General features: G+C 41.0%; 1 protein-coding gene across 2 annotated transcripts; it reads right to left on the bottom strand.

Annotated features, from left to right (window-relative positions):
- Window positions 1-9,700: 9,700 nt before the first annotated feature.
- Window positions 9,701-88,492, bottom strand: neto1l (neuropilin (NRP) and tolloid (TLL)-like 1, like). 2 transcript variants are annotated; one of them, XM_085362432.1, is made up of 11 exons: window positions 88,465-88,492; window positions 87,704-87,760; window positions 87,458-87,592; window positions 82,948-83,196; window positions 37,397-37,438; window positions 37,040-37,167; window positions 23,765-23,847; window positions 22,011-22,156; window positions 16,543-16,656; window positions 11,809-12,436; window positions 9,701-9,788 (listed from the first exon to the last, which is right to left on the bottom strand). In XM_085362432.1, exons 1-11 carry the CDS (start codon window positions 88,490-88,492, stop codon window positions 9,701-9,703), a joined length of 1,698 nt encoding a protein of 565 aa, XP_085218558.1. The 2 variants fall into 2 exon arrangements, with proteins under 2 accessions (XP_085218558.1, XP_085218559.1); XM_085362433.1 differs by lacking the exon at window positions 9,701-9,788 and adding an exon at window positions 10,787-10,847.
- Between the last annotated feature and the right edge of the window lie 42,541 nt (window positions 88,493-131,033).

The raw sequence follows: 131,033 nt of genomic DNA, 5'->3' as shown, positions 1-131,033 counted from the left end.
TCTACCAGTAGCTGGTGTTTTGCGCCTCTGGTATTCTTGCCAATTCCTTTCTGTGTCCCGCTCATGTATTGACCCATGTGCCTGTTCATCTTAGCCGATATGATGCCTGACAGGAGCTTCCATGTAGTACTGAGGCAGGTTATTGGTCGGTAGTTGGAGGGGACCGGTCCCTTCTTGGGGTCCTTGGGGATCAGGACCGTCCGGCCTTCAGTTAGCCATTCCGGGTGTCTCTCGTTAACTAGCAGCTGGTTCATTTGTGCTGCCAGACGCTCGTGGAGTGCAGTCAGCTTCTTCAGCCAGTAGGCGTGAACCATGTCGGGCCCTGGTGCTGTCCAACTCTTCATACTGGAGACCCTTTCTTGGATATCTGCCACTGTGATGGTTACTGGACCCTGTTCAGGGAGGTCGCTGTGGTCAGCCCTCAGATCCTCTAGCCACTGAGCATTGCCGTTATGGGTTGCATCCTTCTCCCATATGCTCTTCCAGTATTGCTCCGTCTCCAGCCTTGGTGGTGCTGTTCTCTTATTGTTCCCTTGCCACTGAGAGTACACCTTTGCTGGTTCTGTGGAGAACAGCTGGTTTATTCTCCTGCCTTCTATCTCTCTCTCTCTCTCTCTCTCTATATATATATATATATATATATATATATATATATATATATATATATATATATATATATATATATATATATATGAGAGGGTGTGCTGGGAATGTCTAGCAGAGGCCCCAGTCCGCGAGATCTTCAACGCACACCTCCGGCAGAGCTTCAACAGCATTCCGAGGGAGACTGGGGACATTGAGTCCGAATGGACCATGTTCAGCGTCTCCATTGCTGAAGCTGCTGCATTGAGCTGCGGCCGCAAGGTGGTTGGTGCCTGCCGTGGTGGTAATCCCTGAACCAAATGGTGGACACCAGAGGTGAAGGGAGCCACTAGGCTGAAGAAGGAGTCCTATCGGGCTTGGTTAGCCTGTGGGACTCCGGAGGCAGCCGACAGGTATCGACAGGCCAAGCGGAATGCGGCTCGGGCAGTGGCTGAAGCAAAAACTCGGGTGTGGGAGGAGTTTGGAGAGGCCATGGAAAAAGACTTTCGGACTGCCTCGAAGAGATTCTGGCAAACCGTCAGACGTCTCAGGAGGGGAAAGCGGTGCTCTACCTGCACTGTGTATAGTGCTGGCGGAGCGCTGCTGACGTCGACTGAGAAAATTGTCAGGCGGTGGAAGGAATACTTCTAGGACCTCCTTAATCCCACTGACACGTCTTCCGAGGAGGAAGCAGAGTCTGGGGATGAGGGGAATGACCCGCCAATTTCCGGGGGCGAGGTCACTGAGGCAGTTAAACAACTCCTTGGTGGCAGAGCCCCTGGTGTTGATGAGGTCCGCCCCGAGTTCCTGAAGGCTCTGGACGTTGTAGGGCTGTCCTGGTTGACACGCCTCTGCAATGTTGCGTGGAGATCAGGGGCAGTACCTGTGGACTGGCAGACCGGGGTGGTGGTCCCCATCTTTAAGAAAGGGGACCGGAGGGTGTGTTCCAACTACAGGGGGATCACACTCCTCAGCCTCCCTGGGAAAGTCTATGCCAGGGTGCTGGAAAGGAGAGTTCGTCCGTTAGTCGAACCTCGGATACAGGAGGAACAATGCGGTTTTCGTCCTGGTCGCGGAACACTGGACCAGCTCTTTATCCTCTCCAGGATACTTGAGGGTGCATGGGAGTTTGCCCAACCAGTCTACATGTGTTTTGTGGACTTGGAGAAGGCATTCGACCGTGTCCCTCGGGGTGTCCTGTGGGAGGTGTTGCGGGAATATGGGGTGTCTGGCCCATTGCTACGGGCCATTCGATCCCTATACAACCGTTGCAAGAGCTTGGTTCGCATTGCCGGCAATAAGTCGGACTCGTTCCTGGTGGGTGATGGGCTCCGCCAGGGCTGCCCTTTGTCTCCGGTTCTGTTCATAATTTTTATGGACAGGATTTCTAGGCGCAGCCAAGTGGCGGAGGGCTTTCGCTTTGGTGGCCTCAGAATCTCATCTCTGATTTTTGCAGATGATGTGGTTCTGTTGGCTTCATCGGGTGAGGGCCTCCAGCTCGCACTGGAACGGTTCGCAGCCGAGTGTGAAGCAGCGGGAATGAGGATCAGCACCTCCAAATCTGAGGCCATGGTTCTCAGCCGGAAAAGGGTGGAGTGCCCACTCCGGGTTGGGGATGAGTTCCTGCCCCAAGTGGAGGAGTTCAAGTATCTCGGGGTCTTGTTCGCGAGTGATGGGAGAAGGGAGCCGGAGATCGACAGACGGATTGGGGCTGCAGCTGCAGTAATGCAGACACTGCACCGGTCCGTCGTGGTGAAGAGGGAGCTGAGTGTAAAAGCGAAGCTCTCAATTTACCGGTCGATCTACGTCCCTACCCTCACCTATGGCCACCAGCTGTGGGTAGTGACCGAAAGAACGAGATCGCGGATACAAGCGGCAGAAATGAGCTTCCTCCGAAGGGTGGCTGGCCTCTCCCTTAGAGATAGGGTGAGAAGTTCGGCCATCCGGGAGGGGCTCAGAGTAGAGCAGCTGCTGCTCCACATCGAAAGGAGCCAGCTGAGGTGGTTCGGGCATCTGACAAGGATGCCCCCTGGGCACCTCCTGGGTGAGGTGTTCCAGGCATGTCCCACCGGGAGGAGGCCCCGGGGCGGACCCAGGACACGCTGGAGAGATTATATCTCTCGGCTGGCCTGGGAACGCCTTGGTATTCCCCCGGATAAGCTGGAGGAGGTGGCTGGGGAGAGGGAGGTCTGGGCCTCTTTGCTTAGGCTGCTGCCCCCGCGACCCGGCCCCGGACAAAGCGGATGAAGATGGTATATTGTTGATCGCCCGGATCAACAAGGTCCGCGTCAGGTTTTGAGGAACCAGGGCACCCTGACGAAAAGTGGGATACTGGAACAAGAAGGCATCGGTGGGCAAGAGACGAAAACAGGGCGTTTTTGGAATGCTACTACGCAAGTAACCCCGGCGGAAGGGGCTACATGAATAGGATGAGGGACCTATGGATTCTTCGATACCCAACATCCACAATGACGGCGAAACAACTAGTAGCTCAGTGTTCCAACATTCGAAAGAAGGGACTGCTCTCACAGCTAGAGATTGACGAGGTACAACACAAATGCTACGGCAAGGAGGAGTCAGGACGCCAGGTCAGGGGGGCGATATCATCACCCCCACCCGAGATTGGGTACATAGCCCCAAGTGCGATAGGAGAAGGATCGTTGAGTGCGAGAGGAACTGACCTGAAAAATAGGATCATGGCCAAGCTTGAAACCTGGATCCCCCGTAGCCGGTTACCAAGATTACGTGAAGTACCCTCAGAAGGTCTGCTAGATGATGTTAATGCAGCACTACGGGCAATACCTACAACCACGATTACCGACACTAACAAGCTGATCTACAATACGGCAGCAGTGATCAGTGAGATGCTTGGCTACAAGTTGAACAGCCACAAGGGGCAGTACCCTCCATGGAGAAGGAGGCTAGAGGGCAAGATCAAAGTAGCACGGAGGGAGGTTAGCCAACTAACGGAGTTGCAGAAAGGTGCGACAAATAAGGTGCCTAAGAAATACAGCAAGCTGTCCATACCTGAGGCCTTGGAAACTGCCAAGCAAAGACTCACAGCCTTGGCCAGCTGCTTGAGGAGGTACACCAGAGAGATAGAAGGCAGGAGAATAAACCAGCTGTTCTCCACAGAACCAGCAAAGGTGTACTCTCAGTGGCAAGGGAACAATAAGAGGACAGCACCACCAAGGCTGGAGACGGAGCAATACTGGAAGAGCATATGGGAGAAGGATGCAACCCATAACGGCAATGCTCAGTGGCTAGAGGATCTGAGGGCAGACCACAGCGACCTCCCTGAACAGGGTCCAGTAACCATCACAGTGGCAGATATCCAAGAAAGGGTCTCCAGTATGAAGAGTTGGACAGCACCAGGGCCCGACATGGTTCACGCCTACTGGCTGAAGAAGCTGACTGCACTCCACGAGCGTCTGGCAGCACAAATGAACCAGCTGCTAGTTAACGAGAGACACCCGGAATGGCTAACTGAAGGCCGGACGGTCCTGATCCCCAAGGACCCCAAGAAGGGACCGGTCCCCTCCAACTACCGACCAATAACCTGCCTCAGTACTACATGGAAGCTCCTGTCAGGCATCATATCGGCTAAGATGAACAGGCACATGGGTCAATACATGAGCGGGACACAGAAAGGAATTGGCAAGAATACCAGAGGCGCAAAACACCAGCTACTGGTAGACAGAACAATCAGCCGAGACTGCAAGACCAGACTGACCAACCTGTGCACTGCCTGGATTGATTACAAGAAGGCCTATGACTCAATGCCCCACAGCTGGATACTGGAATGCCTAGAATTGTACAAGATCAATGGGACCCTAAGAGCCTTCATCAGGAACTCAATGGGGATGTGGCGTACAACACTAGAGGCCAACTCCAAGCCCATAGCACAAGTCACCATCAAGTGCGGGATCTACCAAGGAGATGCTCTGTCCCCACTGCTGTTCTGCATAGGCCTGAACCCCCTCAGTGAGATCATTAACAAGACTGGCTACGGATACCGACTACGGAACGGAGCAGTTGTCAGCCACCTCCTGTACATGGATGACATCAAGCTGTATGCCAAGAGTGAACGAGACATCGATTCACTGATCCACACTACCAGGCTATACAGCAATGACATTGGAATGTCGTTCGGACTGGAGAAGTGTAGTCGGATGGTAACAAAGAGAGGGAAGGTAGTCAGAACTGAGGGGATTGAACTACCAGAAGGCAACATTGCAGACATAGAGGACAGTTACAAGTACTTGGGGATCCCGCAGGCGAATGGGAACCATGAAGAGGCCGCTAGAAAAGCTGCAACCACCAAGTACCTGCAGAGGGTCAGGCAAGTCCTGAGGAGTCAGCTGAATGGTAAGAACAAGATCCGGGCCATCAACACGTACGCCCTGCCCGTGATCAGGTACCCTGCTGGGGTAATAGGCTGGCCAAAGGAGGAGATAGAAGCCACTGACATAAAGACAAGAAAGCTCCTTACCATGCATGGAGGGTTTCACCCCAAGTCCAGCACCCTGAGGCTGTACGCTAAGCGGAAGGAAGGGGGCCGGGGACTGGTGAGTGTCAGCACCACAGTCCAGGATGAGACAATGAACATCCAAGAATACATTGGGAAGATGGCCCCAACTGACCGAGTGCTCAGTGAATACCTCAGGCAGCAGAAACCCAAGAAAGAGGAGGGAGACGAGGAACCATCATGGAAGGACAGGCCCCTGCACGGTATGTACCACCGGCAGATAGAGGAGGTGGCTGATATCCAGAAATCCTACCAGTGGCTGGACAAAGCTGGACTGAAAGACAGCACAGAGGCACTAATCATGGCAGCACAAGAACAAGCTCTGAGCACAAGATCCATAGAGGCTGGGGTCTATCACACCAGGCAAGACCCCAGGTGCAGGCTGTGTAAAGATGCCCCAGAGACAATCCAGCACATAACAGCAGGGTGCAAGATGCTAGCAGGCAAGGCATACATGGAACGCCATAACCAAGTGGCCGGCATAGTGTACAGGAACATCTGTCCCGAGGTCAAAATGGGAGATGCCCCCAAGGGTGGTGGAGAATGACCGAGCTAAGATCCTGTGGGACTTCCAGATACAGACGGACAAAATGGTGGTGGCTAACCAACTGGACATAGTGGTGGTAGACAAACAGAAGAAGACGGCCGTAGTGATCGATGTAGCGGTTCCAAATGACAGCAATATCAGGAAGAAGGAACACGAGAAGCTGGAGAAATACCAAGGGCTCAGAGAAGAGCTCGAGAGGATGTGGAGGGTGAAGGTAACGGTGGTCCCCGTGTTAATCGGAGCACTAGGTGCGGTGATTCCCAAGCTAGGCGAGTGGCTCCAGCAGATCCCGGGAACAACATCGGAGATCTCTGTCCAGAAGAGCGCAGTCCTGGGAACAGCTAAGATACTGCGCAGGACCCTCAAGCTCCCAGGCCTCTGGTAGAGGACCCGAGCTTGAAGGATAAACCGCCCGCAGGGGCGTGCTGGGTGTTTTTATATATATATATATATATATATATATATATATATATATATATATATATATATATATATATATATACATCCTATGCAGCTTATATATAAAGGTTAGTGCCTACCATAAGTGCCATAGGATAAGAGGGAGACGTACACACTGAGCCCTGGGTGTGTATCGCAGACAGCGCCCTCTACTTCCTGAACTACAGCCTCCCATTTAAACACCACATGCTAACTACTAACAATTATTACTTATACTACGAACAGATCACTGATTGTAGCTTTGTAGTCATAGATTTTCCCCTACTTTTATTGTCCGAAGTGAGAAAACTTGTGGTGCAGCAGCTTGTTTGATTAAAAACAAAACACAAAAAGCATTAAACAAACAATATATACAAAAAACAACTAAATATAACTTAAATTTCATCCATACAAATTAAAAAGGTTGATAGGCGATGGTACAAATGACACTGTTAATCTTTGATGGTTTAAACTTTTGTCCCAAAGTTTAGTACTGAAATTCGTAATGGCTCTTACTGGCCTTGGTGCATCTGCTGCTCCCAGACAGTTACACCATTACACTATTCATTGAGTATCGTATGTGCTTATTTCATCTTCTAACCGATACCTGTTCTTAAAATGTCCAACAAATGTGTCAACAAATAAAATTGTAGGGTGTGTCCTTCAAAATGTTTGAAGATGTAGTTGAACTTCCTTGCAGTTTCTGCATGTTGTCTAATTGTTGTCTAAACTTTAAAGGCTCAGGTTGCCACACTGTGCAATATCATCATATAGGTGTGTGATCACTCAAACAATATGCCTGACAACAACCCCAAGCATAAATCCAGTGCAATAAACAACCATCTGGAGACACAAAAACAACATCCCTACATCTGATGGGATACCATTATCAATATCATAAGAATGTATCAAAAAATATATAATGACATCATGCTAAACATAATACTTAATTCAGTTTGTACTCATTTATTAAATAAGTCATCACAAAAAAAAATCAGTAAACATGAGTTTATTGAAAACATTCAGTCCAGCATTTTCTTAATGTGTCTTCAGTTAAAAATGCACATGAATAAAAAAACAAAAAACAAAAACAAAATACCACAATGCTATGAATTTTGACCAGGAGACTGAAAACGAATCGGTAAAAGTATCAGTAAAAATGAGACGAAATGGATGTTAGATGAAAGGCAGGGACAACCATGTATGCACCCATATATGCAGTTTAACATTAGTCACTTCTTCACTTCACCACATCCCCCCACCAAACAACCTGATTATCTACTGTAAAGACACGGCACCAAAATAGGAAAATATGTGAAATCAGCAGCTGAAATATGCAATTTTATATTTTCATGGTTACATTAAAATGATGTAAAAACCTGATTCTGCATTTTTTCTTTGCCTCCATGAATCACTTTACATTAAAGGTACTCTAAATTTAAAAAAACAAACAAACAAAAAAAAACTTTCAGTCTCATATCTGAAGTTATCAGCGCTCCGTGGCAGCTCAATCCAAGACCGGCGGGGAGCAAATGCACCTCTAGTCCAAAGCAAAGAAGAAAAAAAAACTTGATTCATACATCACAAACCTTTTTCTTTTTTTCTTTTTTCTTGATTTAAGGAATTTTCTCATAACATCACTCTACATTGGTAAAGTTGCTCTTTAACAACAGTTCACTCAAGATGCACATGGGAGAGAAACCTTAGCTCCAAATGCTGTCAAACTTGGCAAGATGCAGAGGAATGATGCATCTGTCTGATGTATCTGCAGAGAAATGAAAACACTATTACTTTAAGTCCGCTCTGGGCCCTTCACTTTTCTCATCTGCTTCCTGCTGCTGCTTGATCGAATTGATTCAGACTTACTTAATTAGCGGCGTGTCCGCCTCCATCTATAAACCGGCGGATGAGTTTGAGACTGTGTGTGTTTGTGTGTGTGTCCATTTTCAGAGAAAGAAAGAGTAAAGAAGACACAAAACAGAGAGAGCATGGATATGGTACCTGTGCTGAACATGTCTGTTGACAGACGTGTGAAGCAGAGAGACAACACACAGACCAGGCAGTGCAAATGTGTGTACAGAAAAGAAAAGCATTTTATTCGCTATTTGCAGGAATATTTATGTGCATGGCTGTGTGTATGCGGAAGGAAAAAAAATAGTGGAGAGTATGAATGTAAGTAATGACACTAAACACAGAAAAATAATGAACACATAGATGGTAAATTCAAATTCCCACAAATACAGGTAAGGACACAATGACAGTGAGTAAGAAATGTGTTGCATGTGTCACTGTGCTCAGATCCACTTATTTTACTCTCCACATAGTGCACGTCGTCTTATATTAACCAGCCTGCCAGTAGCAAGTGTTATCCGAGTGCAAGGCTAATCCTTCACTTCTGATCGAGTTGGATAAACGCATCACAAAAAGTCAATTAACTTGCCTGTCAGATACCTTGATTACCCGGAATTATTTAAACTCTCAGAGATTGAAAAGAAGTGTACTGCTTGGTGAAATAAATCCTTCCGGTTTGAGTCTGCGCTTCCTCAGAAGCAAGTCAGGCAGAAAAAAAAGGAGCAACATTTAATTGGTTGTGAGAGGAGAACGAGGTGTGCTGACAGATTGAGGACACGCTTAATGGACAGAGGAACTACTGACCAAAGGCCAATAAAACAAAGGGAAAGGAAAGGTGAAGCTTCAGTGTTATTTATTTTATAAAGCATCAGTAAAATCAGCCCTGAAAGATAACTCGAGTAACTGTAAAAACATTCACTTTTTCAATTTGCCTTAGTATAAAATCCTGTTTTAATACAAAGACATGAAGCTTCTACAGTAAGTAAGAGAATTAGGAGTTAAACAGATTTGAAGGAATCAAAGTTGCCAAAAATAAATAAAAATTAATTAAAGAAAAATGCTTATTGGAAAGTTAGCACATTTAAGAAGTTGAACTTATTATGTTGGAAATTGGAGCTCTGCTTTGTAATGATTCAGCCACACAATAACATGCAGTGTAATTAATCTATTTTGAAAACACCTTTTAACCCACATCTTATTCCTGTATGACTTAAGTATTGTTAGTAGATGCGTTATTTTCATACTCAGTTGTTAGTATGTTAATGCTTTAATGGGTATAGAAGAAGCATGCAGGAGTCATAAAACTGGACTTTGAGCTGTTAACCAAATAAATAGTTGTCCAATAGAATTAAATTCAATTAGGTTAGTAATTAGTTTAATTCCAATTTTGACTAATGTAAATCTTTCTAGATTTGACAAACCGCAAGCACCTATAATTGGCTATCAAACTCATGTATGCTACAAAAAAATACATGCTTAAAATAAACTTGAAATTTCCTGATCACTTGAGAATCTATGATGACACATATGTTTCTAAATGTCCCAAATCTAAAGTTCAGGAATGATGTTTGTTGTAAAGGTCCAAAGCTTCTGCAGTGAGACATCTGCACTGGCTACCGAACGTAGAGCAAAGAGACGATTTTCAAAACTTTGCATCTGCAGCAGTTTCATCTAGTCTTCATGTTCATCTTTGCACATTTAGTTTGTTTCATCAAATTGTCCCTTCATCATCATCATCAGCAGCAGCAGCAGCATCATGCTGGTGTAAATCTCCGCTCCGTTTTTTCATATGTCAGTGACGCCCGTTCGTACTGATCCAGGATTGCACTATTCTCAAGAAGTCTACATGATGGAGACAATGCAACATAATGCAGAACATAAGCAGACACACACACACACACAAACACACATATGTATATCAGGACAGCACATTTTTTCACAGTAGAAGACAAAACAGTGGGTAGCATTTTATGTGGCTACTCCATCTTACGCAGGCATGAAGCTGCAAGCATGATCTTATATATCGCTGAGTCACATTTAAACCAAATGAAACTTTAATTGTCAATTAAATTCAAATATGAATCAGAAAAGTTACATACATTTCAAATGTATGCATTGCTATCGTTGTTTCATATGATGCTTTTTGCAACTTCATGAAAGCACATTTAAGGAGCATACGCACATCAAATGTTACACACAGCTATAAACACTACGCTTCGCAATTAACCAAACACAAAATCAAATACTACCACTGATCATGCAAATCTACAGAGGACTTCTTTATGAGTGTGTGATAAGTAAAGACTAACAGGATATTTACATCATCTCAATGTGCCTCCTTTAAAGCATGTAATGTGATGTTGTAATAAAAACATTTGAGTGTGTGCTTTTCCCTTTTGGGCCTTTATGTGAACTTAAGTGAAGTATGATTTTCCGTAGGCTAACTAAGGAGAGCTGGGAAGGGGTTAGACATATTAACTGATACCAGCACCAACTAAAGATGAAATTGGAGAAGTCCATGCTAATGAATATCCACTGAGTGACTTAATGTATGCCTTCAAGGGGAAGAGGACATACAGTAAACTTGAGCATCACAAAGACTTCAAACAAACTCAACACGGCCAAGATGGCTGCAAGCAAGAAAACCATCTTGGTAAAAATGAACAATTCAAACATAAACATAAAAAAATAAAATAAAATATAAACCTGCGCAAAACAAAAAAAAAATCACAGAAAAATAAAATACATAAAAGTATATATTAACTGGGCAAACGATGGATACACAACAACATATAAAGATGTTGATTGTTGGATAAGGGTGCTTACCTTGAGATTGTCTCTTAGACCCTAGTGGTGTTGTACTCTGATTCATGTTTGCTCAAAGAGCCAATGAGGCAGAACCTGAAATATCATGGCTCTTTCATTTAATATCAAACTCCTTTTGCATAGAGAGATCAAAATGCATAATGTGCTACAAAACAGCAATAAACGTCATTAGTGCTTTGATGGCGTCTGAGAGCCAGGCATGCAGACTTGGTAGAAAATTAATTCAGTTGGAAACACTCTGCACAGAGCACATAGAAAGTGCATGCAGGAAAACCTTGCATTTTTAAAGTTTTTCCTCCAAAAAACCCAAAAACAAATGTACTCTGATTCACATAGTGATTTTGTAAACATATACAGTTGCTTTTCAAGCAGTCACGGTACAAGTACAGAGTAAAATCTTTTTTCTATAGAAAATCTTGCTCATGCCAAAATAATGTGCTACTGGATAGAGATTACAAGTTATCTTTTTTTTTTCAGTTATCACAGTTAGAAATACAAATGCGTATTTTATAGCAAACTGCATTCATTTGAATAGATGTCAGTGAATTAAATATCTCTGTGAGGCACCGATTCAAGCCCTTGTGGAAAACTGTCAAACCAGACGATTACAGAGTTATCATCTGCTAAATTGAGGTCTGTGTCTTCTTAAAGATCTCTGACAAACCTCAAAGCACAGTAGAGTTTAGAGTAGGAAAGCTGTGAATCAACATTCATAAAAAGCTAGCTGGAAGAGGGTTTTTTTTTTTTTTTTTTTTACATTTTCAAGGATTAACATGCAAGACGGGACAAAGACATATTTGTCCTTTGTATTGCAGCCCTTTGAGAAAATGTTTTTAATGTAGGAAAAAGGGGAAATAACAAGGATCAATGCAAAAATAAAGGTTATTGTAATATCAAAATAATAAACGAAAATAGGAAGCTAAAATGAAAGGAATGCAAAAAATAAATGTAAATATCCCACATATATCTCAAAACATCCCCATAGTTAACTCTGGGGTTGTTGCTCTTCCCTGATCAGAAATCTATGGATACTGACCGCTGTACTGCCTTTTCGTGGCGTGAAAGCCGGTGGCTGGTGGTGGGAACTTCTTCCAGGTCGTCGTCCAGGTCACATCCATTGTCTGCTGCCTCTTGTGAGTAGCTGTGCTTCATGACCAAGATGCTCCTGCGATTTCCCGTGGCCGGCAACAACGGCCGCACTGCCATGGAAGGCTGCGGAAGGTCTGTGAGCAGAGTGGCAGCCGCAGCATCACGGGCGCTCAAGTTGCCCCGGCTCTCTCGTGCACTGAGTGACAGCTGGGATATGTGCGCGGAGCCGGGGTTGGAGGAGGAGCCACAGTGGTGATCGCGAACGCAGTGGGAAGAGGCACGGCGAAGGGCGTGGTAGTTCTCAAAGTCTTCAGCCAGGTCGACTAAGTCTGCTGAGGCCGCTGTGGGTGTGGTGGCGCTCCGTAACGTACACAGCTCATAGTGAGGTGGCTCAAAGACCTCCTGGAACATGGTGGGGTCAAAGTCCTCACGTCGCAAGATATACTTTTTGCGTGGCTGCTTGATCTGGACAATAACAGAGATGATGAGGAGAATGAAGACAATGCAACAGGTGACGCCAATTATGGTCCCATTAGTGTTGTTCAGGTTGTCCAGGATGTTGGCTTTCCTCTTTTCTGTAGTGTGGGAGAAAAACAGCAAAACAAAAAAGGTAAAGTTTTTTTTTATGTGAATGCAATATAATCCTGAGGGATTTACTAAGATAAACCCCTCCAGGAAACAGTGTACAGTGTTAACACTAAGAGCCTGATTTAACTTACTTTTAAAATGTATCTCGGGCAATTAGACCAGAAGTGGTCAGCAATGATTATAAGTTAAAACAACCGCCAAGACCTGCTGTGATTCAAACATTTAACCACTTCACACATTTGACCACATGTCTTTTGTAGGCCACATATTTACATACATACAGTGCTGTAAAAAGGTGTCTTTTCCCCCTTCCTGATTTCCTGTTTTTTCTATGTTTGTCACACTTAAATGTTTCAGATCATCAACAAAATTTAGAAAAAGACAACAAAAGTAAATACAAATGCAGTTTCTAAATGAAGGTGTTTAATATAATGGGGGAAAAAGTACAAACCTACATAGCCCTGTGTGAAAAAGAGAAAAACTGTCATGGTTCTCAAGATCTGGAGAGGTCGCGGTGTGTGTGGTTTTTGTCTTCGCCTCTCCCACCAGGGTGGAACTGGACCTTGATTCCCCGCCTCTGAACCCCCCCCTGAACACACACCTGTGGCTCATTCACACTGATCCTGGCAGACTACTTAAGTTGGCAAGAGAGGCTGCTTCCTCGCTGGATCGTCACATTACCTAGCGCCTCGCCTTCTAGATTCCCTGCCGTCTGGATTTCTGTGGATGTGTGTGAGTGAGCATGAGCATTTTGGAGTGGACATTCAGAGTGAGTTGTGGATTAAGTTGAAGAGGAGTGTATGTACCCCGCCTTGGACCTTCCCCTCGGGCCCCCCTCCACCCCCTGGAGCCCCGTGTTATCTGTCTCACTGTATTTAAGTAGATATTCTCACTTGGTGCCACACTGTAAATAAACCCTCACCTTCTCTCTAAACTAAGCCACCCATAGCAGTAACAACTGGAGGGTTTTCGAGAATGAACCGCTGTTCTAAGGTCATGCCACAGCATCTCAATCCTCAATCGGACAGGACTGGACAGGTCAGGACTTTGACTAGGCCACTCCAAAGTCTTCATTTTGTTTTTCTTAAGCCATTTAGAGGTGGACTTGCTGGTGTGTTTTGGATAATTGCTCTGCTGCAAACTCAAGTGCGCTTCAGCTTGAGTTCACAAACAGATGGCCGGACATTCTCCTTCAGGATGTTTTAGGAGACAGCAGAAGTCCTCCATGCAGCAAAACAGCCCCAGGCCATCACACTACCACCACCATATTTTACTGTTGGTATGATGTTGCTTTCCTGAAATGCTGTCTTACTTTTACACCAGATGTAATGGGACACACACCTTCCAGAAAGTTTAACTTTTGCTTCGTCAGTCCACAAAGTATTTTCCCATAAGTCTTGGGGATCGTCAAGATATTTTCTGGCAAAACTGAGGCGAGCCTTTAAGTTTCTTTTGCTCAGCGGTGATTTTCGTCTTGGAACTCTGCCATGCAGGCCATTTTTGCCGAGTCTCTTTGTTATAGTAGAGTCATGAACACTGACCTTAACTGAGGCAAGTAAGGCCCTCGGTTCTTTGGATGTTGTTTTGAGGTCTTTTGTGACCTCCTGGATGAGTCATTTCTGTGCTGGTCAGCCAGCCACTCCTGGGAAGGTTCATTACTGGTCCATGTTTTTGACATTTGTGGATAATGGCTCTCTGTCTTCACTGGAGTCCCACAGCTTTAGAAATGGCTTTATAACCTTCTCCAGACTGAGAGATCGCAATTACTTTGTTTCTCACTTGTTCCTGAACTTCTTGGACCGTGGCATGATGTGTGGCCTACTTTTTGGTCTATCTTTTGGGGTTTTTAAAAATAAACACCTTAATTTAGAAACGGCATTTTGTGTTTACTTGTGCGATCTTTGTCTAATATTTGATAATCTGAAACAATTAAGTGCGACTAACATACAAAAATAGGAAATCAGGAAGGGGGCAAACACGTTTTCACATCACTGTATCTGTTTGGTCTTTAAGGAAAAAAAAATGAAAATAAAACTTTGTTTGTTGTTTCCTTTTTATTTCATCACATGCCCTTTTACAAATGACTTTCGTCCTGCCAGCTCAACCACTAGAACAGCCCGTACAGCCATATTGATTCTTGAAACACTTCATTTCTTTGCAAGCCAATCCTAACAAATGCTGCACTTGACTGTTGACAGGTGGATGAAAAAAAATAATGGTTAAACGACTTAGTAGAAGTCACGCAGACAGAGCAGAAATCTTCAAAAGTCAGCTTGACACTTTGGGGACATGTGATTGACACTGGATACAAAGGTTGTGGTAACATTTTAAAACCAAGTGCAAATAAGACAAACACAACTGAATGCTTTTTAAGCCTTTCTAAGAGAAAGGGAATGAAGCATAATACAAGTTAGTTAGCATGCCTTGTTTACTGTAGTACAGCACAAGCCTTGATAACCAGCACATTTTGCATCACTCTGAGGATTTCATACTGGTTATTTTGTGGGGGAACAGTGTGAACTAACACAGCTCAGTCCTGCTCTATAGGATTTTCTGCTTACAGTATCCACTTCTAACTATCCGAGTCCAACCAAACTGAACCATTAACCAGGTCAGCACAAATTTGTAGACGCTAGAAGAAAAAAAAATCTCTAAACCACAAAACAAAAATGTCTGATGAAGAGATTTTGCCATGCTTTACTTTAGACTTGAGTTTTTATGTTAACTTAAGCTGTCTTACAACATTATAACATCAGTTAGAGATGTGCATCGTCAACCAATTAATGAAACTTTTTAGTGGTTATTGCCTTAATTGCCTAGCTAGATAGCAACATGAAAGCTGCCGCTTACACTGAAATTGGAAGCATGCTTTTGTCTGAATTTAAGGACCAATTATACATAACATTAGAAGAATTTCTAAATGGGAATTAGTGATGGGATGAGCAAATGGTCTGGTATGTCCTTTAAAAGAGCTTAAGCTTAAGATTAAGTGACTTCCATGAATTATCAAACAGATGGACATATATTTTATTACAGGATCACAGCTTTAGTCTATTTATAACACGGGCTACTATAAAGACATGCACACGCACACACACAGTACAGAGAGCCAATCAGGGTGACATTTAAATGCTTTATGAACTTGTAGTGCAGTGGACTGAGCTTCAATGACAGCAAATGGTTACATTCAGACATGTAAAGGAGAAAGAAATGAAACTTGACATTTTACTGCTAATGAGGACAAATGTGGGGCCAACACTCTACCAGAGCAGAGTAGGAGTCTGAGAGACAAGCCCTCTTCTTGCTGATTTCTGCACAATTTCAAACTCAGACTGTAGGCTGGAAAGGTATCTGGTAGTCTGAGTGAGTAATAGGTCACGCAGGATTTACCTAATTGATAAAATTTGTCAGCGGTTCTGCTTAAAGCTTCAGAGGGTTAGAGTGCACATTCAGAATACGCAAGCATCTTTTCTGTGCAACTTTTCGATCTGAGGGAGAAAATATATACAAAAAATAATATAGCAAGAACACATCTTACTTGCAAACCAGGCAAAACACTTTAATAGTCTAAAAAATACATGTATTGAATAAGAAGGATGCTGCATTATAAAAAGAAAAAAAAAAACCCTGAACTAGTCAATTCTTACTCCACTTTCTTAAATTACTGAATAAGATCAAGGACACTGCAATCAGCAAACCTCCTCATTATAAATTATGAACAGCCAGTAATAAGATGTTTGGGATCAATGTATGGATTTGGTGGCATTACAATTCTGAGAGGAGTGAAGGACTGAGCGACAGAGGAAATGAAAAAAATGGGCATTAGCTCAAAATACGGGACTACAAAGGACAGTGGAGGGGCATCAGCTTGGATCAGTTTGACAATGGGTTCAAATTTGGGTGAGGGAGGAGAGGGAGAAGGAAGAAAGGGGGTGGCATATAGCAAGAAGTGGCAGGTTTCTCTGTGTGTCACTCTCCATGGTGCTGAAACATTAAACATCCACTCCTATCTTTGTGTGTTGCTGTGACTAGCTGTTGGAGATCTGCTAAAGCTGTGACATGAGAGGTCAGATAACTACACGTAACATCTCACCTTTACACTGGTTCTCATCCCAGGGGTAGACACAGTTCTGTATGCCATTACACACGAGTGTGTTATTTATGCACATGTTACTGTGACAGAAGAAGGCATCTGCATCGCATGGAGCTGGAAGGGGAGAGAGCACAATGAGCAATTAAGACATTAAAGAAGTTTATTTATATTTGCACATTCAGTTCACAGGACAAGTTCAATGCAATTTTTAGTATATTTACCATCTCTAAAAATAGCAAACACAAAGGACAATTACATGCGCTACTGTACTGATCATTATAAGAAGTAGAGCAGAAGTCCAGCGTGGCAGATTTTCAGACTCAGTTCAAACCTGCTTCCCCTGAACCCATCTGTTCTTCATGAATTTTCATTCTCACCCTCCTCTTCAAACAACTTGTGGATATGAATGAATTTCTTGTTATGTGTGCGTATGTGTGCGAGCTGTATGCGGGTGAGTGTGCGGGGTGTCTGGAGAAAAAGTCATGACATTTTACAATCATTTGCACACACACACCCAAAACAAATCCTTTCTATTTATACTGCATGTTGTTTATTTGTTCACCGTGACACCCGCCCCCATGGTGTGACCTGTCGGAGACACAACATTCACGTGTTTTGTCTCAGTGTGAGGAAGAAGAGCCATTCTTCAGAAATTCATCAAATCAATGTGCTGATGTTGCAAGCTATTATACACTGTATTTTCACGTTCACGTGAAAAAGATTACTGTATGTAGTTAGGTGAAAAGCTGAGTACACCCTTCTTGCTTCCCTATGATTTAAGAGGGTAAGTAGCAGCCAGGTGCTGCTAATCAGACACGTTTGATTAAATGATCACGAGCAAATTTGAGCACCTCTATAAAAGCAGATGTGCAACATTCAGTTGAGTGTCAGGACAATGCTGCAGTCTTCCCAATTGATGTCTTGGCAAAATCATCCCAAGATGAGACCTTGGGATGTTCAGAAAAACAACATCTACATCTCAGGCTTGCCAGGGCAAAGTATGGCAAGTTTGGGTTGCTAGGAGAAAGTCTCTTTTCTCTAAAAAGAACCTGGAAATCTAAACGGACCATTTTCTGGGTGTTAAGTAAGAGGTTTCTGTTTAACACTGTATAAACTATTTGATGCCATTCTACCAGTCTAAAGCATTTACACACATGGTTGTAATTTTGTAACTGTGTTACTTGGAAATTAAAAAATAAACAAGTTAATTAAAAGATAAGATATTGACCTTTTTACTATTTATTCATTGTAACTGATAGATGTCTTCTGATAGATCACCTATATATGTATCACCTGACCCTCCTGTTATTTTGCAAAAGTATCCCTAAAGCATACGAAGCTGAATATGTCTGCTCCATGCAGCTTTATGTGAAAAGGATGCAGAAAGCAGAAGTAATGCAGGATCGCTTTCAGTTTCTCTGTGTTTTAAAAGTGAGTGACATGTGAACAGAATGGCTCTGTTTAGCTGCTGGCTGTTTTGTTGCAGAGGAGCTGTCCTTCCCTGGTCTCTTGCATGTCTCTTACTTTCTGTCTTTATCTCTCACCTTCTCCCCACTCACACACAACACTGGCACTGGTGCTAAAGCAGCTTGCCAGTGGTATGGCAGAACTGGGGACTATTTGACAGCGTTACCGCTGTGATGTATGGCTGTTTTCATCCCAGCTCTCATCCCAAGTGAATAATAACACACCAAATTAGAGTGACTTATCTGTATCTCTCTCTGTAACCCATCTTGTCTGGGCCTTTGCCAGCATTTCCTGAGTCATATTGGCTCTCTGTGTGTGTTCTAATACTCCTCTTCTCATTTTCTGCCCCCAGCCTCAGTCTGTTTTTCTAATCCTTTATGTCATGTAGTACACTCCACACCAAAGCTGTGACAGTTTGTTTTTGCTAACAGCCACCAGAGGGAGCCCACGCCTTCTCGTTTTCCACTCAAGGCAGGGTGAGACCAGATGTTATAAAGAGCGTGATCCACACTAATCTCCTGCTAAATTAATTTCAAGACATTCTGTAATAAAAGTGCTCTTTTGCCCACACAGAAATGTCCACAGTCGCTGCTGGAAGCATAAATTAAGTCGTAAATGAGTGGCTGATGAAAATAGTCTGGGTGTCTCTGCAGAGCGGGGTCTAAGAGCAAAGAGGTGTCTGCAGTGAAGTGCTATAAGCAACACCTGGTTATCATGAATCTTTAAATTCAATCTACTGTAGATGTCTGCTTCGTGGGGTTTTGATTTAAAGTGCAGTTATAATATTTCTATGAGATGAGTTTGATGAGTCTCTGTTTTTTGTCATAAGTGATTTTTTAATAAAGATCTTTTTTGTTTGGTACATGGTAACACCTGCAATAATGCAAGCTCTCACGTGTTATGATTTGGGATAGTCAGCTCCTACCTGAGTCTTGTTTTTTTTTTACCCATAGAGTTATTTTCTGTTACTCTACGGCCTTTTTGATGCTTCTTTTTTATTTTCTGCTATGATTATCTAGATTTCAATACTGCTGATAATAAATACAGTAACACTACCCAGCAGAGTGCATCTGGTACTGGTTTTTTACAATGTCCAGCACTACAGTCTCTCCACAATCCTCCCAAAGCATTCTAACTGCAAAGCAACAGAGTGCCTACAGTTGATATAATCTAATCTAAGACCAAGCACGCTGACAGGCATTAGCATATTGTGTTGGTCTCAAACTCTTTCATGCACACAGTAAAGAAGCTTTCCTATAGGTAAAAAGTGACATGTGTAGTGAAGCCAGAGCAAATTTCCATCTGCAACCCGGGAGACGTGTTGCAGATGAGCCGTAACAATGCTGACAGCTGAGATGTCGCAAGCGTACATTTATCACCTAAGACATAATTGGTTCTTGGGTAGAGGTAGGTATCACTTATGCTTCACATTTGTAACTATATACTACCTTCATAGCAGGGCTGTTTATGCGTTTGTGTGTGTGCGTGCATGTGTGTGTATGTGAGAGAGAGGATGGAAGCAGTAAAGTTCAGTGCTAGTGTCAGCAGGTGTAAACTCTTCACAGATGGTAAAGCTGCATGTTTGTGTTTGAGAACATTGCGTTTCCCACATGAGCAGTTTGCCGGGTGTCAGCAGGTCTGAACGGTACTCTAAGAGCCGCTGGTTCCACTGGGAACCAACGGCTGGGAACAAACATCCAATGGTTTAGGATCTCCATGGCTGGGGAGCACTTATGGTAACAATTGGGCTATAAGCAGCTGCATGCGCGCACAGCAGAGTCACTCATCTGCAGTGATCACATAGGGCATGAAAGCCATTATTTTTGTTTTCATATCAGCTGGTTTTTGCCGTTCTGAGCTTTCATTTTTCTTTTTGTTACATTTCTGTGCAATAAAAAGTAATTTTATTCGTTAAAACTAAATCTAAACTATATTTTGACATTGCTTTTTCTAAGCTTGCATTTGGCTGTTTAACGGGGGATCTTTTATCTCACATAAATGTTCAATGACTGATTTAAATAGTCGGAATATATGATGAGTTCATTAAAAACAAACAGCAGAAAAATCAATGTTTTGTTCATGTAACTGAAACAATAGACCCGAGGGCACCTGTTCAGTAAATGTGTCTAACAATATCAAATACAGTGCTTTTCAAATTTATCAGACCACCTGTCATAAAAAAACCCACAAACTTTTTAGAAATCTGCTAAAACCAAAAATGTTATTGTCAAGGGGAACAATTAACTGCTAAAACAAACTCTTCTCTTCAGGAATACATGTTATTAACTGTGCTTTGGCATCTTAATAAAAAACAATATAGTACGTTTCCCAACACAGAACACCACTTTATACACATCAAATAGAAGCAAATACATCTGTCCTGAGAGTGTAAAACAAGCAAAGTCTGAATTGTTTAATTGTTTGCGTTTTTCGCAGCTCTGGTACATTAGTGCATTCACTGTTGACAGGGTTGCTGCAGTGCTGCTGAGCTGTGGTGGATGCTGCTCTAAAGGCTGAGGTCTGGCCGGGGATCGCCTGAGTGACTTAGGCAGAGGCGTTGCCCCGGCAACAGCACATCCTGGCTCTGCTTGGTGAAAGGGCCTCACAAAGGGGACACTGACTTCACAACGTAAACAACTCTGTCGCTATTGCAGTTGCTTACTGATTAAGCTAAGCACAAGCACACAATAAACAGCCAATGAAGACAAGGTGCAGGTGTGTAAAGTGATAAACAGATTGCAGTTCAGTCTTTTATTAAACCTCTCTTTTTATGAGTTAATGGTTCTTCTCACAAATGATAATGTCAGTGGTTCCAGTCCTTTTGAAATGGCAGCAAAAAGCATTAAAATAACTTTAAAATGCAGTAAGTCTTTCATTTAAACAGTTTGAAAATAATATTCTAAGATTTTTTTCTTATCCTATCTACATTCAGAAAGAAGCCCCATTCAGTTTCTGAAATCGCTCAATAGTGTGCAGCTGCGTGCACCTATTTCCTCGTGTCCTTGTCATTAAAAGGCACCGACTGATGCTGACACGGTGTAGACTAATGGGCCCCAGACCCTCTTCCTTCATGTCGCTAGTACAAAGAATGGCCTCTCCACACGACTATCTCTATCAATGAAAATCCGCTGAATGAGAAATAGACAGACTTTGAGTGTGCTTGTGTGAATTTCAAACTGATTTTTTTCTGAAACAAGACAGGTAGATGTGAACATATTGTAGGTTTGGTGCAGTCACAGTCTCTACATATTTTAAACAAAGGAATTAGCTGGTGCAGATGCTCCACCTGTGTTAATGCAGCAGAGCTGAACTCAAATCCACCTGTGCTGTCATCTTCACATTTACCCACAGGCAAGATTCCCTGTGATGGAAATGGTGTTCGGTGGTTTCCTGCTTGCTGCTGTTTACATTGTTATGAATCTTAATGGAAACTCATTATAGACCATTTCCTATGACGAAAGATTCCAGATGAAATATGACCAATGTGCAAGAATCACAGTGATATCTCTGATTGTGTTTTAAAACTCGTTATAGGAATAATTCTGCAACTGAACAGTGTGGGAAAATGTAAATGTGGGAAAATGTAAATGCCTCTATAACCTGCGATTACTAGGCAACCAACGGGAATGCAGCATGAAATTACACACTGATCGACACTCAATTAAGAAGAAAATCTAGTTGAGGCAAAAGCCTTGTTTGCACGATGTGTCGACCAGCTGTTATTATGACTGCACCGCGGGGGGTTTAGCATGAAAAACAAATATCAGAGGACGTAATAATGTATCATGTGTGTGTGTGTTTCAGCAGGTATTTGCATTGCACTGTCTGCACAGACCAAACGTGATCTTGTACTCAAGTTTCTTAGGTTTACATAAACTTATAAGAGTGCAGAAATCTCACAGTTTGGACGTGCTTTTATTTTGGCGACTGCAATTAAGCAAAGACCAGACGAAGAAAGCTGCCTAAGCAGGAAGATCACACTGCAGTAAAGATCAGCTTACGTTCTTGGTAGGTTGTGAAAAGGATGCGGAAGCGACTTTTGCGGCTGGCCTCGTCTGCCCACATCCTGATGACTCCCAGCGTGGAAACCAGCATGATGTCGTTGGCCACCGTGGAGCAGAACTTGCTCTTCAGGTCTTCCACTGAACTGAGACATGACGGGACGAGATAAGCATGCATACTTTATTATCCAGTAACATAGGCAGTCACTGTGCATCTTAATAATCCACAGAGTTGGAAAGAGCAGTCGTGGTACTTTAATGTTTGGTTTTGTTTTTTCTGGGCTGTTATCGTCTGATCACTGCTAAATATTCTGAATCTCTCAAGATAATAAACTGCCGCTGAGCTCAAGTGTGTAGTAGATAGTGATTCAATTATATCCTTATCTCAGTGTATCAAATATTGTTTTCTTTAATCTGGATTTCAAAATCTCATTATTTGGAGATTAAAAACAGGTTACTTTATATTAATAGACTTGTTTGTGAGAAGTGCGCGAGAAGCAAGTGTGCAGCTTGCATGCTGTGAGTTAGATAAGAAGATCAATACCGCTCTCATATCTGTCCTTAAACTGCAAATCTACAGTCAGCAGTTGGTTAGTGTAGCTTATCATGAGGACTGGAATGGATAGCCTGACCTGGTTCTACCCACAGCTAATAAAATCCAGCATCCAGATCCTCTAAAGCAGGGGTGTCGAACATAAAGCCAAGGGGCCAGAATCGCCCAGTCGGGCCTAATGGATAGCTTTAGAAAATGTGAAAGAGGTCTTACATTTTTGGACAATTAAGTGTATTTTAATAAGTTTTAGACATTTTGACATTGTCTGTAAGCTCAGTGTTATAATTACAGGACAGTTTTTGAACTGTACACATTTATTTCTTACAGCTAAAGCCCAAACAGTCATGCTGACACATTTCTTTCATTTGCTACAGCAGCATTTATATATCATGTAGAAAGACTGAGACGTACTGTTGGAACTGACCTTCTTTCTCTTATAATGAAATATCTCTATTAAACCTGTAGTAAAAGTCCGGCCCACTCGTGATCAGAGTGGGCTGTATGTGGCCCTCGACATAAAACGAGTTTGACACCCCTGCTTTAAAGCTTGCTGCCTAAACTTGAAAAGAAATCCTGCCCAAATTCCTGAATTTAAATAATTTAATTGCATGTAAATTTTCCATGTAATTTTTTTTACAATTTAAAAATTTTACATTTAATCAAATTTGATTAACTCGATTGGTATACATTCAGTTTAGAGCACAATTCCCTTAGTAAAGAATTATTTGAATAAATTAACCTTTTAAAATATTTCCATTGCATGTTACTCAAAATTATTGCTTCATGTTTATTGAGGGAGAAGACTCCCACTTTTGACTGCATAAATGGAAATTATGAAGTTGTGATGTTACATATGCTGTAACTTGACCCTTTCCAGTCATTCAGCTCAGTTCATCTGTATTTCCCATATAGACATGAGTAGCATCATTCTTTTTATCTAGCTTTCATCAACAAAGCCAATATGTGATTACCCTTTAACTCAGCTAAAATACTTAAACAGTTTCCTTAAATTAAAATAGTTTTTTTTTAGGCGACTTCAATTTCATGTTTTCAGATCAGAAGCTCATGAACAGCACAAAGTTGTTATATGAGGATAAAGTAAAGTGAGTGAAGTGATTTATACAATTGAAGATTTAAAACAAAGCCCTCTTGTGCAACAAGAGCATGTCACATTAAAGATGTACAAAAAAAAAAATCACACCTGCCGCCATCATACACTGCCACAAAGTTGCGCTTGCATTCATTGGAATTTGCCATCTCATAGTCGAGAAAACGCAGGTAGATCTGTCCGAGGAGGCAGAGAGGAGGGAAAAACAACAAAGAGAAGAGAAAGAAAAAGAAGCGATCAGGCGAGGAAAATCAAAGGACACAGTAAGATTTGGAGGTGACAGAAGAAAGATGTGAAGCAAACAGCGGAGAGGAGAGACAAGTGAGAGAAAAGATTTCAGCTCTTTCCTATTACTGCCCGGGCATCTCAGTCATTATCCAAGTGCCTGATATAGCAGCCCTGTAATGAAATAAGACTGACAGACAGCAGCTAGCACAAAGTCATTACATACGCATTTCAAATGAAGACTCAAAGACAGACGGAGTCTATTAGCTTTGCACTCATTATCCATATCTGTTGAGATAAAGAATTACATAAAACCTACAACCTTGTTAAACTTTAAGGACATGTTGGACGTTTTGCCACCAGTTTTGGATATTTAAGCGAAAAAAAGATGTCATCATTTAAAATTAAAATGCAAAGAACTTATACACCAAAGGACATATTTGGTATATAAACAGACTTACCTTATGTCTAACTATTCATGAAGCAACTAAGACAGATACAACACATGCTCTGTTTTAATATCCTAACAATCGCTCGTTGAGTAAAATATCCACCTTGCTATCCACCTTGACTCTTCATAGTAGCTATTCTGCACTTCCTAACTGTCTCCGCACCATTTTCTGTCACTCATTCATCAGGCTGAGATCCCCCAATCACAGCTATGGTTCTGGTCGGCCGCTCACAGCACTTGCCATCATTACGGTTAATGAGCGGACGGCTCCTGGACTGTGACAGGAAAATTTGACGCTTTAAATACCCAAAGACAAAAGCTGCAGATGGAGCAGGATAATGGACCCTGCAATGTCAACTTGGCTTCAACAACATGACAAGCGAAATGGACTAGAGGGGGGAAAACAAGCTAGCTCTCTCGAGGTATCACACTGATGTCAATAATCAGTCTAATAAAAAACAATCATATTCAGCTATACTGTCACAGGGATGGGGGAAGCGTTTTCTCTCCTATACTGCGATTGTGGAATTAAATACTGTCAAATTCATTGCAGGCTTTCTGATGCAAAGATGTATCCAGTTATAAACTCAATCACATAGGAAGCATGTGACTAAAAGTGATTTGTCCCAGGGAGTGTATAGATTACATTCATATTAATGGCTCTACACTGGGAGAGGGGGGGATACTCTGAAAATACACTTAAGCTGACGCCACTGAGTGCTGTTGTGTTCTTGTCAATATTACAATGATTTCCAGTACAGAGCATAAAATATGACTGAAAGCTTTAGACTGGAGATACATGCAGTAAGTGCCTAAAATTTGGTTTCTCAGCAGTTGGGATAATGCTGTGATTAAGTTAGTGATCTGAGACGAATGTCACTTGACATTGTAGTACAATATAAAAAGGTTTCTAAGTTTAGAAGTTCTAAGTTTTTAAGAACAAGGAAAACTTTGGATTAAGGGAAAACTGCCAGAAATGACTTTGACTAAGAACAAAGAATTTATAATACGTGGATGATGGCTCCTTTCCATATGGCAGATTACCAAAGACGACAGATTTAATGCAAAAATTTTAAGGTTATAGTGAAGGTTAAGGTTACAGTTAGGGACTCTCTGCCAATTTTTTCTTTGTCTGTTCTAGAGTTGAAGAGGCAAATAATTGGTAAAAGCACCAATGAGCATGTTAATTAGGACACTTGGCCCCGTCGTTTCATCGTCAGCGAATGGTGGGAGAATTAGACATGAAGTTTTCCAACTACAGCACAAAGAATGCACTAAATTCAGCCATCTGTAACCGATAAAAGTACTTTTTCAGCAAGCGGAGACTAATTGCTAATGCAAAACAATGTTGATATAATGAACAAATTAGGATTTTGGCATAGACTTCAATTGGTGCTAATGGCTAATTAAAGCAATAAAACTACAGCCATTAAATAGCATAATTCCCAGTCTTGACCATCATGACTGTTTCTGGATGGAAGCATGACAGTGATGGTGTTGAAGAAGGGGGCTTCTCCACATTGATCACGTTAGAATATCTGAACGGATGCACTGTCACAAAATTGTGTACAGAGTCTTGGAGCTGTGGCAAGGTTCAAAACCTTTGATACTGGAGGCATTCTGGTTTTCCGTTTCACCTGTTTTTGGTTCAATTTCTTTTAATCAATCAGTTCCTTTGCTGATATCTCAAAATTGTCAGTTATCGTGTGAAAATGTAGCTTTTAATTTTAAATATATAACCCTTATGAAAGACTAACCAGTGACCTGCACACTAACCAGTTAAGCTGAAAAATTGGCCCTCAGACTGGCCGATGGCTTTCTAGGGTGAGAGTTTCTAATATTGTAGCATTCTAACATGCTTAACTCGAGTACTTTTGTATGGCAGGCCATAAGGATGTGCATGTCTGTGAAAAAAAAATCCTTTCAGTATTGTCTTTGATCAGGCGTTGCATACACAAACTCATTATCTGACCGATGTAGTTACTGTGAGCACTGACTGGAAGGTGAACAGGAAGGCCTCATTATGTGACAAATATATAACATTTACTAACAAATTCACAAATAAAAGCTTCTGATGTTGTTTTTCTGTGGCTCCTAAGCCCTAACAGGCCGATGATGAAGAAAAATTCTGAGTGCAGATGGCATCACAACACAGAATGACAGCAACGGATAAGATAGATACAATCACCAATTTGTACGGTGAGAGATTGGCTCCAGCAGGGAAATAGGCTGCTTCTTCATTGATTGCAGCGCCCAATAATGACGCCGAATCCATCATTGACCGGGGAAGAATATGCTCTCTCTGTTGCTAAAGGGTGTCTGTAACAGCGCGTGCTGTTCATTACAGTCAGAATGAATGTCCATATTTTGACCATTATCATGAAAGGATGTAGAAGGTGTCAGACAGCGCGGGCAAGAAAAATCCAGACTGTGTAAAACAGACGGGACAGAGATGCTCTGTGGAAAACAGAGAAACTGATGAGGTAACTGAATGTATCCCTCAGTACAGCTAATAAGTTTGCGCTGAATTTGGACGGCTGTCCAAAATAGCCCAAAGAACCTAAAAAAACAGAGCAGTGGTGATAGGAAGAGTTTATAAATTTAAATATAATGCAGTTTCAGTTCAAAGTTTTTGTAAATCACTCTTATTAGACATGTATATCACTGTGAATCCTAGTGAAGGGTAATCTATTCTGAAGTGGAGGATGAATGGTGGTGTAAAGTAACGTGATGGTATTAAATTTGGTGCATTGCTGTGACTTCTGGCAACAACACATGGTCATTACTGCTTACTTGCAGGTATGTTTTTCAGTCAGTCTCCACCTTTCTTTCCTTTTTACTCCATCCCTCTCTCTGCCATCTGCCATGTGCCATCTCACCCCCAAAACTCCATCCCTATATATTTAAGATCTTCAGTAAAACGCATTATTAAGCATTGCTTTCCCTTATTCCCTCCTTTCTCATGCTTCCACCTCCTCTCCTACCTCCTTCTCCCGGCTTCTCTCTGGAGTGCTCCGGTGCAGTCTAATTAGAGCCTCCGGTATAGGATGTCATTATCTCTGCTGTTTCTGGCACACTGGGTGTAGTGCAGTAGTGTATAAGCATAGGGAGATGAACACCTTGCCTTACACACTGTGCGACCTCCATGCATGCGTACACACAGTAATGTAGTCCCCCTCTCTGCAGCAGCATGTGACCATGCATGCGTCTACTTGACAGAGGTAGTGAGGAACCAAAGAGAGAAACTGTAGGTTTTTTATATTTTATGTGTAACTGAGTGCGAATAGTTGCAGTGCAGGTGGGAGCTTCAGGACTGTGATTTACAGAAGATAGAGTTGTACTAAAAATGTGATTTGCTGCCTTGTCCATCAGTGCCAATGACTGTCAGCCTCTGGCCCATGACTTGGCCTCGGAGGCATTTCTGCAGTACGAAATGTGACACTTATTCAAACTAATACATCATACTGCCAGGCTTGCTTGCTTTGTTACTCTTTCATGCACATAACTAACGTATTCACACACAAACGGAGGATGCATGTGATGCGCACAAACTTGACTTGTCTGTTTTGATGGCTCACTGGCAATGCATCAATTGATTTTTTTTAAAAAAAGAAAAAAAAATCAAGCATAACCTTTAACCCTGGCAAGACTCCCTGCTAATAGCTGTTTCAATTTAACACTTATTGTAAGCTTCCATGTGACGACTAAGAGTAAGTCTCCTGATTGATGCAGTTGTATAACTCCCGTGGCCTTGAGTTTTCAAAACAGCTGAATCCGAAGGTCATTTCTGAAGGGAAACCAGAGCATTAGCAGGAAATATGCGACCCGAGGAATATGCCAGATAAGAACAAATACTGTGCCCATGAATAACAGTCGAACCATTATCAGCCAGTCATATCATAAGCCAGTGTGTGTGTGTGTGTGTGTGTGTACAGTACAGAGAGCCTGCAGTTCAGTATGAAAAGCCTGTGTAGAAAAAAATACTGTGAACCTAATCACAGCTTCCATCTGATATAAACTATGCCTTAATAGCTTCTCTAATGTGTACTCTATAAATCTTAAAAGATCTCTACAGTAACCATAATAGCATGGCATCACTAATAAGCACTGAATTAGTGAAACTAATAGTGACACAGTAAAGCTGACAATACAGCTACCTTGCCTCACCCCCTGGAATAACTGAACAATGCACGTACTCGGAAAAATTGATTCCTATTAACATTAAGTCAGAGCAAGTCACTATTTCATATCCTGCTGTAGTATCTTATTATAATGATCATAGCATATCATCTCTTGCCAACTGAGAGACGATGGCAGCAGAAACCTAAGAAAGAGGAGGAAGAGGAGGAAGCGTCATGGAAGAACAGGCCCCTGCACGGTATGTACCACCGGCAGATAGAGGAAGTGGCTAACATCAAGAAATCCTACCAGTGGCTGGACAAAGCTGGACTGAAAGGCAGCACAGAGGCACTAATCATGGCAGCACAGGAGTAAGCTCTAGGCACAAGATCCATAGAGGCTGGGGTCTACCACACCAGGCAAGACCCCAGGTGCAAGCTGTTTAAAGATGGTCCTGATGCTAGCAGGCAGGGCATACGTGGAACGCCATAACCAAGTGGCCAGCATAGTATACAGAAACATCTGTGCTGAGTATGGCCTGGAAGTCCCGAAGGCACCCCTTAGTGTGGTGGAGAATGACCGAGCTAAGATCCTGTGGGACTTCGAGACACAGATGAACAAAATGGTGCTGGCTAACCAACCAGATATAGCAGTGGTAGACAAGCGAAAGAAGACGGCTGTAGTGATCGATCTAGCGATACCGAATGACAGCAACATCAGGAAGAAGGAACACGAGAGGCTGGAGAAGTACCAAGGGCTCAGAGAAGAGCTCGAGAAGATGTGGAGGGTGAAGGTAACAGCAGTGCAGTGGTAATCAGAGCACTTGGTGCCGTGACTCCCAAGCTAGGAGAGTGGCTCCATCTAACTAATGAGCCTCCGGGTAAATTTAGATCGAAAGCCAAGATGTGAATCCAGTAGGTTACAAACGTGCATTACAACTGGGATCTTAAATTATTGACCAAAGAAATCAAACATGTACTATGTCCCTTAAATGCCTTAAATGTCTCTTTTTAAATAACAATTTACAGTTTTTTGCAGTCGCTAACAAGCGTTTGTCCAAACAGTTGTCACATTTGCAAAACTCTAAACACAATTAGCACAGCATCGGTCTGTTGTGGCCATACCATTCACACATTTCATGTCGTGTTCACCCAATATGCAGTCAGTGAACACATTTCCACGATGCTTACATTTTCTTAACAGTCAAGCTATACCTCCCAACAAAATTATGGACTGTTTTTGTAGTATCTACGAATGTTAACAAACAACATCCCACAATAGCAAAAACAATATTCCAAACCTTAGATACAGTATAAAAACCTCTGCTTCTGCAATGATATCAGTACAAAAACAATATCAATATCAAAAATATATCTCAGCTGATAATAAACAAACAATTGAATAATTGACACACAGCTGATTTATGTTGGGTAAATTGGGCCAACCACAGCTTCTTCCATTCTGGCTTAGACTCAGTGGGGTTTATAAGGCAAGACCTTGAGGAGTGATGTTTTTGGAAACAAAAAAAAGACAAATACTGTAATTTCTGGTCGAGGAAGAGTAAGAGCAAGGGGCCCAGGGAAAAGAGCAGGCCCAAGGAGAGGGCAAGGTAGAGGTGTAAGAATGCGTGGTGGTGGCATTCCAAGGGCTGCAAGAACAGTAGTCAGTGATGAAATTCATGCCACTATCATTGACCATGTAATCAACCATGGTCTTTCACTAAGAGAGGCTGGTGAAAGAGTGCAGCCCAATTTGAGGCGGTCAACGGTTGCCTCCATTATACGCATCTTTCAACAAACCAACAGGTAAGTATTGCATTTTACATGGATTGTTTCTATTCTCACTTGACATGTCAATATGGTCATACAGTAATGCATATGTTGAATTTTTTGTCTTTCTAAAGAATGCAACGTCTTCCACCCTCTGGGGGAAGATGAAAGCTCCTCAGTAATGATCAGGAGCTTGCCATTGTAGAAATGGTTACTGCAAATAATGCAATAAAACTGCGTGAAATTCAAACTAGAATTGTGGCGGACCATGAGATATTTGACAATATCGATAGAATCAGCCTCACAACCATTACGCGGACATTGTCCAAACACAGAGTGCGGATGAAGCAGCTCTACACTGTTCCCTTTGAGAGGAACAGTGAGAGGGTCAAGGAGCTACGACGACAATATGTCCAGGTATAGTGTATATTCAATCCAATGTCCAGTTCTATAAGCTTTGCACTTTGCAAGTAGGTAACCTACACAATACTAGGTTACAGTACAGTATGGTATACAGTAATAACATGACTTACATAAACTTTGTTTCAGAGAGTTATGGAATTGGAGGCCAACCAGGCCCCTCATGAATTCATATACATCGATGAGGCAGGATTCAATCTGGCCAAAAGGCGTCGACGTGGACGAAATGTAATTGGAAAAAGGGCCACAGTTGATGTGCCAGGACAGAGAGGGGCAAACATTACCATGTGTGCAGCAATTGCAAATGCAGGATTACTCCTTCACAGATGTCAGGTTGGACCCTATAATACAGAGTGCTTGCTTGCCTTTCTCAATGATCTCCACCAGCGCCTGGTTCCAGAGCAGGGTCAGGAGGGTGAAAACATGAGGACCTTTGTAATTACCTGGGACAATGTGGCTTTCCATCACTCGCAAGCAATAACAACATGGTTTGAAGTCCACCCAAGACTGGTAAGTCTCTTCCGTCCACCCTATTCACCTTTCCTCAACCCCATAGAGGAGTTTTTTTCTGCATGGAGGTGGAAGGTTTATGACCATCAGCCACATGACCAGATGTCCCTCCTTGAAGCCATGGATGCTGGCTCCAGGGACATCACAATTGACGATTGCCAAGGGTGGATCCGACATACCGGGCGGTTTTATCCCAGGTGCATCGACTTGGATAACATCAGATGTGATGTTGATGAAAACATGTGGCCTAACCCTGAAGATCGCAGAGATTAGATGCAAATTTTTTGCCTTTTTTTAGCCCCCCTCCCCCTCCCCCCTTTTTATCTTGGCTTTTTGCTGTTGTTTTTTTGTTCAGAATGCTCTTGTGTGTTTCATGGATATTTTGTTCACTGTAAGCAATACTGTAAAACTTTCTCTGTCCTATCATACCGTGTTTCTACTGTACCTCCTGTAGTAAACAGTAGAGAAACAAAAACTTGTTTGCTTTTTACTGGAATGCTTTTGAATGTGAACATTACTGTACATGTGGACATACAGTTACCAACCAAGACATTTCTGGTGTCAAAATGGTGGATTGCATGTTTCGCATGCAAATACCTGTAAAACTGAAACATAAAAGTCTATGCAGTTTTTGTAATGTCAATAATAGCCAGTATTTTGAAACAAGGTGTACTTTGATTGACTGCATGTACCTTGTGAGGTGAAAACAAGTGTTATTCTTTGACAGACTAATTTCATTTTGAGTCAGATTTATAGTGTTTTTGTACAGTTAGTGTGTGCAGAGAAAGATGTGTTCTATTTTGAAATGAAGAGTTAATATATATTTAACAAAATGTATTTTTGAGAAGAAAATTATCCATTTGGCCAATTGTGTTTTGTAGGTGTGAGTCTGTGTTAAGAGTTTAGAAAAAGTATCTGAAGTATGGGTAGGCGCTTGTTAGCGATTGAAAAAAACTGTAAATGTGTATGGTTTTTGGTGAGCATCACCAGCCACACCTAACATTACTGTCAAAGGAGCTTGCAAAGAAAAGCGTCTGGACTTCTTTAAGTTGCTTGAAGACGTTTCACCTCTCATCCGAGAAGCTTCTTCAGTTCTAAGGTCAAATGGTGGAGAGTCCCAGATATAAACCTAATGGGAGTTTCCCCCCACGGAGGGACAAAAGGACCCCCTGATGATCCTCTAATCGCCTGAGCCAAGGTGTGAAACTGGGTGTGGGTCCCAATCAGCCAGAGTTTCGGGTGTGTTCATTGTGAAACCTGGCCCCACCTTATCATGCGAATTCCTGAGGTCAGATGGCCCAGGATGTGAGTGGGCATTAAGGCGTCTGGGAAGGGATCTCAAAACTGGATTATAGATGGCAGAGAGTTGGTGTCATACACACCCGCCTCTGTTCAAAGATGGTCGCTCACAGTGGACATAGATGGCTTCTTTCACTCCTCTTTCAAACCATCTGTCTTCTCTGTCCAAAATGTGAACGTTGGCATCCTGGAAAGAGTGTCCTTTATCCTTAAGATGCAGATGGACTGCTGAGTCTTGTCCTGTGGAGGTGGCTCTTCTGTGTTGTGCCATGCGCTTGTGAAGTGGCTGTTTGGTCTCTCCAATGTAGAGGTCTGGGCATTCCTCGCTGCACTGTACAGCATACACCACATTGTTAAGTCTGTGTTTTGGCGTTTTGTCTTTCGGGTGAACCAGTTTTTGTCTGAGCGTGTTGCTGGGTCTGAAATACACCGGGATGTCATGCTTGGAGAAAACTCTCCTGAGTTTCTCTGATACACCGGCTACATAGGGGATGACAATGTTGTTGCGTCTGTCCTTCTTATCCTCCCTCGCTGGTGTCTGGTCTTCTTTTCTGTGCCTCTTTGCTGACTTTAAGAACGCCCATTTAGGATAGCCGCACGTTTTGAGTGCTTCCTTTACATGTGTGTGTTCTTTCTTTTTTCCTTCAGGCTTAGAGGGAACATGTTCTGCCCGGTGGTGTAGGGTCCTAATTACTCCAAGTTTGTGTTCCAGAGGGTGATGGGAGTCAAAGAGGAGGTACTGGTCCGTGTGTGTGGGCTAAACTTTGATGTTGAGTTTGCCGTTCTCTTCAATGTGCACAGCGCAGTCCAGGAAAGGCAGACAGTTGTCCTTTGTGTCTTCCCTGGTGAATTTGATGTTCTTATCCACAGCGTTAATGTGCGCAGTGAAGGATTCCACTTCTTGGGTCTTGATTTTGACCCAGGTGTCGTCCACATATCTGTACCAGTGGCTGGGTACTCTTCCTTTGAAAGAGCCAAGAGCCTTCCTTTCCACTTCCTCCATGTAAAGGTTGGCTACAATAGGTGACACGGGGGAGCCCATGGCACAGCCATGTTTTTGTCTGTAAAAGCCTTCGTTGTACTTGAAATATGTAGTGGTGAGGCAGAGGTCTAACAGTGTGCGGCCTCGCCTGAGCCAAGGTGTGAAACTGGGTGTGGGTCCCCATCAGCCAGAGTTTCGGGTGTGTTCATTGTGAAACCTGGCCCCACCTTATCATGGGCCTGAGGTCAGATGGCCCAGGATGTGAGTGGGCGTTAAGGCGTCTGGGAAGGGATCTCAAAACTGGATTATAGATGGCAGAGAGTTGGTGTCGTAAACCCCCGCCTCTTTCAAAGATGGTCACTCACAGTGGACATAGATGGCTTCTTTCACTCCTCTTTCAAACCATCTGTCCTCTCTGTCCAAAATGTGAACGTTGGCATCCTCGAAAGAGTGTCCTTTATCCTTAAGATGCAGATGGACTGCTGAGTCTTGTCCTGTGGAGGTGGCTCTTCTGTGTTGTGCCATGCGCTTGTGAAGTGGCTGATTGGTCTCTCCAATGTAGAGATGTAGTCTCTCTCTCTTTGATGTAGTCTCTCTCTTCACTTGCATACCCACCACGGAGGCCGTGGAGACTGTCAGAAAACGACTACAAGAAGACAGCTCCTTGGAGGACAGGACCAACTTCACACCCGATCAGATCTGCACACTGTTAGACCTCTGCCTCACCACTACATATTTCAAGTACAACGAAGGCTTCTACAGACAAAAACATGGCTGTGCCATGGGCTCCCCCGTGTCACCTATTGTAGCCAACCTTTACATGGAGGAAGTGGAAAGAAAGGCTCTTGGCTCTTTCAAAGGAAGAGTACCCAGCCACTGGTACAGATATGTGGACGACACCTGGGTCAAAATCAAGACCCAAGAAGTGGAATCCTTCACTGCGCACATCAACGCTGTGGATAAAAACATCAAGTTCACCAGGGAAGACACAAAGGACAACTGTTTGCCTTTCCTGGACTGCGCTGTGCACATTGAAGAGAACGGCAAACTCAACATCGAAGTTTAGCGGAAGCCCACACACACGGACCAGTACCTCCTCTTTGACTCCCATCACCCTCTGGAACACAAACTTGGAGTAATTAGGACCCTACACCACCGGGCAGAACATGTTCCCTCTAAGCCTGAAGGAAAAAAGAAAGAACACACACATGTAAAGGAAGCACTCAAAACGTGCGGCTATCCTAAATGGGCGTTCTTAAAGTCAGCAAAGAGGCACAGAAAAGAAGACCAGACACCAGCGAGGGAGGATAAGAAGGACAGACGCAACAACATTGTCATCCTCTATGTAGCCGGTGTATCAGAGAAACTCAGGAGAGTTTTCTCTGATACACCGGCTACATAGAGGATGACAATGTTGTTGCTCAGGAGAGTTTTCTCCAAGCATGACATCCCGGTGTATTTCAGACCCAGCAACACGCTCAGACAGAAACTGGTTCACCCGAAAGACAAAACGCCAAAACACAGACTTAACAATGTGGTGTATGCTGTACAGTGCAGCGAGGAATGCCCAGACCTCTACATTGGAGAGACCAAACAGCCACGTCACAAGCGCATGGCACAACACAGAAGAGCCACCTCCACAGGACAAGACTCAGCAGTCCATCTGCATCTTAAGGATAAAGGACACTCTTTCGAGGATGCCAACGTTCACATTTTGGACAGAGAGGACAGATGGTTTGAAAGAGGAGTGAAAGAAGCCATCTATGTCCACTGTGAGCGACCATCTTTGAACAGAGGTGGTGGTTTACGACACCAACTCTCTGCCATCTATAATCCAGTTTTGAGATCCCTTCCCAGACGCCTTAACGCCCACTCACATCCTGGGCCATCTGATCTCAGGAATTCGCATGATAAGGTGGGGCCAGGTTTCACAATGAACACACCCGAAACTCTGGCTGATGGGGACCCACGCCCAGTTTCACACCTTGGCTCAGGCGATTAGAGGATCATCAGGGGGTCCTTTTGTCCCTCCGTGGGGGGGAAACTCCCACTAGGTTTATATCTGGGACTCTCCACCATTTGACCTTAGAACTGAAGAAGCTTCTCGGATGAGAGGTGAAACGTCTTCAAGCAACTTAAAGAAGTCCAGACGCTTTTCTTTGCAAGCTCCTTTGACTACGATGACCTGGATGACTGAGAACCTTCACAGACTAACATTACTGTATTCCAGGTAAACATCAAACCCAAAGTTTACAGGTTAGGTTTTGTTTGTCTTTAAAACTGAACAGATTTCTATGTAGCTTGCAAAGAAGACATATACATTTTGTGTTTACATACAACCAGTTCTTTTGGTCATCTGACTTTCTACAGTGGCATAATGAAGATAATAAGAACGATAAAAATAAATGAACCACATGTCTGTGCCATAAGTGAGTCATAGTTAAAGAAGCCTGTCATGACCAAAGTTATAAATACATTCTCACATATGTACAAACCAGACACGCACAGATCCAAAAGACACTGTAATATAAAACATGGGTTTATTTAATGTCACGATTTATAGTTTTAGTATTACGAGGGAGATCAAATATTTTAACATTTTAACTATGCAGACACCATAATTCCTTCCTGCCCTTCAAAGAATTGTTCTAACCATGAAAGTCAAAGTAAAATTGTGGCCTTATGCTATCAAATCAAACCCCCCAAATGCACTCAGAAGAGGGCCAACACTATTTGAGCAGCAGATTTACTGCAGTCATGGATGTACAGGATCAAACCATATAGAATCATATGAGAGGTGGTAGCATTTGTAAAATATAGCCTTTTCCTGCACTGCTGCTCTGCCCTTAGGAAACACTTAATCCCATGCATTAATGCAGCACAGGTACCTCTAGTAGATAAGGAAGCATGTCTAGTGTGTATTAGGGGTTGGAGCAAAGGTGTGCATGTATATGCATGTCCTGTATTTGTATATGCAAAACACAGGCGAGGAAAACAAATGCAGGCTGTTGCAGGTCTCAGGGTCAAACTGCAACCCAACACTATTTTATCAATGGTAACGCTTCCTGCCTCTCTTTGTTTGTTCAGTCCTCTCTCCTTCTGCAGCGCTCTCTTTTTTTTCTTCCCTCCCTCTATTCCTCTTGGCAACAGCTCACTGATTAAAAAAATGGGCCTGACCCCAAATAAACCCTTCTGCCTATCTGTCTGACCCTAGCGGGGAAACAAGTCCTCCCCCCAGCCACAAACACTCTCGTCGGGATACTGCTGACAGCTGCAGACAAACTGACATGTAATATCAAAGCTTCCTGATGCAACCCCTGATCTTACTGCCTGTGTGGCGAAATATAGAAAGGAAACAGATAATTATTAAGAAAAAATATCCTCAATATCTCAACAGAAGCCGGAAATTTCACAAGGAATACATCCAGGATTTGTCAGCTGAACATTAGTCTTTCTGATGTAACTATGTTGTGCTGTCATCAGCTCAGCTAATGGGGACACAATTTCATTTCCATTTTATTTCATGTGACATTTCAAAATTTGGCTTCAAATCAAATTCACAGTTTGATGGGAGCGTAGTTTACGTCACTGACCTTGGAGCGCGGCGGGGCACGGATGTACCATTTACAGTCGACGGCCTCTGTGGCACCGGCCTTTCCGTCTCTGGTGATCTGATGAGACTCGACGATACCTTCTGGGCCAACCATGTCATACTGACAGGCTGAAACACACGCATATGTATAAACACACCCAAAACAAATGCATGCACACATGTGTGGTTCATGCAGACAAACACCGATGATTAAGAGGTATAACACATGCACCAACACACAGTATGTATATAAGTGATAGTAAAACAGCATAAATACACTTTAGAGAGACAAGAGAAGAAGAATGGCTATAGAGAGAGAAAGAAAGCAGAAAGCGGGACAGAGAGGGAGTGTACCTACAGGGCAGAGGTGGGGGTATTCCCATGTCTCCAAAGTCTGGATCTGAGGAGAGAGCAGAATAGAGGAAGGGGGAAATTATTTTTTAATATATGATTACAAAATCAAAATCATTACAGAGGAAAACACAACAAGGTTTATCTATGTACTGAGGAACTTCCTGCAAAGACAACAAACTGCTGTCCTCAGGAAGTTCTCCAGATATTCTCCATATAACATCTGGTTATGTGTGACTTTTGCACTTTGCACTGGTGGATTAAGCATTAAAGCAACATAAAAAAATATTTTTTTAACTACAGGTACCAACACTGTTAAGGCAGCTGTGCCATTAATGTTTTAAACTGGGAAGTGCTCCAGTATCTATTTGTCTATCTGAACCCGCACTAAGCTATATGCTAACATCACCATGCTAGCATTTTAATTACTATACAGTTGTTTAGTTTGTCATTTTAGCACGTTCACATCTACAACATTGGAAAGTGTGAGCTCACAAACCGTTGCAGGGCATGCATGATAACGAGTCTAGCTGAAATCATTGAACCAAAGGACCAACGTTTTAGAAACTGATAAAGCAGGATGAATAAACCAAACTGAGCGGCAATTCTTTTTTTTCTTTTTTTTTAATCTATGGAGTATTTGAAAAACGCTTTTTTGTTTCCTTAGAGTAGTTTGATAAAATTACAAAAAGAAATCTACTCCACCCACATGCAAAGTCCTGCAGTACAATAAAACAACCTCTTAATATGTTTGTCAGATATTGCTCTGAATAAAATCAAACGATTTGGAGGATTGAGGCAAATGCACGCTTGTGCTTCAATTCAATATTGTTATCAGGACATTGCAGCTGTATTTTACAGTAATTGGCTTTAAACCAAGACAGGTGATGATTTTGTGAAGTGTAGCAGCCAACTTATTGATGCCAACATGAGGTCACCGTCAAGTCAGTATTTACTCACAATCAGGGTTGGGTAGCGACAGATCACATGCAACCAGCATCATGTAATATTATTCTTTAAAGAAACAAAAATCAAAATTAACTGTGATAAAAAAAAATCTGTTCGATTATAGATCATCAACGATTATTAATCACATCGTAAGTACACCCTTAAAAGGCAAAAATTGTTTTTAAATTGGTGACCAATTGTGTTTAGTAACTTATGATGAAGATGTTTGCGTTTCTTAAAAAATGTCCTGCTTGGGGGTGCATTTCAAGGTCCATGTTGGTAATCCTGACTTTTGAGAGTCCTGACTTTACAATCCACGATGGCAGCATTGCATGCAAATGTTAGCAAAACTGCGAAACCTGTAATCTGTTATGATCTGTGACCTGCTAAATAAGCCATATAAAGAGCCCTGACCAGTCTCTACCCACGACGGGTTGCAGAAGTGTTTTTAAAAGCATAAAGCATTTGTTTTTAAATAATTTCCCCTAGGGATCAATACAGTATTCTGATTCTGATTCTGAAAACTGGTACTGCGCTGTATTGCTAGTGGTAGATGAATGACTCCACCTTGCTAGGAAGCATAACAAATCCTCACTTTTCTAATTTTACTACTGGAACACAAATAGCTAAATGCACAAACATGTCAGAGCTGAAGAATCTTTCTCAGTTAGATAGCCAGTGTTTAAAAAAATGTTCATTCGGGTTGGAATTTTGTTTTAACCATCAGATAGCTTGCATGGATAATGGTAGCACTAGCATAGCTCATTAGCTAACACACAACATCACTTATTTTAGCTATATTTCAAAGCAATTCAGGTTAGATTACATTTTTTGCAAATCAGTGGATGAATGCGTATCCAGTAATTCATGACATTCAGATGAATGCTTCCTGTGCAGATGACGCTGTAAGCCTCTGGAAAGTATATAGCAAAGATAACATTTCTTGGGCTCGGCTCCCCTGAGCTCACCACATAAGTCTCATTTTTGTTCCATTTAGCAGTGCCAGAACAAAGCATAACTGAGGCTTAACAGACCTAAACGGAAGAGAAGAAACATTAAATGTGTCCTAAAGAAAGGTTTTAAAATTTTAGCAGACTGCGAGGCTGTGACGGTAATCCTCCACCAAACTTTTACATATTCAGAACAAAAATCAAACTCAACTTCCCAGCTGTACGTGATAAGAAACGTGTCACGCAAAGTTTAAAAAGTCAGCTTCAAGTGAGAGCTTTTTAGCAGTTTTTCCTGAATAATGTTGCAATAAATTACATCAACAAGGCCAGCCTTTCTGAGCTGTGTTCCCTCCTCCTGCTAGCGCAACATCACAGTCTCATCTCTTATCCCCAAAGACTCAATATCACTCTTCAGATGACTTCACAGAAGACAGAAATTGACTCTTGAACACTCTCACTAGTCTTTCACATCATCATTTCAGTGTGTGTATCTTGTCAAGGAGGTTTGTGTGTGTTTTTTCAGTCTATCAGAATTTCATAAGCACAAACCGGTGAAGCTTAAACGCGTCTAAAATTCATGCGATGTGTGATTATTTATGATTGTTTCTCAATAAAAGGAAAGAGCAATGAAGTTATTAGGCTACTTTTCTGATGCAGCATTCCACTATTACACCACTGCATGTCACCTGCCCTGAAATACAGCATTCTCTTTGATGTAAAACCTCCAAAGAATTACAATACATTCCCAGAGACCCCATTTTATTCCAGCCTAGTAACAGAGCGGTTGGGCTTTCAAAGATATGCCGTTAGCTGTGATCTTCGGGCTGCATTCTTTTGAGGATAGAGCCTGCAGAAACAAGAAACACAAAAAAAGGCTTCACATTAAATCTGATTGTTCCTTGCCAAATCGAGACATGGCTACCATTGACTGAGCTCTGTGTGGAAAATGAGGTCTGATTGCACAGCGTGAACACCTTGTCTAAATGTCAAAGTTTTTTTTGTCTGTATGTATGCCCTAATTTTTCTGTCTAGACATGAGTCGGTACTTGAGTGTGAGCACTTCGGACTCGGAAAAACATTGCACCGACGCCTGTGCTGCGGTGATATAAAAAAAGGGAGTCAAATGATGGAACAGATAGGATTCAGATAGGCACTCTTGGCTCAATTTCTGCTTTGTTCTCACAGATTCAGAAGATGGGAACCTCCCCAAATGGTGAGAAGACGAGCCTGTTGAATACCTGTGACAAATGTAGCAAGGCTGCCGAAACCCCTTCTCTCTTTGGCACTTTAACACCGTCTGGGACAGTAAAACATTCATGTGAGCACAAAAGCAGTCAGGAGACGTGCTTAGAGTGTACTCAAGAGTTTCTCCTGAGGCTTTTACTACACTTCCCTCCTGATTAATTGTTGCTTTCAACTTAGGCTCAATGATTCAATCTCTAAAAAGCTGAATGGGGAATACCACGCAATTTTAAAAGTGGCTCCTCTGGCCTTGGACAGCTAAGTGGTAGTAAACATGTTTTTTGTCTTTTGGAGAAAGCAATGCTTTGCTTGTACATTTCAAACAAATCCACCCACTTGTCGTCTTTCCATCTGGAGAAGTGGTGAAAGATGCCATATGCTTCAATATTATGAGTGATTTTTTTTCCTTTTACAAGAAAAACATGTGAATTTGCTGTAATGTAATATAACATTTGTTAAATTTGCAAATGAAAGCGGTGTGGCCTAGTTTTTGTATACGGTTAAAAACCACACATTTAGAGCCCATTTAGCATCTTTATTCCATTGATCGTTTAAGCTCATTTTATCTTTACATATACTATAAATAATGAAAAACAAGAATGTAAAAGGAGGATCTCGCTCTCTATCCACACACACACAAGCAGGTATTGTTTATTCATACACGGGAGTTTGAAATAAACAAAATATGATGCATTGATTCTTCTTCTTGTGGACTGACTTTGAGGCAGCCTTGGTGTGGATATCAGCCAACTTGCAAAGGTCTGATGTTAATTAGTACGGCAAGTATATTTAACTCGTGATCACCTTAAAGATGGAGTAATTATAGACTCTGAAATATAAAACTATGTTATGATAGATATCAACATTTATCAAGTAATAAGAGGCATTAACAGAGTTAAACTGTTATCTCATCTGGGCGCTGCATCTGCAAACACGCAGACGTGTACTAGGCAAGGATCAATAACAAACTAGGCTGATCAGAAAGGTAATCAGTATATTTCCTTAAATGTCAATGCTCTTGAATTTCATTCTGATGGGTCCCATCCCTCTCGCCATCCATCACCTTCTCTGCCCTCGCTGATTAATCAATTTAATCAATTACATGGATTGATGGAATGATTCATGAAGCATATACAGAAGAAGTGTACTCCTTCCACAGCAGCTGATTTAACCCTGTTAAATTGGATGCATCAGCTCACCAGCACTATTAATACTGATTACACTGTGAATGGGACATTTCAGAAGGCTCTTTCTGTGTGTTGCTACACTGAAGGTAAATATCATAAAATAGAGATTTCAGCTCAGACAGCTGACATGTGGGATCTGTGCGTTCTCTGCAGACGTATTCGCTGCAGTGTCTTTAAAGGCCCTGCTTTATCGTATAAATGCTTTCGAAGCAAGCTGGATTCAGAGCACATCCACACTTGGCCACACCCTCTCCTCCCTTCATAAAGCTCGTCTAAGTGTAATCTGGGACTTACTGCGTTTACCCTTTGCAGCACAGAACTGCTCACTTTAAAGCCTGGGATGCAGACTTTAAGTCCTATATGTGCTCTTCATTCACAGGCAACTTAAAGAGAAAAACACCTCCAGCGTACAGTTTAATCTTAACCACACAAACAGCTTTTTTGCATATTATTATATGTACAACAGGTATGGTTAAAAAAAGAGAAGGTAGCACAACCACTGCAATTCCCAGAGACAGAGCAGAATTCACAGAAGCTATAATCTGCATGCTAAGTTGGCTACTTAAAAAAGTACTACAACAAAGTGCCAGGTCTCAACTTCAGTTTGAGTCTTTGAATATTTGAGGAACTCTGCACAATTATGGTATTCTGTGATTTGACTCTGATGGCCCATCACGGCAGAATGAAATCCTAGTGGTGATGGGAATTAGGGCAGACCCCCCGGAGATGGGGAGGGTGTGGTTTGGACGAAGGAGTCTGCAAGGGAGAATGAAAGAGGAGCAGCGCAAGTTAAAGTATACAGAGTGGAGGCTGACTGGCTTAAAGAAGGCGGGCAGATAGATCATTGGACTGCAGCAATGATGTCGGCTTTACAGAGTGGAAAAGAGGAAGTGAGGCAACGAATAGACTAGCAGCCAAGCATAAGCTTCTTCATTAAAGGCAGGAAGGCTGAAGGTGGCACAAGCATACCAGACATTCACTTGGGAGACTCCAGTCTGGGAGTATTTTTAATTTCTGCTTACACTTTCTATTTGCTTTCATTTTTATTCCTGGTTTAGTTACGTTTAGGCATACAACAATTAGGATGTTAACGATAGGGTGAGATAAAGGTAGATGTGGCGACCCCTAAAAGGAGCAGCCACAAGAAGAAAGTCAGGCGCTAGAACTATTTGTTCACACAGCCACAGAAACTACTTGATTAGGGTTAGATCTTCGTTTGGGTTAAAGTACACTGTTAACCATCAGATTTTTAAAAAAGCACATCTAAAGGTCACACAAAGCCACACATTTTACTTGCAAATATTCACGTGGTGTTTAGTTGTCATTTATTTTTTAAAAAGTAACTAAAGGTTGTGATAACAGCTTCCACAGAAAACTTATTCTGACTGTGAGGAGTAACAATGTGACCGTGTAAAGGAATACGACTTTAAAATCCACAAATAGATGAGTTCATTGTATAAAAAAAGCACGCATGGAAAAAACTTCCCCACAATAAGCAATAGCTGAAGGTCTGTGTGAGCAACACCAGGGAAGATAAAAGGGCCTGGTTTGTGTGTCAAAGACTTCAGGCTGTCATTGAAGTTTTTGCTCTTTTTTTTTCTCCACAGAATATTAAATTTTTTTCTGACTTCATGTCACTTAGATCCCTAAAAATCTGGCCCTTATGTGTGAAAATACCTCCCACACAGTTCTCTCAATATTGGCATAATCCTGCTCAAATTTTAGCAAAGACCAGGGACTTCAGTGTAATATCCAATATTTCATTTCAAACTGAATGCGCTGAAGCACAGCCCCGAATGAGCGGGAAAAAAAAACGTAGCTGTGAAAATACACACGGTCTGGACTGTATGTGAAAGCAAACATGAGCAGCTTGCAAATGCCAGCTCAAATTTGCTCATTACATTTCTTCAAAACATGTTTGTACTAGCAGTTTGGCAGTGGCAACTCTGGACACGAAAACAATCATTACGAATTTGCTGTGGTAAAACTTTCTGAAACAAATGATACGTAGGTCCTGATTATCCCTATTTGGCAGCATGTTTAGTGATAAATGTTATAAATCTTCTATATACAGCACATATAGCCTATACTTTAGGCCCACACATAGAAATGAAGCAGAGCCCTGCAAAGCTGTCAGGAGGTGTGAATTTCTAATAACTGAACAATCCCATAAGTATTGTAATGCTCTTCATAATGCAGGCACAACAAAATGTTTTATTAATGAGACACAATGCGTCTCATTTGGAATTGAAGATTAGGCTCCATTGCTACATATCCCTTCAGTATTAGCTGCTCCCACAAATGCATGTATAACAGCATATGAATGAGTTCAAGGTTAGCAGTGTGAGGAAATATTCCAGCAAGTAAACATGCACAGTGCGCAAACGCACACACACACACACACACACACACACACACACACACACACACACACACACACACACACACACACACACACACACACACACACACACAGACAGACAAGCAGCCCACACACAAAAACTCAATTTCCCAGTGGCCTCATTTCCTCTCAGCTGCTCGGTGGTGACATTTAAATAAGCATCTGATTAATAATCTCTGCTAAAGTGGTTGATCAAGTTAATGAATGGCTGCCATTAATCACACCAGCCGTAGCTGAGGATTGAGTTCAAAAGACAAGCAGAGGAAGAGGCAGAGTGAGAAAGTCAGGGCCTGAAAACAAAAGATTTTCCACAGTCTGGCCCGTTCAATCAGTTCAATCTGAAGAACAATTCTGGCAGAGACGATTGCCGGTGTCGTTATTTCACGGCTTCCTGTTTTGAGTGCACTTTTCGTTCTTGCAGTTTGACCAGCTTTCAACTATAAAGGCAAAATACATGCTGGACTGTTTCCCTGAGCAAACAAAAGCCTATTGTGAAAGCCTCTTTCAATGAAACGGAGCTGTAAAGATTAGCCATATAGCTAATACACACTCAACAGTGCTTTGTTGACCCTGTGGATGACAACCCAACTATACAGAGGAGTAGCTGAGAAAAAGTGGGGGGCAATATCTGCTGGGGACTGATAGGATTCACCACACCCTGGTGACACGGCCAGTGAGCTGGGTCTTTGCCCCAAACAGTGATTAGCACTGATGTGTATCCCAGTGCCACACATCAATGTGCCTGCTAAGAACTGTATTGAGCTAGTCTGCAAAGGGGAAAAAAGACAGATGGAAAGAGTTCAACTTGTGCTTATGGTGCACAAAATGATAGGCTAGGATGTCACTGACCTGCAAATGTAAAATTATACTCTTTAAAGGAGTAGGATGAGCTTGTAGCTGAGAAAATCAAATCCATACAGGTCAAAGCAGCTAGTGACTACCACCTCTACTTCAAGTGCCCTTGAGCAAAGCACTTAACCCTCAGTATTTCCTAGTGGAGGTGATCAGTATCCAGAAATGTGTCTTTTTTTAAAAAGAAAAATCCTGTGTCAGCAGAACTGACTGTTACATCGTTTTCAGAGACATATAAATTACAAGAGGTGGGGAATCTCTGTCCTTGTGGTTGAATTTATGATTCATGTGATACATTATTGATCTCCATAAGGAAAACCACTATAGAAAAGCTCTTTAAGCAGACAGAGATACAGTGTCTTGGTCAAGGACACTTCAGCAGGGAAAACATGACACTCAGGGTCATCTCGTTTGTTTCTAACCTCTAAAGGCTTCTTTTTGTCCCATAGTCCTCTCCCTTGATTGAGACCATTCACCATGTTGCATTTGGATCATAAGCTGTTATCTTTTCAGTATTCAAAAGTTAGTGTTCAGTTAAGACGACTCACACATGTGGACTTAATTGTAACAACTTATTCCTCATATCAAGACAGTCCACTAGAAGAGCGGTCTCCAACCCTCGGGCCACGGACTGGTAGCGGTCCGTGAGTTGTTTGGTACCAGGCTGCGATAGTTGAGGCTCGGGTGTGAAATTTATGGTTTTCAGGGTTTTTATTGGTTTTTAGCATTATTTTTTTAATCGTTTTTATCATTAACTCAGTTTCCCTGGATCTTTTCCCATGTGTTATGAATAAATCTTCTTTTTTTTGGTGCCGGTACTGATTTTATTTTGTTGTATTTATCCGTGACACCTTAAAGGCCGGTCCGTGGCACAAAAAAGGTTGGGGACCGCTCCACTAGAACCAAAAACTGCTGTTCCAAGAGTGGCCACTTGAGTTTAGCTCCAAAAATGAGGCAGTTCCTACAAAATGTTGAACTTCAGTACAAAAAAACAATGTTTGCATACTACTTCAACCCCCTGTATGATAAATTACCACTTTAAACTGTATTAAGGCTTAAAGTTTGCATGAAAAGGGCCGTGGCTACTTTGAGTAACAGCTCTGTTGGTACAGACGGTACCAACACAAGGTGTTATAGTCCATTGGGGTACATTAGCTAGTTCAAATTACTCAAGTAGAATGTGTTTTAGTGCTTTAACTGTAATTATCTCACAAATTCATGACTTGCTGTGCACTTATTTTTAAAATAACAGACAGCCTAAGAAGTGTGCAGTTAGATTATTTCAGCTAATAACATTCCAGTATAATTTTCTTCACATTTTAGCTCTTATTAGCAGGTACCTGTGCACTGTAGTAACCAAGCTAGATTGGTTCAGCTGATAACTTTGGTCACTACCCTTCCATCCAGGCATGGTGAGACATAGCTCCTAAGAAAATCACACAGCCAAAAATACCATAAGGGGTGTCTTTTATAATCTACTCTGCAACCTTTCCATGTATGAGCAAATGTAGACATATCGCAGAAGCACCTCTGGCAGATTACAGCTCGAAATCTCTTCAATCAGAATCGCATTATGAAAATATACTGAAGTGTTGCAATGTCTTTAATTATGTGTTTTGTTCATTTACTGTCTTAATTAGTTTTGGTTTCTGGGGGAATTCAGTCACTGGGATGGATTTTTACTTTATTTTCCTTTCTTGTTTACACTGATGGATTTGAGAAATCTGTTTATGGTTGTGTGTGCCCATAGCTCTATGTGCGTGTGTGTGCATGTGCTTCCATCTCTCCCATTGATCAAACTGTTAACTGCTCTCCTCCTTCTCTCCTCCTCTTTCTTTCCAGAATACCCCGGGGAACAATGACAAGGACACAAAGCTGATACAACGCTACTCCTGCATCTTGCCAACAATGTCCCCCATCCTGTTTAGGTATGTGTGCATGTGTTGTTAAGAAACGGCATGCTGCAGTGTTGGAGTGGTATATTGGTAGGAAGAGCTTGAACTATTTTACTCTGGGGTAGCTTAACTTATAAAATCATCTTTTATAACTGGATCTATGCAAAATATTCTATTAAAGTAACAAAACTGATCTTTTCATGGAGTGAAAAGGAGATTTCCATACAACTAAATTGCTTTAGCAGTTTTTCTTTATCAGTGGCTCACTATATGTTATACAATTGCAATCATAATCTAAATAGAAAAGTGCTTAGAAATATAGATTAAGTAAGCAGATTTCTGTATAATCAGTTTTTTCAAGCAGACGAGTCATTCCCTCCTTTGGTCTTTAGAAAGAATTGCAGAGCTGGCTTCACGTTTCAGACCTGGAGGCCATATTTATTTCTTATATACAGCCTGTTGTTGTTAGATTAGGGCAGCTAAAGCACTTTGGTTCATGTTGTGAACCCAATTCTGAAAAAGCTGGGCTGCTTCGTAACATAAAAATAAAAATAGAATGGTAATAAATCAATATTTTATTCACAGTAAAGACTGTGTAGCTTTGTCAGTACAGAGTGCATTTTGTTTTCAGTCCTAGCGCACGCGATTGTGTACCTGTGTAAATTTGTGTGCATGCATCTAGGATAGGCTGATAGCTCAGTCGGGAACCCATTCCTGATGGAGCGGTTAGTTGTCCCTAGGCATCACAGGTGTTTCCATCTAAGTGACACCCCAATGACAGACAAATTCCATCCAGGTTCCACTTGGGCAACCATGCAATAAATCAACACAACATCGCCACTCTGCCACTCATTACTGCACGCAGAGTGTCTGAGAGGCAGGGAGAGAGACTGAGCGAGCGATACAGTGACATAAAGGGACAGAGCAAGGATAGTTCTGCTGATCTGCAAACAATGCCCCCCTCAAGAAAGGTAATTTAAGAGTCTGATTGCTTTCTTGAGATGTGTTTCATTTCACTGTCATGGAATTATGAGTGGTAGCAGACTCCTGTTTCAATTTTCACTGCCGCTGTGCATCTGTTCCAGAGGGCCCGGGGAGGCGATCGATGGCTCACAGACATTTCTATACCAACAACCAGAGATGGGCAGTAACGCGTTACTTGTAACGCGTTACTGTAATCTGATTACTTTTTTCAAGTAACGAGTAAAGTAAGGGATTACTATTGCAAAATCAGTAATTAGATTACCGTTACTTTCCCGTAGGAACGCTGCGTTACTGCGTTACTAAAACCGTGATTTTTTTTGCGAGAATGTCTCATGACAGTGACGTAAGCAAGTGCGACGTTGGTGACAGCAGCTGTGTGCAGATCAACAATGGATAATATATCGAGTGCGGGAGAGAGTATGAGCGTGCAGCGTTTAAAGTGTGGAAGTACTGACCTTACTTTGAGTTTGATTCCATAAAAAGTGACAAAAACATTAGCGTCCATCGTGCGTGGGAAGAAAATTTCTTTTTACAGCGAAAAAAACCCCTAAACTTCCGAGCAAGCACCGAGTAGCTACGACGTGATGGGAAACTCACAGAGACACTCGCGCGGATTCTTCAACTGACCGCAGCACACCTGCACCAGGGTAACCCTCCGCCTACCCTGCTCCTGCTTTACAGGTGAAAATAGAGCAAAAGGACCGCTGAGTCTTTGACTTTATTTATTTTCTGCTGTGTTTTACTTGCATCTGTTTGAAAGAGTGAGTGAAAACACAAAAAATATTTTATTTTATGTGCTGGAATGTGTAGAAAATAGGTTTAAATGTTAAACTAATTTATTCAAGTCAGAGAATGTTGCATATAATTAAATGTTTTGCTTGATGCATAAAGTTAAAAGATTAAAACTGATAAAACAAGTTAAAAAAAGAGACTTTTCCATTTGATTACATTTTGTATGATGGATTATGTAGAAAAAGTAGAATTGGGCTGAAAGATCTATCACTTTATCACCTCTTCAGGTTGTAAATCGTGTTTTTAAAAAGTAACTAAGTAACTAAGTAACTAAGTAATTAATTACTTTTGAAAATAAGTAATCAGTAAAGTAACGGGATTACTTTTTTGGGGGAGTAATCAGTAATTAGTTACTGATTACTTTTTTCAAGTAACTTGACCAACACTGCCAACAACAGGCTGCAATTTGACCCAGCGGGGCGATAAACTACAGGCTAACATACTTCAACTAGTAGCCAATGCAAAAACATGAAAGGGGGATTGCTAAGCATTTATTTTTTCCACGTTAGCTCGGTAACAGGTTTAAGATTAGTCAGAATTACAGGGTTAAACTGTGTGCAGCATTAGCTCTTAAACAAACCGTCAGTTGGTTAGAAGGGTGAAACCTAAGAAGAATGAGGGTGGAAACAGTAAAACTGCAATCTGACAGCTGAATCTTTAATTACGGAGAGAGTGAGAGGACTAACAGTGGATGAGGGATTATGAGCGAGAGATTAAGAAACTGAGAGAAAGACGCAGATTGAGACTTTGTCTCCCAGACTGCTGCTTACACTTTTCCATCACAAAAGTGACGGACCATAATAGGATTGACAGCTGCATTAAGAATATTACACCACCAGTGCAGCCGAGTAGCACAACAAGAGCTCTTAAGGGATCTGGTCATTAGAACAAAGGCAGAACAAGCTATAAAATCTACAGCTCTGGTAACAGTCACAACTGTCAGCCATGCTGATACATTTCCGACATTCATGTTCCCTTTGAGAACATAATCCCAACAACATATGGGCTACTTACCCAAGCTACTTCTAAAATCTGTTTCTGGAAACACGGCTGGCAGGGTGGAGTACAGTTTACAGTCAGAATACAGAGAGAATGACATGTTTTTGAGGCTATAAACTTTGAGCTTGATGAAATTGATTGATTTTTTTAACAATAAAGAATGAGGTAATTTAATTAGGAAGTGACTTTGGTGAACAGCAGCTAAAATCCACTTTTATGGCCCTAAGTGCTGGATTACTGTTAGGATTTTACACCAGTGGTGAATAAATTGATGAATATTTTGAATCAATTATGGAGACCAACAGAGGAATCTGTCTAAAAACACACATCATTTATGAAGTTTTAAGGGATTCTCCGCTGACTGTACACATCAAAGGGCTTCATGGAGGCAAACTGTTATGTAATATACTCAGAAGGAGCTTTGTCGAGCTTGAGAAGCTGGAATGGAAATGTGTTTTTCTTCTTTCCTGGAAAATAGCTATAAAGTAGCTTTTTGGAAAATGTAGCATCCGGTGTTTACCAAAGGAATAAAAAACAAAAAAGTGTATTTCTACTTTTAACAGTGTATGTGGCAAATTTACCAGCAAACCTTTTTTTACACATCCAGAAGATGGTGCTCTGCATTTATTCTCGTTTTGACCTGTAATTCTATGCAGCTGAGTAATATCCAGAGTCCATTATTCACTCTTTTTGTCACAAATGCTCTGATATCTTAGCACGCTGCTATCTGTGTGGTTAGTTTATATGGTGGGCTGCTTGCATGAGACCTGTATGAGTCTATCCCAACTGAGCCTGCAGGATAACAGTGCTGAGCTTTCTTCACCCAGTGCTTGGGTCACATACAGACATTTTACCCTCTAATTAAATCACTGGCCATTTGATTAAAAAAAGGTTAATTTCCATACCATACCATACCAACTTTATTTCTAAAGCACTTTAACATAAAACCAGAGTTTCACAAAGTGCTGTACATGTTAATAGCATACGTAAAGAAAATTAAAATGAGATACGATAAAATAAATAGATACAATAAATTGAAACATGTTAAATTTCCTATGGTTCTACATAATTATCATTTCATAAAAAAAACAGGCAGGTTTGATTGGTTTTAATTGCATTCATTTGGTCTCACTGGGTTTGTAATAGAAATAATGTAACACACTCGCTGTTTCTGGGCTAAACTACTTGGCCTTATCTTGCTCACCCTCCTTGACTTTCTCCACACAGTCTATTTCCAACACACCCCAGCCTGTTAAAATATAGCACCCATCCAACCATGACTGCGCATTAAGGCCACAACAGTCAAAAAATATTTATGCCAGTCAGCAATTTATTCTTGTAGAGCGTATTCAGTGACTGGCAGCGAACTGCCAAATCCGACTCCACGTCCATCGTGACCGTCATTTCACAGGATGCTGTTTAGTGAAAATTCACTTTTATACATCATAGACTGTCACTTCTTCCCCAATATGTCGCATGAAGTATGGAATCAGATGAAATTGGCAGGTAGCATAATGATGGCATATTTCCAGGCAGAGAGCTATTCCATGCAGCATGGCATATTTTCAAGCCAGTTCCATTACACCCAAATAAGTAAATGCAATCAACAGTGATAGAGAGGGGGATGCCGTTGGAGGGTGGAATGGTACCATAGTTACATACTAATAGAATTTAAATTTCTATGTGCGCACTGAAAGCGTTTCAAACAGCTCTCAGCAGTGTGGACGAGAGAGTAATGGGTGACCCACGTGTTTGACTTCATATTGCCAGTAATTTGGGAACAATGAAGAAACTGCAGTGCCTGAAATGTGAACTGAAATGTGACTTGCTTTAGATGTTCATTCTATTACATAGTTCAGCACTCTGAACCCATACCTTATTTGCCTTTTATCCCTTTTTAATGGTAGTAATAGTAATAAAGGTCGAACAATGAACTGATAATCAGGGTTTGTGTGAAAGATGAAGCCAAGGATGTCTGACCTGTGCCCATAATGGCAGGTTTCGACATGCATCTGTCACATTATAAATTCACCCAGGTTGTTTGGGATAAATTCTGGATGTGCTGAATGTCAACTGAGAGCTAATTTTTCTAACCCAGAAACCTCTGCCAAAGTCTCGCATTTTATCCTAATGATGACCTGTTGGGAAAATCTTGTTAGTGTGCTGCAAGTAAAAAATCCATACAGAGGTGGATGTCTTTCACAGCAGCTACCACACTGTATAAAAAAGCTGACAGAAGCATTCCTGCTGGACTCAGTGAAGCAGACCAGGTTAGGATGTTTGATTATTCGTCAATTCTTCTCATACTGTTCAGGGTCTAAAAGCTCAGCACTTCCGCAGGTTCGCACTGTTCACCTTAATTGCAATCTCAGTGGAAGACAACAATCGATAACAAACAGCATAGCTTTAAGCTATGAGCGGGTGGAGGGAGGTTTGGAGTCTTCTCTCACCCCCATTCTCTGCGACCTGCTGGAGCAGGGGGGCTAGGAGGAGGAGTTGGCCGTCCGACTGCGGTCTGGAGTGTGGGGCCTCCCTGCTGCTGCGGAGTCGGGGCGGTCTGCCTCCCCCCACCGCAGGGAAAAGGGTAACACCACCTGGGTCTGGGTGCAGTTCCCCCCTCCAGGGGCAAGGGTACCTAGACCCGGTTTGTAGAGTACGCTTGGGGAGTGTGATCGTGTGTACAGCGTCTCTTTATGTCTGTCTCCACGTTGGTTGAGTGTGGAGTAAGTGCATATGAGAGCATGAGGGTGGGAACGGATGTTTGTATCTGTGTGTGCCTGTGTCTATATGTCAGGTTGGGTATCAGACGGCACCTCTCTGGGGACATCCCAGGTCCTCCAAGGTTTGGAGGCCTATCTCCCCCCACCACCACTTCCCCTGCCAGTGGCGGACTCCCTCAGACATCGGTGCGTTGGTGGTTCTTTGTGTCCGGGGATGGGCGTCCAGTTACACACCGGCTCACTCCTTGGCGGCCGCTTATCGGGGCCTGGAGCCTGGGGCTCGCTCGGGCCACTTCGGAGGTGGGGTGCCCCCAGCCTCTCAGCCTGGGGCTCGGTCACTCAGGCACGGCTGGCTGCCGGCGGAGCTCATGGGCGCGTCAGTGCAACTCCCCCTGGCTTCTGCTCCGCGGCTGCTGAGTGAGCCCTCATCTGGGACTCTCCTCAGCTCTTTCTGGGACAGTGGCGCGGCTGCCCCTCTGTTGGTCTTCCTTGGTCTCTTGTGTTCTGGGGGCCTCTGGATGTCTGGAGTTTTGATCTCCTTCATACCTGCTTCATGCCCTGGAGGACGGGGCTGTGGCCCCCCCACACCCTCTAGCAGATCATTACATGAAGGAACCTTTTAAAAAAACCCCCAAAAAAACAAGCGCGTCCATGCTCACAGGTGTACACACGGGTGATCACACCCACAAACTACATCCTTTTTGGCTCCTACCTCAAAGCACACTGTGTTCTGTTGATCTTATGTGCTGCACAATAATGTTTAACATTTAGTATTTACTGTCATATTCCCATATATCATTGTGATGTTGTTTATTCTATTACTCTTGTTCTCTTCTGCTTGCTTTCTTTTTTCTTTCTCAGCAGGTGACCCAGGTGATTGATAAATGCATTTTCCCCCCCCTTTTTTTTTTTGCCCATTCTGTTGGTTTTTGTTTTTTGCCCTTCTCCCCCGTCCCTCTTCTCAGCTGTTTCTCTTTCCCTCTTTCTTTCTCCCCTTCTTTCCCCCAGTCAAGTCTGTCCCATGTTCAGTAAGTGAAAATAAAACAAACAATAAAAGGTGAATCAAATGGACCATTACGGCAAGGCTGGGATGGTCAATTTGGTAAAGTAAATCCGTTGGGCATCTTTCTTTGCCTTTAGACAATAATTCTGATGGCAAAAGAGCCAAACGGGACAGGCAAAAAAAAAAAAAAAAGACTGATTGCCAAGAAGTTTAAAGGTATAGCTTAAAAAATATCCTCAGTGCACAATACCAGGGTATCACACAGAGTTTAGGAAAAGATTAAGGTTTGGAAATATTCATGCACAATGTCAATTACTCATGTTAAAAATATAACGTTAATGGTGTTACCTCATGGCTTACCTCTCGGATGACCTTAAGACTCACTCCTTAGAGGTCACCCTCTAAGGAGTGAGTCTTGAGCAATGGTTCTCTGGCTTTCTGAAGGTCTTTCAAAGTTTTTCTTTGGACATTGGCTATTTTGCCCCTCATTTTTAGTCCATTCATTGTATTCGACCACTTAACACTGACTTATGAATAATTCAAACATAAAGGCCCCTAACTCAAGTGATGAACTAGCTGTTGGTCTACACATAACAGAGAACTTAGCAAAGAACCGGTTTAAAACTGTATCTTTAAACACTGTATTACCAGCAGCCTGTCACAAAGACACATGCATTCTTTCCATTTCTTTAGCTGAGGTTTTACACACTCACCTAATGAGTGTTTAAAAAGTCTGCACAAAGTCTGCCTATGCGTACCAAAGAGCTATTAGCTGAAAAATTGCCATCTATCTGCATGGTATGCAATGTGTGCTTAACAAAAGTGGAGGACAAAAGAAAAACTGTCAGTCCTAAAAACCATTGACAGCAGGAAACACAACTGAATAGAAAAACACACAAGGGAACACAGTCATGGATTGGGCCCTGCCTCAACATTACTCGAGCAGTGTGGGATCACCGTGACAGAGAACAGAACAAAAGGCAGAAACATCCAAAGAAGAGCTTTGAATATGTTTTGAGAAGCCTGGAGAACTACTCCTGAAGAATACTTGCCTTTGGCTCAGACTTTTGCACTGTACCGTGTGTCTATCTACATGAAGCTACCACTAATAGTCTGTTAGTGTTAGAAAATCCTACACAGCGTAAGTGCAGGGGGTGAAAGCTGTCCTGCTCTGTCCAACGCTAACAAAGATCTACCCGTAAGATGACTGGCTGCTCGCTGAAGCTTCATATTTACTGTGCTGACAAGAAACTGAACAAGTTTATTTCCCAAAATGTCGAACTGTTCCATTAAATCAACACCTGCACAGTGGAAAAGACTTGAGATTTACACACTACAACGGAACAAGGTGTTTAATCCCTCCACTTTATCAAACAGGCACAAATAGGTTCGCACACATAAATATACCTCCGGCTCCACTTACTGTAGTGACACTTGATTAAGTCCCTGTTGGCACAGCAACAAATATCTACATGCACACAGAGCTACTGATGAACTGTCATCTAAAAGCCACCCACATAGCACTCTGTCCATATCTTCTCCTCACACACCATTCTCACCATCATTGTGCTACAGGGCAGAGATGGCTGAGCGTCACATACCCTCATCACAGCGGGCATGAGTGATCACTGTCAGCGCTGATGGATCTCACTGAGATCGTTATAATGTTGTGGTTGATCAAACCGTACTCGGGAGCTCCTGCAGGGAGCGTTCAAGCAGTTTTTTTCCCCCATCTCTCAATGTGAGGATGTAGGAATGTGTTTTATATATAGGGATCCTTTATCCAATTACATGGCTGCACATGTGCTCTCAAGATTGGTGCATGTCTCCAGCTTTGAGCATCCAGATGTTCCACTTTGTTGTATTGTGTTCTGTCATTGCTTTCATGACTGCTCATCCCATGCTCCCATATGGACACATCATTAGTGACGGGCTCATCATTCAGTCGGTTTTCTCAGCCTGTTAGCATGTTCTGATGTCTCCGAGATCGCTCGTCTTCTAGAGCCACAAAGCGGCTCATACTTGAGTTTGGAGTAGAACCCCTCAATTTTTATACTCCCGTGAAAATCATGTCCCTGTGAAGACAAAGTGAAAAAAATGGAGGCTGACAGTGTTACAAATCTGAGAGATGAGCATGAATTGCTGAAACTTATTGAACTCGAACTGCAGCTGCACATTTTAAACTCCTGGCTCCAAACGAGGAGAAAAAAAAAAGTTTAGAACCGCATATGAACGTAAAATAGAGTTGTCGAATGGGGTAAATAAGGTCTGCGAGACACCTGTGATGGCATTTGGTGAGTATTTACAATAATCTTCGCTGTGACTGTAGAAAGAAATGAATCCAGTGGAGTTAACCCCTGGTGCTGATATCTTTTGTTGAAGCGGGAGCGGAACATTCGAGCTGAATCTGTAATCAGTCAGGAGCAATAGCCTCAGTGTGAGACTACCCTTGAGGGCTAATCTATATGTGTCCCTGGTGCTTACAGTGTCTGTGAAATGTAGTGATGCCAAGCCTGGAAACCCAGGGGACTTGGAGGCTTGGGAGTAGGGGTGAAAGGTCTAATTACTGAATGTGGATCTGCTTCTTTTTTGGACCGTGTTCATATCCTGTTTCAGTTTTTTTCCCCCCATGAACCTTTCTTTAGTACCTGTCTATTTCCAATCTCTATTGTGAGCCACTGGACTGAACCCCATGGATACTGAAATATCTCTCTGTCTCGGGGAGATAAAAGGAGAGAAATGGTTTCAGTGGATATTGATACAATAATTTTCATTTCTCGCAGACAAAGTGAAATTGCAGAATTTTGATCATAGCACTCTCAGCGGAGGCAGTGCATAATAGAACAATGCATCCTCCCCCTTTCAGCTGTACTTTGCTTTATATGCAAGCTTGGGCCAAGTTTCTCCTTCATCATCCAAAACGTTACAGTAAAGGTTTAGTTTGTTTCAATCTATAAAACTTCCAGAGTTTTATCGTTTTTTTGTAATCTTTGCTGGGTCCTTTCTATGGGCTCTGCACTTTTTGTTTTGATAGCTTTTCTTTCTCTCGTCTCCCACAATACACTTTTAATAATATCCTGCTGAAATATTTTAGCAGCGCTCTTTGGGGAGCTGCTGGCGCACTCTGCATTCTAAAAGCTCGCTTCATAGTTCACTCGTCAAGGTGATAGTGTTGACAGGGCACCTACTTTTCTTTACAACAAATTATGTTGGGAAGAGCCATATGCCAGACCTCTGACAGAAGTCAGCAGTGAGGCCTAATATATACAGTAAACACCTCTTGTGTATTAAAATCAGCTCTACTCAGTTTATGTAATCAAATGCATACCTGTGAGAATGTGTGTGAGTGTGTGTGTGTGTGAAAGAGAGAATTCAGCTGTCAACATGCCAGCCTTTCTCCTTCCTGTCCCGTCAACCTCTCTCTGCTTGTGCTCTCTATCCCATGGTGCAGAACAGAGAGGGGTTAGGAAAGCCTCTCTTCCCCTCCCCTCCCCTCCTTCATCTTCCTGCCTTTGCCCGTCATTTTTGAGTTGCAAATGTCAAACCGACAGTCTTTGCACCATTATACGTCACACTGTCAACATTTCCCCCCCCCCCCATCAAATTGAGTGTCCCGTGCAGGCATCGTATTCTGTTACTATTTGACATCCGAGCTCCATATCCTGGAGTTCATGTGTCTGACATCTCCAGTTTTAGTATGGGCTTCTAGGTCTGTTGTTTCAAAGTCCTGCTGTCACTGTGAAGGTCTAAGGTCAGCAGCCTTGGACTCATGAGAATGATGACAGCCCAGAAACAAAGACACCAGACTGAGGCCCAGAGGTTTGCATCATTTCAACGTGTCACACACACATGCCTCGCATCGCTTTGCAGCAGGGATGCCGGCCTGTTAGCAGTGTGACATCTCTGTCGAGACACCCAACTTGATGGGCAGCCATGTGAATCCGACTTTCACTATGATATTATGAGCACTTCAGCTTCTATTTCCCTTATTTACACTCAAATGTGCAGCTCCTGCAAAAGTTTCAAGAGAAAAGGATGCAAGCGTCAATTACAAACATAAATTAACATAAAACGCTCTCATCATCTATCAGTGATTGTTAGTTTTCATTTATAGATCAATTGCACAGCACGCACTAAAATATGTAACTTGAAGATCTCCTGTAGGATTTTCTCATTAATTAACCAAAACAAAGGTGGTCATTATATTATTTTCTGTTTGCAGGCTCTAGCCCCGGTGCAACCCTGAATTGGATACATGGAAGAAAATGGATGTGCCGATTTCCTATTTGCACTGCCCGTGCGGGTGCATTTCCTACATAGTTAGTCAGTAATTGATAAGAAAAGCCGCATGTTTGCCCTCGTGCACGTGCACAGCTCTAATCAAATAAGGACTCACTCATAAAAAAACTACTGTGTGCTAATAGTGGTCAAAAACTCCAGAGGGCAGCTTTAATTTAATATTGCAAGACAGTCAGCATCGTTTCATGATGACAAGTGGCAGTTGCTGGCAATGATAATTAAGCTGTTTGCAATTTGCTGAAAATGAAGAAATTTTAATTACTCACACGATAAAAAAAGTGGGGAAAAAATGATCAACATCTCATCTATTTTATTCTTTCTTTCTTTCTTTCCGTGATGGCATTTCGCATGTAATAATTATGCACCTCAGATTGTTCACAGGTTTTTTGCCCGTGTGAGCAAATTGCATCTTAACTGTCTTACACCGTTCAGTCTGCCAATCTCAGCCAGCAGAGTGAGTTTCATTTGCAAGATATTTGCAGCCAGCCATTTTAATTCAAGTCACATACTTCTCACTGTCAGATATATGAGTATGGTGATGACCAGTAAAGCTGAATCAAAGCTGCAGAGCACATAATGTTGATAACAAGGTTCCTAAATGAACTCTAAAACCACTCAAGCTCTTCTCCATTGTCCTCTGCATATCTCCATGTCACACTTTCCATACTGACAGCATGTGCTGAAGTACCGTCTTACGTTACCTGAAATGTCAAACATCAACATGCTCAGCAGTTCAGATCGTGTAGTTTACGGCGCCAGTAGGTGCATAACTGTTCCACAAACTTCTCACACACCAATAAAGCGCAACAGAATACAGAGATATGACAAAGATATGAGTGTTCTTCCACTTCGTAAAACTTTTATCACAGATTGGCACTTTGTTTTTTTTAAATCAGCAGCTTCATAAGTCATATAAGTGCCACTTTATGAGTTTGCATCACAAGCTTTATGAGGGCAAATTTGAAAGTGGAAGTGGATTAACTTATGTGGGTTGTGTGTGTGGGTGGGTTTGTCTAAGGATTGTGAGTGTAGTGCATATGCATATGTATGCACAGTAGCTGTGCACACAAAGGTACAGTAAATACTTGCACTGTGCTACATAATTTATAGTATCCATTACCAGTATCCTCAGCGCCCTTTGCAGCCGCACGGGAGATTAAAAAATAGATTTCAGTTTAAGGTTTCCTGATTTTGTTGAAGACACACAGAGGAACCGCTTGTGCATATCGGGACTGACATTAATACTTAAAATAGTTTAACAATACTGGAATGAAAACATGTCAGCTGTCAGTGCTGATTCTGACAGTTTCCGTGACAGGTAGTGTGCGCTTGTTTATAGGTGTAGGATGTGCAAAATAAGAAAGTGCAGCTCTCTGCCTGTTGAAACATGGCAGATCAACTGAATTCATTTGATTTCTCAGGCTTTTCCTGAACTTTTCACCAATTCAAAAATTAGGCTTACCTTCCTCCAGCTAGCGTAGACATTTCAGATCAATCACAACATTAGAGGTGCTGATTTCCTACGAATTACTTTAAATTAGATTTTATCACAGAATAGAGGAATACACAGACATAAAAATTTCATTTTTGCTGGATTTTTAACATGCAAAACTACTTTGGAAGTTCATATGTATATCCAGTTTGATTTAGAAGCAGTTAAAAAGCCTCATGCAGCAGCAGTGATACTTTTTTCTCCGAAAAATAATAAATGCAGCTTTAAGGAAGGATAAGGCCTACTTGGCAGTGGGACTCTCGCCTGCCACCGGCACAATAAGAAGGCAACAGGAAGCTAGCCAAGCACTAGCTCTCAGCACTAGCTGTAAGGTTCTAAGCAGCAGGGAAGCTGTTCTGCAACATAGCTTTTGCTACATGTCTGCCAGATTTGAGCATGAATAAATAAATACAGCAAGATCAGTCCAATTTTCCCTTAGCCCCAAGGCTTTATACCAGAATACTTCTGACACCTGCTATGATCATTCATTATCCTTTCCTCACATGCATTATTTCGCGTATGCCAAGTTAAAAATAGTTCTATCCATTTTTGATGGATGCCAACGAGTAAGTGAAATGAAGCCCCACTTGTGTTTGACAGACCACATAGTGCCAGATGAGGAGATTACTGCTGGTTAAGCTGTTCCCACTGTGGTTCCCACAACCAAATTACTCAACAGGTCACAGTTCACTTGTTAGAAAACAAGGGAGCCTTCTGTGGATAAGAAGGCAGCCCGAAGCATCATTTAGGGGCTGAGCAGTGGTGAAATTTAACAAAGATTTTTAGTATTTGGATGTTTTCAACATTTTGTTGGAGCATGTGCAAACTGAAAGGACAACTTTGCCTGCATTAGGAAGATTTTTGTACTTCACTGCAATTTGCAAAGGACAGAAATCAGTTTTAGAAATTCAGAATTAATGAGATCAATTGGACTCGAGCTCAATTCCCTTTTCTGCAAAATGCTCCACATTCCTTAGATCTGTCATGAATCGTGCGGCTGGTTAAGCTGAACATAGCACACAAAAAGAGACACAGCGGTGCTCAGTAGCACCTTGCTGAACTGAGCGAAAGCCACAGTCGAGTCTGTCTGTACTTGTCAAAAGCATGCCAAGCAATCAGCGATTCACATCCTAGTGGGATATCTTTCACAAGAACTACTCAGACATACAGCACAGAATGTGTAGAGCAGCGCAGCGCCACTACTTTCCATATCGTACATGTGGCACTACTCATCCACTATGATGCAAACTGCTAATTGTGTGACAAAGCTGCAGAGCCGTGCAGGTGCACATCTGCACATGGGAGGCACGATGAGACAGCAACATGTACGTGTAGGGGAGAAATTAAACCAAACATATTTGATCTCTTTAATTAATAGCATTAAGTGATTTAGCTCTGAATGGGAACGTAATATTAGGCAGTCAGTCAGGCAGTCAGTCAGTCAGTCTCCAGACAGTAATTTTCTAGCTACCTTGTTTAGTGTAAGCCACAAGTGGCTAAGCCCTCAATAGATTTTGCAGTATTAAATTAAAAAACATTGAAGAAAAAAAAACACAATCAGGCTCTACCTGCTGTTTCATTTCCTATCTTTCTGATTACCTGCTTTGATTCTCATTTTCCCCTGATGTTTTCACATCTAACTCAGTAGAGTAAGCTACTGAAGGTTTTATTTTGAACAAACCAGAATTTGAGGCTATTAGATCAGTGGAATCAGAAACAAAGATGGTTTTGATGAGTTTGATTTTATTTCTGAGTCTAAACCTGTATACCGGGTTTGAGGCGAGCGATAAGTGTTTGTGATTCAACATAAATCATCTTACTCTTACTACTCTTAGTATTACAAACTGTTCGTCAAATTGTCCACTCAAAACAAGCCAAATAGATTTGAGCCTTGCTCAGGTCACCCTTAATGCCAGTTTACAAAATAACTAATCTGAGGTGAGAGAGACTGACCACTGGGATTGATTGTGTCAGGGTTTCGATTTCCACAACTGATTCATATTTGCTTGAAGCACTGACAGAAATCCAGTTTCTGCAGCGAGCCAATAATAATGGCAAAAAATGATTATGAACATAATAAAAATACAAATGGAGCATAAATTACTTTTATCACAGTTGCTAATGATCTACTTTGGACTGTATCAAGTCAGTGTCCCCCTTTATAAGCAGATTTATTGACTGATATTACAGGGAGTGCAGAATTATTAGGCAAGTTGTATTTTTGAGGAATAATTTTATTATTGAACAACAACCATGTTCTCAATGAACCCAAAAAACTCATTAATATCAAAGCTGAATGTTTTTGGAAGTAGTTTTTAGTTTGTTTTTAGTTTTAGCTATTTTAGGGGGATATCTGTGTGTGCAGGTGATTATTACTGTGCATAATTATTAGGCAACTTAACAAAAAACAAATATATACCCATTTCAATTATTTATTTTTACCAGTGAAACCAATATAACATCTCCACATTCACAAATATACATTTCTGACATTCAAAAACAAAACAAAAACAAATCAGCGACCAATATAGCCACCTTTCTTTGCAAGGACACTCAAAAGCCTGCCATCCATGGATTCTGTCAGTGTTTTGATCTGTTCACCATCAACATTGCGTGCAGCAGCAACCACAGCCTCCCAGACACTGTTCAGAGAGGTGTACTGTTTTCCCTCCTTGTAAATCTCACATTTGATGATGGACCACAGGTTCTCAATGGGGTTCAGATCAGGTGAACAAGGCCATGTCATTAGTTTTCCTTTTTTTATACCCTTTCTTGCCAGCCACGCTGTGGAGTACTTGGACGCGTGTGATGGAGCATTGTCCTTCATGAAAATCATGTTTTTCTTGAAGGATGCAGACTTCTTCCTGTACCACTGCTTGAAGAAGGTGTCTTCCAGAAACTGGCAGTAGGACTGGGAGTTGAGCTTGACTCCATCCTCAACCCAAAAAGGCCCCACAAGCTCATCTTTGATGATACCAGCCCAAACCAGTACTCCACCTCCACCTTGCTGGCGTCTGAGTCGGACTGGAGCTCTCTGCCCTTTACCAATCCAGCCACGGGCCCATCCATCTGGCCCATCAAGACTCACTCTCATTTCATCAGTCCATAAAACCTTAGAAAAATCAGTCTTGAGATATTTCTTGGCCCAGTTTTGACGTTTCAGCTTGTGTGTCTTGTTCAGTGGTGGTCGTCTTTCAGCCTTTCTTACCTTGGCCATGTCTCTGAGTATTGCACACCTTGTGCTTTTGGGCACTCCAGTGATGTTGCAGCTCTGAAATATGGCCAAACTGGTGGCAAGTGGCATCTTGGCAGCTGCACGCTTGACTTTTCTCAGTTCATGGGCAGTTATTTTGCGCCTTGGTTTTTCCACACGCTTCTTGCGACCCTGTTGACTATTTTGAATGAAACGCTTGATTGTTCGATGATCACGCTTCAGAAGCTTTGCAATTTTGAGACTGCTGCATCCCTCTGCAAGATATCTCACTATTTTTGACTTTTCTGAGCCTGTCAAGTCCTTCTTTTGACCCATTTTGCCAAAGGAAAGGACGTTGCCTAAGAATTATGCACACCTGATATAGGGTGTTGATGTCATTAGACCACACCCCTTCTCATTACAGAGATGCACATCACCTAATATGCTTAATTGTAGTAGGCTTTCGAGCCTATACAGCTTGGAGTAAGACAACATGCATGAAGAGGATGATGTGGACAAAATACTCATTTGCCTAATAATTCTGCACTCCCTGTATATTGCTGAAGGTTTTCTGGTCAGGATTAAACCCTGAGAATGATCAAACATGTTTTTTAAGCCAAGGTGTTAGCAAGGAGACTAAGAGGGCAGTGCAGAGGAATGTTAACGTCATCAGTCTGCATGGGGAGTCTGTTGGGTCTGTTGTCAGGCACCTATATAAGTTCTATATACAGGTGATAGCTATCTAGCTAGCTAGCTAGCTGGCTCTTTACATTAACCCTGTAATGCCTGAACCAGGAAATAATTGTTATAAATCCTAATTTTGGAGTGTTTATTAAACATTCTGACAAATGTAAATTAATAAATAAAATTCATTAAATATTTTTTAAAAAATTCCATTTATGTGCAATTAATTGCTCACAGTAGCACTGCATGTGTCTGACTGTATACATCAGATTTTTCAGAGAGAAATAAAATCACGCTGATGATTGAAATTATCTCTCTTGGGTCTTGGAACTACTTTTCTACATTTTCTGTAATTTTTATACTAAAATAATGAATGAGTTGCTAATGAAACATATTAATCAATAGTGAAACATAATTGTGATGCTACATGATGATATATAGAAATTAGTTGTGCTCTAAACTGAAATGATGCGTTTCTAGTGCTGTAGATAAAGGGAGACAAGCATCGCTGACGCTTACTAAATCATCTACTGTGACATAGTGAGCTGCCCAATGTGATACTAAGAGACACAGCCAGGGTAGCACCTGTCCACCTGTAAAATAAAAAACAGACTGACACACAAAAACTGACGAGGGCAGAAAAAAATGGCCTTGGCTGTCGAGAAACATAAAGTGAGAAACAGAGACACAGAGGGGTTTGGAGTAGAAAGAGGAGATGGAAACGGCAGAGTGTTGGGAAACAGTGGGAGCTAGAGAGTAGGGAAGAGATAAAAAAGAGAAATCCAGGCTATTAAAGAGTATCGAGAAATGGGAAAAGCTAGTGATGGGGAGTGGGTAAAACAGCGCCTGACAGAAGCAAAGAGAGACCGAAAAAAAGGGAAAAAAGGTTTGCGAGCTGTCTACATTCAGATGAGAGAGGCAGGTCATTAGTAGTGATGTGATGACTCGAGGTATGGGTGTGTGTGTGCGTGAGTCTGCATATGGCTGTTGATGAAGGATAGCTTTCTAGCAGGAAACCAGCCACCAGCCAAGTGGTCTAGCACCATCCTGGGAGAAACAGCATCTGTCTCAGCAAAATAGAGAGGAGCAATCAATAACTATACAGTTAAGGTGTGGGTGCACTGCGTGTGTGAGCTACGCCTGCACTGGCCGTTGTAGTTGTGCTTACACTGCATCTATGTAGCTGCACTATGACAGAAATGTATGATATGTGGATGACATGTAAAATGACTGTTTATGATTTTTAACATCTGCTCGCAGCCGCACTCTGGGGACGGCAGTGTTGGTCTGCCTGCCACTTGATAAATCTTCGTGATGGAGATAACCTGACTGACACTCGAGTTTTGGAATTGATACTGATGGCAGTATTAATACTAGTTTAAGAAAATTTAGTCGCAGTGTTTGGGCTAAAAGTCCATCCATTTTCTTAACTGCATATACACTTCAGGGTTTCATGGTTTAGAGCTTATTCCGTCTGTCATACGACACAAGTCATCAGTCTATAACAGGGTTAGTCATTTTTTGCTTCCTTCTAAAAACAAACAATCCCTTAGATTCCTCAGATTTTGACTTTCACTGTTACCTGGCGGACTTCCTGTGTATTCGCGTTGACCCAGTTTGACTTTGATTTTTTGGTGCTTGTGGTCCACACATGCAGCATTGGCCACATATTTACTTGGCTCTAACAAACTGAAACATCTCCACTATTACACTATGAACTGCCACTGGATTTTGTGCAGGCGTTGGTGGATCTGTGATGATTTATTCTGACTCTGGTGATCCTGCAAGGATCAGTGTGGTGGTTTCAATTGTAAACTTTCATCAACTTTTGATTAATGAAATCCGCTACATGACTGTCGATCGTACATTATGTAGGACAATTTTTTACCTGTTCAACACTTATGACAAAAAATCCAATCAAATCCAATCAACCTCCAGTGTACTTTGTAGTTTTTGTTAATTTGCTAATCCTGCTAGTTAACATATTGCAGTTCAGTAACCTGTTTCACAGGGAATAAAATGTAGCAGTAGTATAAAAAATATTGTACACTTTGTGTCTTTTTCTGAAGAGCAAATACGCTCTTCTGGGTGTGCTTATGGGTTTAGAGCACATGTAAAACACAAGCTAGCATCACACAGACAATGGCTTCAGCGCAGACAGACTGTAAATTGTGTTCATTTGAAACAACTTAATGGAAACAACTTAAAACAATTAAGACAGATCCCATTGTGCCAGCACTACGTCACCACAAACTGTAACACACAGTCAATGTGGTCACCTTATCTCATCAATAACCTCGACTTTCCAGACATTAGACATTACATCCACTTATAATTAGAAGTCAATCCTGACCAGAAAGCCGCAGTTACGAGTGGCAAAATATAAAACGATACTACAGATTCAAATTGAAGCAGGATCAGCCGTATGTAAATATCTGTTTCTGTGACCTGTGGAGAGTACAAAGTACAGTTCACATAATGGATTTTCATCCCTTAGATGGGTTTACTATGCAAAGCCTCTGTGTTTGTTTTCAGAATCTTGTTTAATTTTTATTGCCAGGAAAGTATGCAAACATTGCTCTGCATGACTCACACGAATATGCAGATTCATGATGGATTATGGTGTATCCACAGCTACCAGAGGATGAATATATGTATATATATAGGACCGTGTGTTTCTCAGTGTGTGTCAGGGGGAATTAAGACCAATGAATGAGAAATCAAATCACACAGCATTTCCTTTCATCTCCTCTTGAATCGATACCATGTCGTAAAGTATGTTGGGGCTGACCTTGCGGCATTCTGGCATTTTCTACTGATGAGCACGGCTGCTTCCTGACTCTTTCACACAGTTTCAAATAGGACAGAGCTTCTTGCGACACCTGCGAGTTAATTCTTCAAAATGTCAGGTTTATTCACAGTCACACTGACAGGCTGGGATTACACCTTCATCAGAGTATCTGTCTGTGGTATCGCAAGAAATAAGTGGTTATATAAATATATGAGTATACATAATAGTTATTATTCATAGATACCTACATCCTAAGTTCCTGTTATTCTTCTGAAAGAAACAGAATGAATGTGTTGTTACAATGGTAATGCCAGGAGAGGCAGTATTAGTTCTGTGTTACATTAATGTGTAAGGAAGTGGAAGAAGTGTGTGTCCTGTAGGAGGCAGTAGAAAATGGATGCTCATGTTCTGTACATGCCCTGAAAGTAAGGTTCAGTAAACCAGTGCAACGATACTCCGGTGTAAGGCTCAGTTATTGTATTTTTATTTTTTGAAGATGCAACACTGTCCCTACAATACAAACATTTCCGTCGTCCAGTTAAGTCAATTTAGGCTTTCCCCTGCTTGGCTATTTGACGGATGCCCAGAGTAGTTGGCAGTGGAGTGGAGAGTAGGCTTTGATGTCCAGGCCCAGACTGTTAGAGTATTCAGGTTGACTTTGATAAACCCTATTAGACTGTCGTTATCTCCCCCTCTCTCTTTCTCGCAAGTGCTTACATGCTATAAGCCTCAGAGGAACCAGTTTGAGGGCAAAAATACAAGGTTGCTCAGATGCTGTATAAAACGTGGATAAAGGAGAAGATGCTTTCAGAAAGGGGAAGGCAAATTGCCCGAGATGACTCAGAATGAGTGGGGGAAAAAATAAATGACACACTGTTGCGAAGGATTTGCACATGCAATATCACAATCCGCAATTAAGAGCTGCGTTGTATATCTGTGCGTCGCCACAGACAGCTGGTCGTCCGGGCTCGCAGACAGAGCAGAGAGCAACATCGGCTTAATGCAATAAAAAGAATGAAGGATTCGTCAAGAATTGTCGTGGAGGTCGACGCGCTACATGCATGCTAACGTAACGCCCCATTCACCACTCACCGCTATCTAAATTGAAAAGAATATTTATACCAACTTAGGGTTCAGAAGTTAATGGAAACAGTCATGCATCAATTGAGTTACATAAAGATGTCCGCTGGAAAAAAAAGCGAGATAACTACATCCTTTTAAAAGATTTTTAATTTTCTTAAATTGGCTTTTTGTGTCTGATAGAGGGTGTGTGTGTGTGTTTGCATGTCTCTGTGTGTGTAGGGGGGGTGTTGTATGCACATTACTGTGAGTTTTAATCAGGCATCAGAAGGGGTATTAACAGGGAAATGTTCTAAAAGAGAAAGATCAAATAAAGATCTCACTCCAGCGTAATGAAACACTGCTCTTTGGTGCGCTGGCTAATTATGCCGGCCGCGGTGCAGCAGCGATTGCTCGCAGCGATTTTTTTTTGTTAAAGTCCAGTGACAGAGGTGGGAATCGGATATGCCTAAATAAGGACTCACCACCCACCCTACAGAGGAAGCGCTTACTCGTTTACATATCCTGCCCTCATGTAAACTCTTTTGTCACTCATAATGCCGATCTTATAATCCCATCTGCTAGTTTAGGAAATTACTAAAGTTGCGGCTGCTTCACACATCTAAACCTCAGGCAAGCTGTTGCCTCCAGGTGATGAAATCCCTGTCGCGTTTAATGAAAAGAAAAGTCCTGATCAGGATTGCACTGAGAAAACCCAAAAGAGATTTCCAAGTGCACTGACAAAACACAAGCTGTGCTAAAAGAAATTGTAAAAACACTACAACAGTTTCCAATCTTTGAGAAATGCCAAACCTTAAGGGCTAACCTCTGCGAGGCTGTTTAATTAACATTATCAATATAGTTGTATGGTTGGCATCAAAAGGGCAAATTTAAGTTGGTAAAAATGAAATCAATGCTTCAAAATTCATCACGTGAGCGTAGCATCTTCACTCGTTTTTAACAGGCATATTCTTTAGAGGAGACTAATTTATATTCACAACTGTCTAACCAACAACACCCGCCTTTGTCGCTGTAAGTCATGCCATTGGCGTAAATGGCATGACACAAATGGCTTCTTCCATTAGGAGGAAGCCATTTAGGAAGGAGCCATTTATGGGTTGAAAATTGCGGATTTAATCTTCAAATAAAGCTTCATGAGGTGGTGCGCTGGCAGCAGAGGGAAGGAATTATCTCTTCTCTACCAACAGACGCTCAGAGTACCGTTCAAAGCAGTGATACCTGAAGCTTGGTGTTTTAACAAACGCAATGTGATGTGCACGTGTTTCCTTTATTGAATGGAACCAAAGAACATCTAAGACTCAACATTTGCCAACACCAAGAAAGGTGGAACTTCAAAACACTGTTTCCAGCACGCCGCAGCAAACTGTAGCACTCGTGTTAGCCAGTGTTCTCCAATAAATGGGCAGGTTTGTGTCAAGAAGGCATATCTGTAGCCAAGTAACATATTAACATAGCTGCCTAATCAAAGACAGTACGTGGATCTGAATAATTCTGTAATGCAATTTTTTACGGGATGCTGAAGTACGAATGGAGGCAGATAATCCCCTTCAGGTAGTAGATGAAAGAAGAAGAAAGAAAAGCTGTTATGCGCAGCAGTATAGTGGCAATGGTAACAGAAACATCTGTCCAATCAGAACTGAGAGCAGCACAATTGTAAACAAGAGTTACGCAGAAAACATGCTTGAAGTCCCAACATCCTCATGAGCAAAAACTGAAGCTTAAAAGGACGAATGCCAACAGTGGTCCTACGCAGAACTGAGGTAAATTCAAACAGGCTGTTACAAAGTGAAAAATAGGGATCTAATTATTGTGTGGCGCCCTGAGTATTTTGAGCATTAAGAACAAGTCTCAGATGTGTTCCTTATGTGTTCGTGCCCACCCCCCATCATCTTTTTTTGCTATTTGTTGTGACAATAGTTTGCATCATAACACAGAGCGAAAAGCTCATTTGCTCCCACCTGATGTGATGTTAGGGCGATATTTAGTTTCGCCAGTAGGTGGCAGTGGCGGCTCAGCCAAACGGGTAACTGGCAAAATAATCCTTCACAAAAGTAACGCAGGCCAGTTATTACAATGGAAGCCGCCAGTAACACTGAATTGTTTTGCTGTGTTTCAGGTGAGAGCAATATACGAGAACTACATACATTTATGTAAAGTTGATACTTATTTAACATGTTTGGAGTGTAATTCTTGTTTATATGGTGTTTAATGTGAGCTAATAAGGGAGTTGTTTCACGTTATCTGTGGGTAATGCTAGTAACATTTGTGCGCTAGCTAAGTCATGTTAGCCTCCTGCATTAATCTCTGTAACCGTGTTGTTCCATCAGTAATGTGAAAGGAAACTGTTAGCTGGTTTCAGTTAAAGTTATAGGAAATAGACCAGCCAGTACATGTTATGTTGTCTATTGTTTACTGGTCATTTTCTCTGTGTGTTAAGGGCTGATTAATACGTGGCCATTACACATAATGCTACAAAAGTAACGCAGGCCAGTTATTACAATGGAAGCCGCCAGTAACACTGAATTGTTTTGCTGTGTTTCAGCGCAATAAATCTTCATGTGCACCTGAATGAACCCTGTCGTCCTTCAGTGTGTAACAATTGCAAAAAAGCAACATATTTTTTTAAAGAAAAATTCATATGGAGTCCACACAATATTTTACCTGACCATGTTTGTTTCCACTTTTTCTTTTGATAAATAAAAACTTTTAAGCTGTTTATGTTTTTTTTTTTACACCTAAATTGAATTTCATTGGTGAAATGAACATCTTTCTACAGATGTCTACACTTATGACATCAGCAATCCTATGATGCATATGTGAAGTGAGTTAACTCAGTCAGATGACATTGTGAGTTGGTGTGCTTTTTCCTTTCTCTTCTTTTCTATCGAGAAACTTAAATGTTTACGTCACTTTATTGTAGTTGATAAAAAACAAAGCGTCTCTTGCTAAAAAGTCTAAAAAGGGAAGTCTAGGCGATGCTTAAGAAGTACTTCAAACTGATGTCACGGTAATGTTCCTGAACTTTCCTTTTGGAAGTATTTTCCAACAATGATTTGACATCAGGAAAAGTTGACGGACAGCCAGCAGCTACTTAATGTCCAAATGCTTACTTGGTGTCTTGCCAAACTGGGGAAAAAAACCAGATAAACCAGTATTTGACAGCTCAGAATGCATTCTGAGTCGATGCCTTCATATAATATTTCTCTCTGGATATTTTCATGTGGCGCACTGAATACATTATCTAATTACTCACATGTGTTACGGCAACAAAGCTGGGTGTTGTGTAGACTGCAGTCGTGAATATGAATTAGTCTCCCCTAAATAACATGCCTGCCAACAAAGACTGAAAATATTTTGTTCATGTGATACATTTGGATCTTTACATTTATTTTAAAGAGCATCTTCAATCTCTGCTTTTAAATCGAAGCTCAAAATCCACTTTTACACTTTGCCCGTTCCAACTCATGAATCCCTCATTTGTTGTTCTGTCTGTTGTCATTATGTATCTACTTATTGTTGTAGGCCTCTTAATTCTGTAATGTAGTGTTTGTGTTAGGTCTGCAGCCTTCCACTGCAGAGTTATTGCATGTTGGATTTTTCTTTAATTAGTTTTTATTTTATTTCATTTTTACTTTTTATTTTAAATTCAGCTTAGTTTCGGTTAGTTTCCAGAGTGGTTTTCAGTTTACTTTTTATTAGTTTTAATGTAAATTTTTAGTGTTTTTTAAATTATTAGCACATTTATATGATAGATATTCCAACGTAAACAGAAGACATACAAAGCCTCAATAAACATGTCCATAAAAACAATATCAGGTAGTTTGTGACAATCTTTTTTTTAATTTTTTTTTTTTATCAGATTAACAAATACAAAACTAAGGCTATTTCTGCCATAATAATCTAGTTTTAGGTTTTAGTTTAGTTAACTATAACAACCTTGTTCTATTGTTAGCTTCCTGGTTTGCAATGACAACATCAGTATTAGCTAAATAGAGTCCTCCTGCTGCATGTTTGGTGGTCCCTCCCTTTACTCTGCATTGCCAAGACACGACATCCATTGAGGGCTAACGTCTCATGTCCCGAGACGTCCCATGGGAACACAAAAGGTGACCTTCCGCGTTCCAATGTTACACGCCAGATTGTCGATGAAATCGAATAGAATGATGCTACCTCGGTAATACACGTTCCAGCCGTGTATTCCAGCCCTAACCACAACCTTATCCCTAACGTTAACCACCACCTTAATCATGTTAGATAGTTTTTCCAAAGCGATTTAAGTAAAATAAACACACATGTGAAGATTCATTCCAAATGCTTCCCATGTTTCCTCATTAGGGACGTGTTGGGTGGCCGACAGCGTAATATACCGACGATTTGTCACCTAGTGTAAAATGTTACGCTTTGGGAGTGGAAGTACACAATTTGAGACACAACAATAAACTTTATCCAAAAAACAAACAAACAATCAAACAGAACAATTGCACAGACGATGCAGTGCTATAGGATGACGGATTTTCAGAAATAGCATACCCAGCCATTAACAAACCACTTATCATTTCTAAACTGCTAAAGCAAACCTCTTTATTAAGACACAAAAGCACCTTTCTCCACAGGAGGACAATAAATGCTCGTGTAACTCAACATTCAAACCCCATGCTTTTGAAATCAGCTTTGCATCAGCCCATCGGGCAAAAATCACTGATGTTTGACAAATAGTGTGTCAAGAGATCCACTGCTTGGAGCTAAAACCTTACTCCAGAGCTACTGCCACTAGCAAATGAATATTTAAGCCACACCAAAGCCCTCCTCTCCAAGCACTCAATTTAGGCATTTTCACTGAGCTTTTTCTACTACAATATAAGTTTCCACAAAGCCCTGCTCTTCAGAGGCAGAGCACGATAAAATCAATGACTCAGACTTTCTTCTTGATCACAGTCAATCTCTCCTATAAGCTACAAACACACAAGGAGTTTTTGTAAGGGAGGTTTTAAATCTAATCTCATCTTCTACCTCCCACTCTTCTTTATTTCTCCTTCTGACGCGTGACCCTATAATGCTGTTTCCAGCCCTCTTACCTCGCTGTGCTCTGGTGTTTTCATTACATGTGGCGTGGTTCAGTTCATGTCAAGCAACAAAAACATTAGTCAAATGTCTCTGAAGTGGTAGGTGAAGTAATTTCCCACAGGTACAGCAACCTACACACATAATCTCCCTTTCTACAACAGAGACAGAGTGTGAAATATCTACTAAGTCAGAAGGTAAAAGCTGGCAGACTTTTGAAATACCAGGAAATACAGTGTTGCCCAGAGGGAGACAAAATTTTCAGCCGAGCTCTGCAGATTCAACCTCATCTTTTCTAATTTAAGAAAAAGGAAATTATGTCCTTGTGGCACCCAGTTATCTAGGGAAAGGACTATGATTCAAATCGCACTTGAATTCTACATTTTACCAGCAGAGCCCCAAAACGGATTACGTCTGAATATTTAAGATTGTCCGGTGTATAAAACGGACAAAATGTGTGCAGCATTGTGCTGTGTGTGTATTCCACTTGAAGATAGAGCCCTGCTGCTCAGCTACTTCCCATCATTTTATTCTTCACGGCTTTCCTCCTTACGAACATGGAGATTTTTTTTTTTGCTGCCAGCACACAAACCCAGGACCAACGCTACCCCTACAAATAAACTGGAGGACAAAATGAAAAGGATTTTTAGATCTGAGGGTTCAGATGTAGCTGCTCAGCGGAGGTCCAGAGTGTATGTCTGTGTTTGTGCACAGGGATTAGGAGCAGCATACAGATTTGAGCAGTTTCGCCCAACCAAAATCCAGATTGACTCAACTCTTGGATGAGAAATATCCTCTGCACACAAACACACACACACGCTACAAGAACAAGATTGTATGTCTACGGCCATATACGTGGACAGTGACAGCCAGCCTTAAAAATTACGTTTACACAGGAAAGATCTTGTACCTGCAGAATACAGATTCTCCAGCGAACTCATTTATTCTCACAAAGATATCTGCAACCCCGAGCAAAGTGATGCAATGTGATTACAAAAAATCACTGCAAACCTGACTATCCTGGATCATATCTGAATAAAAATTATATAAATGTGCTGAATGGATGAATAATCTGCTTTTTGACAAACTGAAGGATTTCCTGAAACAATCCCCCCCCCCCCCCCCCCCCCAACCCCTGCAGCAGATCAGATATTTCATTATTAAGAAAGAATAAGCAATCACACTGCATGCAGGAAAGCAGATAAAGTCAGCAAGTCTCAATTTCAATCCCGGAGATATTCAGCCAAACAAGTGGCATTTAAAAAAAATGTAATATCTTTAATGCACAGCAATTGAAACTTACTGAGAGTAAACCGTCATGGTACTTTAAGTTGTTTTGAGGCTGCTTGTGAGAAGGTTACAGGAACGAGCATGTGCATTTGTGTATTACGAAGAGTCATTTGTATGCATGTTAGGCACACGGGCTTATTAGAAGCCACAAGGTAAAAGCCAATTGGCATCCTTTTATAGATGGTGGCGAGAAAAGCCACTGTCAGCTCAATGAATATTCAGATAGAAGCAGAAGCCTTGAGGGGACATGGAGCAGCCCCAGTCTTTTATCAGTCTTCCTCACAGCGCAGCCACAACCTATTCACAGCAATCCAAATCTTTCTCTGTATCACTGAATCCTCCTTTAATTTCTTCCATCTTTGTCTCTTGTTCTCTTCTCCCTGTTACTTTTATCACTCATATATACCCTTCCTGTATAGTCTTGCTCTTTCTCTGCCTCCATTTTCTGTGCTGTACATTTTCCCGTGTTGGGGAATAATGAGAGCCAGCAACAGTGGGTGGCCATGTGCGTCGCATTGTATAGGAGTGCCGTGATTAATCGAGCTTGCCAATTGGAAAATGCCAGCAAGGCCATGCCGTCAACACACTGTTAGTGTTAGTTTGAGAAAGAAACGCAGACGAACACACACGATTGACTTCCTGACTTTTCCACGTCCTTCCATTCTGCCAGAAAGACTTCAGTCGCTCACTGAAAGAAGATGGCTTTAAATGAGCTGCTGGAGCACGCCGGTGTACAGTCAATGGTCTGAGAAGGAAATAAAATTCTCTTGCGTGAACCTCAAAAATCGTAGACGAATGAGCAATTCGAGCTTTGACGAGGGTAAAAGGAGATTCGTGTTTGTCATTTTGACAGTTTTGTCAAGGTGTGCGACTCGAGGATGCAGAGCGAGAAAAATGCTTGGCAGCTCAAGCAAAAAGTGAACTGAGACAAAATAACACGGAACATCGTGCAATCTGGTTTACACCTCTATGAAACCAAATGTCACATGCACCTTTAGGACGACAAGCGGTCCAATTTAAACTGGCCTTTCTTATAGGAACAGTTTAGGACCCTGCAAGCTCACTTAATGGATCCTCTGGGCGCCATAGTAACCCTCTGCACACATAAGAAAAGGCAGGATGAGGCAGCTGAACTAAGCGGGCAAACTCAAGTTTTGTTGAACATAATACAGTCTATCTTTTGCGCTCTGCTTTGTGTAAACATTTTGTTCCATTATAATCATGTTGAGTATTTGTTCCTTGGTTGAACCTTGAAAAGAAGAATACATGAAATAAGCTGAAATAGGAGGAAACTCATTCAGTTGTAAACCATAAACCACTTGTCACGGTTTGCCCGTAAGCCTAACAGATGGTAATGATATACATTAATTAAACCTCCATCACGGTCTCAGCAGTGTATGAAGTAGAGTAGCTGGTATATGGCCCAAGCTGCACTATTAGTTCATGAAATGTACCATTAACTCGTTTTATTGTCATTTTCTATAAGGGAATATTATATACTGGTGTGGCCATCTGCTTGAATCCGCAACTATTTTATTATTCTGCAATATTACGAGGATTACTGACATTCCACATTTCATAATCCCATCATGGATGCCCTCCTTCATTGTTGACATCATTCTTCCAGTAGCCAAACAAAAGCCTGCCATTACCTATTAGATTACCCAGAAGCCAAATGTGATTTAGGTCCCTTTGGAATCGGACATTTGCTCTTAGATGATAAGCTGGGAATTTAAAGTCCAAGCCGCTGCCAAACTGGATGTAAGAAAATGGGGGAGCAAAAGTGTAGATAATGAAAACAGAACGTTCATCATTCATCCCTGAGGAAGCGTCCTACTGATGAGAAGATGAAAATAAAAGTAAAATCCATCAAGCACGCAAAGCAGTCTGCTCTGTGATGCCATATGGAATCAGAGGTGCAAATCAGGAGTGATGAACAAACAAAATTCCTTCACCTTCCAACAATCAAAAGACCTTTTCAATCTGCTCTTAAGGGAATAACTCTCTTAGACGTTTTCGATGGGTTGAGGCCTTAATGTGTACAGAGATAAAACACAGAGCTCAATCTCATTCCTGCCTAATACAGCATAATGGAGAGAGTCGGGCTCTCGGCATGACAGCCATGGATCCACCACAGCGATAGGCTAATGAAACAAAGAGCCCTAGGCAAGCTGTTATACCTACAGAGGTAGGAAGAATGCAAAAAAAAAAAAAAGCCTTACAACACTCGAGCTAATTTCCAATGCAGTGGAGACCATATGCATCATGTGCACAATGTAGCAAACACAGCGTGCATACACAATAGAGCACTCTATTGTGGATGTCGCACAGGAAGGACACAGGGGTTTGAACAGGAAGGCAGCCAAGATTTTGGTACAGATTGGAGAGTTGCATGGTGTAGACAAACACATGTACACACACACACACACACACACACACACACAAACACACACACCCCACTCCAATCCCCACACCACACCACAAATAAACCCCCACACCAAGCATGGTTTACATTACTGCAGACTTCCAGCTACAACAGAGAGATGCCCTGACCCCAGAAGCATCTGTAGCTGAACAGCAGGCCTGGCTAACAAACCGCCACAGAGGATAGAAGCAGGAGGCAGGCTGAGCTGCTGATTGATCTGCAGCGTAATTGGCTAGGAGTGGCTGAAACAGCCAGAGGACGTAAATATCAGCCATCCCGCTGGACAGTGAGTTAAGTTCCACAAGAGCGATAAACTCTGACTGGTTGTCCCCTGAGTGAAGGCTTGTTGTCTGATAAGCTGGGGAACACTCTGTGCTGAGATTCCACTGCTGAGCAGGAAGGAGCAAGGTGTAATATCAGAGCAAAGGATGTGAGAGGAGTTGAGTGGGGCAGATGAACAGTCACACAAGAAAGCGGCACAGCTAAGTTCAATCACTTTTTTCCAACATATGTAGTTTTACAAGATAGCTTATATATCTAGCTGGTGAGAAAACCACTAACAAACCAGCTAGTTACCAACCGTAATTCTACAAAGGGAGTAATTAAAGGGAAAAATCCAAGTTAGTATCTTATTTAAGCAATATGGTGTAAATATCATAAATCGGAATGATAGAAACGGGGTTTTAATATTTGAGACTTACCTTTTAATTGCATGTAAATTTGCAATTTTCACATCACAGAAAGCGCAAGAATTGTGTGCTGTTCCCTTTCATAAACTTGGTGTGAACCATGCATAGCATGAGAGAAAATAGGAGAGAAGAAAAGAGGTAGTGTGCTAGCTGAAAACAGAGAGAGATGAGATGAGGGGAGCGAGGGCACGGCTGACCTCATCCACAGCTGCAAGAGGTGTGCCTGTAATGCTAACTCGCTCAATCCGTCTCATTTTGCTCAGCGCAGAGAGAAGGGAGTCTTTAGCTGAGCTCGGACGTACCACCTGTCGTTTGACGTATTTCACCTGATGCGAGCGCATGAGATTCCTCTTGAAATTAGATTTTTGTTTGGCAGCCACCACTCAAAAACAAAAAGTTAGAAAAGAAAATACGCAGGAGAGCCTATTCTCTTAACACAGGTTATTTTCTATTTGCTAAAGCCTTTAGCCTGATAGCGTTCCTTTGGTGAAACAATATAACACATGGGGAGTGTGTTAAAAAAAAGTACACCTACATGTGTTTCCAGTAAAGAAAAGAAAGACCCATAATAATCAGAGAAACAGCAGGCAGCCCTGAACAATCAGAAAAGAAACTCCCAGAGAATGTGTCCTGCACTGTAGGCAGCGCTAATGGCAATAAGCACTGGAGCAAAACATAAGGAGGGAGATCATTTTGTTGTTGGTGGTGGCTTTGTGATTTATTAGTAATGACTACATGCAAGAATCTTATTCAGGCAAACACACTGAGGTCTTAAGGGAACACCCAAAAGTGTACCATGGGAGATTTCTCTCTCCATTTCTACCTGTTCTCTGTGCTCCACTGAATTTGAAACCCTACCACTGCTGGGCCGAGGAAAATGAAATTTAACTCCCACTACCTTAGGTGCTATACCACTTTGACAATGTTTTTATTAGATTTATGATGGCAAGTGGACCGCATCTCACATGCACACACTACAAGACTGAAATGTGTTTGAACTAAGTGTTATCAGCCAACAACTGGATACATGTTTAGTACTTGAAAAAGATTTTGTAGCGTGAAAAGCATCATCTTTTTGTCTTTCGGGAGAAAAGAGCTACGAGGAACAATTGCAGTAGCTAACAATAGTTTGCAGTCGGGGAAGAAAATGCTTATCAGGAGAGAGCAGTCCAGACAACAATTACATTCAATACCTCGATACAGCAAAACATTGTACTGCTTCATCGTGCTAATTATTGGCACAAACTATGGAGCTACTCAAATGGATTCAGACTTACTAGAGTCACTGCATTATGACTTCCTGTGGTGGGGCTTATCAAATAAATGTGAAGAAAGTGAACAGTGGAGAAGGAGAAATAAGAAGGTTACCCAGTGGGACCCAATAGGGGGTGTTGGTTAACTAAACTGACACATAACTGAATGGTTGAAACAGTAGATCAGTTGCTATGGTGCAGTGGATAAATACACACTTCAGGTCACTTGAGGGTTATTTTTCCCTCTCCGGTTACACAGATATTGTGATGGATGGCAAATAACTGTGTTGCAAACTACTGAATATCACAGAAGTGCTACATAATAATACGATCCTGATAGATACTCCATGACTCCCACTTTTGTCTTTCTTTTACACTTTCATGACATATTGTGAGTTTTTGCAGACAAATGTAGAATATGCTCCAGACCTGTACTTCTCTCTACAGGCAAACTTTGAACAAACTCCCCTAAAACTGTCCTTATTACAGCCTAAAACACCTATGTGACTTCGCTTTCCACACACAATACCATAAATTACAACTATTATGAATGATTATTTACCTCTCTTTGCCTGTCTGTTGAATGTCAGTGTCTTTAGAAAGTTCACTCTGAGAGTTTGGTGGATGCAATTAAATAAAATGTGACTCAAACATTTAAATGTCAGTTGCTGGCAAATGGCTTTGGAAAGAGATGTGTTACTGGGAAGTTACTGAACTTTCTACCCAGCCCCAGCGATGGTGTCGCTGTACTCAGCCGCTTCCAAGAGAGACAAGTCGATCTCTGTGGTTCAATTTCCAATTTTCCTGTTTGAGCCCATCTAGGTTCAATCTCATGACCCTGCCTCCTTTGTGATGGGCCCATACATCCTATTCCAGATATAATACTAAATGCCATTTGACTCATTTCAAAATAATTCTCAGCCCAGTTAGAGCGCGGTTGGCTCTGAAGCACTGTGATCGCTCAGTGTCATCTTGATTACCAGGCACGGTTAAAATTTTAAATAGAAGAAAACATTAAGAAGATGTTCGATTAACATCTGAGGTTTCCTGTGGAATTTAAACGATGAGGAATATTAGATTGTGTGCGGCACATTTCAAAAAGATCGAACGAAAACCATTAAAACAGTCAACATTATAAATGTATGGTCGCTTTTCATGGAGCACCACAGTCTCCATATTTTATCACAAACCACACAGCATCTGTCTCAGTTCCAGGTCTTGGCTCTGCAAACAGCCGAGTGCAGGGAGCAAGAGGCGGGAGAACTTGCAGCTTTTATTTGCTCTGGCTTTCGCTTAAGGTGCTGAAACACCACTTAATCTACCAGTCCACAAGGGTCCAAGGTCACGGCGCCCTAGGACAACCTGAATAGCAGAATGCTGCTGAAATCCCCCAGCAGTCTTGAATGCACACATACACACAGAAACACACATACCACAGCTCCTCCACTGAGTAATTTCCCCTGCTGCACACGTTGTACTTTTATATTACACAATATTACTAGAAGGCTGCCCGTCAACCTAATGCATTAGCTCTCTCGCTGACCTCCACGGATGATGCAAATCTGTTGGCCACAACTTCACGTGTGCTTTTAAAATATAACAAACTTATTACTGTGCTGGCTTTTATGACAGACAACTAAATTGCGCTCATTATAGTTTCTTTCATAGCACCACACAACGGGCTTTTGCACACAATGGCTCAGTATCACACTTTTACATTTCGTCACTAGTTCACAATTACATTATGGTTCTGCCATGAATACATGTATAATCAGGCACTGTAATGAAAAAGGCAGATTAACACAAAAATAAAACCATAAGTTATAACGCAGGAAGCCTCAGGCCTTATTCTTCTTTCTTAAAATAGTTTTGTTTTGGAATATTTGCTGATCACTATTTAGTCTCAATCCCCTCTGGCTAAACAGGCTTTTTTATATATTCACTTGATTACTGAGCAGTATGTGATCAATTCTGAGATACACTGAGGTTTGCGTGCTGTTTCAAAGTGGTATTAAGATTACATGTCAAGACTAAGTGTACAGCATTTTGGTGTTTTTGAGAAACTAGTGTGACATTTTAACAAATACGCTGGTGAAATTGCTCTCTTGCAAAGAGTTCGCTGCCAAGACTGAAGCCACTCACATGTCTTTAAGCTACTGCCAGTATGACCAATAACCTTTTAGCTTAGTGTGAAGGCTGCAAAATGGTTACTTCTTGCACTGTGGGTGCCAGTAGATAATAGCATGACTAGCAAGTCTGAACTTCATTCTTTTGCATAAACAGCAAGACATATGCATCATCAACTCTGCCTCTAATTCAAAGTGAGATTAAGAACTTTGTCTGTAACTCATTGTCACTGTTCCCTCTTCAGAAGCAGTTTCTTTTTACAGAGCCTGCGTGGAAGTCAAGGTTTCTGCATGCAGTACACACAAACACACATAGATCCTTTTCTTAATGTTACTTTAAGTGACTTATGTGTTATACAGGCCATGTCTCAAATGGCTGCAATTGGGGAGCTGGGGAACCTAATGAGGTTTTGCATTTACGTGACAGCTAAGTAGGTGAAGTTAACTTATCAGCCATGTTGGATGTATGAGAATGTAAGGCCAAGTAAATTAGGTCCAAGTCAGACAGGCCTCGAGACTGGACTGGGCCAATCTACCAACCACCCGTTGCAAGAAAAATACGCATGCTCCCAAACTGGTTGGCAAGTGGTTGCTGGAGGTTGATGGCAGTCAACGTGAAAGAAAAATGTGTTGCCATTAATCTCCTTGTGGTTTCTTTTTTCACATACCTACTTGACTTTACAAATGCTTTCCATTTCCTCTTTGCATCACACTTTTTCAATTTTTAGTACTTTGTTTTTGCTAATTGACCCAGTCTCACCTATCCCAAAAAGGTTTTTGGTGCAGCCCTCTCTTTTCAACTGATTGTGCTTAGTGATAGCCAGGAGCATCCAGTAACAGCTCATGTGGAATACACAGTTCTTCCTCATAACTGGTAGTTGTATCACATCCAATATGGCGGACAACTCTCGTGCAAGGTATGAGTGATGTCATGTGAGGAACCTCTATATGTGTCAGGTGTTCTAATTCAGTCAGGTGGCTCGCTTGTGAGTCACACAGGCAGCTTGCCATGGCCTGGTAAGCTTCCATTATAAATCCTGCAAAAGTGCCAGGCAATCTTGTAATTAAAAATGTGTCTGAGTGACTGTAAGTAATTGAGTCGGAAGCTACTGTACATATACCTCCAAAATATCTGTCAAATCCCAACGTAACTTTGATTTCTTTGCAAAAAACAAGTTACAGCACAGTTTGAAGAGGGGAAAAAAGAATGCCGTACAAGTTCTGTGACACAATACACTGAGTATGAAGAATCTTGGTGTAACGTGTTTGACAACTAAATTGTGAGTCACATCAACAGGAACATTAAGTGCATCAAAGACTATTATATTTGGATCTCTACTGTCTGCTAAATCTCTTATATAAATATAAAAATTTAATACATAGCACCTTCAGACTTCAAGTACCTCAAGATCTATGATAGGACATTAGATACTGGAGATTCCAGTCATTGGTTATTCATTCACTGGCTGCTGTATTAACCGAATTAGTCATCAAGAGCTCTGAAAGGACAGTAGCAGAATGTGAAGGAGAGGCACAATTTTTTCTTTATCTGGCAGCTGCTAAAATGACTGAGGAAAGAGAGTGAGAGGAGATGATTCATGTCAGCTTTGTTGCCACATCTTTTTTTCTTTTGCTTCCATTCATGAGAGAAGGGCTGTGTAAATTAGCATGGTTAGCAGAGCAGCTGCAGATGTGAGACACTATTCACACTGCCATATTTCAGAGTATCGAGTCGAGTGAATTCAAGACTTTTATCTTCATTAATTATGGAAATCATATGCCTCAGATATGTCCTGTCAAGTCAAGAGGCAAAGCTTTTCACTGTTCTCTAAGCAAATTTTCAATAGGACTCCCAAGAGAAGCAGGAAGGAGAAACAATACTTGAATTACACACCGCTGGGAAAAAAGAGGGGTCTTTAACTATCAGGGATGAAAAAAACATCCTTTATGTGCAACTCTTTTTCAGAGCAATTTTGAAAAATTACAGTACAGATGTTAATTGCAATTACCGCATGTGAATTCTTATTCACACCCATTAGGAAACAAAGCTATGCAGACTTAGTCAGGGTAAAAACTCAGAAAATGCTACTATTTTGACATTTTATGATCACCTTTAACATTTTGGAAACAGTGCTTATCTCATATATAATTATTAATTTTGGTCAAGAGTTGACATCTGCCTTTGAAGAATATTGGTAAAGCTAATCGAACATAAATACAAAAGAATCTTTGTGTTAATGAGCGAGCTTAATGGTGTGCTCCTACTCAGATAAACCAAAGCCAACAGAACAGAATGACACGATGGGCAAGGCTATGGTACTGCAGTGTGCGCTGAGGTGAAGAGGAGTCAGTATGAACAGCATGAAATTGAAACCCTTCCCTGAGGTAAAAGTTGGGTTTATCCCCAGGCTGCTTTGTCAATATACAGTAGAAACCCGCAATTTCCTATGAACAGCTTCACCATTCGGATTTCCACAAAGCAATCGGAGATAAATCTGCAGCTCTCTCCCTTTTCACCCCAATAGCTTTCTTTTCAACTGCCTGCAGCTAATAGCGTGTTTTTCAGATGAAAGGTTCATGTACTGCATGTGTTCATTATTTAAACAGTGACACGCTCAAATATCCGATGGTAAAATGCCCCAGAAGGTTTGGAGACAAATTGGCATACTCTATGCATTTCCTGGCACTATGTCTTTCAAGCCTTTGACTCACTAAAAAAAAAAAGTTGACAGTGTTATTAAACCCAGTCAAGTGTGGGTGAGTGAATATTAAATCATTCTTATGCCCTGATTCTTTGTCACCAATCCTCATGCTGCTTCAGTAATGCTATCACGACCAAAGATGAGGTAAATTAAAAAACGCCAAGGTTTGTGTTCGACACTACAGATAGGTTAGCTTCTCCCTGTGAATCAGTGTTGATGAAACCGTTCCATGTCTCTACACATATAGAGAGAAAAACAAGAGCGAGCCAACCAGTCACAAGAGTGTCCCAGCCAATGACAGCATAATGCCAATGGTAACAGTGAGCGTGTGCAGACAGACAATCAATAACACTCTAAGAGGCTTCCACAAATATCAAGGCCGAGCTCCCCAGATGATGTTCGTTATTCACTTGGGAACCTGCTGTTAGAGCTATAAACTCTGAATATGCTTATAAAGGAAGTCTAAAAAAAAGCCTAAAAAGCTACAAAAACAATCATACCTGCAGTAAAGTTGTAACTTGCCGAAAATCCCACTGCTTCCAGTTCACCATCCGTAACAAATTTTATCCACAGATATCTGCCGCTACTCCTGATGTCAGGCGGGCTGTGCTGACCGCAGTACCGTCCGAGAATCGGGGAGAAGCCAAACGGTCCATCTCGTACCTCAATGTTGTCAAATTTACATTCCCAAGAGGACTCGATTGAATAATTCTCGTCAAAGTGTAGGTCGATACACTGCCTTGGGGGAGCTGCAAGACACAATGGAAATAATTACTACCTAGCACAAAGAATGGCGTAAACTACACTGAAAAAAATATGTTGTTGGATTTACTTAATTCAATGGTGGACATTTGTTGCACACAGATGTTTTGCTTTGGCAGCAACTTAAACAATTGAGTTAAATTAACACAATTTATTCATGTTCAATAAACCTGTGCAATTTGTGTTGATAAAATGTGACTTAAACATGTTTTGATGAAGTAATTTGAGCTCTTGAAATATTTTAATCCTTCACAATTTTCTCACTTTATCCCAACACCATTCAATAACTTTTACCCAATACTACTTGGTCACTTAAATACTACATGTTATCTTCAAATTACATTTTGCTATTATATTCTAGTATCAAATACACAATTTTCAAATGGAGGCCTTATAACAGATTATATTGTTCTCTTCCAAGATGGTTGCTGGCATCCACCAGTAACCTTTCAAAACAAAATGTCTAATTTCACTGCATTGACAGTAGGTAAAGAATTAAACTGACATTACTCCACTACTGAATCTATATAAATCAACAGTTAAATAATGTCAGTTCTTCCGTGTTCTCTGGAATCAATCACAGCAAAGAAATTAGACTCTTTCTTTTGAAAAATGTTGGGAAAGAACAATACAAAACATTCTATTTAAGGCCTCTAACGTCAAGATTCAGTTAAACAACAATTATAACTAAACAATTTGAGGTAATGTTAGTTTCCATTAACATTAAATTAGGTTACTGAATTGGCAAACACCTTCCTATTAACATTACCCATTTTACCCCAATAACTAAAGAAATTAGCACTTGCAGGTCAAAACCTTTATTCAAGAGATGCAAAAATAACATTGATACAGTGACTGTCAAAAATTACGGCACTGATCATACTGTGACATCTTGGTTCAAAACAGCACACTTAGAAATATTCAACGTTCCTTACTTCAACTGAATGAAACTGAAAATACCATTTCACACGACCCATATGGGATATTTAGACTGCATAACTGTTCATGCTACATCTCTTCACTAGTAAAAGAAAGAAAAAATACAAAGAGAAATTTAAAAATGCTGCCAAACAGACAGAGAACTTGTACAGAGCAAAAGGAAAAACAAACAACAACAACAACAAAAAAACGGCTCGTCCTCATGGCAGTTGCAGTGTATATAAAAATGAACCCTGCGATCTGTTCCTGGAATTGAGCTTCAAAAATGCAGCAGAACAAGTGTGAGATTTAAATGTCTTCTCACCTAGAGCTGGTCACCTCACATGCATAACAGTGAGCTTCGTTGCAGGAGCAGTTTTGTCTTAGTTGTGAGCTTTTCTTGAGAGCTGAGTTGCATCCAACTCCATTACCACCCTTTGAATCACCTCAAAAGTGTAGCAGAGTTGTGATGGGTAACTCATATTGAAGGAATAAAAAAGGTCCAAACAGCATGGCTACTGCAAAGGTCACGTTATCCAGATCTTGAAGAACTACTATACCCTCGATGATGATGCCAACGTCAGAAAAGTCATTGCCTGGTGCATCCTCTGGAGACAGATGTTCATTGTGGTTTTCTCAATCTGTGCAGTGGCCTCAGTCAAGTCCTGGTTAAACACAAAACATTTCTTTAAGATTCCTTTTTAAACTCATCTCTTTTGAATCTACCAGTTCTAATGTTAGAGTAATTTAAACCAATGCAAGCAACATAGTAAATAGCTATAGCCAAAGAGTGGCCTGCCATGCTGCCATTCATGGTCTAACAGAGTTTCTAAGAGAGGGTGAAAAACACAATTTCAAATGCTTTACATTAGTTTTTCTTAGAAAGACACCGGCCCATCAGAAATCCAGGTTTTGTCACTCAGAAGATGTTAGAATTTAGACTTTCAGCCCCACAATTTGGTTAGCTGTTGGTCTTTTTTTTTTTTCAAACAAAAGCTAATGTAAATATTGGTGGGATTTTCCTTTGTTCACTAGAATGACAAATTTAAAGTTTTTTCACACTGATGTGACCCCTAATACAGGGGTGGGGCCTCAAGGGCCGGCGGCTGAGTTCACTACCAGGCCTCATGTGAACTTCAAATTATTAAAGAGGACTACTGGTCCTAACTGGTCCAATGAGGATCAAGTGGATAACTAAATGCATTTTTAAATGTTGCAAAGCCACAATCTACTCATAAAACACTCACCATGAACTCCTGCACCAAGATGTTGCAATTGTCTTTCACACAGATGCGGAGCACTTTGATGAGACTCCCTTTGAGCATTAATGTCATCCTAAAGTATTATAACAAAGAAAACAGAGATTTGTGAACTTTTCAGTAGCACAGAAGAAAATGATCCCAGACCAAAACTTAAACCAGTCAACATGCAACACCAGCATCTACAAAGCAATATCAAAAGTTCCTGTTTGACATCAACTTTATGGATATATAGTTTCCAGAACATTTATTTTTTTAAAAAGATCAATTTTTCTCAGTGGGCCAGTAAATGCATGACGAAAATTATGGCATCCTTTCGGTGGAATCAGTACTCACAGGTAATAGTTGACTGTTTCAATGGATGCAGCATAAAAATCTTTTACTGACCTAATGCAATACATATACACTTTGTAGTTAAAGAATTTTAAAGTTCTTACTGTCATCATGGCAGCTACATCCTTTAGCTTTGTGCCCTGTTCCCCCGATCACTTTGCAAACACTTTCAGCAGACTGTCAGAGAGAAACTCAGCTCCGTCAGAAACCTTGACTGTAAAGGCATGGTTATCCCAACCATGCCTGGAATGCTGCATTTCATCTGAAATGACATAAAATTATTTTGAAATAACAGCAGGCACTGTGCTTGGTTAATAATCAGTAATGTTTTGTTGAATAAAAACTGTGTTTCCAGATCTTATGGGATTAAAAAAATCCAAAGATGTTTATTTCTCATTTGCAACCCAAGAACCCACAAGTTACAACCTCATTTTAGTTCAAGTGTGCATTAATGTGAGTCCAGTAATCACCTTTCTGACAATACATACAGGTATAAGTTAAACCTATGGCAGATTTTGGATTTCTCAGTTGTATTAATAGGGTGGTCTATTTGAGTATGCATGCACCTAATAATTATAAAAAACCTATTATAATTAAGTTACAGAAACCTTAAGCGAAAATAGAATATACTTTCTTACCATAACACCTTGAACCCACAATCCATCAGCTGACTCCTGGTGAAATGCAGAATAGATGTGGTCTCTCAATGTGCATCAACAAAAACAAAAACAAAAACAAAAGGACAGCAGGTGAGGGCAGGAGGGGTAGGGATGTAAGCTAGCATAATACCGCTGATGATATTAGCTAAAGCTGTTCAATGTCCAAAATCTCACTAACACCACGGTGCAGTAAATACACAATGTAACTGAAGAGTCAGTTGACAAATCTATTCACACAGAAAACCAAATTATGTTATGAGTGCCTCGTAATTAGGTTTAATGTGATATTACGGCTCTTGTGCCAAAGACAAATTCAAATGAAAAAGCGCCAATTCTTTGATAACAGATAAAACAGCAAATAAGCTAACGGCTCTTTTTTAGCATGTTACATGGCGGCACTTTAGACGTTTAACTACATTTGGCTGAAATATGGTAAATATTAATTCAAAAAATCAAGACATACCAAAAAACGTAGAGTTGGCTGCTCGACTTGACTGAGATGGATGCATTTTTTAAACCACGATCCAAAGCCCGCGAGATGAAATCACGCGTGGTTTCACGAGATTTAACGTTGCTATCTTATTGACTTACTTCACCTGAACATGATATGAACAATTTAATACACCCTTTCTGCATATCATGTAGTTTTTACACTATATAGTTACATTTATCTTTAAAACATGAGGCAATTGTGTTAAATACATGCAAGATGCTTACATAAATCCAAGAGATGGCCAGTCCCTTTTTTTCAGTGTATTAGTCATGCTTTCATCGATGAACATTCAGCTTCTTTCATTATCAGCGCTCAACTCAAATTCTGGCTGTTAGTCAAGTCATCTCTAAATAACGAGAGATGTTATTTCCACATTCACTTTGGTACTACATTAATGAGGCTATGTGCACTGACACACAAAAAACATGTTTTTATATTTAAAAAAGGCTTTCTAGGCTTGCCAATCAGTCCAATGTGTATCATCACTCACTGAGGATAGCCTCAGTAGTGCTTTAGTTGAGAATAAACAGCTAGATCGCGTTGGCTTTTTTTCTTCACTACTGCTGTGTTTAAAGAGATGATTTACCTTCAAGGATGTAAACACACTCTGTGTCTGGGGGGTATTTGTTTGGGTAATTGGGAGAAGTGAAGAGCCCTCCTTCTGCTTCCTTTACCCACGTTCCACACTGACCTGCAGGCTTCACTCCAGAATTGTTTTTCACTGAAATATACACACACATACATTATGTATTTGATAGTGTTAAGCATATACATATAAATTTGAACAGAGGACATTTGGACACCAAAAAGACAAGCTGGTGATGGCTATTACCTGCTGTATCCTTCTTTGTTGCCCCACACAACCCAAGTATGAGTAGACTTGCAACAACTGTAAGGAAAGAAAGATGAATTCATATTGGGGGTTTTTTGGGGGGTGTTTTTGTTTTTTTTAATTACACTAGTTTTTGTCTTTGTTTTGTTTGTTTTTTTCATTTAGGTTGGAACAAAGGTATTAATACTGTATTTATGTACGTAATGTAACAACCTGGTCCCGACCTAAAGGAATTAAAAAAACACACAATACCTCCAATAATAATAATAATAATAATAATAATAATAATAATAATAATAGTATAGATCACGCAACCTATAGGTCACGTAAGAACATAACCTACAGGCTGCTACTAAAAGTCTCTTCCAACAAAGACTACACCTATATAAAGCCCCTTTTAGCCAAAGGCTTCAAAATTATATATTTTTTTAAACGATAGGCCCACATCACAAACTGCAACAATCTCAATATGACTATTTCCTGCCATAAATAAAACTGGAGGTTAAAAAAAAACTTAAGACTGTGACCTTCACTGTGAGTTTACAGGTTGCAGGATGCAGTGCATCCGTTTTTCATCTCATATTTGTTTATCCCTACTGAATCACCATTTTGTTCCTATGTTGATTTCGATCTGTTGCTCTGATATTTACAGTCCGTCTAAACTGATTAAAAGATTATCATGCCGCTTTTGCGCTTGGGTAGGACAAACATTAAGAGCTTTTCAGCAAGTGTGCTTCAGTTGGTGAATACGGATGTCTTACCGTGATGGAAGCTGTGCCCATGTAGCATGTCTGTTCCTTTCACAAACGGCTTTAGGCTCAACTAATTCCATTTAGATTAGGAATACTTGAAGAGAGAAAAAAGATAGAGATGTAAGTTTCTGAGTATTCACGCAGAGATATCGCTCATGTTATCAAACCTTTCGGTGGTGGGTTAAAAAAAAGAGAAATTTTACTCCTTATTAAAATCTCAGAGAGAGAAAAAAATCCTTCCAGATGTGTCACAACAACTACTAATCACCAGTTTCATATAAAACCAAAAACAGTTCCAAACACTCGCCCGATTTCCATCCAAACGTTTCTAGTACCCCTTGGCACGTTTGATGCACTGAAAGGATTAATAGTCCCTTCATCAGCCCTTCTCTAATCGCTCCACCTTTGCAATCTTCTTTTAGAAAATATCACGGGCAACCTTGTTTTGTCCGCTTTGGTCCCTTTATCAAGAGAGATGATCCTTCAAGAGCACGTAAAACCACGCAACACTCATCTCTGCGGCGTTTTCTGTACTCTTTTGCGCTGCGTAAAAATCTTCTGGAAAACAAGAGGTTGCCAAACAGATACAAAAAATAATAATAATTAATTGATTTTTTGTTTGGCTTTCATTTGTCGCCCCGTGTTTCCCCAAAAAAAGCTGTCAGTGTTGTTCTCACTGAGTCCCTCTGCCTGGGTTTCTGTCAACTGCCTGAGTCCCCGCAGCCGGCAGGAGCTAATGTAAGATCTTCTTCCTCCTCCCGTTCATTCACCACCGACTACGGCCGTCCAATGCGCCACAGTCCTCACGTACTTTTGACGCACGCATCGAAAAGTTCTCCAGGACACGACTTCATCACACACACGACACGCGCACGTGTTTGAACAATAAAGCACGCGCTGCAGAATTCATTTTCACTAGATCCACCGCGCAACATAAAAAGGGAAAGGTAAGCAGAAAAGGCAAAGGGGATTGGAAATGAAATAAACAGTCGAGGAACGCGAAGGAGCGAGGTTAAACAAACGGAAAATGCACTGTTAAGCATAAAGGAATCTCAAGTCATATTTCAATGGTCGAAAAAAATGCACATCGCCTTCTTTTATCAGATTAAGAATCCACCCATTTGTTTCTGCTGTGTTTGGGAGCTATCCTAAAATGCATAAGTAGGCTAACGTAGTTTATATAGAACAACAACACACCTGTCATCCACAAACAAGTGACCAAGGATGGCATCTTTAGAAATTCTGCACTTCATGTTTCCAGTTTCTACAGAAATTGGAGCGATAAGAGGACACAGAGAAAACTCCACTTTTCTTTCTTTTTTTCTAAAACCGTGCCAGCGACTTTCCTGTAGTGTGAGTGTCAGGATGCATCTGCACTCTTCTACTGACTGTGTAGTCACTCTCACACCTGATGACAAAGCTGATCAGAGGGTGCCCAGGGACAACTCAGGGGCTCAGGCTCCCAAAATAGTTTTTGGCTCCCATCAGACAATATCCATCTTCAGATACTCCTACTGCAGTGGCAAACTTGGACTCGGTTTCTCTGTGCATTTGTTATTGTTACTGGTTTGCATTTGCCCCGCAACTGCGATCAGCTTCAACAGAACTGTTCGCGATAGTGGACATTTATGTCTCATCTTTTGCAGCATGACATACTCCTGTACAACTTTGTTTCCTTTCCTGTCTCCCTCTTCCTCTGTGTGTCTTTCTAGGTCACAAACCCACCTGAGATTTGTAAGATAAAGATTCACTATCGCCTCCAACGTCCTTCTCTTAATTACATCCTGTTCCAGAGATTGGCTTGTTACTCTTCACTCTAAAACTGTTTGGTTTTATAGCAGGTAATGTAGACTCTGAAGGTGCCACGCTGACTTCAAGAATACATGTGGGAGTGGAAAATCTCACAACTCTTTTCAACTAATAGGCTCCCGCTAATCTGTTATAGAGTGATTTAATGGACTTGGGATTTGGACCCCCACACACGAACCAAAGCTTAGCCACTCACTTTCTTGCTACTGTACAAAAAACTCCCATGAAACTTGTAACCCGCTACACAGTGTAGGTCGCTCTGCTCCCTCCAAAATCTCACAAACACACAAAAATGCTGAAAATTTTTTTAAAATGTCAATTTCTCAGCAAAGGCAAAGCTTATTATAGATCTTCGAGTCTGAAGGGATGTCAATAATATCATACAATGCAGTGCCCAAAGCTTGTTATTGATCAGCAGTGATGCTGTGCCATCTGACAACTTCATAAACACAACGGCACACATTTCTGATGGGTAAACTCGGAGATAAAGCAGCAGAGCTACATGGGTATTATTCAAATGAGGCTTATCTAGCCTACTGTATGCAAGAGTAGCCTTAGCGAATTTAACAGCAGCCTCCAGTTTAGCTACATAAACCGCCTCTTTGACTCAGTAGCACAGAGGCAGTGGGAGAATATCAGAGAAATAATTCATTCAACAGCAGTCTCAAAGTCTGCCATTTTTAATTAAGGAAGTCTATCATTTGGCTGAAGATAAGTATTGCGCTGTGTCGGCTTTACCTACATTTGTAATTGTAATCAGTTTGGGGAATTGGGAACATTCAGGTCTGGAACTATACATTTTACTAACAGCACGCACATAACTAAACAGCCAGTTCAATGAAGTCGTTCATTACACATGTTCTGCTCTGTTTGCTGTTTCATCTTCAGTTAAATTTCACGATTGCTCATTGTCTAGAGGCAATTTAACTCCTACAGTCTGTGCCCTCAACCCCCCAAAAACAAAACAAAAAAACCCCATCAAGGCGCATGAGTTTCATTTAAAACATGCAAAAATGCACTCACAACAAGTATATTACTCTGCTGCATACGCAAAACAGAGAGTAATTCACGATTGCTTCCTGTTCATTTGGCTCAGACCTCATGTGCAAATTAGGCATTCACCTTCTACTTACTGTCATTATAATGACACTGCCAGCACACTTTCTTTTTGTCATTCTAACAGGGGACAGTGCTAAAGCGGATAAACACTTAGGCTAATGCCTCTTGCCCACTGGGACTCAAATTAACCTTATTAGTGATGCACTGAGCAGCGTGTTGGCTTAAAAAAAACACAATTTATTTGTCATTTGAGGCGCCTTGTAGTTCATTAAGCAAGACCCAGTTACAAGAAAGGGTTGCTCCGTCCACGGGCAAATTTTGAGCTGCTCTTTATGCTACATTAGCTGTCTGGGTCTCTGGCGATAGGCTGCCTTTATCCTGGCCCTGCACCTGGAGCTAGTAAGAAAATAATTCCATGAGATGATAACCCATAAACTACTCGTGGTTTTATGTTTGTTGGCAATACAGCATGTCATTTTAGGTCCTGGGCTCTTCGTCAAAAAAAAAGAAAAAGAGCATCTTGAGTTATGCAAACAGGGTGCGGTGTGAAAAATCAGATTGAAGGCAAATTATATTTGACATACAACACAAACAAAACGGGAGAAACGAATAACACTCACCACTTTTGCAGAAGATAAATTCTAATATAGAGGAGATTTAAAGTTATCCTGTAAATAAGTTTCATTAAATGTTAATCTGATGCCGATTTTCTGGATTAACCAATGAATCATTTTCTCTTTAACAGTCAGTAAGTAAGGTTTCAAGGAATCTTTGTTTTCATGTTGCTGAATTTGTAAAGAAATAAGACTTTTTTTTTTGTTTTTCTGCACTTTTTATCTGTTTATCAGCAAACTGACTTCATATCCTTTTACCCAAATTTGAGTCGTCAAACAGGTCGGAGAAGTCAGACATTAATTAATCATAACATTCAATGACTAAGACAAATTTTTCTGTTCAGGAATGGGAGTAAATAACTGTAATTTGGCATCGTAATCAAAAAATAATGACGTGCTTTGCAATTTTTTCCTGCTCTTTTGTAAAACAGTAAATTTGAAAATTCATGGATAACAACAATAACTACACTTTAGCATTAAAAATATCATTTTGGTCAAAGAGCTTGTTCATACTGGTGCACTAACTATTACAGAAAAGTTTGGAAATTACCAAAAGTGTTTTATGAAGGTAACATAAATTTTACCAAATAAAAATACCTGACAGTCTTAGAGGTGACGAGTCGATGCCAAGGCTGTAATCCATTCAACAAAGCTGTAAAATTGAGTGCAATTGATGCCTGACTTTGTTCTTATTTTGCTTCACAGCGCATACATGATGCTGTTTATAGAACATTCGGGGTCAAACATGATTTGTTACCTTGGCACACTATTAGATTTAAAGATGGATGCAACGTGAGCTACCTGCCCTTGGGGTGAATATTTTAAAATATAAGGACACCGGACACAATATTGTGCAGCGCACACTCCTAGCATCACTCTCAGGATACGTATTTGGGGGTTAACAGCGTCAGTAGGACAGGAAATAAAAACCCCACCTACAATGACTACAACTCATCCACTGATTGTGTTAATTGATAACTTCTAATGACCTTCAATCATATTTTGCATGATGAACTCCAAACATTTGGTTCCAGCGAACCATAATCTGAGAAACTTTAAACACTCAGCACTAATTTCCCTCCGAACTGCTCCACATTCATCTCTCTCAGTCCCTTCAGTGTTTCTCCTCATCTGTCAATCACTGTAGCTTTATCCATCCAGCAATTAATCTCAGCCCAAGAGGGGCAGCTGTACTGTCTATGAACCTAAATGTCTGCTGAATTGCTACGCCTGGTCTGCAGATTTCTGCTCTAGTTACAGGATTGAGAGGAATTACATCTGCGTGTAGTCCTTTATTTTAACCACTTTTCAGCAAATTCTTTTTCAGTGTTTCCTCCACATGCCTTTCATTCCTTCATTCTTCCCATACACTCAAGCATGAAGCAAGCAATGGCTTGCTGTTTCACAGCATTTGCACTAACATACCCTCTGCAATCTGTTCTGTGGATGAAGTCCCGAGCCCCTTTGTTTAACCGACTGTGTAATTCGTCATTTGATCTCATTAGCCACGTTGAAGGGGGGGGGGGGGGTGCCACGGACACTGTGGACTGGCACTCTGCGGGTAATAACACCAGCGCAGGAGTAAGAGTCACCAATGTCATACCACCGCCTAAAAAGGGGGTTATTTTAGATTGATATACTGTATGGGGAATGATGCAAGAATCACAGCTTACATGTATTTTGAAAGGTAAGGGAGATGTCATTAGCTAATAATATTATTTTTGAGGAAATATGCTATATTTAAAAGATAAAAAATTTAATATCCACATGACATCAAAATATTTCGTCATGCAAAAAAGAGTAAGATATTAAACAAAACACTTAATACTTATAATTGGACGAAAATTTGTTTCTGTATTTACTGAAGAGACGCAACAATCGACCAGCTAGGGACCATTTTCCCGCCCTCACCGGTGACTGACTGGGTCAGTCTGACATATGTCAGATCACGAGCCAATTTGATTTCTGCAGGTTCCACATGCGAACAGTTGTGCAGAAAATAGTCACACGCATATTTATAGCCATATGCTAACATCTCGTTAGCATTGAAAGCTGTTCACTGTGAGTGAAGACACAAAATAAACTATGGGGTGACCACCGTAGTAAAATGTGTGTGTAACAACAAACAAAATCACAACCTTAAATCTGTCATCCTTTTGAACATGGAGATTTTAAAGACACTATCAAAGATAGAGTGGCTAATGCTAAAGCTGTGCGGTGCTCAGAGCCAGCCTCAAGCTAGCAGCCTTGAAGCAGAAAGCTGTTCTGAGAAAAAGGGTGGATTTCTTGTTGTGTGGTGAAGTTATTATTAGAAAACTAATGTAAGTACCTGACATTTGTTTTGTCATATAAATCTGTTGTGGCTACTTTTCTTTGCTAAGGTAAAATATGTTAAGTAAAAGTGGGTGTACAGCAATTCATTTTCAGCTAATCATTTATACATCTATTTAACAGCAGAACACTTTGTTTTCAGTTGTTCAGTGAGATGATCGGGTAATAGACTATGGCTATGTTCACACTGCAGGTCTTAATGCTCAATTCCGATTTTTTGATCAGATCCGATTTTTTTGTCTGCTCGTTCACACTACAAATAAAATGCGACAGCAAACGCGCTCCAGTGTGAACGCTCAAAGCGGCACGCATGCGCAAAAGAAGACGTCACACACAACGCGCTCTGTTTAGACCCAGAGCAAACAATATTGTTTGACTGATGGCCCTTAATATAAAGACTTCGGACTTTACGTTTCCCAATTTTTGCTTTAAGTTATTTTGTTATTTACATAATAATGTAAATAATGAATTCTGAGATTAAAGTCAGAATTCTGAGAAAAAAGTCAGAATTCTGAGATTAAAGTCAGAATTCTGAGAAAAAAGTCAGAATTCTGAGATTAAAGTCAGAATTCTGAGAAAAAAGTCAGAATTCTGAGAAAAAAGTCAGAATTCTGAGATTAAAGTCAGAATTCTGAGAAAAAAGTCAGAATTCTGAGAAAAAAGTCAGAATTCTGAGATTAAAGTCAGAATTCTGAGATTAAAGTCAGAATTCTTTTTTTTTTTTTCCAGTGGCCCTAATCCTCTTCCGTAATGATCGGATATGGGTCGCATAGGGTCAAAAAAATCGGATTTGATGCGCTTTCGCCTGCAGTGTGAACGTAGCCGCATCAAATCGTCTACGTTCACACTGCAGGCGATTGATGCAGCGATTCTGTACTGTACAGGAGAGACGTCACAGAGGAGATCGTCTGCAGCGATCAGGACGCAGGACACAATGTGAAAGGTGAAAGGTGAACCACGTTATAGCGAGGGACCACTGTAATTGTGAAGGTAAGTCACAACATACCCTTCGTAAATACTAATGTATAGAAACCCTTACCAGCAATCATTCATTTTTTTGTGTGGCTTTTTTTCAGGGTTTGTTAACATGCTGTGTAGGTGTGTACTTGACTAGCTGATATCACATAACGGGGAAACATCTGGTTTGACTATTCTTCACCTGTAGTTTGAATGCTGAACATTTGCCTGTTTAAATCATAAGACCAGTCACTATACAGAGATGTGCTTCTGAATGTGGTCGATGTGTCTTCTGCTGCAATAATGCAGTTCTGCTTGTGTTGAGTGATGTAAACAACTGATCGCTCTAAACTCTTTAAACGTCAAAATTGATCATTAGATTTTTTATGACACAACAGTGGTGAGTGTTCCCACCTTCTGCTCTTTGTAACTTAACACGATCTTTCTGTTTTCGAGTTTTGGACATGATTTTGGAGTATATCTTCGCAGTAGCGATTGACCGCAAAGTAAAGCTACCGGAAATGTACAACCCTACATCCCGTCTCAAACCAGGAAGTTAGCATTTTCTTGTGCACAGGGTCTATTTAGTGACGTTAATCTTTAAATTATGAAGTTGTAAATCATAAGGTCCACATGATACAGAATCAGTGATCACTTGCTGTAAAATAAAAGATGCATTTTGTCCTTAAAAAATAACAAATTGTAAGTAGTTAATCTGCAAATTTTATGAAAAGAAACTGAAAAACTGAAGTGTCGTGTCAGCTGAAATAACATGTTGAGGTCATTCAGGTTATAACTGTTATAAATATGTATTTTGGTTTTTAATTTTCACTTCCTCACCAACTGTGGAAGTGTAAAAATGTTATCCGCCCTCATCCTGTGCTCAGTGATGCCCCACTGTAAGCTGGCATGGACAGAGATCATTTCCGCTGAAACGCCAGGTGAGCTCCGTGGAGTGGAGAGAGATGACCTTTTATATTTGACCCAGTGTTTAAAGATAAAGCATAACTGCTAAGATCATCTCACCCTTAAACATGCCTGCACAGTTTTCACATTGTGACTAACCACCGTGTTTGCTCATGGTACATTTCACTCAGTTAGCAGTTACACTGCACTCAGTGACAGTGCAGTGGAAAATGTCACAGAGAAGCATGTATTTTCTTTAAAAAAGTTAATCAGGGTAAAATCCAATAAAAATCCAGTTATATAAAATAATCTAAATTAAATATAATTACACCAGCTATCATCAAATTCTGTATTTAAGAATGATACATTTTGACATCTTAATTTCATCTGTGAAAGGAGAAAAAAATTGTTACATAACATTACACGACTCTCCAATATTAGCTTTCTCATCTCCCTTGCAGGCAGTGTTGGTCTAGAAGCTGTGTGATGTGAAAAAGTCTTGACCTACTCATTGATTTGTGTAGTTGTACCACTGGTGTGTGACAAATTCAGTTTTCTGGGGCAGAGTGCACCAGTTGATGCCTATAATAATAATTTTGTCTAAATGAAAGAGGAGAGAAAGCTTTATGCCAACTTTGAGGTTGTATATCTGAAGTCAAACAGTGGAAGGTGCTGAGATTTTTAATATCACGGTAAAATGTTAATTTTCAATTTTGTCTTACCAATTAACTGATTGATTAACTTACTGCAAAAGTATAATTAGAGGCAAATGCAATCTCTTCTGGAACTTGCAGTCCTACATGGTTTTTGCAACAGGCAGGCAAAATGTTAACAAACATGTCCTATCTCGTGCTTTATTTCACATATTATGACACAATTTCTCCCTAGCCTTAACTTGTACTTAATCGTGTTAGGGATGAACCCACCGTTAGGCAAAAAAGTCACAGAAGCAAATTTTCAAAACTACTATGATGTTCCACAATTTCAATTACTTTTCCCAAGTGTTGTCTGTCTAGAGTTAAGTAGAATCACATGTAGACCAATGGGTTTAAATTCATACATTTAATATGGGCTCGAACAGCAGATTTTCAGCTTTTTTTCAAAGGGTTGTTTACTGAAGTTTTGCATTGTTTGTAACTGTTTAGGAATTACAGCCATTTTTATACAAAGTTTCCCATTTTCAAACACTTTTATGTGAGGTCTGTTACCTTTCTATTTATGAAATATTACGCAGATAAATGATGTGGAGTTAGTGCTGAACCAGAATTTGTTAGTTTTTGACTGGAATTCTCATTACTGTATGTGGTCCAAAGAAATATTGACACAAATGAAGAATTTCATCACTACAAATAGTTTATGCTTGTCATTATCGTGCTAAGTGGAGCTGGCATGAGCCAAAAATGCCATCACAAAATGTGAAAAGATGAGACTTTCTGAAGAAAACTCAAAAATAAATAAGTAAAAAGGTTACAGTTTCTTTGCTTTCTGTTTTGACTTATTCTGCTCCTATACCCGCACCGATGCAGACCTATTTTTCTGAGTGGCAATACCTATCATTTATCCAAAGGCTGCACCGAGTCTGGCGTGCCCTCAGGCACCAAAACCAGCGAAGAAGCGATGATGACTGATCATAAACTAGGCTAGAGATGCTAGTAAAGCCTTCAGGGGTGGCCAAATCAATAATTTGATAAATTCTTTAAAAAGGACTGCACTGACAAGCTCACAGGCCTCAAAGACCACAGAAGATAACTAAAGTGGATAATTGCATCATGCTTTTCTTGGTTCACGATATCTAGCCAAGACAAGAACGCTCTTGAGAAGGTACATCGTTGTCAAATGAAGAGACACATTCACCGGTTACACATCCACTGTGGTGGTGTAAAGAGGCAACATTACAAAAAAGCATCACAGCAGCAAACTTACAGTACAGACCTATCATCTCAAGTTCCTACATCTTTAGCTGCCCTGAAACAGCATCAGTTAGCATGCGATCCATTTCTGAGTGTTTGTGCCGCTGGATTGTTGGGACGACCTCATCTCATTTGGCTTAATTGTATAGACTTTGTATCTAATTGTGCCTTTTGCAAACTTCACTTCACATTTGACATGAAAGCACAAAAACACATTCTTTCGGCTACTGAACGCTAAATTCTATGTTTGCCTTTTACCAAAGATGTAAAAATTTCAGGGGGCATACAGGCTCAGACTCACAGGGTGGTGCAGCAGCCGGCTGTGGCTTTCCCTTTCTGTGGACTTTCTCTTTTTGTGCGTTTTTGTTATTGGTAAAGTACTTTGGCTTCCTTGACTACCCAAATATTTGCTTAATTGTCATTGGCTGTGGGTCTCAGTGGTGTCAGTAGGGTAGCAGTAAGCTGATCAAAGAAAGAAAAACAGATCAATAAATTACATTCTATAAATCAAACAGCTCAATAAAAGCTAGTTTCCCCCCAAAGCTGTTTACAATGGGTTTAAAGTCAGTATTGTCAGTATCTGGGCACAGGTCAGATAAAATGATGGATAAAACTGCAATGAAACTTTCTTGCTAGTATTATCCTTATTATATTAGTGCGATTTCTAAGCCCCAGCAGTCAGGTGGCAAGAAAAAATGCAATATAACAGTGAACCCCAGGACGAGTCAACAACAGATATTTCCACAGAGGTACTTTCAACGGGATTTCTTAAAAAAAACAAAAAACAAAGACATTGCAACATATGGATCTATGTGTGAATCATAGTCTTGCCCAAATGTTGCAATATGGCAGCTTAATAATTAATCTCAGAGGGAGGCTCTTGCCATTGCTGAAATCTTGAACCATGTAGATTTGTGATGCTGACAAAGAGTCATTTTTCTTTTCTTTCATATCAATAATTCTTCTTTAGTTTCTATACTCGAGCCCATCTTTTTGTTAGCTAATTGAGTGCAACTCGTTTGTCATTCACTTTCATTGCCACTAAAAGGAATATAGGAAAAGCAAATGGGCGGCACGGCGATGCTGTGTTTAGCAGTGTCACCTCACAGAGTTCGAATTCAGTCTGGGGTCTTTCTCTGCAGAGTTTGGATGTTCTCCCCATGTCTGCATAGGTTCTCTCCAGGTCTAAAACCATGCACTGGCTAACTGGTGATGCTCAGGTGTGAACATGAGTGTTTATGACTGTCTGCCTCTCTGTGTATCCGCCCTGTGGCAGATTGGTGTCCTATCCAGGGTGTCCCCCACCTATAACCCAATGGCAGCTGGGATAGACTCCAGCTCTCCCACCATGACACTAAATTGAGTAACTGGATAACTGGAAGAAACTGGGTGGTTGAATATTAAATGTGATGTTATTGTGTTTTGTATTTAATCAGTTAGAAGGGGCTGGAGGCTTAGATTGGTGAGTTGGTATGAGTCTATTTTTTTGTTGTTTTTTGTAGTTTATAGCACATTCTTGTTGACTGTGGCCCATAACAGTGCAGTGCAGGATTATCTGTTGGTATCCGCTAGATTATTTGTCAGCTTTATTGAATTCTTGCCATTAGTTATTGTTGATATCTTCGTACATCAGCTCTTAACAAACACTGGAGCACCAGGTAGCCGAAGAGTGGCGATAAAGCAAGGTAGAAAAATACAATGGGAGGATGTGGGGGAAGGGTGGAGGAGACAAGAGGAAAGGAAAAGAGGAGCGAAAGATGATAAATGATGATGGTGTGGCCAAGGTGGCTCGTGAAATGAACAAAGGCTTAGCCAGCAGCAGACCACAGGGAGCAGAAGGTGCTTCACAGACCCACACCAGCTCAGACCCAACTCAGCTAGATTTACTAGGTGTTATTCATATTTCTGATATCTTAAACTGGCAATGCTTGCTTGAAGGCCCGGGTTTGTTGAGTAATAATAAATTCTGATAAAGCATCCAGAACTGGTACCAGAGGGTGACACGATACAATGAAGTCCCAGCGCACATAATAATGTTATTACCTAACAACATCCTCCTTGTCTTCAAAAGAAATCACCTCAGTTAGGAAGTGCTGATGTATCATAGATAGTTTAAATATTTCTTACACTAAAACCTACTTAACCTCACATGTTTTTGGTTTTGCAAACAACAACAAAAAAAAGCGTTATTATTCTCTACAGGTTCAGACCAGTTGAAATAATCAATCATTGTTGGTTAAACAATCATCGAGGACAAAAATCCCCTTTAAACCCCCCCCAGAAAATCAATTATTTCAACCGTGCTGCGGGAGACATAATTCTAGTGTTTTTAATCAGTCCTTTCTGTATTCAATGAATGCTAATCACGAAAGCAGCTGACTCCCTGTGGACTGGTAAGGATAGTGTTGTGTCAGTAAGAGATAAGATTTTTGCTTGCTAACAGGAGACAATAATTACTCAGAGGACACTGTGATGTTGGAACAAAAACATTTGTTGTTGAACATCCGTGCAGTTACACGGAAACTATTTTTAGTCAAGCTTTTAATGAAAAAATAAATAAAATGAAATCCTATTATGCACGACTCTTCTCTGGTAAGCAATGCCTTTTTCAAAAATGTCTAAATATAAACTCTGTGGAAAAAACTGAGATATATTTCAAAGTAAGTGTGGCCCGGTCATGGGGAATGAGACAGGACACAGGAAATACTCTTTTGTGGGCTTTTTTATTCTCCGACTGTACTCGGAGGAGCACAGTTTTAATTCTGTAGTTTTGAGTGAAACGGCAAAATTTAACTATTCCACTGGCTCAGCCTAAACTGCTTTTCAGGGTCTGAGACAACAGTAACTATCATATGTACATGTTAAATCCAAACAGTATAGACAACAGTAGTGACCTGTCAAGAAACAAATACAACAAAAAAAGAGAAAACAAAACAAATAAACACATTGTTTACATCCCACAACTTCGCAGGTCAACTGGCAATAAAGTGCACTGTAAACTCTCTTTTAAACATACATTTCTATGGGAGAACATCATGAACTCACTTCGGTTTCTCCACACAGCTACTGTGCTAGGACAAGTACACACGCAGGAATCACACAGCAAGTGATCTCCCCTCTGAATCAAACAGAAACATACAGAGTTATGCAAAGTGAGTAAAAGTATAAACTTAACAACTTTGAAATCTGTTAGGACACTGTAACTACTCACGCCAACCCGCTCTTCAGTCCCTTTCACAGCACGTGACCATTAAACATGCACCCGTCGCGCGTTAAGAACTGTACAGAAATGGTCACAAACATGGAGTCATTGCTAAAGAAACTTAGCTAATTACAGTCTACTACAACACTGGTGACAATATTTTGCAGTATGCTACACTTTTTAGCACATTTACCTCGTGTGTAGCTAGCCACAGAATCTTTTGCAGTCTCTAACTCTCCAGTGCTCCCGCTCACAGCGCTCAGTGTGACACAAACTTGAGTGCATGCGTGCTCTGGCTTACGGCGGCTCTTAAAGGGACAGTATACCCCCAAAACGCGAGGTCTAGTCATCACCATGACAACCCTACAACAGACCTCCGGTAGACAGGCAACCAGTCAAAAACACAATTCCCTCTTTTTAAACCCTTTCCATGCGTAGTATTAGTTCACTTGGCTACATAAGCGCTACAGCTGAACAACATGCAGAAGCAGTATTTCTTGACAGAGCGCTTGCTCACATGTTAAGGCTATAGCATGGGTGATGTGATTAAAGGTAGGGTAAGCCCTGGACAGGTCTTTAGTACTGTACAAGGGCAAGACAAAGAGACATAGAAACAAAACACACACACAGACACACATACATTTGGACCTGCTGTCAATTTAGAATCATTAAGATAACCTAATAAACATGCGTTTGGACTGCGATAGGAACCACAGGTATCCCAGTCAAGAGATGGCCTTAAATTAATGCATAAGGTTGTTTGTTGGTAGCTGATTTGTGTTGTTTCTGTTTCTCTGTGCTTTATGTTTCCAACTCAGAACCCAGAAGACAACAGCAGTACACCTGGTGGTCCCTAGCGCTGTCTGTCTATATAATGAATTTGAGTCGTTTAAGAGTGAGTGCTTCCAGGAGTTGAATGCTGATAGACAGGTCATGCCACAGGCCCGCACAGGCCACCTGGGACTGTGTGTTTATTTCAAGACATGCAGTCAAAAGTTTCTAATTAAATGTTCACTTGTAGACAAACAGCCTGTTTACTGCTTAATTCGCAGCCTTCAGCGGTGCAGGCACAAAGTGGGAACAAGCACATAACATTGTCAGCTGTTACTCTTGGCCTGAGCTGTTCACAGTCACTAAAGACTCCAACACTGGCAGCAGGTACATGAGGACACAGGAGAACATGTGGAAATAAAGAGACAAGCGCACACAGCAATAAACCAGCCTTGACCTTTCTGAGTTTCGTTGCTCAGTTAAAACTGAACTAATATTTTTTTTAAACTTTGAAATTCACCATTCTGTGGTTTAATGTGTGTAGGAAATGAATTTGCTTCCAGTTACAATTACCTTCTTAGTCAGTGATGAATGATTTTGGGAAGTGTTTTGGTGACTATGAAATAACTTACAACTGGTTTTTTTAGGTGCTAAACTAAATTAAATTAAGTGCTTTATAAATTTTAAGCCTGTTCCCAATAAGTGTCATAAATGAAAATTAAAATTTGGAAGCATTTGTAGATAAACATCTGCCTGAGAAGCCTGCTTTAAGTGACAAAAGAGAATAAAAAGGCTTTTAAGTTAGCTCTCAGTCACACAAGCCTAGAGACCAGCTATCAACTCCCTGGCAACTATTGGTCACTAGGGAAAGATGTGTATTCACTGACCAGTTAGTGAGTGGTTGCTGACAGTCCCTAGGTGACACTGGTCACAAAGAGGTACATGGTGCTGAACCATAACCCTTCTTGCAATTGTTTTGGATCATAGCAGATTGCCACAGTAGCTCCTAGTTTACATGGAAGACTGACTTGTTTGCAGACACTTGCTAAAGAGTGTTCAAAATAAAAGCTCTTCCTTTTAACCTTTATGTTAAAGGCAAACAAAGGAGACAGGAAAGGAAAGGAGACAGTTTCACTACCACCCAGGAAGTAGTTGGCGAGCATTTGCAGATAAGTTGATGTCTTCCATGCAAACTGTATGCAATCACAGCAAACTTCCAAAGCAATCGCAAGAACATTTCTGGTGCAGCACTGTATTCATATTTCCGACCAATTTGACTTAGCAACATACAGCAACCTCCAGCCACAACTCATCAATCGGTCAGGCAATAGATATTTTTCTCTAGTGACCAGTGGTTGCCATGGTGTCGCCAGTCGATCACCGGGCCTATGTGATTGAGGCCTTACCAGTTTCTAAGTAAGCACAGTCACAGTTAAATTTACTTGATAATGATAATTTTCATACAGTAACTGAATGTGTTTCGTTTTTCTCATAGGAATATGACCCCCTTTCATACAATGTGTTCAGGGCGGTATGTCGTTACAATTCTTCTTTATTGGTGGTCAGAATATTCAAACATGGAAAGAGGACGGCATTTTTAGTCTGCGGTTAAGTCAGCAGCAGAAACAGTTTGATCTAGGTCTGTGTGAAGACATTTTAATATGTATATAAAGTGCTACTGGGCTTTTTGAAAATTAGTAGCTAACCTTCAGGAACCAAAATGTTACGGTTGAAAATTTCTGCAAACTGGTGAGAGAGTGATTCAAGTGTTGAAAGCAACCCCTTTGGTTGGGGTATTGATATTTCCAGTGCCTGTTTTATGCATCATATTAAACTTCAAATCCATTGTGCTACATTTCATGCCATAACTCTTCATTGCTGCCTAAAATCCCAAACACTTGTGCCGGGTTTGTTTAGTTCAGTGTAAGCAAAACCAAGCAAAGCTGAATAATTAGGAGTCTTCTTAACAACAGTGACGCAGAATATGAAGACAGGCGATTGTAATTGCAGAGCAAAAACATATGCTTTTGTAAATAATGCATAAAAGATGGTAGCAGAGATGGCAAGAAAGCAAATTTCTGCAATGTGCTGCAATGTCAAAGTGAAGAGAAAAGAAGAGAAAGGAAGAGAAAAGCAAGTCTTAATATGAAGCCACTTTTCCTGCACTTACTGCCTGTGTGTTAGAGATGACTTTACGAACACAATATTTACTTTTCAAGGTCAGTTCACTCAGTTTTTGAGCACAACTTTTTATATTTTCAAGTCCTGTGTGTCACACCTTTCCCAGTGTCTCAGTACATGTGGGTTAAGCTGTATAGACCAAAGGAGACCAGACCTTATTTAGCTACAGAAGGAGCCTGGGTCCATTTCCGGCCTGAATATGTTTATTCAGTTCTAGGGACTCTTTGGCTGTAATCAGCTTGCATAAATCTCTTTGATGATAGCCACTAGAACATCTGCTGGAGCAATAAAAAAAATCGAGGGAGGCAATAAAATGTCTGGCTGAACATATGTTAATGGAAATGTGAGTTGTTCTGAAAAGTTTGTCTCAAAGTAATTGCCGCAATGTAACTATGTCATTTATAAATTCTTGTAAGGATCACTGAATGTAGCCCAGCTGATATTGTTATTCCGTGTTTGCAGTTTGATGATCATCTCAGAGCATGATGAGCTTACCTGGCTGTTGGAGTGACAGAGTGCTAAGGCAGTTCTGTCCTTCACCCAGGATTCCACCCACCTCCACCCACCCCCCATCTTGCTCTCTCCTGCAGTACTTCTTGTTCTTTTCATTACCTTCACACAGCCACAAACACACAAGTTCACGCACAGTGTCCACCTTTGCCTATAAAATCAGGGCTGAAAGGTCCAGTGGTTTGTCACAGCTTTGTATTTGTTCATTGAGTTTGTGTGTATAGTTATCTGTGCTTGGAGAGACGAAATAACCATAATCACTAATCAACAGTGAGGACATGTTATGTTACCTTTCTAAAGTAATCGGGACCATTTAAAGGTGTCTTCATACCCACTAAATCCTTTACAAATATCATGCTACATTTCTGTATTAAAAGAAAATTATTGCTATGTTTTAATAGGCAGCCAAACTATATTTTGTAGGCATTTTTCAACAAAAAATTAATTTTAGCCATATTTAAGCTGTGGGGTTCTCCAGCTCTTGTTTCTAAAAAGAGAGCCAGAGTTTCTTGAAGTAAAGATGGACAGAGGTTGAAGGATCTGCCAAAAACTGCAATTACAAAGTGTGGAATAATTTCAGAATAATGTTCATCAACATACTGTTTTGAAGACATTAAATATCTTTTCAGTTACAATACATAACGTCGTCAACAGATTCAGACAATCCCTGTGCGTGAGGGACGCAGGCGAAAATCATTATTGGATGCCCAAAATCGCTGCATGGGCCGTGCATTGAGAAAAGCATCTGGAAAAGCGCTGTTAATGCTTAAAGGTATATACAGGTGTTAGAGCAACAGATGGTGCAGTTTAGATGACATCTTTATCAGGGTCAGCCTTACATATTTCAGCAAGACAGTACTAAACTGCATATTGCATCTATTACAACAGCATGATTGTGTAGTAGAAAAGTCCAGGAGATAAACCGACTGCCTGCAGTGCAGAGCTTTCACCAATGGAAATCATTTAGAGCATCATGAAACAAAAAATATAGCAGAGAATATCCAGGACTGTTGAGCAGCTGCATTATTAGGATGTAGGGTATTATATTACCCTATATTAAACAAGAATGGGACTACATTCCTCTCCCAACGGTTCAGCAGCTGCTCTCCTTAGTTCCCCCATGTTTACAAACTGCTGTTCCAACTTTTTTAAGATATGTTGAGCCAATATTTTTCTTAAAATGTTCTCATTTTAACATTTGGCTTTTCTATATAAAGTTGTGAATAAAATAGGGGTTTATGAGATTTGCAAATAATTGCACTCTGTTTTTATTTACATTTTAGTTAATGTCCCAGCTTTGAAGAAATAGCTGTGAAACGAGTCATGCTTTATTAAAGATTACCGTCATGCAGGTTTATGCACATGTAGCGGTTTAAATCAAGCATAAAGATGATGTCATCACTCGGAGCTCTGACACAGGTTTATATGTTAACTCTGAACAGAGCAAAAAGCAGGTGTCAAGTGTGTGCCAAGTTTTTCCGCTGTGAATCAAGCACACGTCATACACAACCTGACCAGTTGCATGTCAGCTTATACAAGCAAAGCACAAAGCTTGCAAGCAATGAGGTATTCACTAGACTGCCACTGTCGCTGTGGAACAACACATGTGGTGTATTTCTGTCAGGCTTGAGGATTGTAAATACTTTTTAAGAATATATGTTGGCTGCGTGTTAAAGCACACTTTGAATATCAAATGTGTGGCTTCTGTTGGTGTAGAGCAGGGATGTCAAACTCAATTTACATGGAGGTACATATACAGGGACACATAATTGATCTTAACAAACATTTTTTTAACCAAATTTTCGGTAGCACTTTCTTTCGGTAATAAAGTGGTAATAGTAGGGTAACAAGGCAGAACCAAGAATGCAATAACATGGTTATTACCACTCAATTACCTGTGGTAGTTTATTTGTAATGAGCACGAAACAGAGCTGCAAAATGCAAAACCACCTGTTTCTATTTAATAACATATTTTTAACATATTAAAGGAAACTTCACTCCACTTTTACCTGGAAACAAATGTGGTAGTGAAAAACATGAACTCTTTTGCTTTGTTGTGGTATAAATGGCTGTGGGGGAGGTCTTTATTAGAAAAAAATAAAGTTAGGTTTAGGTTAAACTTACAAGTAATTTGTTAATATGACTGACTTCTCTTTTGAGAAAACAATAAATAAATAAATAAATAATAGATAGTTGTCTGCTTCAGTGTATCACTGTAAAAATAGCTATTTAAAAATTGCATAATATGTTGCTCTGAACACACTTGTCATACATACAGATGCAAAACAGCTCTTAGAATCTGAGGTTACAATATGGAGCCAACATTTTTTAGTTTCCAAAGCTGCCCTTCCCCACTTTAGTGCGGTGTCATTTTTCATGCAATACAACCTGTATTATTAAAGCAGAAGCCACTGCACATAAACCTAAAGGGTGTGTCCTACTCCATTTAAAAACAAAGTCCAAGGATTGTCCCTGCATGTGTTAGGCTAAGCTGGAAATTAACCAAAAGTAATGACATTATCTATGCAGCATAATCATTAATTATCTATTCATTTTATTATAATTATCTCCCCTCCTTCATGTCCCTTACATCTAAGCACAAAAAGCAATTAAAGCAACACCATGTTTTATGACAGCCACATGAGAAGAACAGTAGGGGGCTTTCACATTTACAGCGTATCGCTTTGTCACAGATATGACTTTGCCGAGTGGCTCATTGCTGTGATTGTAAAAACAACTGCAGTCTGGGAGCTTTAGTGGTGTCTTAGGCCAAACTGTTTGGACTTGGTATATTTGCCAGATTTTAGGGATCACTGCGTGTGCTGAGGGGAACAAAGATGGGATCTGAAGGAGCGCTAGAGTAAAATTGAATTTTTTTGTGCTATTTTTAGAAAAGGTTTAGAGGGTATGCATTTTCGATCGATTTTTATGAGCGAGGAAGCCTTTCCCAAATCATCTAGTCCTCTTGACGTGTGTCTGGCTGAGTTAATTGTGTGAGAGTGGTGTGGATGGGTGCCTGTAGATTGGATAATTGATCCATTTTGTGGGTGTGAAAACCACCCGCAGAGCAGGGTGAAGATATGGCTTCAGAAAGCATTCACAATGCTGTATCCTCCCCCGCTGCTAACCACGGTGCAGCACGGAGCTGCGGAATTCCAGGAGCTGAATCCCTGCTGAGGGCTGGGGAACAATTTGGATGCATTGCTTTCAATTTCAGTCAGAACTGTCTCAATGGAATTGCCAGTACATCTTCATATAAGATGTACGCGGCTCAGCTGGCTGGAGTGTTCACGCACATCTTCAACCTTTCCCTCTCTCTGTCTGTAGTCCCAGCCTGCTTCAAAATGGCCACCATCGTCCCTGTACCCAAATCCTCCACCACCTCCTCATTGAACGACTGGCGACCTGTAGCCCTGACCCCCATCGTAAGCAAATGCTTCGAGAAGCTGGTCAGGGACTTCATCTGCTCTGCACTACCCGACTCACTGGACCCTCTACAGTTCGCATACCGCCACAACAGGTCCACTGATGATGCCATAGCCCTGACACTACATACTGCCCTGTCACACCTGGAGAAGAGAGACACGTATGTGAGAATGCTGTTTGTAGATTACAGCTCAGCATTCAATACCATCGTTCCCTCGAAGCTGGACAGGAAACTGCAGGATCTAGGACTGAGCAGCTCCCTCTGCAGCTGGATCCTTAGCTTCCTGTCTGACAGACGCCAAGTGGTCAGACTGGGCAGCATCACCTCATCCCCCGTCACACTGAACACTGGTGCTCCACAGGGGTGTGTACTGAGCCCTCTCCTATACTCACTCTACACCTACGACTGCACAGCCACTAACAGCTCCAACATCATTGTGAAGTTTGCGGACGACACTACAGTGGTGGGTCTTATCACCAATGGTGATGAGACGGCTTACAGGGAGGAGGTCAGCGCCCTGACCCACTGGTGTCAAGACAATCAGAATCAGAATCAGAATACTTTATTGATCCCTGGGGGAAATTATTTTTTGTTACAGTGCTCCATTTTAAACCAACATTAAGACAAGACAGACAATACACTAACTAAGAATAGTACAATATATACATACATACATACATACATACATAAGTCACTCATAAATAAATAGTTGGAAAAGAAACATGTGTAGTTGTAGCAGCAAACAGTGTGTTAAGTGGATGCGTTGTACAGGGAGATGGCCACAGGCAGGAATGATTTCCTGTGTCGTTCAGTGGTGCTTTTCGGTAATCTCAGTCTCTCACTGAACGAGCTCCTGTGACTGACCAGCATGTCATGGAGTGGGTGGGAGGTGTTATCCAACATTGTCTTTATCTTGGACAGCATCCGCCTCTCCGACACCACCTTGAGGGAGTCCAGCTCCATCCCCACAACATTGCTGGCCTTACGGATTAGTTTATTAAGTCTGTTGGCATCTGCGACCCTCAGCCTGCTCCCCCAGCATGCAACAGCATAGAGGATCGCACTGGCCACAACAGACTCATAGAAAATCCTCAGCATTTTCTGGCAGATGTTGAAGGACCTCAGTCGCCTCAAAAAATAGAGACGACTCTGGCCCTTCCTGTAAAGTGCTGTGGTGTTTTTAGCCCAGTCCAGTTTATTGTCAATGTGTACTCCAAGGTATTTATAGTCCTCCACAATGTCAACACTGACCCCCTGGATTGAAACAGGGGTCAAGTGTTTCCTGGTCTTCCTGAAGTCCACGATCAGTTCCTTGGTCTTTGCCACGTTGAGCTGCAGATGATTCTGCTCACACCACGTGACAAAGGAGTCGACCACAGCCCGGTACTCTGTCTCATCATCCCTGCTGATGCATCCAACCACCGCAGAGTCATCAGAAAACTTCTGAAGATGGCATGTCTCTGTGCAGTGGCTGAAGTCTGTGGTGTAGAGGGTGAAGAGGAAGGGGGAGAGGACAGTCCCCTGTGGTGCCCCTGTGTTGCTGATTACCTTGTCAGACACACACTGTGGGAGACGTACATATTGTGGTCTTCCTGTCAGGTAATCAACAATCCAGGACACCAGAGAAGCATCCACCTGCATCGCTGCTAACTTATCACCCAGGAGGGTCGGCCTGATGGTATTGAAAGCACTAGAAAAGTCAAAAAACATGACCCTCACAGTGCTCGCCGGCTGGTCCAGATGGGTGTAGACACGATTGAGCAGGTAGATGATGGCGTCCTCAGTTCCAAGACGAGGCTGATAAGCGAACTGAAGGGGATCCAGATGTGGTCTTACTATGGGTCGCAGCTGGTCCAGGATGAGCCTTTCCAGGGTCTTCATGATGTGGGAGGTCAATGCCACGGGCCTGTAATCCTGGGGGCCACTGGGACATGGCGTCTTTGGTACAGGGACGAGGCATGATGTCTTCCACATCACCGGGACCCTCTGCAGACTCAGACTCAGCATAAACAGTTTATGAAAGACTCCACACAGCTGGGGGGCACAGGTCTTGAGGACAAGGGGACTCACTCCGTCTGGTCCAGCAGACTTGCCTGAGTGAAGTCTCCTCATTTGCATCTCAACCTGGTATTGAGTGAAGGTGATGGGTGGGGGAGGGGTGTCAGGAATCTCACAGGAGGCAACATGTGAAGAGAGAGGCTGGCACAGTGGTGTGGCTCTGGATTCCAGGCTGACTACAGGTGAGGTTGTGGGGGTGGGAGCAGACACTGTGGTGTCGAATCTATTGAAAAACAGATTCAACTCATTGGCTCTATTCTCACCTCCCTCAGTTCCCCTGCTGTTGGTTGGCCTGAATCCAGTGATGGTCTTCATGCCCCTCCACACCTCTCTCATGCTGTTCTGCTGGAGTTTCCAGCAGAACAGCACAAGCATCTCACCCTCAACGTCGCAAAGACAAAGGAGTTGATAGTGGACTTCCGGAGGTGCAGAGAAGTACACACCCCCATCACCATCAACAGCGCTGCTGTGGAGAGAGTGAGCAGCTTCCGGTTCCTTGGTGTACATCTGGCTGAGGATCTTACGTGGTCAGTACACACAAACAAAACAGTGAAGAAGGCCCAGCAGCGCCTCTTCTTTCTCAGGAGACTGAAAAGATTCGGCATGAGCCCCCGCATCCTCAGGACCTTCTATCACTGTGCCATTGAGAGCATCCTCACTGGATGCATCACCACCTGGTATGGCAACAGCACCGCCTACAACTGCAAAGCTCTCCAGCGAGTAGTGCGGTGCTCTGAACGGATAATTGGAGGTGAGCTTCCCTCCCTCCAAGACATCTACAGGAAGCGGTGCCTGAGGAAAGTGGGGAGGATCATCAAGGACTCCAATCACCCCAGCCATAAACTGTTCAGACTACTTCCATCAGGAAGGAGGTTCTGCAGCATCCGGTCCCGTACCAGCAGACTGAGAGACAGCTTCTTCCATCAGGCCATCAGACTGCTGAACACTTCATAGACACCTCAGCTTCACTACTGGAACTTTAACATTATGCACTCCACACTGTACAGTAACGCCACTGTTTTGCACATGTCTCACTCTGTATATTTTATTTTATATATTTTATTTATTGTTTACTCTATTTAATTTGTAAAATATGTGTATACACACACACACACACACACACACACACACACACACACACACACACACACACACACACACACGTAGAAAAATATTTAGTATACACATCCAGAAATGCATATACTATTATATATTGTACATATATTTATTAGTTTCAGATGTAGCCATTCTTGTATTTTGCTTGTTTACATTATTGTATTTTGCACAACTCTGTTGCTTGTGAAGCTCGCACACAAGAATTTCACTCACATGTGCTGTACCAATGTACCTGCACATGTGATGTGACAATAAAGAGTGATTTGATATAAGACTTCTAATACAAAAAAATAAAAAATAAAATAAAAAACTAAATATGTAAAAACTCACCCCTTCATAAATTAATCCAACACAATCTGTGGCTATACAAACACACCGTGGGAACTGCAATACTTGTGTGAATTATGAATTTGCATTTCACAAACACAATGCAGTCACCTCCCACGACACCGGGCAGCTTCTGAATGTGCAGCGTTTTCCGCTGAAATGTATTTTCGAAATTTTGGCTGGGTATTTATCAAAGAGTGTCACCGCATTGTTGTGTCAGTCTGCCCCGGCTCATAAAGGATATTTTGCTTCCACATGTTTAAAGTTTCTGCCGCAACAAGGTCCCAAAATGCCTTTGGAAAGTGCCGGCGGGTGTACGCATATGAGAGCGAAAGAGCAACAGAAGCAAATGTTTCATGTGAATGGAAACATATTGGGGAGAGGTGATAATTGTGTGTGTACAGAGAGGGAGCACTTGGGAGCTGTGGCAGTGTTCTCTTGGGAGCTGAAGAAAGCAGAGAGATGGATGGGAGAAGAGAGGACTTCAGATTTCTCGCTGACACTGGGTGACAGTGTGCTAGGCAGCATCCCAGGTTTATGTCCTGCTGTCAGCTTTGGATCAGAAACGGCATGAGCACCTCGTGTACCCCAATTACCCAACTGATCTGCCAGTTGACATTATAATTTTCTCTGGGCATGTTCATGTATTGTGGTTTTTAGTCATCTCTGGTCTTCTGCTCCTATCCCCACATGTAGCCAGACAGTCTCTTTATTACATTTTGGTCTTTTAATTCTAGTTTATAGGCTTTATTATAATGTATCTATTGTGGCATATGTGTTGTGCCAATCTACACAACCGGCACCTTCTCAAATTTCCATTTTCATGCTGATTTGCTCCAGGGCTTTCTCACATCGATTCAAACTGGTGTTCTGTTGTGTGTTTTAGTGGCTCGTGTGTGTCAAAGGAATGCAGATTTGAGCCCATTCCTCAGCATGGCGGTCTCAAGGCCATATCATTAGAGTAAGAGGGCTGTAATTAGTGAGTCCATGCATGACAGCCTTGAATAACAGTGCTCAGTTGTCACTTGCCACCATTAAGTTACTGTCTGGAAGGTTACAGATAGCGCCCCAGAGCATTGTGCTACCAAAAATCTGTTGGGATCTCCACCACTCCCCACACTTAATCTGTGATGCAGAAGATTCAATTATAGCAACATTCAAAGGAGAAGAAAAATTTATTCCACCAAGTACCAGCGAGGATTTTAAAGAGAAGACGACTGGACTACTGAAACAGCAATCATATATGGTACAGTGCTTTACAGTCCCTTATTAAGAGAAAAAAATCTGAAAACCTGCCTGCTCTGTGTGAAAAAGTAACAACCCTCTTTGTTAAATCATCAATTTATACTGATTAACCAGTTAAAGTTCACTAGCAACACCCAGATGTGGTTACTGCCAGACCTGTTACATCTGGTGTAAAACTAACACAGCATTTCATAATAAGAACATCAAACCAACAGTTACACATGGTCGTGCTAGTGTGACGGTTTCTGCTTCAGGACCTGGACGACATGCGGTAATTGATGGAGCCACGAATTCTGCTCTCTACCAGAAAATCCCGAAGGAGAACGTCAAGCCATCAGTTTGTGCCCACCTTTGAATGGATTGAAAAATAAATAAAACATTTTTTTTAATATAAGGTTTTGGAGTGGTCTAGTCAAAGTAACGATTTATATTTGATATTTATGGTCCCCAGGTCTTGAGCCCAGAGTTTTGAGTTTGTGGGTTTAGGATTTCTTTGGGGTTTTGAGAAGGGATTATGTTCTAGTTCTATTTAATCTTCTGTTTATTGTGTAATTCTAGTACATTTGAGTCTCTTTATTATTTGTGCCTGCAGATATTTGTTTAGGATGGTTATACGTTTGTTAGCTTCCTATTTGTGATCTCATTCTGTTCCTCCAGGCAGGTCTTCATGGTTGTTTTCTGTGTCTAGTCCTTATGTTTGAGTTTTTGTCTTAGCACATGTTGTTTCCTGTCTTATTTTGGGAGTCTCTTGTCTGGTGTACCTCGTATTGAGTTTAACTTCCTTTGTCTTGTTATCCTTGATTTGTTCCCACAGTCTTTCCCACTTGTTCCTCTCGACTCTATTTATTTATTGTCAGAGTCTCCCCTCGTCCTTAGTCACATCCTCCTTCTAGGTAGTGTGTTTCCTTGTCCCATGTTTTCCAGAGATTGTGTTTACGAAAGAGTTCAGCATTAAAGCTAAATTTGGATCCACGGCCTGCCTGCTACACTGCCAACCTGTGACACTGATTGAGAGGCTTTGGCGAAAACCCTCCAGTGTGGCTGAATTAAACCAATTCCGCAAAGAAAAGTGGACCAAATTTCCTCTTCAATGATGTGAAAGACTCGTTGCCAGTTATAACAAAGGCTTGTTTGTAGTTCTTGCTGCCAAGGGTTGCACAACCAGTTATTATGTTTAGGAGGTAATTACATTTTCACACAGGGCCAGGTAGCTTTGGAAAACTTTTTTCCTCTTAATAAATGAAATCATCATTTAAAAACTGCATTTTTATTTATGCAAAAAAGAAGCCAGGCACACAGATTCATGGGTCTGTGTGTTAGTTTGTTATACAGATACGCTGGCCCGTAATATGCAGAAAATGAAGACGCTTCGTTTGACTTGATGCTTTTCAAATTAAGTTGCTTGTTACTAATAAAATTGCTTGACTGTATAGGAGACCATTGATGTAGCATTTTAGTCAGAGCCACATGTGGGAAATAAATTAAAACTGGAATTGAGCTGTCAGTGGTTTCATCTTTCAGTGTGTAAGTGTCCAACTGTGTTTTCTTCAAATATTTTCTTCAAATATTTCTTAACTCTGCCGACTTTCATGTACACATAATCAAATAGCATCTTTTGGGGTCAAAGGACCTGGTGTAGAGGCACTTATAATTTACATACAGATACATACACACTGCCAAGTATCAGCAACGCAGGTAGCTCTTTAAATAAGACAGAATGCTACATGTTGCTGTGTTCAGTTTTGCAGGACATCCACTGCAAAGTGTGGATAAAAGAGTTGAATATGAAAATATATTTCCAGATGAAGTAGCTGACAAGTTCTGTTAGCTCAGACCTTCCCAAAGTGTGGGGCCGTTGCGGGGGGGGGGGGGGGGGGGGATTAAAAGGAAAAAACAAAACAAAAAAAACAACGCTTCGACACTGCTAGCACGGGGCGCCTCCACTAGCGCAAATCAGGAGATGAAGCATAGCTGAATATGTTTCCAAACCAACTTCATTCTGAGGCAAAGACTAGAAAATATGGTGAAGCATATCTGCCCTTTGATTTCACCGGCACAAGTGCCGAGGTAGGTCTCCCCTGCATAATTGGTTTTCCCTTCCTCGGGAGCAGCGCTGGGCTCTTCAAATCACGGACAAACAGTATCCCACATCAGGGGCGGAGCGTGGGGGTGGCTTACTGGGCTTAAGCCCGGGTTGTTTTGTCAGAAGCCCGGGGTATTTTGGAGTGCAATTTTTTCATAGTTAGATGCCTGGCTGACAACTGTATAAAACAAAAAGTACACACAATATTCGAAGCACATAGTGCACACTGTGGGAATTTACGACTGTGCGTGAATCCCCCCCTGATATTGGTATGATCCAAGCTCAGGCACTAAGCGACTGAGCGAGGGGGCGGGGCAGCTGCTGCCCGTCAGTGCGCTGTTGGAGAGACGGAGCCAGCCATACTAAGGAGAGCTTAAGTTTGACCAGGTACCAAAGCAAATCATTCGTACCGTACAAATAATGTAAATATGACGGTGCATCACGAAAGATTGATATCAAACTGATCACTTGACCAATATTACGTTACTTGCTCTTCAAGTGAATCAACAAATGGCGAAATGAAAAGCCGAACAAATGCTATTTTTTTTTAGAGAGTCTTAGCTTACGTGTGTTTATTTCATATTTTCAGTTCTTACCCTCCCCGACTAAATCGGTTTCAGTTATGTACTGAAATATAAGAATGGACATTAGAGGGTTCTTTCAAAGAAAAACTCAGGTAAATGTTATTTTATATATTATGCTTTGTATGTTGTTCAGTATATTTGTATGCAAAACAAGAGGAATTTCAGTACACAGCAGGATATTCACATTTGTAACCAGATATTTACACTTTAGGGAGAAAACATAAAACATTTTTACTGCACAACATCAATTTAGAGTAAACTTTTGTTTTAGATAAATATTGAAATATCTTTTGAATTAGTTAAATGTCACAATAAAGAGAGACAGAGCTTTCTGTTTTTTATCACTTTCATCAAATTTAGGAGTACATGTACACTAAGTTTATTGTTAATTAATAAGAAAACTCCAGACGATTCCATTCTGAGCTGAAGAAGCTTCTGATAGGTTAGTAGAGTCCATGTGAGTAAACAGGTGGCACAGCTGTGGATGCATATAAGGCAAAACACAGAGCCTGTTTCTGTGACATGGGAAAATCAAGAGATGTCAACCAAAACACCAGGAAAAGAACTGTGGAGCTCCATAAGTGTGGCTCAATTTTGAATACAATTTGGTGCCATTTGCAATTAAGAAATACAGACGATTTCTCTCTTTACTCTTAAAGTTAACAAATATGTTTTTTATATTTATCAATCTAAAAAAATAAACATTTAGTCTGATTTGATGTTACAATTAAAAAGTGTTTGTGTTTTTATCTGAAGAGTTTGTAAATATCTGTATATTTGATGATTGTCAGCACAAAGAGGGAGAGAGGAACAGAGAGGGAGATGGAGAATGAGGACAGAACAGAGATGAACAAGAGCAGGTGAGACACACATGTTAGTCAAATGGTTGTTTACCAAAAGTATCACCGTATCATAGGTACTCATGTATCTCATACCTAGTGTTTCTTTTTAGGTTTGTTATTTTTCAAATTCTATATTTATTAAGTTATGAAGGCTTGTTTGCACAACAAGGCTAAATAATTATATAAACTTTTCTCAATCTAAATATTGTACTTTGGTAAAATTAAAAAATAAATGTAGTGCAGGTCTATGATGATTTTTAGTGCTACTATCATCTAGTTCTGATTCTGGTTCTGTCTTGGTTAAGTCCCAAGTAGTCCTGATTTTGAACTGTTGTAGTCCTGTTTTAATTCAGGATCAGTTCTTGGTCTGGTTGAATTGGGGTTTAGTCCTCGTGTCTTGATACAGCCCTGATTTTGTTCTGCCTTGCTGCTTAATTAAAAAACTAGTTTAAGGTGTCCTGCACATGTGATATATATTCCCCCCCCCCCCCCCCCCCCCCCAAGGGAAAAAAAAATCCCACATGCATACTATCCTTTTGGGCTAAGCCCCGGGTGTTTCAAATGTCTGGCTCCTCCTCTGTCCCACATTCTTGATTTTTAGTTCACAAACACTTCTCATAATGACTAACTACTCCTGACATTTTGGAGATGTTAGCTCTTTATACAGTAAAGTTACAGTGGGATACAAATAACATCAGGCGGATCCTGCCACGATTTGTTCCCCCTGTTCAAATCACAGACAAACAGTATCCAACGGTTGTTTATGTTTTTGAACCCATTTTGCACAGAGAGGCATTTTTTGACAAATGTATTGATAGCAATGTTGAATATTATTACACAGGAAAAAAACAACTACACTTAAAATAATCACACCGTGACGCCTCTGCCTTTGTAAATGGAGGGACAGTAACTGTGTGTGTATGTAAGCGTGTAAAAACTGAAGATAGTCAGATTAACAGTAACAGCATTTTGTCTCTATCTGCCATTCTGCAATAGTAGTAGTAATACGATGGCACCTGTCCAATATGGCGGCCAACCAAACCGGTTTGACAACCGGTTTGACCGGTTTCGTGCGTGTGCGCATGCGCGTTCAGTAATTCGATGGCACTAGTCCAAGATGGCGGCCAACCAAACCGATTTGACAACCGGTTTGGCCGGTTTGACAACCGATTTGACCAGTTTCGTGTGTGTGTGCGCATGCGTGTTCAGGTGTGGAAATACCACAGGGGATCAGAGGGGTTATATGAGTTTATGTGTTTTTAACGGGGTTTTAATTTAATCAAACCATAGGGTTTTTAATTAAACTATTTTTATCACTTAGGTGTATCGCAACATTCAGTTATGCATGTGTTCTTAAAAGCAATTCTTTGTTTCTTGTTTCATTCTTGGCGGAGTGGAAGCTGTTTTGGTTCACAGTGCGCCTTAACAAAGAGGGTGTGCTCTAGTCAAAAGTGTTGGTAATAGTGTTTTAATCACACTAATTTTCTAAATCTGACAATGTCTCAGCTTGCAGTGAGGCATGCATTTTATTTTATAAATGGCACAAATGGGAATTTCTTCTGAATGGGTGATGTCAGCATGTTCACAAGCGTTTCATTTAATCAAACCCCTAGTTTTAATTTAACTAGTTTTTACACATCTACTGGGGTTTCTTTCCAGGGTTGATGCGATCATTTTATTTAAAAATCGGGATTTCGGAATGTTGAACTAAGAGTGAGACAAAGCCAGCCAGCTAGTTTTTAACACAGTAAATGTTACAAATAGCATTCAGTCCTTTAGAAAATAAATGCTATAAGCAGCCAGTATCGCTCTTTTCAAACTAATCGTCTTTTAAATACACTCATTTTGTGATTCCGGTGTCAACACCTTGCACCGATGCAAGCATTTTATTTAATTAAAAACGGATCAAACGGGCCATTTCTTCTGTAAGGGGTTTCATGGTTTCAGAGTAGTTTTTAACACAACAGATAGTCGCAAATAACATTCAGCAAACGCTACAGTGATACTTCTAAAACGCTGCACACAATGTCGTCTTTTCCCCCAAAGCAACCAGTATCGCTCTTTTCAAACTAATCGTCTTTTAAATACACTCATTTTGTGATTCTGGTGTCACACCTTGCACCATGCAAGTATTTTATTTATTTAAAAACGGATCAAACGGGCCATTTCTTCTGTAAGGGGTTTCATGGTTTCAGAGTAGTTTTTAACACAACAGATAGTCGCAAATAACATTCAGCAAACGCTACAGTGATACTTCTAAAACGCTGCACACAATGTCGTCTTTTCACCCAAAGCAGCCAGTATAGCTCTTTTCAAACTAATCGTCTTTTAAATACACTCATTTTGTGATTCTGGTGTCACACCTTGCACCATGCAAGTATTTTATTTATTTAAAAACGGATCAAACGGGCCATTTCTTCTGTAAGGGGTTTCATGGTTTCAGAGTAGTTTTTAACAGAACAGATAGTCGCAAATAACATTCAGCAAACGCTACAGTGATACTTCTAAAACGCTGCACACAATGTCGTCTTTTCACCCAAAGCAGCCAGTATAGCTCTTTTCAAACTAATCGTCTTTAAATACACTCATTTTGTTGACAAAGCCAGCCAGCTAGTTTTTAACACAGTAAATGTCACAAATAGCATTCAGTCCTTTAGAAAATAAATGCTATAAGCAACCAGTATCGCTCTTTTCAAACTAATCTTCTTTTAAATACACTCATTTTGTGATTCCGGTGTCACACCTTGCACCGATGCAAGCATTTTATTTATTTAAAAACGGATCAAACGGGCCATTTCTTCTGTAAGGGGTTTCATGGTTTCAGAGTAGTTTTTAACACAACAGATAGTCACAAATAACATTCAGCCCTTTAGAAAATAAACGCTACAGTGATACTTCTAAAACCAGTCGCCCAGACCCGCTCCAACTTTTCAACAGCTGGCTAATTGTTTGAATTTGTTCAGGATTGTAAAAGCCCACCGTGGGTATCACTAGTTGAGAGTACCATGCGAACAAGGGCCCAGCCTATTGTTTAAAGTGGCCGGTATTGGCTCTTTTTGTAATTCCTCGACAAGGTAAATGGGGCAGGTGTACCAGTCGGGTGGCGACCCCGCCTATTGTCTGAAGTATCGGCTCCTTTGTAATTCCTTGAGAAGACAAAAGCCCTGAAGGGTCTCATTTAAATTGATTGGAGACATACCTTTTCTTTTTGGAAACACCACCCTATATAAAAAACAGGCTCAGACCCCGAAACCCTGAGCCATTTACGCCTCAAGATTCGCTGCAGAGCACACCATTTTCTTTGCGATCATCAACACTAACATCGTTCTTTATAACATGGCCATCGTAAACGGTAAGTAAAACAAAACCTATTATTGGATTTTTAAAAAGTGTTATGTTAACATATTATAGGATATTCAAACTATTTTTTTTCCCTAAAACAAAAGCTTAATTTTTAGGAGTTTGGGAGAACGGCCCAGGGCCCTTTTCTTTAGAAACGGGCGCTTTTACAGCTGGAACTAGTCCTCTAACAGGCACAAGGTGTGTACAGCATTACTGGATTTTAAAACGTATGTATGTTTTAAACTAGCGATTGTTTTAAATTATGTAATAACGTTTTTGTTTGTTCCAGGGTTAACAAACTGAGCAGGAAAACATTCAGACACCGCGACCACAGAGCCCAACCTTACATCAGGTGTGTATACAACGGGATGTATAGTTGTGTATTATTTTTTCAAAAGAAAAAAAAATTAAAAAGAGGTTTAAACAATTACAAATGTTCTAAACTGACCGTTTTACACATACAGAACCACGCCAGAGAACCGGGTGTGTGGAGAAGCAGGACCATCCCGAATAACGCACACTACAAGGTAAGCATAGGCATATATAAATTAGATAAAAAGAGATAGAGAGGGAGACACGCTTATTCAGTTTGAAATGGGTACATGTATAAAATGTTTTAACACATGTCTATCTATCTTCACAGACTGCAGAACAGCACCCCTCCTCATAATGATCAGGACACCGTACGATTCCAGACGTTTTTGGAATGTTTAAGCAGTATCGACCTCCCAGAACAACAAAAACCTGGAGCTTTGTGCAACAGTGGAGAGTCAGAACCGATCTTCATCAGCGAACCTGCAACACCCCCGAGTGAGTGGCTACCTCGCGATTTCTCTGATGTTTTTGAGTACAGTATATCAGATTTTGATCTAGTTCATATACCCACCACCCCAGAATGTGACAGAAATAGCATTGATTCACACATAGATTTCGAAGAAGGCGGCATAACAGACTCTCAAATATCACCGGCGTATGATGCTTACATGAAGCTTCCAGACGCTCAGCCTGCTGAACAGAGTCATATAGCTTCAATAGCTGATAAATTATGTTTGATTGAAGCTAGACTCAATCAATACCACCAAGAAGCACAGGTACAAAGGCAACAGTTTACCAAATTCATAAACAAAGTGTGTAGTACATTAGACAACATCTGCTATGTTCTATTTAAACCCAGATTCCTTTTATAGTTTGCAGTGAAATTTCTTAAACCATTGTTTAATGGGACAGAAGTACAAGTCACTCTTTACTAACACACTGTAGATAAGTTTATTGCTGAACGACACAGCTAGCAGTCCCACACACTCTTTAGATTTTTGAAGTTTTGTGTGTGATGGTTTTGCCTCTCACACCTTACCCCTTTCTCCCAGTATCACAACAGTATGACTCCCAAAGTACGACTCAGTAAACAAACAAGGACTCTAAACTCAGAACAGAAAGATACAGTTGAAAGATTAGTGATATCTTTTATGATGCGTAATAAACTACACCGTGCGTGCGTGTGTGTGTGTGTGTGTGTGTGTGTGTGTGAATGCCTTAGAAGTCAAAGTATACATTAGCCATACTTACAAAAACATTTTTAATTTCATTTAGAACTGAGATTCTAAGTTGTAAGCAGAAATCGTATGCTCAACCAGGAGTATGTTTCCCCACTTTCACAATGCTGAGGCATCAAATCCATGATCCAACAGATGGTTTGTCACATGTGGGCGAGAAGGGCAAGCCAACCCTTACTTACACAACCTCACACACTATAGATTTTTAAAGCTCTTGTGTACAACGGTTTAGCTAAAGATATAACTTCTACTTTTGATAAAGATCACTCCCTCTGCATATTTCTTAAGAAATGAAGTGTCTTTACTGGGATATTTATTGTCAAACTATGCGATTTTCCAAATGTGTGTGGAGTAAAATGTTGTGACCAAGAATCATTCAGGATTAACAACACAAACTGTTTTGATAGCAGAAACAGTCTGTCTTATAGTTCCCATACTTTACCGCTAGTTTTACAAACACATTCTTCTTCATATCGGTTTAATTGGTTTTTTATGAAACTGATTTTTAATAGTATAACCAAGGTCTAACTTTTCCTAGCTCCCCAGTATAAATGCAAGAATTTTGCAGACTTTATTGAAACTGTCACAATTTAACACTCAATGCCATAAACAGAGTTGATCCATGTTTCTATGGACAGTGTTTCATACATCAACAGCTCTGAAAATCACTTTTAAAGTAATGTAGAACATGATCTCTCGCACTCTCAGCGTCTCTAAAAAACCCAGCAAACTGACAATCACCTCTAAACAAGGGGTCAGTTTATAGGCTTTTTGTTTGTTTGTTTGTTTTGTTTTTTATCAGCCGCAACACCATGTAATGCATGGATGTTAGACTCTTTCACCAGACCATGTTGCTAGCCCAACCACCAGGCTCAGGGTCTCTGAACTCTAACCCTGGCTCTGGCTGCCAAATGTGCCTCTGACCCTCTTGTGCCTGTTCACCACCAGACTAAGTTTGTACTCTCACCTACTAACATTATTTTATTACAGGGCAATATTCAGCTAGGTTACTACTTTGACTTTCTTACTTTGAGCACATTTCCGAGCCCATACATTATCAAACTTTTACTTGAGTATTTCTGACACCAGCTATACTTTTACTTAAGTAAAAAAAAAAAATGCCTGCACTATCGGTGTAAAGCTGTCTTTAATTCTTTAACAGTTCATGCAACAATTATAAATTAAACCTGCACCACAGCTAACTCTTTTTTTCATAACCAATAACAGGTGTATTTCTTAGATCTACAGAAACAGCCAAAACACTCTGCTTGTATAATGCCATATTCTCTCCCAGCGTACCCTTGTCTCACAACAGGGTGATTCCCAAAGTACGACTCAATAAACAGAGACTCTAAAACCAGAACAGAAAGATAAAATTGGAAGATCAAAGATTAAGGTTTGTGTTTTTATAGCACAAAGTAAACTGTCCCCTTGTCTTCTAGGCCTTGGCGTGCGTACCTTAGAAGTCAGATTATACGTTAGTCATACTTCCAAAAACATCTTGAATTCCATTTATAACTGTGATGTCAAGCTGATATCAGACATCTTATGCTCACCAGGAGCATGTATCCCCAACTTCAAAACCTTAAGGTGTCAAATTCACAAACCCAACATGGGCTCATTCAACACAGGGGCCAGAAGTGCATGTCACCCTTTACTGACAAACTGTAAATAAGTTCAATACAGGGCAACGCGGCTAACAGCCTTGGAAACGCTTTACATGAAATAAAACTTTTTAGAAAACCCTTTACAAGAATAAATGTGATGATCTGTTTTACCTGAATCAAATGTATTAGTTTGTTTACTTGAAATAAAATTTATTTTTGAAACCCCGTACATGAAGTAAAAAGTATCATGTTGCAAGTTCTGGCTTTAATATTTCCAGCTGATAAGGAGACGTTTTGCATTTCAAACGCTACATATCCTACCCGCCCTTTAAGATCATCCCACTTCAGGATCACGCCCCACCTTCTGTTATTTTAAAACAAGACCGCCGTCTCATTCCTCCAAAACCTTTTTTTTTTAATCTCAAAACAGCGAGAAGGATGGACTCTGCACCCCTGCGTCACACTGAGGAGGAGGACAGTTCCTCGGACGAGGGCTCATTAGTACACGCCCGGTTACTATAGCCCCTTGGAGAAGCAGCAGCAGCAAGCCGTCGAGCTTGACGGTCGGGCATCTTCTTTATTTATCGATACCGTGAAAACAGCTGTGTATCACCTAGTCAACCTAGTAATCAACAAGTACCTCACTGACAAATGCAACGGCTGCAAGTTTGACCACCCCAGCCAGAGACAGCATGAGTGTCTGCAAGTGTTGGTGGATGACTTTTACGCTGAAAATTATTACAGCATCAGAAAAAGACTCCTCACCCCTCGCTTCATTCCTTCCATTCAACATCTGCTGATTGCCCGCAACATCAAAATGGACGACGTCAAAGTCCGCATGGTGGCGGAAACTCTCTTGCACGAACTGAAATCGGTAAGGAAAGTCTTTGACGCCATCGCCGAGGCATACCACAATCTGGTGGGGTTGGTCAAACTTGCAGCCGTTGCATTTGTCAGTGAGGTACTTGTTGATTACTAGGTTGACTAGGTGATACACAGCTGTTTTCACGGTATCGATAAATAAAGAAGATGCCCGACCGTCAAGCTCGACGGCTTGCTGCTGCTGCTTCTCCAAGGGGCTATAGTAACCGGGCGTGTACTAATGAGCCCTCGTCCGAGGAACTGTCCTCCTCCTCAGTGTGACGCAGGGGTGCAGAGTCCATCCTTCTCGCTGTTTTGAGATTAAAAAAAAAAGGTTTTGGAGGAATGAGACGGCGGTCTTGTTTTAAAATAACAGAAGGTGGGGCGTGATCCTGAAGTGGGATGATCTTAAAGGGCGGGTAGGATATGTAGCGTTTGAAATGCAAAACGTCTCCTTATCAGCTGGAAATATTAAAGCCAGAACTTGCAACATGATACTTTTTACTTCATGTACGGGGTTTCAAAAAAAATTTTTATTTCAAGTAAACAAACTAATACATTTGATTCAGGTAAAACAGATCATCACATTTATTCTTGTAAAGGGTTTTCTAAAAAGTTTTATTTCATGTAAAGCGTTTCCAAGGCTGTTAGCCGCGTTGCCCTGTATTGAACTTATTTACAGTTTGTCAGTAAAGGGTGACATGCACTTCTGGCCCCTGTGTTGAATGAGCCCATGTTGGGTTTGTGAATTTGACACCTTAAGGTTTTGAAGTTGGGGATACATGCTCCTGGTGAGCACAAGATGTCTGATATCAGCTTGACATCACAGTTATAAATGGAATTCAAGATGTTTTTGGAAGTATGACTAACGTATAATCTGACTTCTAAGGTACGCACGCCAAGGCCTAGAAGACAAGGGGACAGTTTACTTTGTGCTATAAAAACACAAACCTTAATCTTTGATCTTCCAATTTTATCTTTCTGTTCTGGTTTTAGAGTCTCTGTTTATTGAGTCGTACTTTGGGAATCACCCTGTTGTGAGACAAGGGTACGCTGGGAGAGAATATGGCATTATACAAGCAGAGTGTTTTGGCTGTTTCTGTAGATCTAAGAAATACACCTGTTATTGGTTATGAAAAAAAGAGTTAGCTGTGGTGCAGGTTTAATTTATAATTGTTGCATGAACTGTTAAAGAATTAAAGACAGCTTTACACCGATAGTGCAGGCATTTTTTTTTTTACTTAAGTAAAAGTATAGCTGGTGTCAGAAATACTCAAGTAAAAGTTTGATAATGTATGGGCTCGGAAATGTGCTCAAAGTAAGAAAGTCAAAGTAGTAACCTAGCTGAATATTGCCCTGTAATAAAATAATGTTAGTAGGTGAGAGTACAAACTTAGTCTGGTGGTGAACAGGCACAAGAGGGTCAGAGGCACATTTGGCAGCCAGAGCCAGGGTTAGAGTTCAGAGACCCTGAGCCTGGTGGTTGGGCTAGCAACATGGTCTGGTGAAAGAGTCTAACATCCATGCATTACATGGTGTTGCGGCTGATAAAAAACAAAACAAACAAACAAACAAAAAGCCTATAAACTGACCCCTTGTTTAGAGGTGATTGTCAGTTTGCTGGGTTTTTTAGAGACGCTGAGAGTGCGAGAGATCATGTTCTACATTACTTTAAAAGTGATTTTCAGAGCTGTTGATGTATGAAACACTGTCCATAGAAACATGGATCAACTCTGTTTATGGCATTGAGTGTTAAATTGTGACAGTTTCAATAAAGTCTGCAAAATTCTTGCATTTATACTGGGGAGCTAGGAAAAGTTAGACCTTGGTTGTACTATTAAAAATCAGTTTCATAAAAAACCAATTAAACCGATATGAAGAAGAATGTGTTTGTAAAACTAGCGGTAAAGTATGGGAACTATAAGACAGACTGTTTCTGCTATCAAAACAGTTTGTGTTGTTAATCCTGAATGATTCTTGGTCACAACATTTTACTCCACACACATTTGGAAAATCGCATAGTTTGACAATAAATATCCCAGTAAAGACACTTCATTTCTTAAGAAATATGCAGAGGGAGTGATCTTTATCAAAAGTAGAAGTTATATCTTTAGCTAAACCGTTGTACACAAGAGCTTTAAAAATCTATAGTGTGTGAGGTTGTGTAAGTAAGGGTTGGCTTGCCCTTCTCGCCCACATGTGACAAACCATCTGTTGGATCATGGATTTGATGCCTCAGCATTGTGAAAGTGGGGAAACATACTCCTGGTTGAGCATACGATTTCTGCTTACAACTTAGAATCTCAGTTCTAAATGAAATTAAAAATGTTTTTGTAAGTATGGCTAATGTATACTTTGACTTCTAAGGCATTCTCACACACACACACACACACACACACACACACACACACGCACGCACGGTGTAGTTTATTACGCATCATAAAAGATATCACTAATCTTTCAACTGTATCTTTCTGTTCTGAGTTTAGAGTCCTTGTTTGTTTACTGAGTCGTACTTTGGGAGTCATACTGTTGTGATACTGGGAGAAAGGGGTAAGGTGTGAGAGGCAAAACCATCACACACAAAACTTCAAAAATCTAAAGAGTGTGTGGGACTGCTAGCTGTGTCGTTCAGCAATAAACTTATCTACAGTGTGTTAGTAAAGAGTGACTTGTACTTCTGTCCCATTAAACAATGGTTTAAGAAATTTCACTGCAAACTATAAAAGGAATCTGGGTTTAAATAGAACATAGCAGATGTTGTCTAATGTACTACACACTTTGTTTATGAATTTGGTAAACTGTTGCCTTTGTACCTGTGCTTCTTGGTGGTATTGATTGAGTCTAGCTTCAATCAAACATAATTTATCAGCTATTGAAGCTATATGACTCTGTTCAGCAGGCTGAGCGTCTGGAAGCTTCATGTAAGCATCATACGCCGGTGATATTTGAGAGTCTGTTATGCCGCCTTCTTCGAAATCTATGTGTGAATCAATGCTATTTCTGTCACATTCTGGGGTGGTGGGTATATGAACTAGATCAAAATCTGATATACTGTACTCAAAAACATCAGAGAAATCGCGAGGTAGCCACTCACTCGGGGGTGTTGCAGGTTCGCTGATGAAGATCGGTTCTGACTCTCCACTGTTGCACAAAGCTCCAGGTTTTTGTTGTTCTGGGAGGTCGATACTGCTTAAACATTCCAAAAACGTCTGGAATCGTACGGTGTCCTGATCATTATGAGGAGGGGTGCTGTTCTGCAGTCTGTGAAGATAGATAGACATGTGTTAAAACATTTTATACATGTACCCATTTCAAACTGAATAAGCGTGTCTCCCTCTCTATCTCTTTTTATCTAATTTATATATGCCTATGCTTACCTTGTAGTGTGCGTTATTCGGGATGGTCCTGCTTCTCCACACACCCGGTTCTCTGGCGTGGTTCTGTATGTGTAAAACGGTCAGTTTAGAACATTTGTAATTGTTTAAACCTCTTTTTAATTTTTTTTTCTTTTGAAAAAATAATACACAACTATACATCCCGTTGTATACACACCTGATGTAAGGTTGGGCTCTGTGGTCGCGGTGTCTGAATGTTTTCCTGCTCAGTTTGTTAACCCTGGAACAAACAAAAACGTTATTACATAATTTAAAACAATCGCTAGTTTAAAACATACATACGTTTTAAAATCCAGTAATGCTGTACACACCTTGTGCCTGTTAGAGGACTAGTTCCAGCTGTAAAAGCGCCCGTTTCTAAAGAAAAGGGCCCTGGGCCGTTCTCCCAAACTCCTAAAAATTAAGCTTTTGTTTTAGGGAAAAAAAATAGTTTGAATATCCTATAATATGTTAACATAACACTTTTTAAAAATCCAATAATAGGTTTTGTTTTACTTACCGTTTACGATGGCCATGTTATAAAGAACGATGTTAGTGTTGATGATCGCAAAGAAAATGGTGTGCTCTGCAGCGAATCTTGAGGCGTAAATGGCTCAGGGTTTCGGGGTCTGAGCCTGTTTTTTATATAGGGTGGTGTTTCCAAAAAGAAAAGGTATGTCTCCAATCAATTTAAATGAGACCCTTCAGGGCTTTTGTCTTCTCAAGGAATTACAAAGGAACCGATACTTCAGACAATAGGCGGGGTCGCCACCCGACTGGTACACCTGCCCCATTTACCTTGTCGAGGAATTACAAAAAGAGCCAATACCGGCCACTTTAAACAATAGGCTGGGCCCTTGTTCGCATGGTACTCTCAACTAGTGATACCCACGGTGGGCTTTTACAATCCTGAACAAATTCAAACAATTAGCCAGCTGTTGAAAAGTTGGAGCGGGTCTGGGCGACTGGTTTTAGAAGTATCACTGTAGCGTTTATTTTCTAAAGGGCTGAATGTTATTTGTGACTATCTGTTGTGTTAAAAACTACTCTGAAACCATGAAACCCCTTACAGAAGAAATGGCCCGTTTGATCCGTTTTTAAATAAATAAAATGCTTGCATCGGTGCAAGGTGTGACACCGGAATCACAAAATGAGTGTATTTAAAAGAAGATTAGTTTGAAAAGAGCGATACTGGTTGCTTATAGCATTTATTTTCTAAAGGACTGAATGCTATTTGTGACATTTACTGTGTTAAAAACTAGCTGGCTGGCTTTGTCAACAAAATGAGTGTATTTAAAGACGATTAGTTTGAAAAGAGCTATACTGGCTGCTTTGGGTGAAAAGACGACATTGTGTGCAGCGTTTTAGAAGTATCACTGTAGCGTTTGCTGAATGTTATTTGCGACTATCTGTTGTGTTAAAAACTACTCTGAAACCATGAAACCCCTTACAGAAGAAATGGCCCGTTTGATCCGTTTTTAAATAAATAAAATACTTGCATGGTGCAAGGTGTTGACACCGGAATCACAAAATGAGTGTATTTAAAAGACGATTAGTTTGAAAAGAGCGATACTGGTTGCTTTGGGGGAAAAGACGACATTGTGTGCAGCGTTTTAGAAGTATCACTGTAGCGTTTGCTGAATGTTATTTGCGACTATCTGTTGTGTTAAAAACTACTCTGAAACCATGAAACCCCTTACAGAAGAAATGGCCCGTTTGATCCGTTTTTAAATAAATAAAATACTTGCATGGTGCAAGGTGTGACACCAGAATCACAAAATGAGTGTATTTAAAAGACGATTAGTTTGAAAAGAGCGATACTGGTTGCTTTGGGGGAAAAGACGACATTGTGTGCAGCGTTTTAGAAGTATCACTGTAGCGTTTGCTGAATGTTATTTGCGACTATCTGTTGTGTTAAAAACTACTCTGAAACCATGAAACCCCTTACAGAAGAAATGGCCCGTTTGATCCGTTTTTAATTAAATAAAATGCTTGCATCGGTGCAAGGTGTTGACACCGGAATCACAAAATGAGTGTATTTAAAAGACGATTAGTTTGAAAAGAGCGATACTGGCTGCTTATAGCATTTATTTTCTAAAGGACTGAATGCTATTTGTAACATTTACTGTGTTAAAAACTAGCTGGCTGGCTTTGTCTCACTCTTAGTTCAACATTCCGAAATCCCGATTTTTAAATAAAATGATCGCATCAACCCTGGAAAGAAACCCCAGTAGATGTGTAAAAACTAGTTAAATTAAAACTAGGGGTTTGATTAAATGAAACGCTTGTGAACATGCTGACATCACCCATTCAGAAGAAATTCCCATTTGTGCCATTTATAAAATAAAATGCATGCCTCACTGCAAGCTGAGACATTGTCAGATTTAGAAAATTAGTGTGATTAAAACACTATTACCAACACTTTTGACTAGAGCACACCCTCTTTGTTAAGGCGCACTGTGAACCAAAACAGCTTCCACTCCGCCAAGAATGAAACAAGAAACAAAGAATTGCTTTTAAGAACACATGCATAACTGAATGTTGCGATACACCTAAGTGATAAAAATAGTTTAATTAAAAACCCTATGGTTTGATTAAATTAAAACCCCGTTAAAAACACAAACTCATATAACCCCTCTGATCCCCTGTGGTATTTCCACACCTGAACACGCATGCGCACACACACACGAAACTGGTCAAATCGGTTGTCAAACCGGCCAAACCGGTTGTCAAATCGGTTTGGTTGGCCGCCATCTTGGACTAGTGCCATCGAATTACTGAACGCGCATGCGCACACGCACGAAACCGGTCAAACCGGTTGTCAAACCGGTTTGGTTGGCCGCCATATTGGACAGGTGCCATCGTATTACTACTTGCAATTCATGTCATGTAAACAATAAGGTGGTGCTCAGCGTGACGTGAAAAAAGGCACATACCTTTGACGTTGCATGACGAACTCTGTAGTCCTCGTCCACACCTAAACGCAAAAAAGGAGTTTTAAAAAAAATCTCAGTTTTCGGTGATTCGTGTGGACGAAACAGCTGCGTTTTCAAAATTACCCGTGTAGGTGCGGACGTAGCGTAACAGAGTTAGTAGTTTATTTTATTACTACCTGTAATTTATTGCAGTTTACTTGTATTTGCTTAATTGTTTACTAACATCTGAGGATCTAACATCTGATATGCTACCAGTGTCACAAACAAGCATCAGCAAGCTGTAGTCATTATGATGGCTCACTCACAACTGAGACGCCTGTGGTAACTTTTGTTGCAGCCTCCTTTCACTAAATATTTTACACACACACACACACACACACACACACACACACACACACACACACACACACACAAATCATACATCCTCTCTTGCTTTCGCTCTCGCTTTCATAAAGAAAGGCGGTCTGTTACGTGACTAAATCAAAGCGGAAATGTAAAACTTTTCTTGGTGAGCCACTATTTTACACCACTGTTAAATCAGAGGTGACAATGGGCTAAAAAAAAAGCAACACAAGTTACCCTTTTCAGTAAGTTTGAAGATGAATGAGTATTTCTATGATTACCTACAGAGTTGTTGTAGGTCTAGTGATGAATAGCTTTCTTCATCCTCATGCTTCTCACTCAGATGTTGCTCTAATTGGCTCCCTAATAGAATTCATCACTCAGCACACGCAACAGCATACAGCTCCACCATACTATAAACTCTGCAGCCCCCTCTTTCCCATTTAGCTCATGTCCCAAGGCACATGTGTTGTTTTTGAGTTGCTAAAACTAATAAAGTGGAGGCACATAAATTCTTATTATTCACTGGAAAAAATGACAACAGTTTTACAACATTTCACTATCAAAAGTGAATAAAGAGGCTTATAAGTATTTTGTTATTGATTTACTCCTAAGTGCTAATTAAACA

Source organism: Diplotaxodon limnothrissa, linkage group LG9 (assembly GCF_057381915.1).
Source record: "Diplotaxodon limnothrissa isolate DT_005_m linkage group LG9, D_limnothrissa_male_GT1.1, whole genome shotgun sequence".
Classification (NCBI taxonomy): Eukaryota; Metazoa; Chordata; class Actinopteri; order Cichliformes; family Cichlidae; genus Diplotaxodon; species Diplotaxodon limnothrissa.
Note: the sequence above shows the minus strand (reverse complement) of the source record. Positions and strands in the feature narration are given on the sequence as shown.

Coding starts and splice junctions, on each gene's coding strand:
- neto1l (XM_085362432.1), bottom strand. CDS start 88,492: ATGCTACATGGGCACAGCTTCCATCACG. Junction 37,168..37,396: donor AATACCCCCACCTCTGCCCT/GTAGGTACACTC, acceptor CGTGTGTTTCAG/CCTGTCAGTATGACATGGTT. Junction 22,157..23,764: donor GCAGTGTATGATGGCGGCAG/GTGTGATTTTTT, acceptor GTCATGTCTCAG/TTCAGTGGAAGACCTGAAGA.